Raw genomic sequence first — 144,179 nt, 5'->3', positions numbered from 1 at the left:
TGGGAACAATTTGTCACTTAACCTCAGGTTGGGTGATAACTTTTACATCAGTGAGGATTTGATTATTGGGACCCTGATTACCAGAAGGGGGCACTTTCATCTTGGTTAGAAAGGACTAGCTGTGCGCATGCTTGACCACCAATCAATTCATTCTCTACTTGTCTGCCGCAGACAGCCGGATAGAGTGCCAACCCCATAGACAATGAATGAATAACTGGTAACCAAACCCCTAAGGGTGCCAAATCATATTCAATAAATGCCAAACCCACTCCAAAACGTGTATACTCAGATCGGCCGAGCATGCATGCGTTCCGATTGGCAAGAGGTAATTAGTCCATGCCAGACACCTCAGACATCATATTACCTTAAATGAGTACAATCAGCCATTGAAACTCAGTGTGGCCCCATATACATAAGATAGTCTATAGGTTGGTGGATTATTCCGACTTTGCTTTTGTGTATGGGCACCTTTATGTTTAAGGGCTTAGCACCCTAGAGATACTGTTTGTCCATCGCTGTACCCGAATCTTGTTCTGTTTGTTACTTTACAGTATATTTTATCTGATTGTAAAAATGTTACACTTTAATATAATAATAATAGAGGGGACATAGTTGTGATACCAAAGGTAACCAATGAGTAATGTTGGCACTGCTTCTATTAGAAATGTACCATATATTTCTAATCTACAAACCCAATAATCAGTGAAGCCCATGCACGGGAACTCCCCATAGTCAGAAGTATGTGCAATACCTAATGCAGGAGATTCTCTATAGAGATTAAAAGGCTTCTCCTGGAAGGGAAGATATAGAGGTGGAATTGACTATAAAAAGAGACTGTATCCTATAAATATTTTACTATGCTTTAATATATGACCATAGAACGCACTGTTTGTCCTTCCAGCTTTACTGTCAGATGCTTCATAAATAAACACAAGCATAAAGTCTAAGTCTCCGGTTGTTCGGGGTAAAGCCGCTCATACATGCTGTACTTTAATGGCCAATTACCCAGCTTTAATTAGCTTCAAATTGCAAAGTCTATGTGTAGGAAATTACTGGGAACCCGATCAAAATGAGACTGCAGACAGTCTAGATTATATTAGAACGTGGAAAATGTGGTGCCAACATGCCGGCCGTTTTAGGTCATAACAGTCTCATACTGCTAGGTTAATTGGCCCTAAATTGGTCCTAGCGTGTGTGTATATGAGGTTGGATTGCCCATCAGGAATAAGGACTGTTGGGAGTGAGGACATCTTCTGTACGGTGATATAGATTATGTTGTCATCAAGGAGTGCAACCCATATGGTCAACATATGCTGCTGCCCTGGGGGCAACGTGATAGAAGGGGCTCTTGTATATTAACAAGTGGGCTTCTTAATATAGATAAGATTGTATATTAGGGACTAGGCACATGAACTTCATGTTCCACTATGAGTACCATCAAAGACACATGGAGGTGATCTACAATGAGTTATTGGAGAACAAGTGGCCCTTAAAGTGTTGTTGCACATAGTTTTGTGTGTTGACTACTGGTTTGGCAGAAGCTCTCCAGTCTGATAGGATTTTGTGACACCCAGGAGACTTACCCACTCATCCAGGAGCCCAGGAGGTCACCTCTTGTTTTCAAGAGCCTTGAGAACATTCCAGGAGAGTATGATGCATGGTCAGACTGGTATTATACATGTGACAACCAATTTGTGAAACCAAGGAACCTCCCTCTGGTGTCCCAAGAGAGAGAAGTACTAGGTCTATGGTGAAAATACCTCCATATATGAACTTACAGGCATAGGTATGTACAGTATGGTTCCATGGAGTGCAAGATGGATCAATAATAGAGCAGAGAGCGTGGGACCCAAGGATCAATGGACTCAATGAATGCACAAGATTGGAGTAAACGTAAACAAAGCCTTATGACTGTCTTAATGAAGTTATTCAGTGCTGTTTAGAGAAATAACTTTGACCTTCTACAGTACACATAGAACTAATCTTAATACTGAAGCTATGTCCTTTATTTACTATATTTATCTAGAAAAACCAAAGGTGCCATTAAAAAGTCACATATAGTGTAGATATGACTAGGAGGAAACTGGAGTTTATTGAATTGGTAGATGTTTCCACAAGTCTAGTCACTGTTTTCTGAATAAAGGTAATATGTAAAAATACTCGACGGCCAAGAGCTAGATTGCTGGGGCTCCTGTTTTCTTCTTTATCCTAGACTCCAAGCAATCACACTGAGATTTATGGGGGAGTGACACCACCAGCAGTTACTGTCCCCATCAAGATATATCTCCTACTTCCCAGACTGCAGCAGACACAAGAAGAAAGACAAAGGGATGAGGAGCAGATCTGATTGTGGATGTCAATACAGGAATGATGTTTACAATGGGAAAACCGTATGTGTAGTTCTTGTATACAATAAGGTCATCAGAAATACCCGCCATACTGAAGTTCTACATCTGCAGAAGAACAGAGGAAACGATGGGAAATTACCTCCAGATGATATGATGGGCAGATATGTGAGGTCTCCTCTGTCCTTACATAAGTTGGATAAAGGAGAAGAGATCTCAGGAAATTCAGAGTTAAATACGACAAGAACTTTGGACAAAACGTCTAGCGACACATGAAACTTGGCAGCTTTGCCTTGATTCCGAAAATGCATATTGCATCCCATAACCGTGGATGAGGTCATGGAAATTAATTGGGAATGTCATCTGAGATGTAATGATAAAGCAGAAAGAAGCTGAGTTATAGCTCCCCATTATGCTTCTTTGGAGCAGTTAATAATCACCGTGACTCCCACTACAACGTCAGGAACTTCCATAACTCAGCCATCCCTACCTTTTGATTCTACTGTGCTGGTGAATGATCTCTGCCTATAAGCCATTGAGCCTCCATTAGTCCATAGATATAATATATAGTTGGTAGCACTTTACACTGAACGTTACATGCACGCGGGCGCACTTCATTACTGCCCCCAAGAGCAAACACTTCCATGATAGTACATGGAAAGTAATGACAAATGACATTGTGTTGAGACTAGTGGTCGTGTGGATGAGTAGGGGGCAGAATGGACTTTCTGCTTTCCATGGATGTGTCGATTCATATTTTTATACAGAAATAGATAATGTCAAAAATGGAAAAAAAAATTGCCTTAGTGGTAGTATGATAATTTACTCTGTTCCTCTATTCTGATAAATTCCTTGATAAGAGAGCAGAAAGTATACTTAAAGGGGGTTTCCTAGACAAAACATTGTACATATTATTATGGTGGTGCCTGGTACTGCAGCTTATTCCCAATGGCTTACAGTACCCGTCACAGCCATAACCACTTGTACAGATCTGGGGAACTGAGGCGCTATGGTCCCTTCACTAATCTGATAGCCGAGGTGCTGGGAACCTTAACAATTACATAATGATAGTGAAACCTAAAGGTGCCCTCTCCACCCCCATTGTCCTCCAAATGTGTTTGAATACAGGGGCTCTATCTAATGAATGTATGAAACATTTTAATCTCAAGCATGAGTAACCTTCTGAAAGTTCTGCTTTCTCCGAGGTTTTGGATTCCAGGAGTTCTCTCCTTTTTCTTGGAGCATTCTGGACGTTCCAGAGGAATCGGCAAATGTGACATCTTTTAGGCTGTGTGCACACGTTGCTGATTTTTCGCGGTTTTTTAGTGTTTTTTCCCGATAAAAGCACTATAAAACTGCAAAAAACCAGCATACATTATGCATCCCATCATTTTTAATGAATTCCGCAATTTTTGTGCACATGATGCGTTTTTTTCCGCGAAAAAAACGCATTGTGGTAAAAAACGCAGCATGTTCATTAATTTTGCCGATTTTTCGCGGATTTCCCACTATATAATGCACTGGGAAATGTCCGGAAAAATCTGCCAAAAAAAAAAAACGCCCCAAAAACGCACAAAAAAAGCGCAAAAACGCATGCAGATTTCTTGCAGAAAACCTCAGGATTTTCGCAGGAAATTTCTGCAATAAATCCTGAACGTGTGCACATAGCCTTAAAGTGAACTGATTCATGCTGGCCTTATCTGATTGAAATAGCAACAGGCTCCATCATTACCCTAAAGTATGTTTTACTGCTCCATTTCAGAGAAACCTTAGGGCTCAGTCGATTACTGCATTCGAGCTAGTTTTTTGTAGAGTTTAGTCTTTTGGACCTTTTTTGTTTGTACCATATTCATCCTTCCGTTTGCGTCATTTTTAAAGCCTGTTTTATACGTGTTTGCCTTTATTTTATTTTTTAATTCATCACTGTGGGAGAAGTTTGGGGTTTCCAGATGTTTTCACCTGATTCATCATTTATGAAAAGTCACAATATTTGTTGCAAATGTTCTCTCTACCCCAGGGTGATTTTATGTACGCCAGATATTTTGTCTCAACCTTTGTGCCGTTTTCCAAAACAAGCAACTTTTTGCAGTTAAAACGTCACAGAAAAGAAAGGTTAAAGTCCAAAATAAAGAGCATTTTTGACTTTGTGTAAAGTTCATAATTTGTGTGTGCTGTATTGAAGAATTTGGTACAAAAATGGAAATGAATACCATGAGACGATGAAAGTGACTTACAAAGATCCCACAAATGATGAATTGGGGCCATAGTTTTATAAAGAAATGGTCCCAGAGAGATGAGTAGGCTGGGCACTCCCTTCTAATTTCTCCCAACTCAGCTTGATAGAGAGACTTATTCCCATGGACTTTAATATTGATCATAAAGGTCCAAACTCCTTGACCACCTTTATTAGCAAAATTAGGGGTTCACCCAGCTTTTTACATAGATGAAGCAGCTCGGAGCCTGAACGCTCAAACATTGATGGTCAGAACTAAGAATAGAATCAATGATGATTGGAGAAGTTAGGCAGTTATGATCTATAGATGTCGGTGCTTCCAGAAAGACACAGACCCCCTTTGCCTTCATCCCAATCACAAATTCATTACAGATTCTCATATCTAAAGTGCGAGTGGAGTAACATGGCAGTATAAATGCAGTAAAGTGCAGCCCTCCCTACAGCATACCGTTCCGTGGTCCTCTCCCGGTTAGTTTGGATTCATGGCTCAATTGTTTTCATACGAGTTCATAAAATGCTCAAACTTCAAATGTGAAGGATTTGGGAGATACCTTAATTTTTGCCCACTATATATAACTTTTGGCATTGTGTCAGGGTATGGAAACTGAAATTACTGTAACGCACCGGCCGATAGTGCCTTGCAGCCATTATCACGAGCAAGAATGTGAGTGTGAGCTAATTGAGGAGAATGTGGGAGGGGTGGGTCGGTAAAATGGACGCACTGTACATAGGATAAAAGGGTGATATTTGGTAATGTCTTAATGGAGTATGCGAAATATGCAAGGCTAATAAAATAACAGAAATGGCGGCGAGAGACGGCTGGTGACATCGGGGGGGCTGTGAAGACTGTGATGACACAGCGTCTAATAAAAATTCAAGAGACTGATGCCTCATGCTGTGTGCACCTGTCTGAGAGGGAGACAATGCCGCTGACTCCCCTCCCCCGCTCTGTGGTGCTATGAAGCTCGGAGCTCATTGCCCTCAGTTATACAGAAGGTTTCAGCAGTGTGAACCTAAAATACGTTTATTCCTTCTCAACTGACTGAATATACGCAGGTCTCCCTTTCGGTATCCTGAGTTCATTGTGCACTGAAATGAAACAGTAGGTTTTGTCCTATTTTGTATAAAAGCCTGCAACTTACAAAGCAGCTCCCATGACGCCCGGCACCCCACAATCAAACAGTATCTGAATCTAAATGTAGTGTTCTGTGAAGTTTGCTTTGCACCCACTTGTATGCTGGAGGCCTCTGCTGCATCCATGTCCTTTGGTCCAGGATCAGACGTACACATCATGGGGGTACCCAGTTTGTTATAACAAAATAACTTTACTGAACAGTTCAGTTTCAGGCACAGCACCCTCCAGTTCCAGTTTAATCATCACAGCCTCTGCTTTCATTCAGCTTGGATTATTCCTACTCTTGATCCTCATGTCAGCGCCAGGGATTTCCCATCCTGCCCTACAGCACTCCCGAGATACACTATATTTCCCTCACGTGGTTCCCCGTCTGGCTTCCTCTGTATGGAACGTATTAAGGCACACCCCTCAGTGCCTAGTTCAGGTTGTAGGCCCTGGATGTTACAGGAAGGTCCACAGGAAATTTTGGTACCCCCTACTGTTGTCAGAACAATATCTACTCCATGTGCATCCAGTTCAATGCAGCTTCAACCTAAACAGCACATGGACCTCTCACTCAGACTTTCTGTATCTCACTAAACCATGAAATGCTTCCCTTTTTTGCTTGACATAACCCCCTACACAGCAGCAACAGTACCTATAACACTCTATGCACTTTACATTTTACATTATACCATAAACGCAATAAAACCGCATGTAAATATTCACATTACACAATTGATTTGTTCAGGGAGAGGTACATGACAGTCTCTGTCACACCCTTACACGGGCCCCCATACACATTAGACTGTCGGAGAATCCCATTGATGTAGAGTGTGAGTCTTTCCTACTGTCTACATAAGAGAAAGCATTATTCATAACTGTGTAGAGATTTCAACACCAAAATAATTCTCAAACGCATAATTCCAGAAAAATAGAAAACAGTTTGGTTTATTTGTATGTCTCCATTATGGAGGTGTATCACTTGACAACATTTCAGAACTTGAACCTCAAAATAGCACATAAGCAGCCTCCTTCGCTGTGGTCTGTGGTACTCCTCCGCTTGTGCCACCTGTACTCTATTGCACAGTGTCACAGCCCTTTTTCCTGGTCTCAGTGAGGACCACATTAAGGCCGGCGTCACACTAGCGTATTACATCTGATGCGAGAGCATCGGATGCGATATGCTAATGACACTCGGCTCCTGCTCGCAGCAGAGCAGGAGCCGAGTATCATGCGTCTGTGCTCCGATTCTCTCGCACAGGGAGGATCGGAGCACAGCTGCGGAGAAATGAATTTCTCCATCTCCTCCATTGCTGGGGTCCACTTATAGCGCACATCACTCGGATGATATCCGAGTGGTATGCGCTGTCTCACTCGCACTCATAGGCTAATATGGGTGCGAGTGAGCCGCGAGTTTTCCTCGGTCCGAGACAATCGCAGCATGCTGCGATTGTCTCGGACCGAGAAAAACGGCCGACAAAAAGTCGGCTGCTGGGAGCGGCCCCATATGGTAATATTGGTCCGAGTGCAATGCGATTTTTTATCGCATTGCACTCGGCCGTTTTAAACGCCAGTGTGACGCCGGCCTTACACTCGTTACTTTCCGGTGGTCTCGCACACAACTCAGGCCTTCACATTCTATTGGACTTGTGTATCCTTCTATGAGCTTCTGTCGCCTCCCAGTCTTAGGTTCGGGTCACACCACCATATTTTCTCTCATCTAAAAGAATCAGGCTAATTAAGCAAATCACGTTCTGATCAGACTCTGAACAGAGTTTAATCATAGTGTGATCTCATTTTCTCCATCTTCTCCATTCTGTCTGTGAAAACCAGACTGATCTCAGATGACTGACATCTGAGTGTGGTGTGATTGTTTTTCCACAGACTCATTGTCTTGCATGGCCGAGTGCGGTACAAGGAAAATAAATCGGTCATGTGCATGGCCCCATATGCTAACATTGGTCCAAGTGCAATCCGATGATTTGTCGTACCGAAAATATGGTTGCCTGCACAAGCCCTTAAGCTGACTTTTTGTTAAAGGCCACCACTACTTTTCTTACATCTACAGCCAGAGGAGTCTGGCCGTGGCGTTCATAGAGAAACCAGGAGAGCTTGGTGGGGCTGAGCCTACGAGAGAGAAAGTGGTTGGCGGCACAATCATTCAGCAGACAGGCCGGCTTTAGGCTCTGTACAATGAAAGGTGGAAGTCAAGCAGAGTATTCTATGGCGTCTTCCTCCGATGTAGGCCGCTCTGACAGTAAACAGTAACATACGTTGGGCAATTAGTTTTGCAACAAGGGCACAAGGTACATATTATTAATGAGCTGAGCCTTACAGAATCTCCAAAAAATGTTCACCCTAAAACTATACAAGAAGTGAACATATAGTCATATATAATGTTACCATGAGCGCAGCATCCAGTAATTATCACCTTTTTCTGGAATGGCAGGAGGTTAATGTGTTTCATGAATCTGTCCAGTGCTGTGTACACAGAAATCCAATCCTTGGCAGCGCATGGAGATGACTGCACTTTCAGAGACTAGATGCCCACACATATTAAATAATTTATCTGCTCATGTCTGGCACTCACCAGTGTCTCACTTCTCCAGGAATTTGCAGCTCATATCTAAGGTGTCTTTTCGCAAATGTTCATTACATGCTTCAGACATCAAGAACATTCCTATTCTACCCTGAATCTTTCTTGCATGGCACATCTTCAGAATGCTGACCGCTGTTTTGACATTTTGTGATAGTTATGCAAATTTTTTTGCAAAGGATATTTATATTTTTGGCCTAAATTAGTCAAAGGTGGCAGCTTTTTTTGTTTCATAATGAAGGTTGGTTCTCCTTTTCCCTAATGCAGCGTTCCATCTCCACTAGGGGGAGCCAAGGAGCTTTCTATTAAGTGCAGAGATAGCTGTGTTAAAGGGGTTGTCTGGCACTTTAACATTGATGGCTTATCCTTAGGATAGGTCATCAATGTCTGATCGGTAGGGGTGTGACACCCGGCATCCTCGCTGATCAGCTGTTCCCAGTCTCAGTGGCCCCAAAACTGCTCAGATACAGAGCTGCACATCTTTGTTGATGGAATAGTGGCCACCACAGCTGGGTACTGCACAACTGCCCCATATTGATTTGAATAGGAGGTGCATGTGCGGTGCCCAACCGCGGCCACTATACAATTGACAGAGTTGTGTAACTATGTAACTGAGCAGTTCCGGTCGGCACCGCCTCTGGGATTAGCTCATCGTTGGGGGTGCCAGGTGTCGCATCCCACCAATCAGACATTGATAACCTATCCTAAGGATAACCCATCAATGTTAAAGTCCTGGACAACCCTCTTTTAATCTTTCTGTAGTGAGCTCCCCCTAGTGGTGACCGAAACAAGCCTGGATTTAATTATTTTACAGTTTAAAAATAAGCGGATAAATGTTAGCTCCCTCCCCTGATTCCCTATTATATTATTCAATTATTCAGCAAAAGCATGTTTATCCAGATTTTTCTTAGTAATATCTCCTTTTTCTCCACAGGACCTTTAAAGGCAGTCCCTTGCAGGAGTCTGGAAAAGCTGGGTAATTAAATAAAATAGGTTGCAATATGTTCTCACAGAGTTGTTTTTTTTAGGCTTTCAAAACCTAAACAGTTTTCAAGCAGAAACTATTTCAGAAAAAGTTTTTTTTTGTTTTTTTTTTTTTGTTTTTTTTTTTGGGGGGGGGGCATTTTTAGAGGATTTTTGTTTCCTGAATCGTCTTTGAAGATATTTTTGCAGATTTGTTTTCCTTGTAGCATTTCTTGCAGCCTTGTGTGAAATACGGAGCAGTTTCCGCTTCAAATAAGTAAAATGCAGTTTTTCTTTCCCACCAGATATTTTTCAAAACCTTTTCAGGAAAAAATAACTACTAAAAAATTACTCCATATAGTAGAAAAGAATGAGAAGAGTTTTCCATGTGTTTTTGAGGAAGATTTTGGAGTGGAAAATAACCTTCTCAAACCACTGGGTGGGCATAGTTGGACTTATGAGCGTACCCCGGGGATTTAAATTGCCTTTTTTCATTTTAGGGAGAATGTTCCGTGACACGTGATTGGAGGTGTGCCCGCCGGTGAGCCAAAACGGGACGCTTCACCTCCACTAGTAAGTATCTGGCGTACAACGAAAACTGAGCACTTGCATGCAAAGATTGCATGTGATACTTTGCTATTACATAAACCCTTCTCTGATGGTAAGGTAGCCAGAGTAATGTAATATTGCATAGACACAGCCATATTCTATTCTGAAATATTAATAGAGAACGTAAAAATGTCTGTAAAGACCAAGAACACCAGTGGCGAGTGTACAAAGTGCCCTGTGCTGCTGCCTTGCAGTGAAAGATCTTATACTCTGGTGGAGCGAGACCCCGAGCATCGCTGCTGACCCTGAAAGATGAGGGGCAGGGAAAATGAGCCAGATCAGTTTCATAGTCCTCTGAGAAAATCAGATCAGTGTCACCATCAAGTGAGAGATTCACAACCTGCTGATAGACTGAATGTGATCAGAGTCCTAGCCCTCTGCTGGCAGCAGCCGGTACAGCATGGCGGTGTAGCCAGTGTGTATCAGCAGCACTGGCATTATCATAGTCCCTGTTGCCAGCGCTCTGTCTGCCCCAGTTGAATTATGGGAAACACAGCATGGCCCCATAAAATGTTATGAAGACATCTGTAAAGGCAGAGGGATTTTATGAGCCATGATCTGCGGAGTGTGCTGTAAACCCAACCTTACATGCTTCAGAGACTACTAGCATCTGCTCCCATCCATTTCTTAAAGGAGACTAGAATCCACTTTCCAAGCAGAACTTTACTGCTCAAATGTCCTTTGTTATAGAGAAGCTACTCTTGACGTGGCCACGATGGACTTGTAGATGGACACACAGTATATAACTCCCTCCTCCGGTCATCTCCTACAAGACTGCTCCCCACATGGCCAGTCCGGCCGCTGGACCTGAGCCTCCATGTGGCAACACTGGATATTGTACAGCTCCTTCAAAAAAAATAAAAAATTGTATTTGTAAAAAAAAACAAAAAAACACTGAATACGTCTTGTTAGGGAATAACGGATTGAAGCCATTTCTTAGACATTCGTCTTTTCGACATTATTGGCAGCCAACCAATATGGATGCTATGACATCCTCCAAGACGTCTCCCAGCTAAGATATAGAGAAAAGGAACAAATCTGCATCGTGATGCAGAATACGGGATGACTATGCAGATCTGCCATTCAGGAGTCATAGAAAGCTGGGAGTCAGCTTCTAAAAGCGCTGTCACGGTGGCCATACCGGGTGACACAAAAAAATTGAAAAAATGGGAAAAAATGTCTTGACAGTAGAAAATAAGTGTATTAAACAGGTTGTGTACCTCAATTTTAAAAAAATATACTGTATGCTCGCCTAAAGGTTATCAATGATCCCACTTCTGGCATCAGTTACCAACGTATCACCGCTGCAAACAGTGATTGCCAGCAGTGGTAAGAACAGGATGTAAAGAGATTATCTAAACTTGTCAGATGATTTTTTTTTCCCCTCTCCCTGAAATCGACTTTCTAAAGTTGTTATTTAGTATATAAAAAAAAAAGCATTTTAATGCCTGTGGGAATCAAGGCAGGATCGGGGAGGAAAGTCAATGGTCACCATCATTACCTGCCCAATTTGGTGTGATTGATACCTGAGGACAGAGTACATCACTTAAAGCCCTTCTAAAATCCTGCAAATGTTCCACTGTGTGCCGTGACGCAGGGTGTACTTGCCTATAAAAAAGCGCCTATCATATCCAATTGTCTGCTCCAACGTTGCGCTACGCATCCTTTTCACATGAGTCGACCAGCTGGAATACTTTCTGGGTGCATTTCGGCCTATGAAACAGAAGTGGAAGTGTGAGTGGGAAAATATTTACCAGCTATACATTTTATGCTGGGAAAAATATAATCCCGTTCAGGTGGAAAAGAACCTCGCTCATATTAATAGTTGGTAAAAGATCACTTCTGATGTAAAATTTGCTCAGCTTTCTCCTTTTCTTCACCAACTCCTCCCTCCGGTGGGTATAGCAAGTGGGTAAGGATATTGGGGTAGGGCGAACTTGTCTGTATATGTGATTTGTTATATTAATACTGTAAAATTTGCATAGTAAATTACAAATAGAATAAATTCAATTGAGCAGACTTCAGATTTCATAAAGGCTTGGGGTGGTGTACCCAGTCCTTAGGGGAGTGAATCAAATCCAACTGGGCAGGATTAGAGTACAAATAGATTGTATTCCCTCCCCAGAAGAGTACTGGCATACTGCACATGTGGGCTTTACAGGGAATCTGTCAGCCCTCCCCTAAGCCGCCTATAAGGCCATGTAGGTCATAGGAAGCTGAATAAAATGATACCTTGATATTTACGATCTAATGTCTTATTCTAGAGAATAATGCTTACCTTGATATGTAAATAAGCTAGTAAGAGCTATGGGCCGGACATAGATCTCACCGGGAATCTGCCTCCCGAGCTTGTTTTAAATAAAAGGGATGTTACTAGCGTGAGATATGTGGATCAGGAGAGCAGACTGTCAGTCATTACATGTCTCATACTGGTATTCTGTCATTTATAATAATCTCTGAAGGCAGATACTATTGCAGATCATGTCATGAAAAGCTCATTTATATATAGGAAAACATGGATTTAAGACATCAATCGCAGATATCAAGGTATCATGTTATTCAGCTTCCTACGACCTACTTGCCCATATAGACGGCTTAGAAGGGTTAATCCACTGACAGATTCAGTAAAATGCCTCTCATTAAAAATAAAGATGGGTTGTGGGCATAAATGATCCAAAAGGCTTCTGTTAGGATCATACTAAAGATCTATATTATTAGTAAGGAGAACTAATGGTTCTACCTGTGGTAGAATCAGTTCCTGGCAGTACCAAGATCCCTGACATGCTCCTCAGGAGCTGCCATGAATCACGACTGTCAATGACAAGGTTTAGCGAGGGGGCTACAAATACTCTGCTGATTTCCCAGCTATTTTTTTCCTGAACTCTAAGTTTACGCACATGTAACAAAACTGGGATTGGGAGAAGTTCCTCACATATCACCGAGGTTGAAATGGTATAATATGCCCTAGATATTCCAGAATAACACACTCCATATAGGCCTGAAGTGAATTAATGGAGTTATTCTACACCTACAGATGATTACATTAGTAAAAATGAAAATATATTGTATTAAATGATTAATTCATAGGTGAAGGGATCAGAAGCTGTCAAACACTTATCAGAATAACACATCAGAATAATACACATCAGAATAACGAAGGATCAAACAAAACTGGATTCCAGTACACTGGATCCTTTTTGCCTTTCTAGCAGACATTAGGAGATCATTGGACAATTGGTCCCTTCAGACAGTCCGATCCTTTATACAGGGACGCCAAAACAGTGATGGGTACAGCGCAATCACTAATATGGTCGTGCTTCTCCCCATGCCGCATCATGTTATCGGCAGCATCACGTCGGCAGCGGCATCACGTCGTCCGCAGCATCAAGTCGTCTACCGCATCTTGTCGGCGGCAGCATCATGTCGTCGATCGCATCACGTTATCGGCAGCATCACGTTATCGGCAGCATCACGTCGGCAGCAGCATCACGTCGTCCGCAGCATCAAGTCGTCTACCGCATCTTGTTGGAGGCAGCATCATGTCGTCGATCGCATCACATTATCGGCAGCATCACGTTATCGGCAGCATCACGTCGTCCGCAGCATCAAGTCGTCTACCGCATCATGTCGTCGATCGCATCACGTTATCGGCAGCATCACGGCGGCGGTATCACATCATCGACCGCATCACGTTATCGGCAGCATCACGTTATCGGCAGCATCACGTTATCGGCAGCATCACGGCGGCGGTATCACATCATCGACCGCATCACGTTATCGGCAGCATCACGTTATCGGCAGCATCACGGCGGCGGTATCACGGCGGCATCACGTTATCGGCAGCACGTCTCTTGTTTAGACAGGTGACAACGAAGATTTTTAGGCATCCATAAAAATAATTGCATGCAACAAACAAGTGTTTGCAAGTCTGTAGGGTAAGTGCCAGGCTGCTTAGATGAGATCATAATCGGGAATGCATGTTCCTGTGAATGCTCATTGCCAATTATTGCCTCATCTATATGGGCCAGGACACTATCCACTTTCAATTAACTTTTGCCTTATGTTCAATCTAATATCTATGAACAACCTGATCTCCTAATAATTAAAAAAATGTCACTGCCACCTCAAATGGGTCACCCCATCTGGACATCCCTTTTTCTGAAAGATCTGGTGCTGACATGGACAGGTCTCTGGCAGGAAAATTGATGCTTAGTCCTCCAGAGTAGGAGTCATTCTTTACAGCAAGCAGGAAGGTCCCTCCATGACGTCAGTATGTACTAATGATACAACCGGGGTTCATGAAGACAACCATTGTCCATATGGCATGTAAACATCAGAGAGGGGCATACCCCAATCAGAACCCCCCTTATGAGCCAGAACAGAGAGATGTTCTGTCTACATGGCTTCCGTTATGGTGCACTCAAGCCGTCCTTGTATGACATTAGGTTACTTATCTGTATGGCCAACGCGTAATTCTACATTTCCCCTGCAGTACTCAATACAGTAGAAATGCCTGGTGGTCCGAGGCCACCATAGAGACTGTCAGCTGTGTGCCAGAGGTATTGGGACAGAAGATGGGGCAGTTGTCTGATCACTCCCGTTACTCCATATTGAGGGTGAAAGTGGGTGTAGTGGTATACTGGGACAGTACAGGATCAAAATGTCAAGGTCCAATTCCTGTGTTTTTTTAATAATTTCTCCATCTGTTAGCAATAAATAATGTATATACAGTGAACACATGAAAATACTTCCCAGTCGCCATGTTCTGCCGTTTTAAGCGCTACTGAAGTTTTCTGATGTGATCGCGGCTCTTCCTTCTCGGCTCACACTGCAGACCCTTAACACCTCTCTTAATGTAAATCTATGAGAGCCTTGTTCTGAGTCACATAAGTTTACATTGAGAAAGTGACATCCAGTCACAGAGAAGACGCTGTAGTGCGCCGGTCGCTCACATGATCCAGAAGAGGACCGGAGCCACGCTGGAAACGGCAGAAGAGAGTGACTGCTTGGTATTTAATCCATATACTGACTATACATTACCAATAGCTAACCAGTGGGGAAATTAAAGAAAAAAAACACAGCGGGGTGGTAATGTAATGTAACAATAAGGTAGATAATGTAAAAACTCCAGGAGCAGACACCGACAGAAGAAGTCCCCTGCGCAGCCCAACAGCTCGTCATAATGCACAAGACCACCTGTTTTGGAGGTGGCCCCCTGATCTCTTGGGGTCCTGTGCGACTTCATAGGTGATATGTCCACCCCAGGAAAGCGCCATCATACATCTCAGTCCTGCCTGCTCATGACATCTCTTATCTAATGTCCAAGACCCAGTTTTGGGGTACATTCCTGACTTGTGACAATGCAGAGGAGTTTCCCCTTCAAATTTTACAGTATGAGATTTTTAAAAATGTACGCACTGCAAAAGGTATCTACTACAAGCAATGGAAAGGGTGAAATGTGCCGATTCCTTCATCATTTTCGTAACAATATGTTTTGTTACGGGAGGTCTTCATCGGAAATGCAATATGAGAACATACCCCTATACTTCCTCCATTACACCCACCGCTCACACACAGGATTTCTTTTGCGCTATTAATAAAGGAGTATAATTGGGAGTGACTCAAGAAAATGTCCAAAAATAAAATATGACCCATTTAGCAAGAGGAGATTTCTATATTATTAGATCTGGGATTTCATTCTATTTACCCTCTTGGACCACAAGGCAATTCAGCCCTATGTAAATGTTATCGCAGTTATGTCAGAGACCGGTATATTACATGGGCATCTACTGGCAAACAGTCTTTCTACTATGGCTGCAAACATCATCTTCGCTATAAAACTGTGTATGTGGCTCCTGACCGTGGAAATAACAGAATTCTAAGGTTTTACTATCTGAATTCCTGAACCCTTTCAATAAAAGCGCCACCCTGTGGCTGATTTTTGTATTTTTTTTTTTTTTTCGTTTAAATAATTTTAAACAATTTTCAGCTTTTCTATAACAAATATAAAAATTATCCTTGTAAGTGGCATTAATTTTCTACAGAATATTATTTGCATCCTTTATTTTCCCCTTTAATATATTAACATTTTTATTGATACATTAAACTAAGTTAAAATATACGTATTAAAAATTTAATAGGACAAATAATCGTATAAATTGTAGAGTAATACCTAGTATATTAAAGAAAACACCAGTGGAATGTAGTAAATGTTCTGGGCTCTAATTCGCAGATCTGATGGCTTCAGTTATACCATAAGCTACGAAATAACTCTCCCACCTATATATACTATATATTTGCAACTGTTATATGAAATAAATTATTAGGGATAGTGAGATTATTATACTGTTGATTTTTTGTTTATTAACAATAATAATAATAATAATATTTCATATTGCATACAAGTCGCAGCAACAACCTGTAGTGCTTTACAATGTGAGGATGGCGGATTTGTAAAATAATTGCATATTATATGTATATATATATATATGTATATATATATATATATATATACATATATATATATATACATATATATATATATAATATGCAATTATTTTACAAATCCACCATTGTACATATGTATATACATCTATATATATATATATACATATATAGATATCCCTCTCCAAATATATAAATAGATATATATACATATATATATCTATCTATCTATCTATCTATATATATATATATATATATGTATATATATCTATTTATATATTTGGAGAGGGATATCTATATATGTATATATATATAGGTGTATATACATACGTACAATACATAAATATATATATATATAGTATATATAAAATATATAGAAATTAAATATTATATATATATATATATATATATATATATATAATGTATAATATATATTCTACACTTATTTCTATTCAAGTGCTGCTTCCATTCAGATCTCAATAAAATTAGGGTGGAAGTAGCATTTCAGTGGAGGTAAGTGGAGAGAGGTGGACTTTATTCTCCCAGATACATGTGGTTTTTCAGCTTCTTATTTGAAGCTTTTCTCAGCTGAAACATTACATGTATATTGGTGGATAAATTCCACCTTCTTCATTCCATTGGAGTGCTGCTTCCATTCTGTTTTTTCTATATTTGAAGGTTTTGAGTAGTTACCTATGGAAGTATTGCACCCACAACAATAGGACTGTTCTAATATTTGTATCTATCTATCTATCTATCCATCCATCCATCCATCCATCTATCTATCTATCTATCTATCTATCTATCTCTATCTATTATCTATATATCTCTATTATCTATCTATCTGTCTATTATCTATCTATCCACACACAAATACCCAAACATGTGCTACATATATAACTATATATATATGTATATATATATATATATATATATGTATATGTATATATATATATATATATATATATATATATATATATATACATATATTCTCTACATACCTATCTATTTTTTGTACACAGATACATATATACATTATAAATGGTATTGTTTATTCTGACATGTAATATGAACACCACAATAATATAATTACTCCGCACTGGAAATGACATGCTGGCTAAAACAATTTGCTGCAGTTTTAGGAAAATATTTCTTTTCTGCTTATTTTGAAATTTGGACAAAAAAATAAATCTCAAATCTGTTTTATACTGCAGCAGTAAATCAGTCCATGGGTGAGTATTGTAATGAAAATGACACATATGACCAATGTGCAATGATCACTTCCAGGTATAACATTTTACATGATTCCTGAGTAACTGAGCACAGAGATGATATTACTAAGGTTAGAAGAATTAGTGATATAATACATTACAGTTCAAATATATATTTTTTAAGAATATAAACTTGTATCAAAACATTATCCATTCCTTACATATGGAATAAGAAATATACAAAAACTATTTCTGTGTATAAATAAATAAATATTTGTGGCACATTGGAAAAGTAATTGCAGCATTAGGAGGTGTTAAATTGTGATGATTTTGTGTATTGTTATTTGCTTGTATCTTGATTGTTTTTTTGTTTTTCCCCTTCAATGTCCTTTATTTAGTTTTTGTTCTGTTCTATTTTATATTAATCTACAAATTATTTTTTAGGCGTTTAGAGAAACATAAAGGACTGAGCTTTTTTTTTTTTTTTTTTTTTAAAGTATTGAAAATGATTAGAAATTTGATCAAGTATTAATCTTGAAAGCTCAAGTTGTAAGGAATTCAAGAAATCCTAGAAGAAATCGCAAATTGATCATTTGTAGGAAACCATAATAATTTAATGTAAAGATAGAAATATTTTCTCCAAATTTGCAAAATGTCATTATATATTATTTGAAAACTATTAATATAATTTGGAAAAGGAAAAATTATTCTTTTTTTGTTGCAGCTGACTGATCAATTCAACTATATCTATTCAGTACTTGGTATTTAGATGTGATTAATGCAGCAAAGGTTAAAATAAGTATTTTTGACAATAAAAAAAGGCAACAAATATTATATTTATGTCTGATTATTTACATTATATAAGCATCCCTATATCCCTAGATCCGGCTCTGACCCTCTTGTCTGATCTACTGCTCGACAGAAACCCGCTGCAGACAATTCCATCACCACCTGTCAATCAGACGATATAATAGGCAGGTCCATAACCTGCGCCCTGGTATTTAGGATGGTGTCTTTCATTACAGCATCAGTAAAGACTTATGGAGCGAATATAACAAAAATCTTACAGATATTTGGATGCTTCAGCAATTATCATTTGCTCAGCATTTCTGGAATATTGGAAGGATAGATCTCTTTTAGAACACCGCCCCATGTTACGTTAATTTAGTTAAAAAACAGACAAAATAAAAAAAAAAATAAACAACCGCTTTTTTTTCCTGTTTAAATAATTTAAAAAATTCTGCCGGTAATTTTAAAATATTAATAAAACAAACTTGTGGAGGTAAAGGTTAATTTTTTTTCTTTTAGAAAACAAACAGCATTAGAAAGTACAGAACAAATCTTGCATACATCTCCACATGCCGACATGAGCTTTTTCACCACATGGTGGCGCAATTACACAAGTCAAGATTTCCCGTCAGGGTCTTGCAGTATAAAGTCTATGAAGACCTGTGTTTTATTCTCTTTAATCTGCAATTTCCACCCTCAGAGACATCGATCACATGATTAAATCTTTGGTCCAGGTAACATCTGCATATTTTTTTCTCAAAATATCTATCATCCAATATGCATTACTTTAATCACATCTATTAGTAAGAGCCTCCTCGTATCTTCAGAAGAAAATTTAGGAATTAAATATCCCATATTTGTAAGAGCCACTTCACTCTCTCACATCTGTATCAGCAACTTAAATGGTCAATATTCCATATTAGTTGGAGTTATAGTACTTTCAGATCTTTTTGGGAACACTAAAAACGTTTGTGTGATGCTCACAACGTCCCTCAAAGCTGTCCAGGAGAAAATACAGAATTGGATGCTGCATAAATCCCTTTGTTCTTGTAGTAGCACCTCCAACTTCCCACCGCTAGTCAGCGTGGACATGCAAGAGAAGGCGAGGCACCGCATATTTGACAAGATAAAAGGGTATTTGCAAAAAAAAAAAATAATACCCTATTCATAGAACGGTGGATAACGTGCTGATCGCTGGGGGTCCAACTGCTGAGACCCCAAGCAATCCTGAGATTGGCGGTCTGACTGCTGAGACCTCAAGCAATCCTGAGATTGAGGGTCTGACTGCTGAGACCTCAAGCAATCCTGAGATTGGGGATCCAACTGCTGAGATCTCATTCAACCCGGAGATTGAGGGTCCAACTGCTGAGACCTCAAGCAATCCTGAGATTGAGAGTCTGATTGATGAGACTCAAAGCAATCCTGAGATTGAGGGTCTGACTGCTGAAAACCCAATCAATCCTGAGATTGAGGGTCTGACTGCTGACAACCCAATCAGTCCTGAGATTGATGGGCTGACTGCTGAGACCCCAATCAATCCTGAGATTGGTGGGCTCACTGCTAAGACCCCAATCAATCCTGAGACTGGGTGTGCAACTGCTGAGACCCCAAGCAATCCTGAGATTGAGGGTCTGACTGCTGAAACCCCAAGCAATCCTGAGATTGGGGATCTGACTGCTGAGACCCCAATCAATCCGGAGACTGGTGGTCCAACGTCTAAGACCCCAAGCAATCCTGAGATTGGGGATCAAACTGCTGAGACCGCAAACAATCCTGAGATTGAGGGTCTGACTGCTGAGACCCCAAGCAATCCTGACATTGGGGATCTGACTACTGAGACCCCAAGCAATCCTAAGATTGGGGATCCAACTGCTGAGACCGCAAACAATCCTGAGATTGGGGATCTGACTGCTGGGACCCCAAGCAATCCTGAGATTGGGGGTCCAACTGCTGAGACCGCAAAGAATCCTGAGATTGGGGGACTGACTGCTGAGACCCCAAGCAATCCTGAGATTGGAGCTCTGCAGCCCCTTTTTGAATGCAGTGGAGGTGCGCATGCTTGACATTCGCTATATCCATGTCTGTAGGACTGCTGATTAACGCTGATCTCTGTACTAGGCTTTCTCCAGCAGTCCCATCCCCAATGAGTGCTGCGGAGGTAGAGCTTGCATATCTGAAATCCAGTCAGGATGGGCTACAGAGATCTGTTCTTGAGGTTGCAAAGACCCGATCACAGGATTATTTGGGGTCTCAAAGGATGGATTGTGGGTACATTGTTTTTTTCTTTTGTGGGGGAGAGGAGGTGATGAATAACCATTTAATTTATTATAAATGGAGGGTACTATCTAACCTATAAAGTTCACATTAAAAATCTTAAACTTTAATAAACTTTTCTCCTTTTAATGTTTAGCAAAAGTCAACATTACCTGTAATATATGAAAAAGGCTGCACGCTAGAAAAGGATGGGGACCTCTGGTCCAGAGACAGGAGGTACACCCATTTCTGAACACTAGGGGGCGATAAAGATTTGTATAGAAGTATATACTGTGTCTATGGCTTTCTTCTGTTTACTGTGATTGAAGTTGTGTACAGATCAGCATTAAAAAATTATAAATGATAATCCTGATTTTATTACAAAGCTTAGTGGTAAAAAAAATATAAAAATGTCTTATATGCTCTGTAGTGGCCCCGTTTATGGAAAACTGACCTTCCAACACTAGATGGTGCTGTAGGAGAGGTACATACTCCTTTATATTATATTAACTCCATCAGAAAGGACTCTAAAAAAAATCTATCATATCTATGAAAGCCCATGGACGGAAAGAGGGTCCTCAGACACCAAAATAAAGCTGAACAGCCTGGGAGAGGCTGACCCCAATCAGATTTAGGCCTCATTCATAGGTCCATGTTTAAACACATACGTGAAAAAAATATTCATCAGTGCTTTCCATCAGTGTGTCCATTTTTACCATCAGTGTGTCTGTTTTTAGGGGAACCCACACAGCAGCGTGTGCCAGCCTGGGGAACCCACACAGCAGCGTGTGCCAGCCTGGAGAACCCACACAGCAGTGTGTGCCAGCCTGGGGAACCCACACAGCAGCGTGTGCCAGCCTTGGGAACCCACACAGCAGCGTGTGCCAGCCTGGGGAACCCACAAAGCAGCGTGCGCTAGTCTTGGGAAACCATACAGCAGCGTGTGCCAGCTTGGGGAATCACAACCATCAACACAGCACAGTGTACTAGCCACAGCAGCATATGCCAGCCACGGGAATCCCCTTGGCGGCATGTGCCAGTCACAAGTACCTTCACAACACTATGTGCTATCACTTTTACACTTTGAGATTGGGACTATTGCTAGATGAAATAGTATTCTGAGTACAGGCATATGTTGGCAGATATAAAAGGATGAGCAAGAGAGGAACAACGCCGAATAGATGTGCGGTGCCCCAGGGTCCTGGTCGTCGCAGTGGTATTGCTTTCCTCTCGGGGAAAGTGATGCTACGTTTGGTGGCAAAGAAGGATAACTGCATCCAGGTATCACAAACATGCAACACATTTCACACTCCAGACCACCAGGGGGAGTTTTCTGCTCCTATTTATTAGGTCACTCCCCATATATACAGTTGTGGCCAAAAGTATTGACACCCCTGCAATTCTGTCAGATAATACTCAGTTTCTTCCTGAAAATGATTGCAAACACAAATTCTTTGTTATTATTATCTTCATTTAATTTGTCTTAAATGAAAAAAACACAAAAAGAATTGTCCTGAAGCCAAATTGGATATAATTCCACACCAAACAAAAAAAGGGGGTGGACAAAAGTATTGGCACTGTTCGAAAAATCATGTGATGCTTCCCTAATTTGTGTAATTAACAGCACCTGTAACTTACCTGTGGCACCTAACAGGTGTTGGCAATAGCTAAATCACACTTGCAGCCAGTTGACATGGATTAACGTTGACTCAACCTCTGTCCTGTGTCCTTGTGTGTACCACATTGAGCATGGAGAAAAAAAAGAAGACCAAAGAACTGTCTGAGGACTTGAGAAACCAAATTGTGAGGAAGCATGAGCAATCTCAAGGCTACAAGTCCATCTCCAAAGACCTGAATGTTCCTGTGCACAGTGTCATCAAGAAGTTCAAAGCCCATGGAACTGTGGCTAACCTCCCTAGATGTGGATGGAAAAGAAAAATTGACAAGAGATTTCAACGCAAGATTGTGCGGATGTTGGATAAAGAACCTCGACTAACATCCAAACAAGTTCAAGCTGCCCTGCAGTCCGAGGGTACAACAGTGTCAACCCGTACTATCCGTCGGCGTCTGAATGAAAAGGGACTGTGTGGTAGGAAACCCAGGAAGACCCAACTTCTTACCACGAGACATAAAAAAGCCAGGCTGGAGTTTGCCAAAACTTACCTGAAAAAGCCTAAAACATTTTGGAAGAATGGTCAGATGAGACAAAAGTAAAGCTTTTTGGGCAAAGGCATCAACATAGAGTTTACAGGAGAAAAAAAGAGGTATTCAAAGAAAAGAACACGGTCCCTACAGTCAAACATGGCGAAGGTTCCCTGATGTTTTAGGGTTGTGGAGCACCCCCTAGTAGGGCAGTGGGGTACTCGGAACTGGGCCCTTAGGTTCTCAAGGGGGATGTCACAGTGGCTAACCCGATCCGTGGCCCTAGGGGACGTCCGTTGTAAATGGGGAAAGGTCTTTAAAGGGATAATGTTCGTGATGCCACCTGTGGTATTCGGTCAGGGTGACCGACGCTGCTTAGGGGTTCGCTGGGGTGATGTTATGGCAGCTAGATGGTATACCTTCCCACAGGTGAAGTATTTCCCCAGGGCTTCCCGAAGTGTAGATGATGGATGGTGTGAGGCGCAGTGAAGAACGAGGACACAAGGGTGCAGTCTCTTTACCTTTTTACTCAAGGTTCAGCATCCACAGTCCAGAGCACCAGATCACAGGGCAGGCAGAGTCCGGCCGGTCTGAAGGCAAATCCAGAGTCCCCTTATCCAGGTGGATATCAGTAGCCTTCCTCTAGCACCTAGGTGTTGTACCTCCCTGCTGTGTGTCTCGGTAAGGTCCTCACAACTGTTGTAGATGTTCTAGATGTTATGTCTCTTTCTCTCTCTATCCCCCTGATGGATAGGATAGGACAAACCCGTATGACTGATGGCCTGAGGCTTTTTACAGGGACACTATCATGCCCCGGCCCCCACAGTTGCCACCATGCCTCCTGGGTATAAGGTTGGGCAACTAATATGGAACTAGCTGTCCTAGTGGTCTCTGGATCCAGGCTTGGAGACTATGACTCCCTTGGTGTTCCGGCTACCGGCTTCTGCGCCTCAGAAAGGAGGCAGCCTTTTACAGGGCAGAACACCTTCTGGTTTCCTCTCCTTTTGCTATGACTTCGTTTCTCACTCTCAGCAACGCAGTTCCTTTCAATGTCTCTTTCCTTGGATGCTGCCGCATTGGTAAGTAGGCGCAGCTCCGTATCCTTCTGTCTAGGCCTCTGACAGGATCCCACCCCTGTCAGGGACCCACTATCCGAGCGGAGCTCAGATAGCAGCTTGCTGAGTGTAGCCCAGCCAGCGTCCGCCAGACTGGTGCTGCCTGGGTGAAACCCAGCTCGCTTCTGCCTCACTTCCTGTCCAAACCACCAGTTTTACCTAATTGTGAGGAGTGCCCTAATAAATAGAAACATGGCTCCCCCTGGCGGCCTGGAGTGTGAAGTGTGTTGTGTGGTTTGTCATACCTGGTAAAGAGATCTCCTTTATTGCCTTCAGACGTAATATCACTCCCCCATGGTGGAAGAATGACATTAATGCAACGACCATGACCCTGGGGCGCTGCAGTTGCTTTGCTGCCTCTGGCACTGGACTGCTTGACCGTGTGCATGGCATTCTGAAGTCTGAAGACTACCAACAAATTTTGCTGCATAATGTAGGGCCCAGTGTGAGAAAGCTGGGTCTCCCTCAGAGGTCATGGGTCTTCCAGCAGGACAATGACCCAAAACACACTTCAAAAAGCACTAGAAAATGGTTTGAGAGAAAGCACTGGAGACTTCTAAGGTGGCCAGCAATGAGTCCAGACCTGGATCCCATAGAACACCTGTGGAGAGATCTAAAAATGGCAGTTTGGAGAAGGCACCCTTCAAATATCAGGGACCTGGAGCAGTTTGCCAAAGAAGCATGGTCTAAAATTCCAGCAGAGCATTGTAAGAAACTCATTGATGGCTACCGGAAGCGGTTGGTCGCAGTTATTTGGCTAAAGGTTGTGCAACCAAATATTAGGCTGAGGGTGCCAATACTTTTGTCTGGCCCATTTTTGGAGTTTTGTGTGAAATGATCAATGTTTTGCTTTTTGCTTCATTCTCTTTTGTGTTTTTTTTCATTTAAGACAAATTAAATGACGATAATAATACCAAAGAATTTGTGATTGCAATCATTTTCAGGAAGAAACTGAGTATTATCTGACAGAATTGCAGGGGTGTCAATACTTTTGGCCACAACTGTATATAACTGGCAGTCTGTAGGGAAAGTTAGAACGTTCCAGACTTGGGTCTGAGGTGGACAGAGGAGGAGCTGTGCATGCCCTCAGAGCTACAGCTCCCAGAAAGAGACATTCAGAAGGCAGAACTGTATTGCAGCGAGCGTGAAGGAGGTCAGAGCAAAGGAGAGGATACCAGAAGGGGACCAGCCCTACACAGGCTGCCTCCTTCTGAGGCGCAGAAGCCCGGTAGCCGGAACACCGACAAAGTTAGGACCTTTATGCTTTGCTCCAGAGACCGGCAGGACAGCTAATTGAAGGTTACCTGTCCGCATCTATACCCAAGAGGCACAGTGCCATCCCTTAGAGGCCGGGGTGTGCTACAGTCCCTATAAACAGCCTCAAGCCACCAGTCATATGGGTTTGTCCTATCCTATACGGGGAACAGAGAGAGACACCACATCTGTGAGACCCTTATGTGAAGCCATAGGCAGTAAGGGACTACACCACTAGAGCGCAAAGGAAGGCTATTGATTTTCACCTGGACAAGGGGACTCTGGACTTGCCTCCAAACCGGCCGGACTCTGCCTGCCCTGTGGATGTTGAAATCTTCAGTAAAGGTAAAGAGACTGCAACCTTGTGTCCTCGTTCTTCTCTGCGCCTCTCACCATCCACCATCTACACACCGGGAAGCCCTGGGGATATACTTCACCTGTGGGAAGGTATACCATCTAGCTGCCATAACTTCACCCCAGCGGACCCCTTAAAGCAGCGTCGGTCACCCTGGCCGAATACCACAGGTGGCGTCACGAACATTCATCTTAAAGACCTTTCCCTTTTACACGGACGTCCCAGGGCCACGGACCGGGTCAGCCACCGTGACATCCCCCTGTGAACTGCAGCCGAGTACCCCACGGCCCCATGGGGGCGATCCAGATTTTCCAAGAATGTACATAGACATAGCTTAAAAAGGTAAAAAAGTTTTTATTGGACAAACTAGGTAAGAAATGGCATTACATGCAAAAAGGGTGCTCATACTCATGTACAAAAATCAACAATTAATTAATATCGGATAACAGTACATCAGGGACCAGTAATACTATAGGTGCATTAATTTGTGACCTCAAATACTATATATAATTTAACCAGCAGTTAATGTACAATATTAAATAGGCAGCCTCCAATGTGATATATCATAAATCATAGCTGGTATCAACACATGTGGCAAGACATGTGATCTGATATGCATACAGGTGGATGAGCACATAGCATATATTGTATAATAAATGCCACCTGTGGTATATCAGATTACCCTGAAGTATATGCTATGATGTATCCCTAATTGAAAGGAGAGGAATTAAATAGCACGTATCGGTGGTGGCAAAAAACGTAGCCCGTCTAACGCGGTGTCCATCGCTGGCTAGATAGGCTATGTTTTTTGCCACCACCACTACGTGCTCCCTGGTGTATCCTCACAGGGATCCCCATACAGTTTCTACACCTCTGAGAACTGCTGCTCACTTAGGACAGTCCGTCCTGATGTATGGATACTCACCTAACATATGAGATACAGGAGAAATTCTCATTATTGGGACTTAATGACCCCATTCTGGGTATATGATCCTATACTATGAGGTTTTTAATCTTTATAAAGACAACAAACACTCCAGCAGTCGGTATACTGAAGAAAGTCAGTGATGACCGAAATGTTTATTAATATTGGACTGCAATAAAAAAAATTCTTCACCGTACCTACATAAGTTGAGTGCCAAATTTTATTTTTAATTATACTATTGGTCTGGGAACCTATTTGAGCACCAACACAGCTGTGCCACGATATACTTTCTGCTTGTGCACAACCAATACACCTACTCTTTTTATAGGGTCTTACCTTATCCTGGTGTTTAGGAAGTTCACCATATACATTTCCCTGTGTGACATGCTGGAACGCATGGTGCACTGTCGAAATTTACAGGTACCCCTCAAAACCAAAAATGCCTTCGACTCTGGAGCGCACGCATCATCAAGAGGCGCCGGAAATGCCTTGCACGCTGGAATGCACGCATCATCAAGAGGCGCCGGAAATGCCTTGCACGCTGGAACGCACGATGAGCGCTGCAGCGGAAGTGCAGCTAGAGGATGCAGAGTGGCACCAAGAGCCATTCCAGGTGGAAGCTGCAGTCATCAGGAGCCACTTCCCGCTCTACTGACCTGGCTGAGGGACTCCTACCCAGCGAGGGATCAGCCTACACCGTCTTCACAGCAGGGAAGTAGAGAGATATATACCCCTAATCTACCTGAGCACCCAGGTAAAACACTTTTAACCTCTCTCCTGTCGTGCTGTCATGATGGACGTCCTGGGAAAACAGCAATTCAGTTATTTTTTTTTAAAATATATATTTTTTGTACGGTTCACCGTGTGGTAAAAGTGATGACTGATTTCATAGAATCACAGAATGTTAGCGTTGGAAGGGACCTCCAGGGTAATCATGTCCCTCATGCAGGGAGTTGGACATTCTCTGGGTCAGTACGATTATAGCATTGCCAGATTATCCTTTTATTATACTTTGCCACTTTTACACACTAAAAACAATATTTAACAAAATATATATTTTTTTCTGCATTGCCATATTCTGAGAGCAGTAGCTTATTTTTTTGCTGTTAGTGCCATATTAGGGCCTATTTTTGCAGGACGATTTGGTGTTATTTACACCAGTTTCTTTTTATTTAACATTTTGATTGCTTTTTATTCAATTTTTTGATTTGTCAGTATGATGAAAAAGACATTTTTGCCAATCTTATTCTGCAGACGTTTAATCCCCCTCTTAACTATGTATAAATGCTGCGGTCACGATTGAGTGCGACATTTAGGGGGTTAATTCACCTGTTATATACAGCTATCACCAGTAGGATTTTTGCCTGCTGGGGGAGCTATACATTTATTTCTCAGCGCTGTGAAAAAGTGACGATGAGGAACAAGGCCCTTTAAGGCTATGTATACACGTATTCTTGTCCACTGCGGATTTTTCCGCAGCGGATTTGATAAATCTGCAGGGCAAAAACGCTGCGTTTCTGCTGCAGATTTATCGCGGATTTACAGCGGATTTCACTCCGGTTTTACAACTGCGGTTTTCTATAGGAGCAGCAGTAAAACCGCTGCCGAATCCGCAGAAAAAAGTGACATGCTGCGGAATGTAAACCGCTGCATTTCCGTGCGTTTTTTCCACAGCATGTGCACAGCGTTTTTTGTTTCCCATAGGTTTACATTGTAATGTAAATGGAGCGCCCCCAGACACAGGGCCACAAGTCACTCGGTACCGGTCCCTTCTCCTTCGGTTCTGCGGTTGTCACGGTGGCTGGACCCGGTCGTGACCCTGCTAAGGGGCGTCCAATGAAGGTAGTGGTACAGTCTGTCAGGGATTCGTGACGCCACCTGTGGTGTTCGGTCAGGGTGACCGACGCTGCTGTGGGGTCCGCTGGGGTGATGGAATGGCAGCTGGATGGTATACCTTCCCACAGGTGAAGTATATCCCCAGGGTTTCCCAGTAAGGTGGATGGTGATGGTGTGAGGTGCAGGCAATAATGAGGACACAAGATTGCAGTCTCTTTACCTTTTTACTGAAGGCTTCAATATACTCAGTCCAGAGCACGTTCAACCGGGCTATCAGAGACCGGCCGGTCCGATGGGCACATCCAGAGTTTCCCTCGCAGATGGAAATCGTTGCCTACCAATAGCGCCTGTGTGTTGTAGTCCTACCCTGCTGAGCATTCGGAATAGTCCACACAACTGCTGTTCTCCTTCGTTCGTTATCTACAGCTTTCTCTCTCTCTCTCTCGTTCTTTGGTTCCAGATGTTGCTAGTTTCTAACGTCCCCCAGGTATATTTTGGCTGGGACGCCACCCGTTTGACGGGAAGGCTTGGAGGTCTTCCGGGACCCTAGAGACACCCCTCTCCCAATGTTGCCCCCTATGTCTTCGTAGGTGTAGAAGGTAGACAGCCAACCTATAATCAACTGTCCAGCGGAATTTGAAGTCAGTTACTCCTACGGTGATCCGGCCACCGACTACGCGCCTCAGTAAGATGTTGCCTTTCTCTCTCGGCATGACTCTTACTGCCACGGGATGTTGCCTGGTTCCAACCCAGTCAGCTTCTGACTAACTTCCTCCCCAGCCCCTAGTTTTACCAGTGTGAGGAGTGGCCCAATAAATAAAGCCTTTTTCTCCCCCTAGTGGCCGGAGTGTGAAGTGTAATGTGTTCTGGTGATACCTGGTCAGGAGAACTCTTTAGTGCCATCAGACGTACCGCTGCTCCCCTTAGTGGCAGAGCGCTATACTGCAACGACCAGGTCTCTGGGGCGCTGCATAAACTCATGGGAAACTGCTGCGGACCCGCAGCTGCGGAAACGCTGCGGATCCGCAGCAAAATCCGCATCGTGTGCACATACCCTAACAGCTGTGGTGAAAAAGCAAGTTGGTGGTCGTTAATGGATTTAAAAAAAAAAAAGCTTTGTTGCTGTATGACAATATTTTAAAGGGCACTGTATGTATGAAAAATGGTTTACATTAAAAACAAACATTGGAAAATGACGAAGAGAGAGTGAGCTATTCGGGCAATAAGGGCTTAAAGGGGTTGTCAACTACTTGGACAACCCCTTCTTGATCTAAATGTTTGGCCCGATAAAATTAAAAAACCTACACTCACCTCATGTGCATATCCAAAAGAAAAGGGAATGTACAAGACCAAAAGTAAAACTAAGATATTTTATTCACAATAATTTAAAATTAAGGATCAACAACAGTATACATAAGGGAATCAAACAAGGCAGAGTGAACTCCAAGCAACCCTCACAAATTACAACCACATACAACATAAAAAACAATATACCTCAAATAGGTCACAGGTTGCACACAGGTGCAACAGCAGGCTCTGTATTATAAAAAAAAATGCCAATATGATGAAAGCAAAATCTGCCCGAAAAGTCCCAGGGATATTGTTGCCTTGTGTCACGATTGCATCACAGACACAAGCAAGGAAGGATGGAGCGCTCATCTGGAAGGAAGAGATTTCCAGGGAGTTTGGTCTCCAGACATCTGGTCCCGGTCTTCAAATTTTGGAGTTATGCCCTGTTTGAGAGACCCTGAAGCGGAATCAGTCCTGTTTAAGAGATCGACATATAAAATTATGTCTGACAACATTACAGCGGTGTCATTTCTCCATCACCCGGGGATCCAAAACACTGTCCCCTACAGGACTTATCCTCAAGAATATTTGCTTGGGCATAAGACAGGCTGGTCAATATCCGCAGTACATATAGAGGGATTCAAGAACATAGTTGCCACTGCCTGCGGGTGTCCGCTATATATGACAGCCGACACCCTGCAATATCAGCACCAGCTGGTTTTACGACCAATCGGGGCAGATTAACACCTTAAATACTGTCAAACGCAAGAGCTGTATTTAAGTTGTTACAGGGGTTCACAAGAACTCCTTAGTAACCATCGGACCCCCGCAATCAGAATCGTGGGTCCCGATGGTTACTATGGTACTCTGAGGTCATGCGATTACCTCAGGGTACGGTGGCCTGTGAAATCCAACTCTAAGCTGAGTTTCATAGGCACAGTGAGACAGCAGTTTATGAGACAAGTGATCAAAAAAACGGATTACTTACCGGTAATACTCGTTTACAGAGTCCACGACAGCACCCACTGAGAGAGGGGATTCGCCCCTAGGAACAGGAAACCTATAGAGAGATAAAAAGGGCAGCCCCCTCGCTCCCTCAGTTGAATTACAGAGAATGAGCAGAACTGCCACACAAGCATTAGCCAATTGCTCTGCAAGTCATTAAAAGTATGAATCTATTTACATCTCTAGATTAGGGTTGAGCGACCTTTACTTTTTTAGGGTCGAGTCAGGTTTCGCGAAACCCGACTATCTCTAAAGTCGAGTCGAGTGAAATTGGCCGATTATGGCGAAAAGTCGGGGATCGACCGAAACACGAAACCCAATGCAAAGTCAATGGGTATTTTTTTTTCTCTCTCTCTCTCTCTCTCTCCTCCGTCCCTGAACAGAAAAGCTGGTGTTACACATTTCAAATCGCTACAGCGCACAAGCGACAAGATGACGATAGGCGTCCACGCCCCTAAGACCTATGTCATCACCACGCCCACGCTCCTTCATTGGCTGAAAAAATGGCGCCAAGCGTGTCATACGAAACGCGACTTTGGCGCGAAAGTCGCGTACCGCATGGCCGACCCCACACAGGGATCGGGTCGGGTTTCATGAAACCCGACTTTGCCAAAAGTCGGCGACTTTTGAAAATGAACGATCCGTTTCGCTCAACCCTACTCTAGATATGTACAACTGTATCTCCTTTTCTATATACAACTAATCCGTCACCAATCGGAGAAAACCATGTGCTACTACAAACTAAGGGAGAGAAGTGAGTGCTGTCGTGGTCTGTATAAAAGAGTATTACCGGTAAGTAATCCGTTTTTTTCTCTTCGCCACGACAGCACCCACTGAGAGATTTTCATAGACAATCATCTGGGAGAGACCACCGTATCAAGAATTGATCTACCAAACGCTAAGTCTACAGAAGAAGACAAGTCAAGCCTATATTGACTGTAAAAATTAGAAGGTGAGGACCAGGTTGCAGCCTTACATATAAGGTCAATCGGGATATCCGCTCTACGGCTCATGCGGAATGTGCTTTCACGCCATGCAGCGGGTTCTCCCCTTTTACTGAGTATGCCAGAACAAACGCCTCTCTGATCCATCGAGAAAGCTTGCCTTTTGTGATTCCAGACCCCTTCCTGTGGCCCTGAAAGGACACAAAGAGAGCCCTGCTCTGCCTCCAGGGTCTAGTCCTATCTAAATAGGCTAAGACAGCTCTGTTCGTGTCTAACGTGAAATTTTTCCTCTGGTGTTGTCGGGTTATCATAAAAGGAAGGAAGATAAATCTCCAGGGACCTATGGAATTTAGTAGACACCTTAGGAAGGGTCTGTTTTTAATACTATCCTATCATGGAATATTGACAGAAACGGGGGATCTATGGACAGGGCCTGAATATCACTCACTCTTCTTGCTGATACTAAAGGTACCGTCACACTAGACGATATCGCTAGCGATCCGTGACGTTGCAGCGTCCTCGCTAGCGATATCGTCCAGTGTGACAGGCAGCAGCGATCAGGCCCCTGCTGTGCTGTCGCTGGTCGGGGAAGAAAGTCCAGAACTTTATTTGGTCGCTGGACTCCCCGCAGACATCGCTGAATCGGCGTGTGTGACACCGATTCAGCGATGTCTTCACTGGTAACCAGGGTAAACATCGGGTAACTAAGCGCAGGGCCGCGCTTAGTAACCCGATGTTTACCCTGGTTACCATCCTAAAAGTAAAAAAAACAAACACTACATACTTACCTACAGCCGTCTGTCCTCCAGCGCTGTGCTCTGCTCTCCTCCTGTACTGGCTGTGAGCGTCGGTCAGCCGGAAAGCAGAGCGGTGACGTCACCGCTCTGCTTTCCGGCCGCTGTGCTCACACAGACAGTACAGGAAGAGTGCAGAGCACAGCGCTGGAGGACAGACGGCTGTAGGTAAGTATGTACTGTTTGTTTTTTTTTACTTTTAGGATGGTAACCAGGGTAAACATCGGGTTACTAAGCGCGGCCCTGCGCTTAGTTACCCGATGTTTACCCTGGTTACTGGCATTGTTGGTCGCTGGAGAGCTGTGTGACAGCTCTCCAGCGACCAAACAGCGACGCTGCAGCGATCCGGATCGTTGTCGGTATCGCTGCAGCGTCGCTAAGTGTGACGGTACCTTAAGGCCACTAATAAGGCTATCTTTAGCTAAATGTATTTTAATGAGGCTGAGTGTAATGGCTCAAATGGACCCCCCTGTCAATGCATCTAGAACTAGGTTGAGATCCCACGGTGGTATATGAGAAATATGCACTGGATCCACTCGCTGAGATGCTGAAACAAACCTAGCTACCAATCTGTCTCCAGCCACATTGTAATAATATAAGGCTCCCAGAGTCGATATTTGGACCTTCAAGGTGTTTATGCAGCGCCCCAGAGATCTGGTCGTTGCAGTAACGTCGCTCAGCCACTAAGGGGAGTGATGGTACGTCTGATGGCACTAAAGGACTTCTTCTGACCAGGTATCACCAGCACACATTACACTTCACACTCCGGCCACTAGGGGGAGAAAAAGGCTTTATTTATTGGGCCACTCCTCACACTGGTAAAACTAGGGGTTGGATAGGAAGTTAGACAGAAGCTGACTGGGTTGGATTCAGGCAACATCCCGTGGCAGGGGGTGTTGCAGGGAGAAGATTCAGGGAGGTCCCTGCCAGGCGTGGGAACCTGGCAGGTACCTAGCGACAAGAACAGAACGTTACGGAACCGCGCCTGCACTACCCGCGGCGGTATCTTAAGAAAGAGACACGAAGCGAAGGATATTGTGGACAGTGAGAAACGAGATCAAGCACAAAGGAGAGCCAGTAGGAGTCGTGCCCGGAGAACAGCAACATCCTACTGAGGCGCGTAGCCGGTGGCCGGAACACCGAGGAAGTAACTGACTCTATGCCTTACTTCAAACTCCGCAGGACAGTTAATTATAGGTTGGCTGTCTACCTTACATCACCTAAGCAGACATAGGGGGCAACGTGTGGAGAGGGGCGTCTCTAGGGTCCCGGAAGAACTCCGAGCCTACCCATCAAACGTGTGCGTTCTAGCCATAACATACCTGGGGGACGGAGAACTAGAAAGAACTGGAACAAATTAGAACGAACGAGAATAGAAGTTGTGAGGACTATCCCGAATGCTCAGTATGGAAGCACTACAACACACAGGCGCTAGTGGTGGGCAATGACTTCCACCTGCAAAGGGAACTCTGGATGTGCCTTCGGACCGGCCGGTCTCAGACAGCCCTGTTAACTGTGCTCTGGATTGAGGATCTTGAAGTCTTCAGTAAAGAGGTAAAGAGACTGCAACCTTGTGTCCTCGCTATTGTCTGCACCCCACACCATCACCATCCATCATACTGGGAAGCCCTGGGGACATACTTCACCTGTGGGAAGGTATACCATCTAGCTGCCATCACATCACCCCAGTGGACCCCAAGCAGCGTCGGACACCCTGACCGAATAACACAGGTGGTGTCACTAAACCTTGACAGACTTGTATCACCTTTCATTGGACGCCCCTTAGCAGGGTCACGGACCGGGTCCAGCCACTGTGACTTCCCCAGAACTGAGCCAGCAGAGGACCGGTACCGAGTAACCCGCGGCCCTGCGTCTGGGGGCGCTCCATTTACTGATAGACCCAACTCACGCTAGTGATGAGCGAGCACTAAAATGCTCGGGTGCTCGTTGCTCGGGTCGGGCAGATTGGAATATTCGGGTACTGGACCCGAGCAACGAGCCCAATGTAAGACTGTGGGAGACCCAAGTATTTTTACCGCAATCCCCCCGGGGTCCTTTTAAGGTCTAAAAACGTCTGAAAATTATGGAAACACTGCTCAAATGACAAAGGAACATCATGGGGATCGCCCCTGGAAGCATTCCTGACTCCGAATTCACAGCTATACACATTTTTTTCCGAGATTCATGCCATTTTTCCCGGTGGAACAAAAAACACACTAGAACGAAACCAAAACGGATTTGGCTCGGAAATATGCTAAGGTACATTTTTTGCAGGCCAAATTATTAACCCGAGACCAAAATGTTTCTCCCCCACTTGGGCTTAGTTCAGATGCAGCGTTTTAAAGCGTTTTTCAACTTTAACATTGTTTTCAACCACTACAAATGCATTCACTGGGAAATGTCATTGTAACATTTAACACCCCTAGCTGGCCATGTGGTGTGTGACCCATAAGCAGACCCATCTTGTTTCATTTATGAAGGAGGGACTCAAAGAGCCTATTTTTACTGGTGCATCAGGCGGCATTAATCTTCCTAAAGGGCCATTATGAAACAGTGGGTCTCCTAGGCTGTTGTAGCCTATGCTGTGAGTGGATGGGCTGCCAAGAATTACGACGCACCACAATACCCCTTTTATAAGATGCCCAGGGGGGACTCCTGAAAAAGCGTTGCATTGAATTCAAGGCCTGCCCTGCTACCAATTCATTTGCACCCCAATAAGCCTTTGAACCCACATACTGGATGGGCCCAGGAAAATCAAGTTCACAATATGCATTTTGTACTCCATACTCCTTTGTTTTACACATTGGCAGCAAGGCCAGCCCTGCTGCATAGTCAATCATATGCACCCCATTACGCCTTGGAACCCACACACTGGATGGGCCCAGGAAAATCCACTTCACAATATGCATTTTGTACATCCATAAGTCTCCAATGATAGACATAAAAGGTCTAACTTAATCTACCCAAATGATTATTAATGGGGCTGCAGTGCAAGATTTCCAATATATAAAAGTAAATGGCATTCCCATGCCAAAAAAATTAATTACACCTCCATGCAAAGTGTGCGTTTACTCCACAGAAACACTTGAAGATCATATTTTTTTCGACTGTTATTGTATCAGATAAAGAAAATAATGTGGCTTCCCTGAAATCTTCTTCTGATGGAAAAGAAAATCATTCAGTGAACTGTTAAACTGTAGGCAAAGATCGTACATTACAAGATGGTGGACGTTAAACAAGGCATGGTTCCAATTTTTTATTTTTTTTTTCAAATGTCAGAAAAGTGCGTTCTTCCCCTACCAAATCCATTTCTCAATGTTCAAATAAAAAAATCATATATAAAATCACACAGAGTTAATGAGAACTGACTGCAAGGAAAAAAAAGGAAAGAATATGTATCTCTTCCACCAAAACTTGCTAATACTTCAGAGTTGTGGCTGATAAAAATATCAACAATCAGTCCAAAAGCGAGTGAATCAGATTACTTTAAATCCTTGCAAGGCTATAACGTTTACTAATGTGACACAAAATGATGTCTGTTTTCAGTTAAGCTTTTGAGAATACCCAACAATGCAGTCTAAATGATGTGATTGGAGACAGGAGACTGTTACTTTGAAAATAAAAAATAAAAAATTGTGTACCATGAAACCTCAAGCTGTCAAACCCTTTCTTGGTTTTCAAATGGTAATGGAATCCCGAAAATATGTTGAGAGCAGGATGCACTACATTGAAGGGTGATCAACTATTGTCTTATTAATGGTATGATGGCTCCCTCTTTGCAGAATGATTTACAGGAGAATTTTACAATTTTATTTGCCAATTTTTTTAACACTAAGTTTCAGATAAGGCTTTAAAGAAGGCTAATACTTGCAATTTTATTTCAAACTACAAAATTCAAGGAATAATATGATTGAATAGTATGAGTGCATACACTTTTGTATATGTTAACATACAAAGATTAAGTACATATTTGGATTAAATACATATAATGATTAAGTATATCTAAAGATTAACTACTTACAGTATACTTACATCATCACCAAGATGCTTTTAAACATCATCTGTCTGGAATATCAGAGAAGCAACACCAAGACAGAGAACCCCTGGGAGATTACCTACACTGCATGGGCGTCCCCAATTATGCAGCACACTGTACATGGACAGGTACCCCAGTTTTGGCATCTGTCTTAGTCATGTTTCTCTGGTCTTATATAGTGATTTACGCTATGTAGTAACTCTAGTTTCACCCATCCCTTCAAGTGGCCAGCTTTCAAGGTCGGATGAAACTGAGATATCATGGAGTCATCAGACGAGGGGCCATAAACCCTTAGAATATCAAAGCCACAAGGATTTAGATAAAACCACCACAGGCAGAGGTTCAATAAACCTTAATGTTTTACAATGCCAAACAACAGACACATAGAAGCTTAGAACTGTTTGTGAAGTGAAAACAAACATTTCTCAAGATTGTGTCACTATGATCATTGTCTGTCACATTTGCAGCTATGTAATTGTCTGAATGCATTCGGTATCTTTCAATCTGGATTCCAAATTGCCATTTGTACATTTGCACTACACTATTAACAGCAATCATATCTATAGTCAGCCTTTCTAGAAAAAGGTAAGTAATGTTAAAAATAGCTGCTACTATGTATTCCGGAAATAAAAGTGAGAACTGCAAGAATGTGAAGATGTTCTTAAAACTAACTGTGACAAAGCTCAATTTTCCATAACTGTTCTGTCTGGCTGTGTGGTAAATATTGAAGACTCAATAGATGATCTGACATCCTTTCAAATAATTACTTAACAGATAAAAAGAGCATTTATTATTATTCCTGTTTATTATCCTAGAAAGAAAGAAGGAACATGCAGTCTCCCTCATACAAGTTATCTCAGCCAAAATTGATTAAGTCCTCTGCATCTACAAGCATTCAGCCATCACTTTTATGCATTGAACTCTTACAATTTGATGCAGCCAAAGTTATGGCTCTCAAGGAGAGAAATTAATATAGTGGACAAAGAAATATTTGTAATGAACTACTGAGCCAAACTAACAGCCTTGCTTTATCAAATTTATATGAAGTGTATCATGTCCAATGTGAGCAACCAGGCAACACAAAAAGGAGCTTTTCAAGTGAGCTCTTTAAGGTACACAAATGTTATGAAATCTTTGCCAACAAGGATGTGGTTTCACCAATGGGGGGTACCTTTTTTAAAAATATACTATTGCCATCACAGCCCCCATTTTCCTAAAATTCACCGGCCTATAACAGTACAGAGCATGTTAACCCTGGTCATCTAGTGGCAGGTAAGGAAGAGACATTGCAGGAAACCGAGCTAAGAAGTAGGCCCAATGTAGGGGTGTGGGTCTCTGAGACTTGTAATGGAGTGCATGAGCTGACAAACAATTCCCCAATGGGGGGTACCTTTTTAAAAAATATATTATTGCCATCACAGCCCCTCTTGCCCAACATTCACCGGCCTATAACAGTACAGAACACCTTCATCCAGGTCATATAGTCGGAGATAAGGAAGAGATATTGCAGGAAACCGAGCTAAGAATTAGGCCCAATGTAGCGGTGTGGGTCTCTGAGACTTGTAATGGAGTGCATGATCTGACAAACATTTGCCCATGGGGGTTAAATTTGTTAAAAATATTTCATGGGCATCATAGACATCATTGCCCAAAAATTAACTGTCTGTAGCAGCACAGAAGACATTAAGCCTCGTAATCTACTGGTGGAGAATGAGGAGACATTGCTGAAGGCCTCATTGAAAAGTAGGCCCAATTTAAATGAGCTGGTCTCCTAGACTTGTAATGCCCATGCACTAAGTGTACGGGCTGACAAACATTTCCCCATGGGGGGGGGGGGTAAATTGTTTAAAAATATACTATGAGCATCATAGACACCCTTGCCCAAAAATTGACTGTCTGTAGCAGCACAGAAGATGTTCAGCCTGGTGATCTAGTGGTGGAGAATGAAAAAACATAAAGATAAATCATAATGAAATAAAACTAATGCATGAAAAATGTGAATCCACCGATTAAAGTAAATAATTAAAGGTAGGGGCGAACAGAGGTTCATAGATTTGAAGCCAGAATGTGTCCAAAGAGCTATGTTTGTCCCTAGCAACAGCTCAAAGACAGGGCTATAAATAAAAATATAATATAAAAGTATTTGAATTGTTTTCTATTGTAGAGGTATACACTACCTCATTAGAGGACTATCCAGAGATAGGGAAAATGGAAAATATAAGAATAAATGGAAATAATAGACGTACATCTCTTTTTTATGACATTTCCCCCTGTGGGAGTAACAATTGTTTTGGTTTTCCAGGCATCACGGAATCCGTTGACCCTGGTGCTCTACTTGTTGTGGAGGATGAGGATAAGGAGGAGGATAACAACAAACAGACCAAATCTGGAAGCGTGTACCCATGTGTGGTTGTGAAGAGGTGCATGAGAATACACCTCCCCGAAAAAGAGAATGTATTAGAGGTTATGTTTCGCAGTTTTCACTTGGTGGTGTACAGAAGTCTTTCTCAATCCAGCCCTTGTTCATTTTTATAAGACTCAGCCTGTGAGCATTTTCAGTTGACAGGCGGATGCGCGTATCTCTTATAATTCCATATATATCTATCTTATATAGTTCTCGGACAGAACGCTAGCAGCAGGGCAGGCCAGGACCGCCAAGGCGTAGAGAGCCAGTTCATGCCACGAGTCCAGCTTGGATACCCAATAATTCAAAGGCACAGAGGAATCACGGAGGACGTTTGTACGATCTGCAAGGTACTCCCTCACCATCTTCCCAAACATTGCACTTCTTGTGACAGCACCCTTTGCCTCTGTCCCAGTACGATGGGAGGGTCTGAGAAAACTGTCCCAGAACTTTGCCATTGTTCCCCTGCCTGAGCTGGATTGTACTTCGGTCTCTCTCGTTTGGCCTCCTTGGTTGTACAACAAACTGTGACGTCTGCTGCCAGCGTTTTCATATGGGAATTTTCTAAGTAATTCTGCTACAAGGCCCCTCTGGTACTGCAACATATTAGTACACCTCTCTGATTCTGGCAGAAGAGATTGAAAGTTCTACTTGTAGCGTGGGTCTAGAAGTGTCACCAACCAGTAATGAGTGTCACCCAAAATTTTTATAATGCCAGGGTAACATGAAATGCAGCTCAACATAAAGTCAGCCATGCATGCCAGACTGCTAACAGGCAAGACTTTTGTGTCCTCATCAACAGGATGATTGACTATGCTGTCCTCCTCATCATCCTCCTCCTTCCTGTCCTCAGGCCATCCCCGCTGAACAGACAGTATGACAGCTGTGCTTGTAGTACCGTCTATAGTGCATGAAAGTAGCTCCTGTTCTTCCTCCTCCTCATTGCCTACCAATCCACGTTGGGAAGACATGAGGCTGGGCTGAGTGTAATCCCCCTATATGGTTCCTTGATCCATATCCTCGTGCTCTGCCTGCAATGCATCCTCTTTAATTGTGAGCAGAGAGTTTTTCAGAATGCTGAGAAGTGGGATGGTGATGTTAATTATGGAGTAATTGCTGCTCCCCATGTTGGTGCAGTCCTCAAAGTTTTGTAGGATGGTACATATGTCTGACATCCATGTCCACTCATGAAGTCTTATGTGATGAGTCTGAACTGAATATCGATGGCCTTGTTGATGTTGGTAATCAACAACTGCCCGCTTCTGCTCACAAATCCTTTCCAACATATGCAGCGTAGAGTTCCAGTGCGTTGGGACATCACACACCAGTCGGTGAGCCGGAAGCTGCAAACGCTGCTGAAGCACGGCAAGGGCGGCTGAAGCTGTAGCTGACTTTCTAAAATGGGCAAACAGATGGCGTACTTTCACTAACAGATCCGGCAGCTCCGGGAAGCTTTTCAGAAAACATTGAACCACGAGGTTAAGCACATGGGCCAAGCAAGGTGCATGTGAGAGCTCACCTTGCCTTGGAGCCGCCACCAGGTTCCGGCCATTGTCACACATGACCATGCCTGGCTGTTGGTTCAGCTGTTTCATCCAAATATCTTACTGCTCTTTCAGTGCTGTCCACAACAGCATTGTGCAGTTTGTCACCTATGCAGATCAGCTTCAGCACAGCCTGTTGCCGCTTGGCTGAGGCAGTGCTGCAGTGCTTCAAGCTTCTGACTTATGTGTTCATCAGTTTTGTGGGATCAGTTTTCTCAGGGCACTTGGCATGGTGGGAGGAAGGAGGATCAGAGTGAGGAATATCCGTGCCACACTCACGGCTACTCAGACTTGACTATGTGGAAGACATGGTGGTGGTGGCTAAGTGAATGGGAGCATTATCCGCTATCCAACCAACAACCGTGTTTCACGCTGCTCTGGCTTCAATAGTGGTGTGCTGCGGTCCCCTAGAAACTGAGACAGGAAGGTCGAGCGAGAAGATGTGGGTCTTTGTTGTGGCCCACTTTCATCTTGGCCACAGCCTCATCCTCTGCATGCACCATCAGCATCACGTCCACTTCTCCATCCCTTGCCTTGCCCATTTTAAATGGAATACTGCACTATTTCAAAAGCTCAACACAAATGTATTTATTTGGAGCTAAATTATATCAGATCAGTATGCCTGCAAAGCTACGATTTTTCAAACACAAACACCAGGCCTCAGCCTGACATAAAAGACTGTATTAACTTTTTTTTATGGTTTTGTAGAATTTTTAAAATAAAAAAAAGAACAAGGCTAGCAGACAGACCTCTGAAACTTATGCCTGTCAAGCTACAATTTTTCCACCACAGATACAACAGGCCTCAGCCTGACATAACAGACTGTATACATTTTTTTTTAGGGTTTTGTAGAATTTTTAAAACAAAAAAAAAAGTGTACAGGTAGTGATGAGCGAATATACTCGTTACTCGAGATTTCTCGAGCATGCTCTAGCAACCAGGCAACCCCCACATGTACTTATGCTGGTTAACAGATGTAAATCATTCAGCTGCGGCAAGAAAAACTAAATCCCCCAGCACTAAAAAATACTCGGAGGACCCCCGAGCATGCTCAAGAAATCTCGAGTAACAAGTATATTCGCTCATCACTGGTAACAAGGCTAGCAGACAGAACTATGCTACGTATGCCTGCGGAAATACAATTTTTCAAAAACAGAAACACCAGGCCTCAGTCTGACATAACAGACTGTGTCACTTTTTTGGGCGGGGGGTTGGGTGAATCTTTGAAAAAAAAACAAAAAAAACTGCAGCTAGATATATATTAAATCAGCAGCAGCAGCAGCAGACAGTTATGGAGCTTTGGGAGAGATACAGTGGGAGCTATGTACGCACATACAGTGCCTGCAGGCCTTGCACTGATGTGGATATGCTGTGCCCTGCCTACCTAGCATTGCAATCTCGGGACCCACGAATTAGCCCTAAAAAGGACTGTTGGTTTCTCAGGAGTTGCGGACTGAACAGTTGCAGACCTACACTAACTGTTAAAAGCACGATTCTGACCCTATTTCGGCAGCAGCTCTCCCTACACTAGCTAACTCCGGAGCTGAATGCGGCGAGTAGGGCAGCGCCAGGTCTCTTATACTCGTGCTGTGCGGCCAAGCCAATCTCTGCACGACCATAACAAAGATGGCTGCGGCGTTTCATGGCCTGGCAGACAACCCCTGCAGCTTGATTGGGTCTCTAAAGTCTGCCAAAAATGCTGGGTGGAGACCTCACTTCCCGCCGGGTAATTCTGGAAATGCTCGCCGAGTACATCGAGCATAGTGATACTCGGGCGAGTAACGAGTAGTGGCGAGCACGTTCGCTCATCAATACTCATGACCTCTCTGCAGGAATTCTAATATAGCAGGGATTTGAACCTCTTTAGAAAGGGCCGCCGAATGGAAACTGAGAAATTTTTTCCCAAATTTTAGCGTAAATTTTGGTTGTGGCCTCCTTTTTACTATGCAGAAGGGTATTTATTAAATTTTCTGAGAATCTCCTTAGTCTCAGTAACTGCCTCTCAAGTTCCATGCTGTCAGGCGTAGGCCCTTCACCTGAGGGTGATAGAAGGGCCCTTGAGAAAGCAGGTCCCAATCCCAAGGGAGGATCCAAGGGTCGGAGACAGACATGGCTCTGAGCCATGAAAACCATGGCCCCTTGGGCCAAAATGGGGCTATCAAGATCACTCTCGCTCCTTCCTCCCTTATTTTTCTGATAACTAACGGTACAATTATCGAGGGAAAGGCATAAGCCTGATGAAAGGTCCATGGGAATTGAAGGGAGTTGAGTATATCCCGATGGTCATCTTTGTATAGTGAAGTGAACCTTTCGACCTGCCGGTTGTTTCGTGTAGCAAAGAGGTCTTTCTCTGGCATGCCCCACATGTCCGTTATCGTCTGGAAAACGCCACGGCTGAGCACCCATTCCCCTTGATGCAGGGTATGACGACTTAGGAAGTCTGCTACGGAATTGTCTACACCTCTGACGTGCAGGGCTAACATGGACAAGCGATGTTCTTCGGCCAGAATTAGGATTCTGTCCACGGTAGACATCAGAGTTCCTGATCGTGTTCCTTCTTGAGGATTTAAATATGCTACTGCAGTGGTGTTGTCTGTATGAGTTCCCTGCAGATGTGGAAGAAAATTTCGTATGGCATGATAAATTGCTTTTAACTCCCTTAAATTTGAGTCGTTTTTTTCAGTTAGAAACCACTGTCCCTGAACTATTTTTTCCCCTAAATGCGCACCCCACCCAAAGGGACTAGCATCCGTGGAAATTATTTTTGAGGGTCTTATTACCCACAGAACTCCCCTTGAGAGGTGTCTTGGATCTAGCCACCATTCTCGGGATCTAACTACCTTAGTTGAAAGTGATATTACTCCCTCCAACTGTCCCTGCAGCCTTTCCTCTTCCTGTAGGATGGCCTGCTGTAGCTGTCCAGTATGGAACTGGGCCCACTGTACTGCAGGTATACATGATGTAAGAGAGCCAAGCAGAGACATACCCTCCCTCAGGGACATTCTAGGGTTTTCAATTGCTGAACGTACTTTATTAACTATTAATAATGTCTTCGCTTTCGGAAGGAGGCATTTCTGACTTACAGAGTCTAGATGAGTCCCAGGACTTTTTAAGGATTGTATACGCTTTACGATCCAGGGGATCAGAAAGCATTCCCGAGTCTTCTACTGGTAAGGAAGAACGATGGGAGGTAGAGGCTATGGCCGCATCCACTTTGGAAGCTGTTACCCAAGAGGCTAAAACTTTATCATCGAAAAGATATTGTCGCTTAGATGTTGAGGGAAGGAAACTTCTCTGTCCCTGTCTCCCCAACTTTTTACACTAGTTCTATAACCGCTGGCATTATCAGAAATGCTCTCTCTTGGCCTGAGAGAGACTTGCAAACATAATTTCTTGAGGTGTTTTGGGGTTTTTGGTATCCGTCAACCCTAGTCTTCCGAACTGATCTGACTAGGTTATTAATGCTATCCGTCGGAAAGCAATTGTGCTCCTCCTCTTCTGAAGATATCTCCCGGGAGGAATCTGAGCCGAGCTCGCCACTGTCCGAAGATGACGTAGGGGAGGTATATTCCCTGCTGGGCCTCTGCACTTTGATCCAACCAGGGCCTGTAGCTCTTCCCTGATCATAAGTCTTATGTCCTCCTTTCTTACTGAAGACTCTATCTGCAGAGTATGCCCAATGCAGATCTGACACAGCCTTTTGGGATAACTATCCAGAAGGCACTGTGAACACTGGGCACATTCCTTATGCTTAGACTTTCCAGTATTTTTAGCCTGAAGGGGTATATAGAAAGAAGGGGCTGTCAGCTTAATAGGTGTAATTAGTAACTCTTACCCAGTTAAGCTTGTTAACATGGTACCGGTTGTGGAGGTGAAGGCACAGGCTGAGATGTGGCATGACTCAATTTAGACTTTCCAGTATTTTTAGCCTGAAGGGGTATATAGAAAGAAGGGGCTGTCAGCTTAATAGGTGTAATTAGTAACTCTTACCCAGGTAAGCTTGTTAACATGGTACCGGTTGTGGAGGTGAAGGCACAGGCTGAGATGTGGCATGACTCAATTTTTTGCCTTTACAACTTTTGTCTGTGGAACCGCTCTGTCTGGAGTGTCCACTGCCGCTTTTCCTGCTGCATAGGCACCACAACTTCCTCCAGTGGGTGCATGGCGGGGTCATTTGGGGACAACTTCGATGCACACCGGTAAGACTGTTGCAGGTGCTTTTATGCAGCGTGCTCAGTTTAAAAAAACAAAAAATTTTTTCCCCTAAAACTTCACCCGGAAGTGTTACCATCACTTCTGGGTCGAGCGCCCCACTCTGTGCAACTGCACGGCTTCGCTGCTCTGTACAGGCGCCCAGACTCTTCTACTTCCCTGGTACCCACAGAAACTAAGCCAGTACTTCCGGGGGAGAGTGCTCTCTTGAGCAACTGCGCATGCACCTGCCGGACGCATGAAGTCTTCGGAAGAAACAGTGCAGCTGATACTCACCACTGGCTCCCTCGCAGTCCCGGACAAGTATCGGCCCATCCTGCCGTACCGCACTCTCCACGTGAGCCAGGGTGGCCCTTTCCGGACCCTGGCCTCACAGTGTCCATCAGCTGAGGGGGAGCTGAACACAGGAGTCCCCCGATGCTGCATCCGGTGCTGGAGCCCCTGCCGTTCCCACAGACACTGCACAGGTGGCATCACAGCCCAAGTATCCTCTTGCGACCTTCTCTCCACAGATTCCCTAGCAACAGGAAACCAACTGAGGGATCGAGGGGGGCCGCCCCTTTTATCTCTCTGTAGGTTTCCTATTCCTAGGGGCGGATCCCCTCTCTAAGTGGGTGCTGTCGTGTTGAAGAGAAAATAAAAATTATACATGTCCCACAGTGAGAAAGTAAAAAAGTGAAAAAAGGTTAAATAAAATATGTAGAAAGATTAAAAAAAAAATAAAACAGTGCACACAAACCACTAAAATCCGTTTCGACACTCAAAATGCAGTTTCTGATAAAACAAAAATAAACAAAAAAAGTACACATAATTGGTATTGTATCCAGAACAACCTGCTCTATAAAAACATCATATTATTTATTCTGCTACATAATATAAAATGGTACAAATGAAAACACCAAACTGTCCAGCAAAAAAACAAGCTCTAATATGGCAAAAAAATAAAAAAGTTACTGCTCTTGGAACATGATGAACAAACAAATTAATTTTGCTAAAATATTGTTTTTAGGGCGTAAAAATAGCAAATCTGGTATCGCTGTAACCGTACCGAACCGACAAACCTGTCTTCTCAATTTTACCGCACGGTGAATGGCACCAAAAAATAAAATAAAAACAATAACTGAATTGCCTTATTTTGTTCATTCCATGTCTGAAAAATCTGAATAAAAAGCGATAAAAAAATACTATGTACCCCAAAATGGTACCAAAAAAATGTGCAACTCATCCCGCAAAAAATAATAAAATAATCCCTCATACAGCTCTGTGCACAAAAAAAGTTGCAAGCTTCATAATATAACAAACCCCCCCACACATATTTTTTATAAAAAAGCATTTTTACAATGTGATAGCAGCAAACCCTATAAAAAAAAACCCCAACAATTCTAAATGTATTATCGCTGTAATCGCATCAACCTGAAGAATAAATTTGCCTTATCACTTACACCCCACGGTTAATTGTGCAAAAATAAGAACTACTTTTGTACTGCTATAATTAGTTCATTCTACCTCCAAAAAATCATTGGAATACGGCTCGGCTCACATTTATTCTCTGCTGAGCGTCTGGGTTTCCGTGTAAATTCCCCAAAAGGGCGATTCAGACAAAACCCCAGACAGAACCTCTCATTTATGAGGCAGATGGAGTCACTTTGGACTGGTCTCTGTTCCGGCAGTGTCCCATAATTTTAGGCGTCATTTTAGGGCACAAGTGTGGGCGATCACAAATCTGTGCACCCCTAAAAAGATAGATACCACCGGAGCAGACACCAATCGGAGCACAAAGGGTCTTCATTTGCCTCATTATGGTGTGTGGTTTCGTCTGAATTTTTTGTGGGATTTACATGGAAAACCCGATGTAAGTACTCAGCATAGAACACAAGAATGTCATCCAACCTTATTATGGAAGCGATCGAAAAATATTATGTACCCCAAAATGTTACCAATAATCATTAAGGTTAAAATTGAATTGGTCACTAAGAGGTTAATCTTGTCTGCATACTTTTATTATTGTTTTAGAGTAAACAACATCAATGTTGGGAAAAAAGGGTATTCAGTCTTCACTCCTTTCTACATTGGGAGAACAGGCATGGCGATCGCAAGTCTGATGATACCTGTAGGGATGCGGGCATTAAAGGTATACACTGTAGGTTTTTCTCTCACCCATGACACCACAGAGATGGGATCCACCCTTCAAGGACTGGAAACCTTCAAGATAAAAATGGCGGCGTGTCTCTATACATTGACGGGGAGCCTTCTTGGATGGCGGCAGAAAGATAAAGACAGATTCCCAGACCTGGAGTGGTCAATTTCCAGCAGCGCACCGTCTCTGCTATGGAGGCGCCAGGGACCTGGAAGTGCCACAGAGGGCCCAATTCGTCAGACATTACATGGGTCTGTGGCGCCATCACCGTATGATGGCCGTAAGCCAAGCGTCCCAGATGCAGAGTCACAGGGCGCAAACCGGAAGTCACACCCTGATGACTGAATCTGGTGTAGGAGCACTGACAAATTGTCACTCATTTCTTGGTACTACTTGCCACTGCAAGAGCCCAATTTGTATACCCGTATACTAAATTCACCCCAGAATGGAGGGGGAAACGCATTGGGAGGCTATACTTGGGGGGCGGGAGTATTGCAGGGGCATGACATGAAGTCTTAGGGAAAAAAAAGCATAATTTAATTTCCCCCGTTATCATTGTTTCCCTCCTGCTCTTGTCTTGTGCATCCAGCACAGAAAACTACAGTACAGACCAAAAGTTTGGACACACCTTCCCATTTAAAGATTTTTCTGTATTTTCATGACTGAAATTTGTACATTCACACTGAAGGCATCAAAACTATGAATTAACACATGTGGAATTATATACTTAAGAAAAAAGTGTGAAACAACTGAAAATATGTCTTATATTCTAGGTTCTTCAAAGTAGCCACCTTTTGCTTTGATGACTGCTTTGCACACTCTTGGCATTCTCTTGATGAGCTTCAAGAGGTAGTCACCAGAAATGGTTTTCCAACAATCTTGAAGGAGTTCCCAGAGATGCTTAGAACTTGTTGGCCCTTTTGCCTTCACTCTGCGGTCCAGCTCACCCAAACCATCTCGATTGGGTTCAGGTCTGGTGACTGTGGAGGTCAGGTCATCTGGCGTAGCACCCACTCTCCTTCTTGGTTAAATAGCTCTTACACAGCCTGGAGGTGTGTTTGGGTTCATTGTCCTGTTGAAAAATAAATGATGGTCCAACTAAACGCAAACTGGATGGAATAGCATGCCGCTGCAAGATGCTGTGGTAGCCATGCTGGTTCAGTATGCCTTTAATTTTGAATAAATCCCCAACAGTGTCACCAGCAAAGCACCCTCACACCATCACACCTCCTCCTCCATGCTTCACGGTGGGAACCAGGCATGTAGAGTCCATCCGTTCACCTTTTCTGCGTCGCACAAAAACACGGTGGTTGGAACCAAAGATCTCAAATTTGGACTCATCAGACCAAAGCACAGATTTCCACTGGTCTAATGTCCATTCCTGGTTTCTTTGCAGCTATTTTACCATGAAGGCCTGCTGCACAAAATTTCCTCTTAACATTGTAGAGATGTATCTACTGCTAGAACTCTGTGTGGCAATGACCTGGTCTCTAATCTGAGCTGCTGTTAATTTGCGATTTCTGAGGCTGGTGACTCGGATAAACTTATCCTCAGAAGCAGAGGTGACTCTTGATCTTCCTTTCCTAGGGCGGTCCTCATGTGAGAGTTTCTTTGTAGCGCTGGATGGTTTTTACCTCTGCACTTGGGAAAACTTTGAAAGTGTCCCCAATTTTTCGGACTGACTGACCTTCATTTCTTAAAGGGAACCTGTCACCCCTAAAATCGAAGATGAGCTAAGCCCACCGGCATCAGGGGCATATCTACAGCATTCTGTAATGCTGTAGATAAGCCTCCGATGTATCCTGAAAGATGAGAAAATGAGGTTAGATTATACTCACCCAGGGGCGGTCCGGTCCGATGGGCGTCGCAGTCCGGGGCCTCCCATCTTCTTACGATGATGTCCTCTTCTTGTCTTCATGCTGCAGCTCCAGCGTACTTTGTCTGCCCTGTTGAGGGCAGTGCAAAGTACTCCAGTGCACAGGCACCGGGAAAGGTTAGAGAGGCCCGGCACCTGTGCACTGCAGTACTTTGCTCTGCCCTCAACAGGGCAGACAAAGTACACCTGCGCCAGAGGATGAAAACAAGAAGAGGACGTCATCATAAGATGGGAGGCCCTGGACCGGACGGTGACGCCCACCGCAGCGGGACCGCCCCTGAGTGAGTATAATCTCACCTCTTCTCATCTTTCAGGATACATCAGGGGCTTAGCTACAGCATTACAGAATGCTGTAGATAAGCCCCTGATGCCGATGGGCTTAGCTCATCTTCGATTTTGGGGGTGACAGCTTCCCTTTAAAGTAATGATGGCCACTCGTTTTTGATTACTTAGCTGCTTTTTTCTTGCCATAATACAAATTCTAACAGTCTATTCAGTAGGACTATCAGCTGTGTATCCACCAGACTTCTGCACAACACAACTGATGGTCCCAACCCCATTTATAAGGCAAGAAATCCCACTTATTAAACCTGACAGGGCACACCTGTGAAGTGAAAACCATTCCCGGTGACTACCTCTTGAAGCTCATCAAGAGAATGCCTAGAGTGTGCAATGCAGTCATCAAAGCAAAAGGTGGCTACTTTGAAGAACCGAGAATATAAGACATAATTTCAGTTGTTTCACACTTTTTTTGTTAAGTATATAATTCCACATGTGTTAATTCATAGTTTTGATGCCTTCAGTGTGAATGTACAAATTTCAGTCATGAAAATACAGAAAAATCTTTAAATGTGAAGGTGTCCAAACTTTTGGTCTGTACTGTACATTGGTTAGATCAAACCAAATTTCTATACAAGCACTGGTTACCTTGAGCACTAGCACTTTGTCTTGTCTGGATTGTTATATGTTGGCCTTATTTTTATGGTACTAATTAAAAGTTACATTTTATTTAAATCCTTACCTTGCTAAAATCTATTGTAATTATTGGAAGGAACAGAGGCCAGTTATACCCACTGTACTCTTGCTGGGTTCATCAATACAAAAAACCGGTAATGACCCTCAGAGCAATGTCCCTACTAGGCTCTCTCACCTCCTGTATCCAGGCGGTGACTTGGGCCCAGACCCACACAAGAGTTACAGTGGAACATTCTAGGAAACGAGATAGCCTTACAAGATCTGGAAGGCAACCTAACACTTCCTCAAGATGTAATACACTCTCTTCGTTGATGTTGGACTCAGTCCTGGAGGGAGGCTCTTGGGTATCCAACATTGGGATAGTCACCACAGATGCTTGTCCCAAGGGGTGGGGGGACTCCTCAAGGTAACCATTTAATCCAAGAAATATGGTCAGTGGAAGAAAGGAAGAGTTCCTCGAATGTGGGAGCTTCTTGCAGTAGAAAATGTGCGGAATGGATTATTGCAATTGCGGCAGGGCCACCATGTTAGAATACTCTCAGAAAACCAGGTCACAGTCGTGTACATAAACCATCAAGGAGGCACTCGTTCCAGAGTCCGGATACAAATTTCGAAATGGATATTTATGCTGGCAGAATTGAACATCCGGTCATTGTCCGCCCTACATATCAAAGGAAAAACCAACATCAAAGCAGACAAACCTACCCACACACTAACACTACAACCAAAGGCAGGTCTGATGACAACAGTGGCTGATGCATAGGGCTGTCCTTGACGTCTCCAACCTATCAATTCTGCTGAGTGAATCGACTTTCACCAGTGAACAGCACTGAGGCCCACTGGTCCCTCATCCAGAGTAGATGTTCCGTGGCCCAAGCAAGACGATTTTGGTGTGGTCAGGTACCCTTGCAGGTCGTCTAGCACGCAGACCACACTGATGTGAAGCGGTTTTGAATCATCTGACGTGATATTTGGGTGCCTTTCACCTCTCAAATGTGCCTGAATTTAGCATTCATCATCTGGTTGTGAAGGGCATTATTCACAATGAAGGGGTTTCAGTGTGGGATGTGGCCAAAGGACGTCCACTTTTCTGCCTTTCTGCGTCTCTTCCAGTCTCAATCTCTGTGGCAACCTGGACACTCTAAGCCCAGTGGCCACTTCCATTTCAACTTCCTGCTTCTTGCAATGGCGAGGTACTGCTGATCAATTGTTAGGTATCATCTTGGCCTCTTGATGAGAACTGTTTAAATTCCAATTCTAATTGAACCAGGAAATTTATTGGGCAATTCATGGATCAAGCACCTGTTCTGAATTTTGCCATTAAGCTACTTTGTTAATAGAACAGCAAGTTGTGCAAAAAGTACTGAAACATTGACCAGTTGGACACGTGGATTAGAAAGTTTACAGATGTCACAATGAGTGCACCAGAAAATGCTAGAGTGCTTTTTAGGATCATCTTGAAATTTCACCTGAAAGTCAAATATCCCTTTTTGTAAGCAGTGTATATAAGAACAAAGCCCTTATAAATATACAACCAAAAAAAAAACTAAAACTCTATCTTTATTAAATTAAAATCCGGTACACTACACATAGATGCAAGAATAGAAATAAAACTACATCACTTGTACTGAGGGGGAGTGGGTTATGGGGCCGAATTCACCTTGCAGTTTACCTTACTAACTGCGTACGTTGGCACCCTAATAAGGCGATGTGGCGCACCCGCTCAATGATGAGTGTCCTTATTTGTCCCTTCCCAAGACCAAAAAACTGGTTTACTGGCTAGTAGGAATGCCCCATGTGGCTGGAGCATTCACCTAGAGCAGTGGTCCCCAACAGGTCATGTTTTCAGGATTTCCTTAGTATTGCACAGGTGATGGAATTATTGCCCATGTAGGTGATGCAATTATCTCCTGTGCAATATTAAGGAAATCCTGAAAACATGACCTGTTAGTGGCTCTTGAGGACCGGAGTTGAGGAACACTGCTCTAGAGAGTGAGTAGAATCCTTATGGAGAGGATATATGACCAGGATATATGAGGTATTTCACGTGCATTTTATTGATCTCCAGCATCTAGGACATATGCATTTATTTCATTTAGGTTCCAGAGTCTTATTGTATTTATTGAGCTATATTATTATCACCCTATGGATATTTAGTGCTTAGTAGGGTTGAGCAAATTTATTCGGGTCCCCACTTATTCAGCAAGCTATAGCGCTTACCGATTAAGCTGCAGAGGGAACCCGGACCGCTCCTGATCGGCGCCAAAGCTGCAGGTGTTGCGGCTGTGTCACAGTACATGCATGGAGAGCCCAACAAATAGGCTGTCCATGCTTGTGCTGTGACACAGCCGTGACACATGCAGCTGTGGCGCCAATCAGGTGATCAGTCGGCGCGCTCCATGTATCCGGTTCCCTCTGCAGCTTATTCGGTAAGCGCTATAGCTTGCCGAATAAGCAGGGACCCAAACAAATTCACTCAACTCTATTGCTTAGGATATGCCTCTACATTGACAGACCAAGCTCACTTTAGTACCCACCTAATGATTAGTTATTGGTCTACACATCTTCGTGTCAATAAGGATTCACTCTCTGGGTGAATTCTCCAGACATGTGGGACATTCTGGCGGGCCAATAAGCCTAGTCTTTGGTAGGGGCAAATAGCCACACTTTTCATTGAGTGGGGGCGCCACATCAAATGATTAGTGTAAGGAACAGTGTACGGCGAATTCAGCCTCCTAACCCTCTCGCCTCTTCTTTTCTTTACCAGAGTGATGTGTTATGTGTAACCGATTTTAATTTAATAAAGAGATGGCTTTTAGGAGTTTGTCTTTTTGGTTGTATATGTGGTGTTTAGGACCACATGCAAGCGTCCCCAAAATTATAATGGGAAGACCATGAGAGTTCTGGAGGCAGATTCTGGACCACATTGGAAATATATACGAAGAAAGGAAGACACCATATCGTCTAGACATATGTTGGTGGCATATTCCATGAATCTATTCAATAGACAATATCAGGTGATAGAGGTAATGAGTCCACCACCCAGATGCAGCAACTGGGACCAGTCGCTTTTAAAAAAGAAATGCAGATGGATTCACCGCTTGCCATCCTTTGGATGCTAATGAATCCCTCTTTTGCTTTATTCAGTAGGTAGCAACTTTGCCTGTGATTTATGGCCTCTAAAAATATTTCATGTTCCTTATTTCTCCCTACCCCCGAAAAGCCCTTTTTGTTTTTAAATTAATGAGTCCCATATTTAGAATTTTGTCATGTCTAATCCATCAGCTTTTTGTCATCAGCTGTACTAGTGAGCATGTTATCTACTTGCCTATCCATTAATTGTTAGTCACAGCCATTGTGCTAACCTAGTACTAATATATTACTATTTGATGGTATTGCATCTTTACTTCTCTCAAATATTCCACCAGATCTTTTCAGGGGGAGGCAGCATCAGTAATGTAATCGCAATCCAACTGGTGTTGCCTGAATGACGAATTGATCCATTGCACCGATTGGATTAGCCAGCATCTCCATAACAGGATGACATTGTCCAATTGTGGGGAGCTAAGATGTGGGCATACCTGCCATGTTTATTGGCCAGATCTCTATGCCTTGCAGTTTTTTATTTCTTAATGCGGGCTAGCCTTAGCTTTTTAATGGGCTAGAGGGTTCTTCCAGAGGAAGTTATGGCAGGACCCACCTGCTTTTCTACTGTCAATAGTTTTGCTGTCTAATGTGGTCGGCGATGTTGCAGATATGTGAACATATCCAGCACACAAATTAATATACACTGCTGCCCTGCCCCCCCAACACGATTCAAAACAGCAATATTGAAGAAATGCCTAGGGACCTCTCTTTAGGGCACATGGTTATCAGTTATGTTACTCGCACTTGTCTGTCTATACAATGGGCTTTCTAGCAGCAACACTGTTTAAGCGGTGCTAGGTGGACTGGAATTAACAGAATATTAAGTACATAGGTTTTAATTATTGGCTATCCACATGGGCCCTGGGGAGCTTTTTTTATTATCTTGTAAATAGTTTCTTGCTCATTTTCATTATAGATATTTAATGGGAATATTAAAAGTTATGTTATTGCTCAATTGGATTAGACTGTGAATTATTAAAGTAGGTGTTTCCTTCTCACTACAGTGTACTTTGTTAGTCATTCACAACACTATTGCAGGAACCAGCAGGCACCCATAAGTAAAGGCGGAGGCAGCACGAGTGCAAAGCACTGATGGACAACCACCGCACACCTACCACCCATAGTTTGGAGGAGGGGGTCTAGTATTAGCGATGCATAATAAGGCATGTATAAGGTTCCGGTCACACAGAGACATGGGCTGTATTATGTCAGCTTAAAACCTATACGTGACATTTATACTATTAGATCAGGCGGCGTGGACTGCCCTGCAATTTGTAAGTGCACCCGACAGGGACAGAAATGCCAATCGTCGTCAGATACTAAAGAGCCGGATTTCTTCCCGCAAAGATAAAAAAATTCAAGCGGTAAGAGTAGCCAATGTTTTGGCCAAAATGCACAGGTTTGCAACCTGAGTCAAGTATCTTCAATGTTTTTCCAAGTTTCTACGCTAAAATGAAAAGCAATTCCCTGAAAAGAACATAATATCCAAAAACCTCACAGAAGAAACAAAAGCATCCATAATTACAGATACCAGGCCACACTAAAGCTGCAGCAACCCCCGTAATAGATGGCAGAGGTAGCAGACACAAAATACTGATGAACAACAGCTCACAGACCCAACAATCATTGGATGGGGGATGGTGGAGTATTAGAAGATGCTGATTAATGAGGCTTAAAAGGTGGCAGTCACAGATACATGTAGTGCACCATGCCTTACTATTACCTCAGGGAGGGGGTGTTCGTCAGTCTAAGTACTATTATATTGATTCGGGTCATACGGTTTGGATCCTTACCATTCACCAGAGCAGAGGATCTGCACCCCAATTTGGACCTGGATTCAAAATGAAAAGCTGAATGGTGCAGTCTGGTGCTCCATTCTATTTTGACCGTGTAAAACCCAAAAGGTAGCACAGCCCTACCCAAGTTATGCTTGTGTTTCAGAGACTGAATGCAGAGGCAGGGCACATGTACAACCTGCTGTGTGATTCACATGCTCATGGGTGCTATCTTGCACTACAGGCTTAAGTGTCCGTACAGATGACGTATACATGGCTGGGACTCTAGCGTTATCGCCCATTGGATTGGACTGTTTAGGCCAGGGGTGTCAAACTGCATTCCTCGTGGGCTGCAAACAGGTCATGTTTTCAGGATTTCCTTGTACTGCCCAGGTGATAATTTAATCACCTACACAAATAATGAGTTGGTGATTAAATTATCACCTGTGCAGTACAAGCAAATCCTGAAAACATGACCTGTTTGCAGCCCTCAAGGAATGCAGTTTGACACACCTGGTTTAGGCTGCAATAACCCCTTTTACTGCAGTTTATCCCATGATCAAATATGTATGTATTTTTAATAGCAAATATTATAGCCTAATGTTTGTGCCTGCAGTCACCCAACATATATGTAGATAAAAAAAAAAAAACATACTATAGAAAATGATCTTTCTTTAAAAGAAACTTAAATTTTGCATTACAACCAGAAACACAACCACTTACATTTCCAAGATCTCTTCTGCATAAAAAAGCCATCAAGCAGATAATAAAAGAAAACGTTTCTTTTACTGTACTATACACAAGTTCATTTTGTCACTGACATAACTTGAAATGTGTCATTTGTATTTTCCCCCTTTAAGAAAATTTGTATCAAAACCCACAATGTGGTTTCAATGTAATACAGATGGAAAGAGTATATATATATATAGATATATAAAACGCTACCAAGCTTCACTTCAGCATTGTACTTGGGACCAATACTGTATGGCATGATTTCTGTCTCACACGTGACGTTCTATTACTAGTTATGGCACATGGAATAAAACAACATATACAAAAGCCACACAGTCATAACACCCCCATACAAATGACTGATGGGGTCTTCTATAAAGTGCAGGTGGTGGGACCCACACACACAGTGTCTCTTACAAAGTGCTTGTTTGCTCATTGACACTTTGGATGTGAACATATAAATACTCCCGAGCTGATGCACTTGTCACTTGAGAAGTTCCTTGTTGTTTTTAGCAAATATCTTCAGATACAAAAACAAGTAATACGCAGAGAGACCCCAATCAAGGTAGATACAGATAAAATGTAAAAATAAAAAAAAAAATATTAAAACCATTACAACAGTCTGCTCCCTCAAAACACAAGTGTCCAAGAACGGGAGAAAGCAGCAACATTCTTGGTCACTGTTAGTATAGGGAGGTCCCTTCACTATTTGTCCTGGACAGTACTTAGGAGACACTAGCCAATTACTGACATAACCCCTTCCCCACCATGGTGGATCTTCCTCACAATAACTAACGGCGAAGAAAGTTTAGCAGCACTCGGCAAGTAATGTCTACAGTGCTCTCCTCAATCAGTGGTAAATATGCCATGGCTGCCTCGTCTTGTAAAGTATGGCAGTCAGATTTTGTGCAAATGCCACTTGGAGTGTTTCAGAGTAAAGGGGTTAAGTGTACATCAAAAAATAATCTATGAAAGGCAAGATTCCCTCTTGATAACACTTGGACCAGGGTGGATGAGAAGTGTGGGGAGAATGTGTGTATGCATTTATATGAGGGGAGGTATATTACACACACAGACGCATTAATGGGCATTTTAGCTTTTCACAGCTTCTTTTTCTTTGCTTTCCATGTCTTCCGGGTAAGCGTGCCAAGTCAATCTCTCCTCGTAAAATGCAATAACTATTTGTGGACACTTCACATTGGCTTCTTTTGCTAGTACGAGATCGGCTTCATCAGAATCTTTCCTGCAACACAAAACACGTAGAAGATTTGTAGTAAAAGGCAATCACTACTATGTGCTACTTATCAACCACAAGATGCACAAAACAAAATGAAATCAGTTTATCAGCCATCATTTGCCACCTGTGATACAGTCGTGAAGGACATTTCAATAAAGCCTCATGTAATTGTTAGCAGCATGTGCCCTACAGCCCGGTGCTCCGCCTCAGAAACACAGTATGACCGTACACAATCCTCCTAATGGGTTGTGTACTTGGTGCAGCGGGCACTTTTCATTATGGATGAAATCATAGAGGGAGTATTGCTTGGCTGGATGTGTCAGCCTACACTGATACTCACCATTTCATTAGGAACATGAGCTCACCACAGGAATCCGTCGCCCCGATTATCTTTTCGGGCTCCAGGCCCCTTTCAAATCCTCTTGCGATGTCGGTACTCTGGAGAAGATTATAGAGCAGAACAAGATGGAAGACAAGTGCACACAAGCATAGCGGTACACAGACGGTATGAATACACTGCACCTCCAGTATAACCACACAACTATACGGTCTTCACTTCAATGTTAGTCTAACGTTTCCTACATTGTCCAGGCTTGGGATAAAAAGTCTGCCATCACTATACGACTATAGAGTGCTGAAGGGTGACCTGTATTGCTGGTACGAGCAGTCACATGACCACGTGTGACATTTGTATATTTGTAGTCAGGTGCTGACTAAATGCGTTCGGCTTCTCCCTCATAGAACTGAACTGAGAGAAGCCGAATGAGTCTGGCACGCACGTGACTACAAGTACACAAATCACACTGCCACAATTTGTAGTCACATAAAGGGATTGGTCAGCCTTGGGACAAAAGTCTGCAGTCACGTTAATGGTCAGAGTACAGACATCAGTGGACAGACTGACAATAGGTCTCATCATCCAACCTCAAATCGGTCTATGATGCTGTAGAGTTCAGGTCAGAACATCTGCAACCACTCCATTCAAGGTGGTGCATACTCAAATAGTGAATATTGGAAGTGTGAAAACGGACTGACCCAGTGCAATAAATAGATTAAAGAAGCACTCGCAGTATTTTTTTTATCCATAAACCATTCTACATTGATGTCAGTGTGTTCAGGCAACACCCCCAGAAGAAGGCACTACGCCGAAACGCGCATTGGGGTGGGTGGCTCCACAGTGTTACAGGTAATCCCTCAGGTCTTTATGCACTTTATGCTAAAGCGGCCTAGCGGGATGGATTATTTTTGGTATTTTACAGAAACACACATACTCTTTAAGGATGAAACAAGCTGGACCCACAGTGATCAGTCACAAGGAAGTTGCAACGAAAAAAGTAACTGGGTACTACAATATCTTACAGGGCACCTGTCACTAAGAGAATAGCTAAATAAGACTGCAATTATGCAATTGCGATGCAGCAGACTGCATTGGCATGAAGCTGCTGCAGTTTTTAAACTCGTTGGCAATTATTTTTCCAGCATACAATCATATCTGTTTTTTGACAAATTCACATGTTTACTTACTAATCAATTTAAAAACAGCAGCAACTGTATGCCATCAAAGTTTTCATCCACATTATTGCCGCCCGGTCTGGCTTTACTTAATTCAGAGTCTTAATACTTTCCATAAATTCCCTGTTGATCAGATCTACTCTAGCACTGGAGCTCGTGTTCATGGTCTGCGGCTCCCTCCTGCCACTGATTGACAACTTTCTCCCTACATTGTTCATAGGGAAAACACGGAGAACCAGTGGGGGGAAGGGGTTTATTGGGAAGAGACCACAGCTCCTCATATAAGGACACTTCTGGGCACACCGTGTAGAGGACTCCCCGGATCAGCTGGTATTGGCGCAAATAACCAAAGGCCAGGAAGTAAAGGTACCTTCACACTAAACGATATCGCTAGCGATCCGTGACGTTGCAGCGTCCTGGCTAGCGATATCGTTCAGTTTGACACGCAGCAGCGATCAGAATCCTGCTGTGATGTCGTTGGTCGGGGCTAGAGGGCCAGCACTTTCTTTGGTCGCTGGCTCTCCCGCTGACATCGCTGAATCGGCGTGTGTGACGTCACCGCTCTGCTTTCCGGCCGCTGTGCTCACAGCCAGTACAGAGAAGCACAGCGCCGGGGACAGACAGCCGAAGGTAAGTATGAAGCGTTTGTTTTTTTTACTTTTAGGATGGTATCCAGGGTAAACATCGGGTTACTAAGCGCGGCCCTGCGCTTAGTAACCCGATGTTTACCCTGGTTACCGGCATCGTTGGTCGCTGGAGAGCTGTCTGTGTGACCGCTCTCCAGCGACCAAACAGCGACGCTGCAGCGATCCGGATCGTTGTCTGGATCGCTGCAGCGTCGTTTAGTGTGAAGGTACCTTAATCTGGTGCTGGAATCAGGTCTCTACAATATGCCAGAGAGCTTTAAGACATTGTCCAATAAGGGCAAATATCTTCGCATGTACAGGGTTATTGTTAACATTTGGACTTTACCTCTCTCCTCCTTTTTGCTCGAATCTCATCGCTTCCTGCTTTTCTTTTTGTGGTTTCTGTCTTCGATTTGGGTTCAGCCTCTTTACCCTTCTTGTACTTTTTCATGAATTCAGAGATCAGCTCTGGGCAGTCTAGGTTTCTATCGGGCTCCCATGTGTTATGTTCTCTGGAGTTGGATAGAAGTGAATAACTTATCTTGTATGAAATTTGCAGTAAAGACTTTTCTTGACATCTACTTTTTCCCCACTCAATCTTTATTTTTATATAGCGCTAACATATTCCGCAGCGCTTTACAGGTTGCACACATTATCATCACTGTCGCCGCTGGGGCTCACAATCTAAATTCCCTATCAGTATGTCTTTGGAATGTGGGAGGAAACCGGAGAACCCGGAGGAAACCCACGCAAACATGGGGAGAACATACAAACTCCTTGCAGATGTTGTCCTTGGTGGGGTTTGAACCCAGGACTCTAGCGCTGCAAGGCTGCTGTGCTATCCACTGAGCCACTGTGCTCAATCCCGCTATTCGATCAGAACAAAGGGGTTTTCTGGCTTTCAGTATCACCAAGATATATTTTATTACTTATTTTATGTAACTTACTTACTAAAATGTGCACGTTATGCATTTACAAGGCTACGTGCACAAGTTGCCGAAAGTCTTGCGGATTTTTCAGGACAGATTTTGGGAAATCTACACTGCGGAATTACTGCGGTTTTTGTGCGGAATCCACCTTCGGTTTTACACCTGCAGATTCCGCTCCTGCGGAATCCGCACCAAGAATTTACATGCTGCGGAATAAACATCGCAGCGTTTTCGCGTGTTTTTTTCTGCAGCAGGTGCACTGCAGATTTTGTTTTCCATAGGTTTACATGGTACTGTAAACGCATGGAAAACTGCTGCGAATCTTCAGCGGCCAATCCGCTGCGGATCCGCAGCAAAATCTGCAGCGTGTGCACATAGCCCAACTTTGCTTCCCATATAACCCAAGTTATTGCTCACTCGTAGCCAAGGATTATGTCCATACCGCCTCAGATGCCAAGCTGCAACAGATCGCCTCCTAGTTATAGATTCACTGCGGTTATTATATATGGGAACAGTTGAAGCTGTATGAGATTAGTTTAAGGAAAATACAAGAACCCTTTCTATAGTAAATGCACTTCTCTTAGCCATGTACTTTGCTCAGTGTTGCAGCTCATCTCCATGTAAATGAATAGGGTTGAGCTTCAATGCTAGACGGGACCTATGGGCAAGAGTGGAACGGCTTTCGGAAAACAACTACATCCTTTTCTTCTACTTTGTAGCTTTATCATAAATGCACTTGACCCAAAATGGAAATTAGCAAAAATGAGAAGCAGAGATTTCACAGCCATAAAGAGAAAAGATATGTCAATATCTCACTGATGGCCAAGTCAGAAAAATACATTGAGTGCAATAGGCCTCCTTGCACCTAATGGTTGCCAGGAGTGTCCTTTTGGTGGGCCGTGATGCATGGGGACTAATAAATCACTATACACAACATATGGTTTTCTGAGAGTCAATAACCAAACTAGAAAATACACCAATGTAGCAGAAAAAATGGAAACAAAGCCTACATAAACAGCCACATTAATACTGTTCTATCAGTACAGTAAATCAGGCCAAAGATGGCTTTCTACCCACAGTGTGATAAAATGCAGCCGATCATCTGCAGACAGTCTCAGTGGCACCAGTGCAAGCACACACACACACACACACACACACACACACACACACACACACACACTTAGAGGGAAGTGATTCAGACATTTCAACAAACGACACTTCTGATATTACTGGGTGATGATCAACACAATAATTATTAATACTCAGTCCTCCAGAAAAATGCATTGTTATCCTGGCTTGCTAGAGCAATATTTGCCTTCTAATAAACTACCATGGATAAAAGGCTCCGCACAAATCAATGGTGTCTGACAGACCTATATAATTGTAGTCGGGTTTTCAGACCCCAACTTAGGGTACCGTCACACTATACGATTTACCTACGATCACGACCAGCGATACGACCTGGCCGTGATCGTAGGTAAATCGTAGTGTGGTCGCTGGGGAGCTGTCACACAGACAGCTCTCCAGCGACCAACGATGCCGAGGTCCCCGGGTAACCAGGGTAAACATCGGGTTACTAAGCGCAGGACCGCGCTTAGTAACCCGATGTTTACCCTGGTTACAAGCGCAAAACTAAAAAAAAAAACAAACAGCACATACTTACATTCTGGTCTCCGTCAGGTCCCTTGCCGTCTGCTTCCCGCACTCACTGACTGCCGGCCGTAAAGTGAAAGCACAGCCGCTGTGCTCTGCTTTCACTTTACGGACGGCAGTCACAGTGCGGGAAGCAGACGGCAAGGGACCTGACGGACACCAGAATGTAAGTATGTGCTGTTTGTTTTTTTTTTAAGTTTTACGCTTGTAACCAGGGTAAACATCGGGTTACTAAGCGCGGCCCTGCGCTTAGTAACCCGATGTTTACCCTGGTTACAAGCGAACGCATCGCTGGATCGCATCGCTAGATCGGTGTCACACACACCGATCTAGCGATGACAGCGGGAGATCCAGCGATGAAACAAAGTTCCAAACGATCTGCTACGACGTACGATTCTCAGCTGGATCCCTGATCGCTGCTGCGTGTCAGACACAGCGATATCGTAACGATATCGCTGGAACGTCACGAATCGTACCGTCGTAGCGATCGAAATGGCAGTGTGTGACGGTACCCTTAGAGCAGAAACCTAAAAATGCACTTCAGCAGTATCTGGATAATAATACATTATTTTATCATTCTGCCTTTTATTTTCAGGAGATCCGCAGAATCCATCTGATTTATACTTCCTACCAGCAGAAATGTGTCTCTGGATATACATAGAAGTAGCTGAAAGTGTGCCGTGTCACACCGAAAAGACCCACACTACAGGTGTGTACAGGGCTTAATTTGGTTGTGATCGCTGCCCCAGTATGTAGTCTAAGAAGTTATATTTTCTGCTTAGATTCATCCAGCTACTACAAGCTGATAGGACCGAGCTTGTACAGACCGGTTATGGTGTAAAACCACAAAGGCAACCCAAGAGCCCCAACGCAGAGAAATGGAAGATTCTTCAATGAACGAATCAGTGACAGACAAAACTCACAACAAGCAGCAACTGGAGACAGCAGCATTAGAGGCTCGAACAAGCACCTCGGGGAAGAAAACTGCACTGAGCGAATGTAGACGTCACCCGAATACTAAGGATTTCCTTCCAAGTATTCAAAATCCTTCCTTTTATTAACTATGCTAATTTGACTTATTACTTAGTGAGCCTCTAAAACTGGAATAACGACTTTGAATTGGTAAATTCAGTATTTTTGATAGACCCCCTTGAGCTAAAAGCATGAAGTCTTACATATTCTCCCGTCCATTGCAGAAGTGCAGAGGAGAAATAATGCAGTCATTACCCAAAAGTCTCTGGACCCAAGTGGCAAAATATTCTGTATAAATGCAACTTTGAAAATGGTTGTCTCTTTGAAACATCTGACTATTGTATGCTTGGTAGGAACTTGTCAGATTCACACTGTCCAAACCACAGGAATAATGAATATGTACAGGCTCCACTAAAGCAAATATGTGCATTTCTCTCCGATATTCTGCAGTGTTCAGGAGAAAAATACTTTAAAGCAGTCGGGTAGACTGACAAGTCACTTCTATAGGCCTGTGTGTGGAGAAGCCGGTGAGGACAGACCTCCAAGCGTTTCAAGGGGTTGCCCGGGATTTCAGTCACTGATGCCCTATCCATACATAGGTCATCAATGTCTGATTGGCGGGGGTGCGCACCCTGCTGATCAGCTGTTCCCAGTATCAGCTGGAACTGCTCCGCTGACTGTCTAGTGGCCGCAGCCAGGCACTGTACACCCACCGTCTGTTCATATCAATAGGGGGTGGATGTGCCGCTGCTGACCGCGACCACTACTCCATCAACGGAGCTGTGCTGCTTCGTAACTAAGCAGTTCCGGACCGGGTCACCACAGCTAGGAAACGTACTGATCATGCGCAGTGCATGATCAGCAAGTCGGTCAGTGCAGAGCTGACAGTTTCTGCGGCATGGAGTTGCTGGTTCATCTCCATTCGGCAGAAGCGATCAGCCTGGAAAAAATGATTGTCCCATAGTGGGACAAAAGTAAAAACAAAACAAAAAAACAAACAATTAAATTGTAAAAATATTAAAAAAAAAAAAAAAAAAAAAAAAAAAAATCTAAAATAATAATGAAAACATCAAAAGATATTGTATCTCAAAATAAATATTTGAATGAAAAAAAAAAAAAAAAAAAAAAATAGGTATTAAGCTTACCGTTAATTATGTTTCCAGGAGTCCATACTGACAGCACCCTGGAGGACGTCCTCCTCCCCCTTTGCTGGGACAGGAAATACACGAGAGTTCAAAAGGGCATGTCCCACCTCCAATCCTCAGTGTTGTAACAAGAACCACCTCAAGGACATGCAAAAAAAGACTTAATAGAAACAATATATACATTAACTTGTCAGAAACATATTTACTCATATGTCAAATATAATATGCAATACATTTTATACCAGAACATAATACATCTTATGTCAGGCGTCTACATAGAGGATATCAGTACTACAGGGAGGGAACTACCAGTGCTGTCAGTATGGACTCCTGGAAACAGAATTAACGGTAAGCTTAATACCTATTTTCCAGGACGTCCCTCCTGACAGCACCCTGGAGAGTACCAAAGCACCTCCTTAGGGTGGGATTACCGCCTAGAGAACCTTTCTCCCAAATGCCGTATGTTGACCAGACAAAACATCAAGTTTATAGTGTCTACAAAATGTATTAGCACTAGCCCAAGTGGCTGCTTTACAGATCTGCTCAAGAGATGCACCTGCTCTCAGCCCAAGAAGTAGCTATCCCTCGAGTAGAATGTGCGTGAAGACCCCTTGGAGAAGAAGCCCTTCAGACTTATAAGCCTCAGAGATCACCAAAGTGATCCAACGAGCAATAGAGGCTTTAGAAGCCTTCTTCCCCTTATTCTTCCCTCCAAACAAAATAAACAAATTCGGGTCGATACGCCACGAGTTGGTGGCTGCTAGGTAGTCTAGAACCGTCTGCCTGACATCGAGGGAGTGAAGGACTCTTTCTTTCTCATTAGCCGGATTATTACAGAAGGATGGTAACACGATCTCCTGATTTCTGTTTTTTACTGATCCCACTTTTGGAATAAAGGAGGGATCCAATCTAAGAATTAGACTATCTTCTCTAATCTGAAGGTAAGGGTCCCTAGTACATAGGGCCTGGATTTCCCCCACTCTCTTAGCCGTAGTAATTGCCACTAAGAATGCTGTTTTACGAGTGAGTACCGAAATGGGCATATTATCGGCCGAGGTGTAAACGTCTTTACAGAGGAATCTGAGGACCAGATTCAGGTCCCAGGATGGCGAAATCTGTCTAATGGTAGGGCGCAGCCTCTGGGTGGCCCTGATGAACCGAACTATCCACGGGTGAGATGCTAGGGGGTAGTCAAGAAAAGAGCTAAGTGCAGAGATCTGCACTTTCAGAGAGCTTGGTTTGAGACCTTTGCAGGAAATCTAAAATTCTGTCGGGAGCGCCTGCCGAAACCTCAGACCTGCCACTCTCCAGACAGAAACGTTTCCAGATCTTCAAATAAATTGCCGATGTGACTGGCTTTCTGCTGGATTTTATAGTAGAGATCACTTGATCTGATAGCCCTCTTGCCTTCAGGATGTTCCTTTCAGGATCCATGCAGAGAGATGGAGATTCTCTGGACTTGGGTGGTACACCGGACCCTGATGGATTACATCTGCTCTGAGAGGAAGCTCTACTGGGTTCTCTATTGCCAGATCCAGCAAGAGAGAGAACCAGCTCCTTCTCGGCCAAAATGGTACAATTAATATGACTCGAGCCTGATCCTCTGATTTTCCTGAGAACAGCTGGAATCAGTGCTAGAGGCGGGAATGCATAAGAGAGAGGTTCTGTCCACTCCTGGCTCAGAGCATCTATCCCTTCTGGGAGATCTTGAGGGTTCAGCGAGAAGAATTTTGAGACCTTTGAGTTTCTCCTGTTTGCAAATAGGTCTATACTGGGAGTTCCCCAGTGAAGACAAAGATCCTGGAAGACCTCCTGATTGAGTTCCCACTCCGTTGCAAACACCCGTCTCCTGCTCAGATAATCTGCTATGGTGTTCTGCGAGCCTTCTAAGTGGACTGCAGAGATGGATAGGACCGAATCTTCTGCCCAGCGGAATATTCTTCCTGCCAGCTCCTGAAGCGGATAGTGTCTTGAGCCGCCCTGATGCTTCAGGAAAGACACCGTTGTAACGTTGTCGGATAATATCCTGACATGACAATTTCTGAGGGTGTGTTGGTTCCGTCTTAACGCCTCCCAGACAGCATACAATTCTTTGAAGTTGGAGGAGCTGTGAACGACGTCTGCTGGCCACCTCCCTTGTAGGATCCTGCCCTTCAGGTGGGCTCCCCAGCCCCAGGCACTGGCGTCTGTAGTTACCACTACGTAGGGATTGGTAGACCATAACACCCCGACTCTTAGCTTCTCTGGTTGATTCCACCAGAGTAGAGATCTTCGTACTGGATACGTCAGCCTTAAAGAACTGTCCAGAGAAGACTGACGACGGTCCCAGAGGTCTTGAATGGAACTGAGCCCATCTTACACACGGTATGCAGGCCGTCATCAGACCTAGTACCTTCATGGCCGTTCTTATTGATGCTCTGCGTTCTAATAGACGCCTGATCTGTATCTGGATCGCCTCCAACTTGTTCTCGGGTAGCCGGGATATCCTGTTTCTCGAATCCAGACATACACCCAGGAAGATCTTTTTGCACTCCGGATACAGGTCGGATTTCTGCCAGTTTATGATCCATCCTAATTGCTCCATCAGTGACACCGTTCGGGTCCTGTGATCTGACAGAATCTCTGGTGTACTTGCGATCAGGAGAAAATCGTCTAGATATGGAACTATCTTGATCCCCTGGCTTCTCAGGAAAGCGACAATTTCTGACACCAGCTTTGTAAACACCCGAGGTGCCGAGGCAAGTCCAAACGGAAGACATTGGAACTGGTAGTGACAGGTCCCGGACGGCAGCACCACCGCAAACCTCAGAAGTTTCTGAGATGATGGGTGAACAGGGACCTGATAATAGGCACTCTTGAGGTCGAGAGTGCACATCACAGCGTCCTGATCTATTAAGAGGATTGCAGAGCGAATGGACTCCATGCGAAACCTCTTGTACTTGACCCAGGCATTTAGAGGTTTCAAGTTTATTATTGTGCGCGAGTCGCCGGAGGGCTTCCTTATAGAGAATAGGGAAGAGTAGTGACCCCGACCTACATCTAGAGATGGTACTGGAATTATGACCCCTGAGGAAAGCATGTCCTCTAGGTCTATCATCATGGGAGAGTTTTCCAAGACCATCGTAGGTACGATGTATCTGTCCGGAGGAGGGGAGGAAAGCTCGATGCTGTAACCTTCTGACACGGTCCGAAGAACCCATTGATTCTGGGTGACTCGGGCCCAATTCTCCGCAAAGTGGCGGAGCCTTCCGCCTATAAGGGTGGCGTCATTGTGTCTTAGGTTTTGAAGATGGGCTAAAAAAGAAACTCCTGCTTCTATTGCCCTGGTTACGGGAACCTCTACTGAATCCTCTGTTGGATCTACCTCCTCTGTAATCGGACTGTCTCCTGAAGGGAAAACCTCTCCGAAAGGACTGGCCCTTTTTTGGTTTGTCCTCTGGAAAACCTTTCTTCTTGTCGGAGGCTGACTCTAGGATGGTATCTAGAGAAGGCCCGAAAACTCTCGCCCCTGAGAAAGGAATAGAACATAATTTGGTTTTTGAGGCGTTATCCCCCGACCAGGATCTTAGCCATACTGCCCTCCTAGCCGCATTAGGGAACCATTCCTAGCTGAAAACCTGACAGATTCAGCAGTCATGTCAGATAGGAAGGCCGTAGCAGATTTCATGATAGGAAGGGAGCTTAATATATCAGCCCTGGGGGTCTTATTGGATAGGTGTTCCTCCAATTGACCCATCCAAAGGTACATAGACCGGGCTACCGAGGTAGCTGCTATGTTGGTCTTAATTAGGGCTGCAGAAGATTCCCAAGCCCTTTTAAGCAGTATGTCGGCCTTCCGATCCATAGGATCGCGCAGATTTGAAGAGTCCTCAAATGGAATGGCTGTCTTTTTAGCAACCTTTGCCACAGGAACATCCACCTTGGGGATCTCTTCCCAAAGTTTGACTTCTTCTGGCTCGAAAGGTAAGCGAGCTTTGAAGTCCTTAGTTAAAACCAGCCGGCGTTCTGCCGCCTTCCACTCCTCCAGTACCATAGCCTTGATATGCTCGCTTACTGGGAAGACCGTTTGTTTACGTGACATAAGTCCACCAAACATCAGATCCTGCCTGGATTGAGGCTTGGATGTCTCCTCAATCTGCATCGTGGTCCGCACCGCCTGCACAAGTTCATTTGTATCCTCAGCCTGGAAGAGGTATTTTCTCTGGTGGTCCTGACTCCCTGAAGGAAGTTCCCCTTCCTCTTCTGAGGAGAAGTTATCGGAGGCAGACATGTCCTCCGAGCTATACTCTGGCTCCTTTATGTCTCGTTCCCGTCTGGCTCTCTTACGGCTGGGAACTGGGCTGGACCTCTCCGCAATACTGGACAAAGAAGCCTGAACTTCTTCACGTATTAGGGACCTCATTTCTGATAGCAGTGTCGGCTGTTCGTCCCTCATAACCTTGGAAGTGCAATCTGCACACAAGGTCTTTGCATGAGTGTCCGGGAGCTTTACGTTGCATATAGGACATCTATATGTCTTCCCAGATGATTTGCCGGACTTCTTAACTTGAGGAGGGGGGGGCAGCGGGGGTTCCCTTATCCTTAAAAGACATAAGATAGGGAGAAGTAATGGGGTGCCTGAATATATGTGCGTGGATAGGGGGGACAGCGCACTGCGCACTCACCCCTTCTTCCGCTGGTGTACTTTCCATGACGATTCTCAGCAGGTCCCCGCAGCGTCCACGCTGGATTAGGAGCGATTCGGCTGCTTGTGCATCCCACGCTGGAGCGCACACACTCTCCCCGCACTTCTACCTTGTCACCGGAAGTGACGGTAGCAGATGCCGCGAAACCGGAAGTGACGTGGTTCCCCGGGATTTCCATCAGAAGACGCTCTGCCCGCCGCCGCACCGCTCTAGATGCTGCGCCGCATGGAACCGTGTCTCGGCCGAGAGCCTCCCTCCGGGAGGAGCGGCCGCAACAGGAACTCGACCTTCCTGTTCTTTGGAGCAGAGGGACCCCCCGCTGGAGGGTTTCTGCCCTGAGCCTCTTGACAGGGGGAAGGATATTGGACGAGCCGCACGATCCCCCTGAGCTCCGGTAAGCCAGCACAGCTTCTCTCGTGCGTCCCTTGCAGGGACAGGAAAAACACTGAGGATTGGGGGTGGGACATGCCATTTTGAACTCTCGTGTATTTCCTGTCCCAGCAAAGGGGGAGGAGGGCGTCCTCCAGGGTGCTGTCAGGAGGGACGTCCTGGAAAAAATAAATATAAGTACACATATTTGGTACCACACAGTCTGCAATGACCTGACCTGAGTTATCGCTCTCAGAATAAAGTGATGAAAAAAAAATTATTTTTTTCTATAGTTTTTATTGCATAAAAGAGCCAAAACATCGTCATCGTACTGACCCGAAGAATAAAACTGCTTCATCAATCTTACTACATGCGGAACGGTATAAACACTGCACCCATTCCATTATAGAAATCCGCAGGGGTAAAAACGCAAGAAATCCGCACCTGCATTTTCTGCCAAGAGATGCAGAATCCGCACAAAAAATTCCAGAGACCAATCCGCAACGTGTGCACATAGCCTTACACCGGGGTATCCGTGTAAATCTCTGATTCAGACGGAACCTCTGGCGGAAGACTCCATATAATAAGGCAGGTGGAGGCACTGTGGACGCCGTGTGGCCTGTGATCCGGAGGTTTCTGTCTTTTTAGGATTACATAAAAGTGCTGTTGGCCACAGTTTTGTGCACTTCTGAAAAGCAGGACACCGCTGAACAGAGGCCAGACAGAGTCCAGAGTAACTCTGCTGCCTCATCATAGTGTATGGATCCCTGGGGGGTTTCACCTGAATCACGTCACTCGGGGGATTTAGATACACACCCTAAAGTAAGTGGTCAGCGTAGCGTGCAGACTAAATGTGATCCCAAACGTTATGTAAAATGTTCCCAATAAAAAAGCTCCAACTCAATCCACAAAAAAGCAAGTCCCCACTCAGGTCTGTCAGAAATATAGGGGTCTTCCACGTTACTGGTAGCACACAGGCTCAGGAAAAGCAAAATGGCTCCTCACCCGCCAAAAGAAATTCAGCAAATTACCCGCTCCCAAATCCAAATGCCCCCATCCCTTCTGAGCCCCACACTGTACCTAAACCACATAATGCGCCCACGATTGGCATTTCTGTAGCAATGAGAGCCCGCCTAACTTACGGGTGCATGTCTCCAGAAGCATGGGCTCTGCAAAACATACTGGTGAACGCAACGTACTGGTCACTACAACAGCAGTTTGCAATTTTCACTCGGCAACATTCATTGCTGCTTGTTTCTGGAAAATACCCATGGAGTCAAAATCGTCACTACAACTGTAGATAAATTCCCCAAGGGGTATTCGTTTCCCAAATGGGGTCACTTGAGGGGGGATTCTGCTCTTCTAGCTATTAGCGGCTCTCTACATGGATTATGCAAACTGTTCTAGGAAAATGTGTGCTCTAGGAGGCAAATAGCGCTCCGCTCCTCCCGAGTCTCTCCGTATGGCTAAGCAGTACTGTACAGCCACATATGGGGTATTGCCACATTCAGTAGAAATTGTGGGACAAATTTTAGTGTCATTTTAACCCACTTCTTGTGTGAAAACGTAAAATCTGGGGCTAAAACTAAGTTTTGGTGGTAAAAATGTAGTTTTTCTTTCCTTCACTGCCCAATGGTATAAAATTCTGTGACACACCCATGGTGTCAATATGATCACTGCACCCCTAGATGAATTCATTGAGAGGTGCAGTTTCTAAAATGCTCTGCTCTTTTGGCACCACAGGGACTCTCCCAGTGGGTCATGGCACCTGTAAACCATAACCATAAAATCTGGCGCTCGTTTCCTTCTGAGCTTTGCACTGTGCCTGAAAAATATTTCCCAATTACATGTAGGGTATTGGCGCGCTCCGGTAAAAATGGGGCTCAGTTTGTTGTAAAAAAAAAAAAAAAAACTATTAGCCCTTAGAAAAATTAAAAACTTGGGGCTAAAACATTTTAGTGGTAAAACGTAGTTTATAAAATTCTGTGAGGCACATGTGGTGTCAATATGATCACTGCACCCCTAGATGAATTAATTGGGGAGTGTAGTTTGTAAAACGAGCTCACATTCAGGGGGTTTCTGTTCTGGCACCTCAGGGGCTCTGCAAATTTGACATGGCCCCCTCAAACCATTCCAGCGAAATCTGAACTGCAATATGGCACCTCTTCCCTTCTGAGCTTTGCATTGTGCCTCAAAAGCAGTATTCCCCCACATATGGGGTATCGGCGTACTCAGGAGAAATTGCACAACAAATTGTATGGTGCAATTTCTCCTGTTACCCTTATGAAAATGCAATATTTTGTGCTAAAAACATATCTGTGGGGAAATTTTTTTTTTTTGTATTTTTACAGCTCAACCTTATAAACTTCTGTGAAACACCTGAGGGTTCAATGTGCTCACCACACATCTAGAACAGTTCCCTGAGGGGTCTAGTTTCCAAAATGGAGTCTCTTGTGGGGGATTTTCACTGTTTAGGCACATTAAAGGGTCTCCAAACGCGACATGACGTCCGCCAATTGTTCCAGCAAATTTTGCATTCAAAAAGTCAAATGGCGCTCCTTCCCTTCCGAGCGCCCATACAGTGGTTTTCTCCCTCATATGGGGTATCGGCATGCTCAGGAGAAATTACACAACAAATTTTGGGGTCCATTTTTTCCGGATACCCTTCCAAAAATAAAAAAATTGGATCTCAATTTTTTTTTTGTGTGTGTGAAAAAAGTTAAATGTTAATTTTTTTTCAAAAAATTCCTGTGAAGCACTTGAAGGGTTAATAAACTTCTTGAATGTGGTTTTGAGCACTTTAAGGGGTGCAGTTTTTAGAATGGTGTCACTTTTGGGCATTTTCTATCATATAGACCCCTCAAAGTGACTTCAAACGTGATGAGGTCACTAAAAAAAATGGTTTTGTAAATTTTGTTGGAAAAATGAAAAGTCGTTGGTCAACTTTTAACCCTTATAACTTGTGCTGATGTAAAGTAAACATGTGGGAAAAGTTATTTATTATTTATTTTCTGTGACATATCTCGGTGATTTAAGGGAATGAAAAGTAAAATTTTGAAAATTGCAAAATTTTCCACATTTTCGACAAATTTCCATTTTTTCCACAAATAAACGCAAGTCATACCAAAGACATTTTACCACTTCCATGAAGTACAATATGTCACGAGAAAACAATGTAAGAATCACCAGGAACCGTTGAAGCGTTCCAGAGTTATAACCTCATAAATTGACAGTGGTCAGAATTGTAAAAATTGGCCCGGTCATTAGCATGCAAACCACCCTCGGGGGTAAAGGGGTTAAGAATGGAACATTCATATTTGCCATAACGGAGCCTGCCTGATTCATGTGACCCGGAGGGCTGGATAGAGTGAGTACTGATGTGTATGGGAGAATTGGCCAACACAGCTGCCGGCAGAACGATCGCAAACTATTGTTTGCCTACAGTGATCTTCGGTGTGTGGGGAGCTCAAATGTGGATTTGCTAATGCAATCACTTACTCTGAGAATCCTTTCCATTTGAGGAGAAATTCTACTTGTCCTTTAACTACTCTTCGATCAAGAACTTTCTCCACCACATATTCTTCTTCTTCAGAGGAAGAGGAGGCATCCGATGCCGTTTTATTATTCTTCCCCATGTTGTTACTGCTATTCACTTTCTCCTCTAAACAATTGAAACAAAAAGAGAATACAGATTATTTTAACCATACAATTACAATAGTAAAAAGCTAAGGTAAGGGACAGAAAAACATTAGAAGCCAATTCTTACAGTTACTGATGACAGAACTCCAAAGTATGGGATGTATTTTGGATTTAAAGTATAGGATGTGTTTTCCTCCCGTATGAATGCAGTATATTGTGCAGGTATGAAACCCTTGCTTCCTGTGCACTGCTCCAGGAGTACCATGGCCTCTTTATTCCTGCAATCTGATCCCTGCCATGATCCGGGATCTGTGACCTGGTGTGGACTTTAATGGATGGGATACAGATCTATCATTCAGCATGATACAATCAACTACAAAACCAGACAAGGACTAAAATAATCAACCTCTGGTCAGATATCCATCATAAGCTGGCATCTGACATGCTTTTTCATGATTATCGGCAGAAAATGGTCATCCAAAGTCACTAGTGTGTGGTAAGCCCAAGAAAGAAGCTTTTTGTCCAATAATTGGCTCATGTTGCAGAGTGCAAACTAGCACACACCTGTAGTATGTGGTAAGATAGTAGGACTGGGTCCATAATGGGATTAGATCCTCCTGCTTTGTCTTAATTGTATGCATTATATATAAATACTGACACTACATGGAGGATAATAATAACAATAATTTTATTTATATAGCGCCAACATATTCCATAGGATAATAATCATCGACTGAAGCTTGTTAGACACATCGTAGCCTTGATGTAAAATACTGATGTTAGAATTTCTCCAAGTTCCATACACAATATATCCATTCTGCACTAAGCCATTAATGTGTGTTCCTTACTCCTCATCTGTCCAGCTAGGACTTAAAAGGGTTAAGCCGGATGTTTCCCCTCCCCCACCATCTGGCTGAGCAGCAGCACAGAAGAGCTGCAGAAGAGACTGAGCCTCCCTTCCCCCACAGGCGGATGGTGGTGGAGGAGGGAGCGGGAGAGATGGCAGATACAGTCTATGAGGAGAGAGCCGCAGTGTGGTTACTAATTCATACAGGGTTATTGCCCTCCAGGTTATAGAATATCTGCATCCACCCGGACTCAGGGATCCTCTAACACTTAGTACACAGCGTGTCTACCAGGTCAGCCGCTGACGGGCAGATACCCAATAATGGGCAACACAGAGCCATCTCCATAAGGCTGGACACAGAGGGAATACTGGGAGATGCTGCACATTGTTAGCACAGGGCTCATTCACATGGATCGGACATTGCCTGTCTTACTGCAGCCATGTAGGTTTTATTTTGAAATGCTGCAGTGTTTGAGACAAAACTTACTTTGGAAAGCCAGCCGGAGACCGTGCTTCTTGTCAGAGGCAGATCCCCAGCGGCTTCCCCCGCTCCTCATGACTGACAGGTCTGTCCTTAAGTAAGTATAGTGTGGTTCAGACAGCATGAATCTCCACAGACTACATTTAAAAGGGACTGTCTACACAGAATGACTGTTGAAACCAAGCACAGAGGCTAGGTGCACCCTTGGCGTGGCCAAACCTTTAGTTGCACATTCCCACCTGCTTATTTTCCATCCATCTCTGCCTTTTTCTAGCTCTATGAAGCCAGAGCTGTCAAAGGAAGACGAGAAGATTCATTTAAATGTTTGGCCACGCCATGATGCACCGGGCGCCAGTACATGGTTTCTACAGCCATTCTGTGCTGAAAAACACTACCAAAGAATGCATGTCCTGCTGCTCCATGGTGGAGCCAATCTTTACATACACCTTCCCACCTGCTTGTTTTCCTTCTATCTCCAGCCCCCTTCTTAGATTGTCAGCTCAGGCTTCCTAGAGCCAGAGAAGGGAGGAGATAGGCCTGATAGACATTCAGTCATCGCATTGCTTAAAAAAACAACAAAAAAACAACTATTAAGCAGCTTTGATGTCCACTCCATTAGATTGTAATGGGATTACTCCAGCAGGTTGTTGTACCCATGTTAACGCCATTAGGAAAAAGTCGTAGCGTGAAAATGATCTAGACATCCATTATCACAACTAGCTCCTTGATTGCTTTTGCAGCCACTAGTCATTATTGTGATAAAGGATGTTAGACTTAAGTGTAAATGTAGCCGTTTATCCCCAACATTAAGTGACTGTCCAACTGGACACTTGGGGCCCCGAGTTAAGCTTTTACACCAAAATTCTAGTGTAGAAAGAGGCAAAAATTTAGCGCAACGTGAGGCTGCGTTAAAATTTAGCAACTTTTGGTGCTCTCACCCATTTTATAAACGCTCAGGTGGGACTGGGGCATAGCAACCTCCACCTGTCAAATTCATGATACGTGGCAACATTTCTTACGCCACAAATCTTAATCCAGTTCTCGAGCAGCATTGAGAAGTGAAAACCACTTGTCCGACGCTCCCGATTCATTAGAGGTGTGCACCACTACATTTCTATAAATCCCTTTGCTTTAGTAACTACACCTCAACGGACTACACCTCAACAAACCTGGGAAACACACATTCGCCAGAAGACTCGCTACACTCATCAGGAGGGCGTTAAACTAGAAGAAGAGGGGAAGGGAAGAAAAACATTAGACTTGAACAAAGAAGATCCAGGAAAACATACTCAGAAGGGAGGTAAGAACATTTCTAAAACAATCCACAGCGAGGAGATTGGAACAAAACAAAATCCTCTAAACTGCATGCTCGCAAACGCCAGAAGCCTGACAAACAAGATGGAAGAACTAGAAGCAGAAATATCTACAGGTAACTTTGACATAGTGTGAATAACCGAGACATGGTTAGATGAAAGCTATGACTGGGCAGTTAACTTACAGGGTTACAGTCTGTTTAGAAAGGATCGTAAAAATCGGAGAGGAGGAGGGGTTTGTCTCTATGTAAAGTCTTGTCTAAAGTCCACTTTAAGGGAGGATATTAGCGAAGGAAATGAGGATGTCGAGTCCATATGGGTCGAAATTCATGGAGGGAAAAATGGTAACAAAATTCTCATTGGGGTCTGTTACAAACCCCCAAATATAACAGAAACCATGGAAAGTCTACTTCTAAAGCAGATAGATGAAGCTGCAACCCATAATGAGGTCCTGGTTATGGGGGACTTTAACTACCCGGATATTAACTGGGAAACAGAAACCTGTGAAACCCATAAAGGCAACAGGTTTCTGCTAATAACCAAGAAAAATTATCTTTCACAATTGGTGCAGAATCCAACCAGAGGAGCAGCACTTTTAGACCTAATACTATCTAATAGACCTGACAGAATAACAAATCTGCAGGTGGTCGGGCATCTAGGAAATAGCGACTACAATACTGTACAGTTTCACCTGTCTTTCACTAGGGGGACTTGTCAGGGAGTCACAAAAACACTGAACTTTAGGAAGGCAAAGTTTGACCAGCTTAGAGATGCCCTTAATCTGGTAGACTGGGACAATATCCTCAGAAATAAGAATACAGATAATAATTGGGAAATGTTTAAGAACATCCTAAATAGGCAGTGTAAGCGGTTTATACCTTGTGGGAATAAAAGGACTAGAAATAGGAAAAACCCAATGTGGCTAAACAAAGAAGTAAGACAGGCAATTAACAGTAAAAAGAAAGCATTTGCACTACTAAAGCAGGATGGCACCATTGAAGCTCTAAAAAACTATAGGGAGAAAAATGCTTTATCTAAAAAACTAATTAAAGCTGCCAAAAAGGAAACAGAGAAGCACATTGCTAAGGAGAGTAAAACTAATCCCAAACTGTTCTTCAACTATATCAATAGTAAAAGAATAAAAACTGAAAATGTAGGCCCCTTAAAAAATAGTGAGGAAAGAATGGTTGTAGATGACGAGGAAAAAGCTAACATATTAAACACCTTCTTCTCCACGGTATTCACGGTGGAAAATGAAATGCTAGGTGAAATCCCAAGAAACAATGAAAACCCTATATTAAGGGTCACCAATCTAACCCAAGAAGAGGTGCGAAACCGGCTAAATAAGATTAAAATAGATAAATCTCCGGGTCCGGATGGCATACACCCACGAGTACTAAGAGAACTAAGTAATGTAATAGATAAACCATTATTTCTTATTTTTAGGGACTCTATAGCGACAGGGTCTGTTCCGCAGGATTGGTGCATAGCAAATGTGGTGCCAATATTCAAAAAGGGCTCTAAAAGTGAACCTGGAAATTATAGGCCAGTAAGTCTAACCTCTATTGTTGGTAAAATATTTGAAGGGTTTCTGAGGGATGTTATTCTGGATTACCTCAATGAGAATAACTGTTTAACTCCATATCAGCATGGGTTTATGAGAAATCGCTCCTGTCAAACCAATCTAATCAGTTTTTATGAAGAGGTAAGCTATAGGCTGGACCACGGTGAGTCATTGGACGTGGTATATCTCGATTTTTCCAAAGCGTTTGATACCGTGCCGCACAAGAGGTTGGTACACAAAATGAGAATGCTTGGTCTGGGGGAAAATTTGTGTAAATGGGTTAGTAACTGGCTTAGTGATAGAAAGCAGAGGGTGGTTATAAATGGTATAGTCTCTAACTGGGTCGCTGTGACCAGTGGGGTACCGCAGGGGTCAGTATTGGGACCTGTTCTCTTCAACATATTCATTAATGATCTGGTAGAAGGTTTACACAGTAAAATATCGATATTTGCAGATGATACAAAACTATGTAAAGCAGTTAATACAAGAGAAGATAGTATTCTGCTACAGATGGATCTGGATAAGTTGGAAACTTGGGCTGAAATGTGGCAGATGAGGTTTAACAATGATAAATGTAAGGTTATACACATGGGAAGAAGGAATCAATATCACCATTACACACTGAATGGGAAACCACTGGGTAAATCTGACAGGGAGAAGGACTTGGGGATCCTAGTTAATGATAAACTTACCTGGAGCAGCCAGTGCCAGGCAGCAGCTGCCAAGGCAAACAGGATTATGGGGTGCATTAAAAGAGGTCTGGATACACATGATGAGAGCATTATACTGCCTCTGTACAAATCCCTAGTTAGACCGCACATGGAGTACTGTGTCCAGTTTTGGGCATGGATATAATGGAACTAGAGAGAGTACAAAGGAGGGCAACAAAATTAATAAAGGGGATGGGAGAACTACAATACCCAGATAGATTAGTGAAATTAGGATTATTTAGTCTAGAAAAAAGACGACTGAGGGGCGATCTAATAACCATGTATAAGTATATAAGGGGACAATACAAATATCTCGCTGAGGATCTGTTTATACCAAGGAAGGTGACGGGCACAAGGGGGCATTCTTTGCGTCTGGAGGAGAGAAGGTTTTTCCACCAACATAGAAGAGGATTCTTTACTGTTAGGGCAGTGAGAATCTGGAATTGCTTGCCTGAGGAGGTGGTGATGGCGAACTCAGTCGAGGGGTTCAAGAGAGGCCTGGATGTCTTCCTGGAGCAGAACAATATTGTATCATACAATTAGGTTCTGTAGAAGGACGTAGATCTGGGGATTTATTGTGATGGAATATAGGCTGAACTGGATGGACAAATGTCTTTTTTCGGCCTTACTAACTATGTTACTATGTTAATAGTATGCAGCAAAAATACGCAGCATCCAAAACGCATTGTGGGCACACAGCTTTAATGAATCAGAAGCTCTAACTCCAGCATGCCTCCACATCAAGACCAGAGTGAAAAATGTTGGTTTTGATTAACCCCTTAACGACCAGAGGTATTTTTGGCTTTGCCTTTTCATTTTTTGCTCCCCTTCTCAGAGCCGTAACTTTTTTATTTTTCCGTCAATATGGCCATGTGAAGGCTTGTTTTTTTCGGGACGAGTTGGGCTTTTGAACGACACAATTGGTTTTACCATGTTGTGTACTCGAAAAGTGGGAAAAAAATTTCAAGTGCGTTGAAATTGCAAAAAAAGTGCAGTCCCACAGTTGTTTAGTTATTTTTTATTTTCACCAAGTTCACTCACTGTTTTTCTCACGGTGCTAGCGGGGATGCCACTCAAGTCACGGCAGTTCAGCCCGGCTGGGAACGGAGCCTCAGTGACCGGAGGTAACCTCGATGACATCACTGCCAGTCGCTGAGGCTGCGCTCGCAGCAATTCAGTCACCAGTGGTTCTCAGCCTGGACGGTCACATTTTGGCACCGTCCAGGTTGAAAACTGTTTTTCCCCCAGACATGGATTACGGAGTGGGATAGAACGACTGACAGGTGAGGGATATTGTTGTTTTTTTATCTTCTTTATTACTCATTTACAGCGCAGGGGCGGCTGATGAATACTCCCATCCGCCACTCCTGCTCTCGCTGTTACTTGAGGCAGCAGGTTTCGGATGATGGCAGCAGTTGTTCCATCAGCGGACACCAGTGACCGGAGGTAAACTTTATACCTCTGATCACAGCTGAGCACTCACGCTGTCTTTTGACAGCATGGGAACCGCAGCTCTCTGACAGGTGGGGATGGTTTAACCACCTATCAGAAGCGGTGTTTGCAGCTCTGTCATGCACAAACACTGGATGTTCGGGGCCCCCCATTCAAGTGAATGGGGTCCGGGTACTGTCCGTGTACTCGAACGCAAACTTTTTGTAACTGTTCGGCCGAAGTCGCCAGACTCGAACATCCAGGTGTCCACCCAGCTCGACTTAAGATGGTAGTGTTTATACAATCCCTGGCAAAAATTATGGAATCGCCGGCCTTGGAAGATGTTCATTCTGTTTAAATTTGTAGAAAAAAAGCAGATCACAGACATGGCACAAAACTAAAGTCATTTCAAATGGAAACTTTCTGGCTTTAAGAAACACAAAGAAATCAAGAACAAAAAATGTGGTGGTCAGTAATTGTTAAATTTTTATTAACCAAGCATAGGGAAAAATTATGGAATCACCTTGTAAATTTTCATACCCAAAAATAACACCTGTGTCAAATTAGATCTGCTCGTTAGTCTGCATCTAAAAAGGAGTGATCACACCTTGGAGAGCTGTTGCACCAAGTGGACTGACATGAATCATGGCTCCAACACGAGAGATGTCAATTGAAACAAAGGAGAGGATTATCAAACTCTTAGGGTACCGTCACACAGTGGCATTTTGATCGCTACGACGGTACGATTCGTGACGTTCCAGCGATATAGTTACGATCTCGCAGTGTCTGACACGCTCCTGCGATCAGGGACCCCGCTGAGAATCGTACGTCGTAGAAGATCGTTTGAAACTTTCGTCGTCTAGTGTCCCGCTGTGGCGGCATGATCGCATGGTGTAACAAAGGTGTGCACGATATTGTATACAATGTGCGTATAGTAACCAACGGCTTCTACATCGCACATACGTCATGAAATTATCGCTCCAGCGTCGTACATTGCAAAGTGTGACAGCAGTCTACGACGCTGGAGCGATATTGTTACGATGCTGGAGCGTCACGGATCGTGCCGTCGTAGCGATCAAAATGCCACTGTGTGACAGTACCCTTAAAGAGGGTAAATCATCACGCAACGTTGCAAAAGATGTTGGTTGTTCACAGTCAGCTGTGTCTAAAATCTGTACCAAATACAAACAACATGGGAAGGTTGTTAAAGGCAAACATACTGGTAGACCAAGGAAGACATCAAAGCATCAAGACCGGAAACTTAAAGCAATGTCTCCAAAACAGAAAATGCACAACAAAACAAAAGAGGAACGAATGGGTGGAAACTGGAGTCAACGTCTGTGACCGAAATGTAAGAAACCACCTAAAGGAAATAGGATTTACATACAGAAAAGCTAAACGAAAGACATCATTAACACCTAAACAGAAAAAAACATGGTTACGATGGGCTAAGTAAAAGCCGTCGTGGACTGTGGATGAGTGGATGAAAGTCATATTCAATGATGAATCACGAATCTGCATTGGGCAAGGTGATGATGCTGGAACTTTTGTTTGGTGCCGTTCTAATGAGATTTATAAAGATGACTGCCTGAAGAGAACATGCAAATTTCGACAGTCGTTGATGATATGGGGCTGCATGTCAGGTAAAGGCACTGGGGAGATGGCTGTCATTACATCTTCAATAAATGCACAAGTTTATGTTGATATTTTTGACACTTTTCTTATCCCATCAATTGAAAGGATGTTTAGGGATGATTAAATCAATTTTCAAGATGATAATGCATCCTGCCATAGAGCAAAAACTGTGAAAACATTCCTTGAAAATATACACATAAGGTCAATGTCATGGCCTGTAAATAGTCCGGATCTCAATCCAATTGAAAATCTTTGGTGGAAGTCGAAGAAAATGGTCCATGACAAGGCTCCAACCTGCAAAGCTGATCTGGCAACAGCAATCAGAGAAAGTTGAAACCAGATTAATGAAGAGTACAGTTTGACACTCATTAAGTCCATGCCTCACTGTTATAAAAGCCAGAAGTGGTGCAACAAAATACTAGTGATGTTTTGGAATGTTTTGTTTGTTTGTTTTTCATGATTCCATAGTTTTTTCCTCAGAATTAAGTGATTCCATCATTTTTTTCCCTATGCTTGGTCAAAAATATAACCATTGCTGACTACCACATTTTTGTTCTTGATTTCTTTTAGGGTATGTGCATACGTTCAGGATTTCTTGCAAAAATTTCCTGACAAAAACCGGACATTTCTGCCAGAAATCCTCATGCTTTTTTTTCTCCTTTTTTCCCAAAGCATTAAATAGCAGGAAAAACGCGAAAAATCTGCAAAATTAATGAACATGCTGCTTTTTTTTTTTTTTTTACAGTGATGAAGTTTTTTTCGCTGAAAAAAACACATCATCTGCACAAAAATTGCAGAATGCATTCTAAATGATAGAATGCATATGTATGCGTTTTTTATGCATTTTTATCGCAAAAAATCCTGAACGTGTGCACATACCCTTAGTGTTTCTTAAAGCCAGAAAGTTGCAATTTGAAACGACTTTAGTTTTGTGCCATGTCTGATCTGCTTTTTTTCTACAAAATGAAACAACTGAATGAACATCCTCCAAGGCCAGTGATTCCATAATTTTTGCCAGGGGTTGTAGAAGGTTGAAGGGGAAGACCATGTTGCCGCCTTACATATTCTTTCGATCGACACCGCCGCCTTCTCAGCCCAGGAGGTCGCCATGGCTCTGGTGGCATGGGCCTTCAGGTTCTCAGGAACCAGTACATTACTAGAGGTGTATGCTAGGCTAATGGCATCCCTAATCCATCTAACTATAGTACCCCTCGTAACCTTAAGACCTTTCCTGATTCTCTGAAATTACATGAATAAGGACTCACTCTTCCTCCACTGTCTTGACATATCTAAGTATCGTACAAGGCTCTCCTAACATCTAATGTGTGAAGTCTGCCTTCCTCCGCATTTTCCCTAAAAAAAAGTAGGGGAGAACTATCTCCTGGCTTCTATGAAACTTCAAGGCTACTTTGGATCTGGCCTCAGAATAACACTATCATCCAATACCTGTATGAACGGGTGATTAATAGACAGAGCCTGTAAATCACTGACCCTGTGGGCTGATGTTAGGGCCACTAATATCAGTCTTTAGCGTTCGTATTTTAGCCAGTAACTCATTCAAGGGCTCAAAGGGAGATCTTGTCAATGCCTCAAGAACTAGATTTAAGTCCAAAGGAGGCATCTTTGGGGCTGGGATTGGTCTCAACGTATAGCATGCTTTACTAAATCTAACTATCCATTTATCCGCTGCCAGGTTATAATTATATAGGGCTGCCAAGGCAGACACCTGCACCTTAAGGGTGCTAGTGGCTAGGCCCATCTCCATACCCTTTTGTAGAAAATCTAATACAACTTTAATTGGGACCTTGCCCCCACGGACAGACCTGAACAAGCAAAGAATTTAGCCCATATCCTGCCATATATTCTAGTCGTTACCGGCTTCCTACTCTGCAGCAGGATAGCACTTAAGGCCTCTTTCACACTTCCGTCGTTTGCAATCCGCCGTTTAGGGCGAAAAATGGATCCTGCAAATGTGCTCGCAGGACGCGTTTTTTGCCCATAAACTTGTATTAGCGACGGATTGCCACACGTCGCGTCTGTCGTGCGACGGATCCGTCGTGTTTTGGCGGACCAGCGGCACAAAAAAACTTTCAGTGTAAAGTTTTTTGTGTGCGTCGTGTCCGCCATTTTCGACCGTGCATGCGCGGCCGAAACGCCGCCCCCTCCTCCCCGGAGTGCAGAATGGGCAGCGGATGCGTCGAAAAACTGCATCCGCTGCCCATGTTGTGCAGATATTTCACAACGTCCGTCGGTACGTCGGCCCAACGCATTGCGACTGGCCTGTACTGACCGAAATGTGAAAGCCTTAGGCAGGGGAGAAGCCTTTTTGTATTAGTGCCCCCTCAAAATCCAGGCCGTTAAATGCAGACCTGACCTCTGAGGATGAGATACTGGGCCCTGCCTGAGGAGTCCCGAAGTATCCGGGAGAATCCAGGGATTTGATAAGGACATTCTCCTCATCCAAGAGAACCACGGCCTCTTGGGCCAAGAAGGAGCAATGAGGACGACCCGTGCCCCCTCCTCCCGAATCTTCCTCAGGACTGTCAGAATCAACAACAGGGGAAATGCGCAAGCCAGACTGAAATCCCAAGGAATCTGTCCCCATCGATCCACAATCTGCTGAAAAACTAGAAGATCCAGTTTCCATTTCCCCTGCTTCAGGGTATTCCGGCTGAGAAAATCTGATTCTTCGTTCTCTTGCACATTCCCACAAGGACAGGAAACCAAAAACTGAAGCGGAGAAGAGGTAACGCTCTTTTATTCAGTAGGTTTCCTGTCCTCGATGGGCGGATACCCTTCTCCCATGACAGCACCACCTGAGAGAGGGTAAAGCCTAACTTATATGGGTTTCCAGGACTAACTTACTGAAAATGTCCGTAGAATAGGTCATCAACATGAGATTGCTAGGAGCGCGACACCTGGCACTCCTACTGATCTGATATCTGCTATAGTGGAAGCCGTACGCAGCACAACACTGCAGCCCCGTACGTTGTTTTGTGATCACTACCAGGTACTGTGTCTCATCTCCTAATTACTTGGAGAGCATATATCAGCTGATCTGTGGAGGAGGCGCCGGTCGTCAGATTCAAAAAATATCCTATGGATAGGCCACAAATAGGTTTGTCCCAAACAACATCTGACTCATTTTCTAAAACAGTAGGCAATGAAAATTATTATATTCAAAGTAGATGCCAATGTAGATAGTCTACATTTATTGCCGACTGGCTCTGGAAGAAAAACATCACTATTTTTTATAAAGCATTGCATAAAATCTGCAGCCAGTGTGTTGTACCTGTAGAAGTCTCAGTGGCGTCCATTATGTACGTCTGATATCAGTTGAGCCGGAAAACTTAAGTAGTAAAAGAAAGAAAAACATTTGACATATATACACGTGATTGGTATAAGGTTATCATATTTAAGGTGACACTCCGTACTGGAGCCGTTTTAACTATTAAATGTGGGAACTGCATTGCATTAGGGAAGGATAATAATGGGGATCTTAAAGTGCTTCTAGTGCTGTTTTATGGATCCATGTTGTAAGGATGGCAGAGTGTCTTCAGATCCACCAAGTGGAGACACCATATAGGCTCCTGTCTTGGTTGCATACATGAGGGGATTGCTCACATTGTAATTCCCAAATAAACTAGTTAAAGCGGACTCAAGACAGAGCTCCAGTTTATAGACATACATTAAAATACATATTGAGTAAGGCCACCCCAGATATCACACGCAAACAGCAACACCATCATCAGTACAAACTGCAGTTCTATGAGCAAAAACCAGACTGTGGAATACTGGTAGTGAAGTTGTGACAAATAAAGAGTTAATTATATGCCGGCAAGTCTTCAGTCCTGATAATGTAGATTACTGACACGAAGAAATAAATTATGTTATTGCTCAATTTGATCAATGGTCTTGTAGTTTTCTCTGAATCAAAAATAAAGACAAATCCAATTCAAGGAACGTTTACCATAAGAATACGTTTCTGGGTGGGAAGTAGAACAGAACAAACGAAAAGGAGACTAGTCCAGAACACAGGAGCAGGACATGGGCTTTCTCACTTCAAAAAGAAAGAATTATTTTTAATTATTTTTGGTACATAACGAGACATACTTTGTCTTTCTATGGCTGACATCAATGGCGTTTTTCGGGCCTTGCATAATCTCAAACCTGCTTCCAAACCAGGGCTGTGGAATCTGTAAGCCAATTTCCCCGACTCCACAGCCCTGCCTCATTACTGAGCATGTACATAAAGTGCAGCACAGATTCATCTCAACTATGACTCCACAGCCCTGCCTCATTACTGAGCATGTACATAAAGTGCAGCACAGATTCATCTCAACTATGACTCCACAGCCCTGCCTCATTACTGAACATGTACATAAAGTGCAGCACAGATGCATCTCAACTATGACTCCACAGCCCTGCCTCATTACTGAGCATGTACATAAAGTGCAGCACAGATTCATCTCAACTATGACTCCACAGCCCTGCCTCATTACTGAGCATGTACATAAAGTGCAGCACAGATTCATCTCAACTATGACTCCACAGCCCTGCCTCATTACTGAACATGTACATAAAGTGCAGCACAGATTCATCTCAACTAAAAGCCCAGATCCTTATATCAGAAACAGAACAGACATTTACAGGACATTTCATAACTTGCAACTTGCATTGCACTACTGTACCCAATTTACGGTACTATACATTTTAGGAGATGGTCCATTTTATACCGACTCCACAGCCCTGTTCCAAACATATCTTCCTAATAGTTGATGTTGCTACCACAACATTACATTTTTCTTGCAATTATTGCAGAAGCTGAGATGACAAGCTTTCGATTGGCAAGGGATCTTATTCATGCTCCATCCTCCCTTTTCGTTGACTTTCTGGCAGGGCTGCGGAGTCGGAGCCCATTTTGGTGGAGTCGGAGTCGTGGAAATTGAGGAGTCAGAGGTTTGGCTTACCAACTCCACAGCCCTGCTCAGATCTGGGCCTATCCCGAGTTGTTCCAAGCTACTTAGTTTTTTGCAAAATTCTTACAACTGTACTCTGATTACAGCCGACCTTCCTTGCAATGTGTGGGCCAGAATAACCCTCTTCATGCAGTGCCACAACTTGCACATGATCCTTTGCAGACAAAAGTCTGAAGGCTCCCATCATAATAATCTCTAGCTTGACCAACAAATAAAATAAAGATTAACGCAACAGATGTGACGCAATGTGATTGGCTACCACATCCAGCTTGTGGTTGGTCACACAATCATCATATGTGATTGGCTAATTTTGGATATCAATTTGTACAATATTTAGTTGTGTTTTTAAACCCCATACTGTTGCAGAAACTGCGGGCAAAAATGCTTCAAAGGGTAAAAATATTACAAGGTCAGAACGCAAAATTGAATTCTGAAAAAAAAGTGTTAGAAAGCTTCCTAATTAGCTTCTGAATACCCTTATTGCTGCATGTTTAAACCTCTGGAAGAAAGGTGTCCAGAGTCGTATGGTTTTCTTAACAACCGGCTGTCCTGCTCGCCCTCTTGAGTATGTTTGACTTTCACATCTAAATTTCTGCATAATGAATATCCCCAAATATCCCAGCACCTTTCAAAGGCCCTGTCTATATGGTAATAACAGATATGGTCACTCAGCTCTGTATATCTTCAATTGGTCCAGTTTCTGAGGTCCCCAACAATTAGCTCATCATTAAGCAGAATTTGGACAGAATAAGCCAATGGCCGACAACCGTTTTAAAAATAAATTATTTTCACTTTTAATGCCACACTGGCGGCACATGATCACCATTGTGCTATTAGTTGTCTAGGGGAAAGCTTGGGATCCGTAGCAATACGCAAGCCATCACAGATAGTGAGGATAGGTGATAACTAGTGATAAGCACACGTGCTCGTTATTCGAGTTTGCCTAAGATGCCCAAATATGCACCGAGGATCACGGGTGTTCGAGTGAAATGTTTGCATCCCCGCAGCCTAGCGACACAGCAGATCCGCAGTGCAACATTGCAAATACATCCGCCCAAGATCAAAATTAAGTTAGTACGTTCTTTAGTTTCTTCCTACACCTCAAGAACAGTGTGACAGGATAACTGGCTTTTTATTAAATTGGTTTTGGTGTGTCGGAATTAAGCAAATTAGATTTGAAGTGAATGAGGCCTATCTCTGAACACCCCATCCTAAATTTACAGCATAAAATATAGGGCAGGTATCACTTTGTACTTGGTGTAACTCACATCCAACAAGCGCTTCATGCGAATTAGGCCAAATTCACACATCTGTATGTTTTGGTCCGAGCACAGACTGACCGTGGATCGCCTGACCCAAATGCAAGTCTCATACATGTATACAAGCTGTTGAGTTTGAGCAAGGAGATACGCAGCCAGACAACGCTTCATGGACTGCGACACATGGATCCATGAATGTAGAAAAATACACAAGCATCAAGAAGTGTTAAGGGACAGAATGGGGTTGTCCAGGACTCACTTAGGATAGGTCAACATGACATAACTGGGGGTCCAATACCAAGAACCTCCACTGATCACTTGATAACTTCTCCAGCAGCAGCCGGATGTAAGCGACGCACAGAATGGAAAAGTTAATGTCCCATTCACTTGAATGGAAGATAAACCATAGTATTTGGCAACAGCCACTAAAAAGTGTACATATTGATGCTGTTCCTCTGTACACGCACGTAGGGTGCTAGACACATATGGCTGTCTTTCCATTCATTATCCACTTTATTAAGACGGTGGCAGCGGCGTCCTACAAGCAGAAAGAAGGGCAGGGGTCCACTGGTTCTGAAAACGGGTGAAGGTCTCACAAAAAGGACATGCATCTATTATAAGCATATATCGCATTCTGTGGCTATGCTAGAAGTGTCTAAAGTGAAAATACCCCATTTAATTGGAGAGAACTATCATGCTGTACTACGGTACTTTTAGGTAGAACAAAGTAGAATTTGATCTTAAAGGACAGCAGAGAGGCATTTCCCAGAGGAATCACTACTGCAGCGCTGGTTCCCAGATCTTCCAAAAACCGCACTGTCTAAATGTTATGTCACGTTCTCTACACAGGGATCCAGAACACACATTGGAAGGCTATTTTAGCACTGAACTCTGTGGACAACAGGACCATTCGTTAGCCATCCAATTTTCTTTCATTTGAGTAGGATCTGTTTTTCGCTTACAGGATCAGTTTCCAATGGAACATAATTAGCCATCCGTTAACGGATCCATTATCCATAGACTTCAATGTTAAAAAACGGATCCAGCTGAAGTCAGTTTTTCAAGAACGATCAAAAATGTGTCTGAACAACTTATTTGCTAAAAGACTCGTGGCGAATCCGTTCCAACGGATGACTACTGGACATGTGAACATAGCCTAATCCAGTACAGGATTACAATGTTCTTACTGAGTTCTGCCTTTAGATCAATGGTTGGGCCAGGACTTGCATTTGTGAGACATTAAAATGGCTGATCCTTTTGTTCTCCCTGGAGATCAACCACTGTCTGCCCACAGCTTACTCTCCTCTTCCCCTTGAAGGCCGAGGAGCATCAGGCATGTGTATATGGGAGTCGCTCCTTCAGCTAACATCTAGGAATTGGCATCTTAAAGGGATCATCCAGCCACCAGATAGTGATTACCTATACTGAAGATAGGTCATCGATATCAGATCGCTGGGGGCCTCAAATTTCACAATTCAAGCGGCATACCCTAATGATAGAAGTCAGAACTGATGAGGCTGGTATACTTACTCAATATTTTTCAAACGAAATCGAGCATTTAATAAGTCCAGCAGGAGCTAAACTGAAAATGCTCCTTTTAATATTACACAGGTAAACTTTCACTAAGGCTGCGTTCTCATTCTCCATCAGGAATCATCCTAGACGCATCAGGTTTTTTTCTCTCACTGAAGAGATGTTTGTTCCTGAGCCGATACAAACCTGGAAGAGGTTTAATTTTCATTCAAACTATCTTCAAATTGATCACTAGGAAACAAATTTGTGAGACACAGAAGCAAATCGGAAGCCTTCCCATTATCCTCCATGTTTCATGGATCGCTATGGAATTGTACGGCAGAGATGGATCCGCAAACACAGACGAGGAGCTGCCCTGAGCCTCGGCCCTCACTGTGATCAGTCATCCTCAGGGATGTGTAGGGAACCTTGAAGCTATGGCTACAGAGGACAGAAATGTCAGCATATAGCTGTGTGAACGGAGCCCGAGAATAATACGGCCATTACAGTAAGTGCGCCCTAATGAGGGGACTGTGAGAGCACGTCATCAGAGAAACAACCAACGCACATTCTCTTCTGGTCATCAGACCGCTGCAGACAGTTACAGACTGCAGCGGTGCTGCTGAGGGGGGGGGGGAAGCACTGCCTCCGGAGCGGGATAGTGAGTACACTGAATACTCCTTGTAAGGCTAGGTTCACATTGCGTTAGTGCAGTCCGTTTAGCGCATGCGCTAACGGACTGCGTTAACGCAATGTCCAAAATGGGATCGCGTTTAGCGAGAACAGACCCAAAACCCTGCAGACAGCATACGAGGTCCGTCACAAAATAGCGGAGCATCGCTAAGGCTACGTTCACACTAGCGTTATGCTAGTTTGCGTCGGGTTAGCGTCGGGCGACGCAGCGGCGACGCACGTGTCATGCGCCCCTATATTTAACATGGGGGACGCATGCGTTTTTGTTTGTTGCGTTGTGCGACGCATGCGTCTTTTTTGCCGCAAGCGTCGGACCAAGAAAACGCAACAAGTTGCATTTTTCTTGCGTCCGATTTTCGGCAAAAAAACGACGCATGCGTCGCAAAACACAGCGTTTTTGCGTGCGTTGTGTCGCCGACGCAGCGGCGCACACCGCTAGTGTGAACGTAGCCTAACGCATGCGTTACATACATTGCGGTCAATGGGTGCGCTAACGGATCCGTTACATTGCGTTAGTGGCGCTATGTAACGGATTCCGTTAGCGGACACCCACTAACGCAATGTGACCCTAGCCTAAGGTCTCGTCCAGACTATAGCATGGCGGCCGCTCCAGTTTCCTTTCCTCCCGGAGATGCCATAAAGCGAACACTACACCGGACAGCGACCGGTGGGTGACAGGACCGGAGCCGGGACACTGCAGGGGCCACACACGGGTGAAGTGCAGCCCACCAGCCCTGGACAATGCCCACCGCTGAGCTTCATGCTGGGAGTAGTAGTCCCCGGGCCTCGGTACCTGCTCCCCGGCACCGGCCGTGCCCCGCCCCCACTGCCGCCCTGTGATTGGTCCCCTCCGCACTGTACCCGGCACTGTCCGCTATGGCGAGGCCGTGTATTACAGGCGTCCCCTCATGTCTGGGGCAGCGAGTGCGCGCCGCTGACTCACCTTTCCAAAAGACAACAGTAAGATTCGGCCGCACCGGAAAACCAGTACCGAAGAGGGCTCTGCGCAGCGACCAAACCCCGCCAAAAAACAACCTGAGGAGCGCATGCGCAGGACCTCCCCCAGCAAGCTCCTCCGGTACGGTTCCCTTACGATAAACGGAGGAGAGCGGTGCTACTGACAAGCGCTAGTGACAGGGCGCGCGATCCGCTCATAGACAGACAAGGCCTCGGCGCCAGACACACCATACAAAAGCCGGGCGGTTACAAGATTGATTGACACGGCAATGGACCAATAAAATTACGGATCGTTAATGGGCGTCACCAACGCGCTGCCCTCAGGGAAGGGGCGGGTCATCACTGGTCCTCCAATCTGAGCTAAGGATCGCGTTATGCTTTAGCCAATCACAAGCGGCGGAAATCGATAATGTCCAATAGGAAGAATTCTGGGCGTGTCCGGACGGAGTGAGAGGTTTTGTAGGATATTAGATTCGCTTTTTTTCCCTCGGTCGGCCCTGCAGGGGAGAAGCACCGGCACCATGCACGAGTCTAAGGTGAGGTTCCCGGGAGCGGCGGGTGTTCTGGGGCTGACAGGCGGCTTTATCTCCCTCACTATCTGCTGCTGCTGGGAGACGCCAGTGCGGACGCTGCGTGTCAGCTCCAGTGTATTATTAATAGCTGCGTCTACTGCAGTCTCTATGCTCCGCGGAGTGAGGGGTCGGTGCCGGCGTTGTCCGCCGCCATCTTGTGCGGCCTAGTCGGGATTTGCTTACAACCGTCTTCTCTATATTTCAGTCTCCTAAGGAGCCCCAGCAGCTCCGCAAGCTCTTCATCGGAGGCCTGAGCTTCGAGACCACGACCGAAAGTCTCCGCAGTCACTTCGAGCAATGGGGATCCCTAACGGACTGTGTGGTGAGTGAGGACCCTCATAATGGCTGGGGTTCTAGGGGTTGTGCACTGCGCTCCTCAGACAGCCGCTTCTGAGTCCGGCTTCCTGCAGTCACAGTGTGTGCGCAGGCGGTCAGTGTGTGTGCGCAGGCGGTCAGTGTGTGTGCGCAGGCGGTCAGTGTGTGTGCGCAGGCGGTCAGTGTGTGTGCGCAGGCGGTCAGTGTGTGTGCGCAGGCGGTCAGTGTGTGTGCGCACCAGGAGGGGAACAATCAGGAAAGTAAGGCTACGTTCAGACTAGCGTTGCGCGCCGCAGCGTCGGCGACGCAACGCACGGCGCACACAATAACGCGGCAAAACGCACGCAAAAACGCTGCGTTTTGCGACGCGTGCGTCGTTTTTTGCCGAAAATCGGACGCAAGAAAAATGCAACTTGTTGCGTTTTCTTGGTCCGACGCTAGCGGCAAAAAAGACGCAAGTGTTGCAAAACGCAACACACTAAAACGCATGCGTCCCCCATGTTAAACATAGGGGCGCATGACGCGTGCGTCGCCGCTGCGTTGCCCGACGCTAAGGCGACGCACACTAGCAGAACGCTAGTGTGAACGTAGCCTAATAGACACCCGTCACCACTTCTGTATTCCTCACCCACTCCTGGTTGTTGTATACAATAAACTTGGCACATCGCGATCCGGTGCCACGCATATCTGAGCTCCTCACCCTGATTATGGGCCACAGACTCCATTAGCGACTTAGTTCGCCTAGAGCCCTTTCGTTTTCTCATTTATTGCATTACTCCACAGTTTCGCGTAAGAAGGTGATTTTTCCTTCCACATTTTGTAACCAGCTTAACCAGATAAATTGGAAATTGTTCTGAAGAAGGTCCGGTGGGACCGAAAACGTTTAACTGTCGAAACTGTATCTGGGACTTGCAATAAAGCTGATTAACTTCACCTTACTACCGTTTTGAGTGCCAAGTTTATTGTATACATTGACTGACGGGTTGGAGACCCTACTTGAGCACCATCTCTCACCAACTAGCAGAGTGCCGTGTTTTGTTTATTATTTGACCACTCCTGGTTGTGCCATATAAATAGGAATAGTGTGACCGTCCCCATAGTGTCAGCACTGGCTCTCCCGGATCTTGCATGACATCACATTGGCTCTTAAGGTCCAGTACATATAATAGGTGACCTTAGTACAGGCCCCAACATCCGATCATGAGCACCTTCTAATTATCTGAAGGGGTTGCCGGGCTCAGTGAGCGCTCCGCTTTGTTCCTATATATTCTGTCTCCATACTGCCTGTGCTGTAATCTGCAGCTTGTCTTTCTCTTCAGTGACACATTGCTGCGATGCACAGCTACTACTGTTTAGATCAGGGCACAGTAACCTTCAGTGCAGCAGCTGTTGTCAAACTACAACTCCCAACATGCCCAACCAGCGGAATCACCGCCTGTTGGTGTCAGGGAATGCTGCTGGGGGTGGAATAACATCTGGAGTGCTGAAGGTCACGGATTCCTGGTACTGAAGGTGTTGAGGTAAAGCAGAGGAGGCTGCAGCCCGTGTGATTGGTAGGCGGCAGTGCCCATCTGATGTTGAATGCCTATGTTAACGCTAGATATATATATCTTGGTACCGTATTAGCCAGTAGATATGTTAACGCTAGGCCATCCATCTCTGACCCCAATAAGCCCTGTTTTGGCATGTATTAGGTTCAGAAATATTTGAAAGATTACAAGAACTACTGATGTTGACACTGTCCATGCGACATTTGAAATCAACCTAATTAAATATTTATTTTAGGTTATGAGGGAACCAATCACAAACCGTGCTCATGGCTTTGGCTTTGTCACATACATGTCATCAGAAGAGGTTGATGCAGCTATGGATGCCAGGCCTCACTGGGTGGATGGTCGCGTAGTGGACACTAAACGTGCCGTTTCCAGAAAGGTAATTGTGCCATCTTGTATTTGAGGTGTGGGTTGTGGTTTCTGCTGCTTGATCTAATAAGATCATGTTCTCTAGGATTCTCAGCGGCCTGGAGCACTTCTTACTGTAAAGAAGATCTTTGTTGGAGGTATAAAGGAGGACACAGAGGAACATCATTTAAGAGACTACTTTGAGACATATGGAAAGATCGCAGTGGTAGATATAATCACGGACCAGGCCAATGGCAAGAAAAGGGGATTTGCATTTATCACATTTGAGGACCATGATTCAGTTGACAAGATTGTTAGTAAGTGCAGCCATTCCCAATAACTTCACATACTCTATACTGGTTTTTCTTCCTGTTCCATACTTACCTGGTATTTTACATCTTGTAGTTCAGAAATTTCACACAATCAATGATCACAACTGTGAAGTAAGTAAGGCACTGTCCAAGGAAGAAAAGGCATCAGCCTCTTCCAGCCAGAGAGGTGAGTTTTCTGCTGGGTTCGGTTACTTTGCTGTACTAGCAGTGAGTGCTGGAATACTGTCCCCTCTGCTGTAGCTGTCTCCATACCCTGCATTATCTAATATGGTGCCTTTACTAGAACTGTTGGCTTTTGTAGTAACAGCTGACGTTTGGGACGGTGGCTCCATACAGTTAGGAGTTTTAGAACAAGTGTAAGAATTTTGGGGGGGTTAAAAGGTGGTGACTTCTGTCAGGAATGCCAATGAGGTGAGGTCTGACCCCATACCCACTTATTGAATTATTTTTCCATGCTGATCTATCACTTGTTACCTATGTTTCTGGCCAAAATGCCACTTGAAGGGCTTATCTCTTGCAGCATTTTGGTGTGGCAAATTATTTTTGCCAACACTAGCCATAGAAAGCGCAGTCCATGCTGCTATAGATACTATGCAATGGGTCATCTGATTAAATCCTTAGAAATCAGTTGCTTGTAAAACAAAATATTCACTATATTTAGCTATACCTGTATTTAGAGTAAATGATTTGTGTAGAGCAAATTTTAGACACTTTTATTTTCTTTTTTTCTTTTTGTTCATTTTGGACCAGCAATAGTCTGTTTTTGTTTCAATGTTTTAATTAGGGCGGGGACGTGGTGGAAACTTTGTTGGACGTGGTGGCAATGCTAACTATGGAGGACACAGAGGAAACTTTGGTGGCAGGGGTGGTAAGTATCCTGAGTGTGTTGCTGGTTAATTTGTAGAAATTGTATTGTTCCAACACACCCCAACCCTAGAGCAAAGAAATGCAGCAGATTTTACTTAACCTTCACATGCTGCATAGAGAACTCCTGGGACCTTCCCAGTTCCATAGATTGCAAAAGTGAAGCAGATTCACTACTTTCTGCTCTGAAATCTGCCAGGGGGGGATCCTTTGGGAATGTACGTAATTTTGTTTAGAGATTTAAAAAGTACATTTGTCTGTAGGCGCTTTTAGTGGACGTGCTGGATATGGAGACTATGGCTACAATAATGGGTTTAGTAATGACGGTGGTTATGGCAACAGCCCACCTTATGGAGGTGGATATGGTGGAAGCCAAAGCTATGGAGTTGGTCAAGGTGGTGGATATGGAGGAAATGGCGGTGGCTACAATAATGGTGATGGTGGATTTGGTGGAAGCAATGGTAAGTAGTGGGGTACTGAAATTTGGGTAGATCTTTATTACTTTCTGCAACTCTAGTGCTTATTCTCTTGTATTATATTTTAGGTAACTTTGGTGGCAGTGGTGGTTACAATGACTTTGGCAGCTACAATAACCAGTCATCTTCCAATTTTGGACCCATGAAAGGAGGAGGAGGCGGCAACTTCAGTGGAAGGAATTCTGGACCTTATGGTGACGGCAGTGGTGAGTAATGGATATTTATATAGGAGTGTTTTTGTTCTCATATCTTTGATGTCGAGGAGGTATAATTCCTGTGACAACTTCTGCATTTCCCTTTCATTCTATTAACCTTTGTCAGGCTGCATAATTTTACCACGTTAACAGGCTGCAGAGGTACAATTGTACCTTCATATATACCTCCACTGTGATATTTGGCCAATATATTCTGGACCAAAACTGCAGAGATGTCACGAAATTTCAGCCCTCTACGACTTTTCGAAAAAAAGTTATTGCAATTTTAAAACAGAATAGTTACAATTGTACCTAGTTAGCTGGACGTAGGTTAATGGCAGTGATATTTTGGATATTCTCACTTTTTATAATTTTTTTTTCCCCCCATCTTTTCTCAGGTGGCTATGGAGGCGGCAGTGGTGGAAGTGGCAACTACGGTGGTGGCGGCCGACGATTCTAATGGAGGTATGTTCAGCAGTCAATTTGTCAACTTGTTCTTACTACACACAGAATAGAAAACTGCCGTTACATTTCAGTTGTCAAAGTATGTGCAGATTAACATATTTGTCCCATATTGTTCAACAGGAAACAATGCTTAGCAAGAGAGGAGAGCCAGGCAAGCGACAGGTTACTACACAAGTTGAAATCAGCACAGTTGTGGCAGGGCATAGCTGCTACATGAAGAAATGTTAGCAAATCAGAATTACGTGTGAGGAAAACACAGGACTGGTTCATGATTTAATTATGAAGACTTTGTGTTTAAGCATTCCTAGGAGTGGGTTTTATTGTATAGGATTTACAGTATATATACTTTTTTTTTTTTCCCCTGTTCACAAACTGTATGCGGCGTCATGACTTTGTGGCAGTGTTCATACTGGTGGCTCAGATTGGCCACCATAATGGCTGTAGTGTGGTTGTCCCCCCATCCAGTGTCAGTCAGTGGGAGCACTTCAATTAACAATTTTAGGTTTCAACAGCTGCCTCACTTCGGGCAGCGTTATCGTTTGGTATCACATCTGCAAGTCTTGATGCTAAAGGATGCGCAGACCAGTATGTCATAGAAGAATATCTGAAATGTACATTAGTCTGAGATTTTAATTGTATGAACTCTCACAGGTGATGATTCAACACCTGAACGTGGCACGTGCACCTGATCTGACTGCTGAGCCAGAGTTTTCATGGACTACAGAACATATGGTGAGATGGTAGTTCTTGAAATGTGTTCTCCAGCCCCTGCTTTAGGTACAGCAGGGCGTTGTGGAAAGTGAAGCTATCTATACTCTCCTTCCGCAGTTACTATTCCTGGTGCGACACATTACTGCAGCCATCAATGTTCCATCAGAGCCAATGTTCACTCTGATAATAAAGGTGAAAGCCACCCAACGACTGCAGTCCTCACGTAACACAACAATGTTTCATGACCTGCCAGCAATAGTATTGCTGACCTCACTGAAGGTGCCACTGTGGGAGGAGAGTATGAATTGTTTTTGTAACTTGTACAATGCCAGATAAGCATTGCACCCACTTCACCCCTGACAGGTCATCTTTAGGCAGTGGTTGTACAGTAGTGAGCAACTTATATTGATAACATTAAATGCGTAAGTCCATTTTCACGCGCATGTGCAATGCACTGCTCGCATGGGTATACCTCAGCTAATTGCCTGATATAGGATTGAGGTGGTTAGGTCTGGAGTTCTGGCTGTCATGCTCAACTATTTCATGGACCTAAACATACATTTACCCCAAAATAACAGCTGATACTCCTAGTGCTTGCATCAGACTGGTGTGTGCAGTACTAGGACTCCTGCCAGTTGTCGGATTGGGGCACCACTTTGCTATATTTGTATTGTGGCTACTGTCAACTCTGCTGCTCTATTAAACATCTCGTTGTTGGGATGATCCTTCAATTGCCTATAGACATGTAGGAACACGTGGCAGTTAACGCCTGTAAAATAAAGGGGATAATGTGGAAAGTCACCTATATTCGGAGGTCAGATTCCTACTTGTTTATTGCTGGTCCTACAGATGTTAATGTTACAGCATCATTGTCACTAGCAATTCAGGATTGGTTTGGAATGGCATCACCTTACCTTGTCTAAGTGACCCTGACATAGACTTATATCTTTCTCCTGTGTAGTCGGCACTAGTTTAGCTCCCTTCTTACAGGGAACTTCTGGAATATTCACTTGGTTTCATGAAATTGTAAGCCCTGTTCTGTAGCTATAGCTCAAGACCTATCTTTGAAGACTGAATGTCTTACAACTTTCTCTGCAGGTGATGTGAATTCCCAGGAATACATGTTGTATATTTTGTACAATTTTCATACTGGTTTTATATATATCTTAAGTTTTCTGTTTTTTTTTAAATAAAACTTTGTATATAATACATTTGTCATGGTCACATTCTGTAATTAACAGGTAGTAATGTTCTGCATACAAGTGATTTGCTTCTGAAAAGCGTGTAAAGATTTCTGGCGAGAAGAAATATGGAGTAATGTGACCCCCGATTCATTAAGCCCTTAGTGAGAGCCAATTTCGTACTTAATGACTAAGTCAATTTTTGCAATAACCACTTTAGCCCAACCCTAATCCTAATGAAAATAAAGACGCCAGGGGAGAGAGAAATTAAATGGGGTATCTGACTTTTTTTTTTTTAATGTTTTGGCGGTCGCCATTCTGTTAATAATGGCAATCGCAACATTGGGTAGCCGAGACCCCAGAGAAATTCCGACGCTGGGGGGGCGCTATACTAATATATAAATACTAGATGGTGGTCCGATTCTAACGCATCGGGTATTCTAGAATATGCATGCCCACGTGGTATATTGCCCAGCGGACGTGGTATGTTGCCCAGCCAGGCCTGTCACAGTTTAAAAAATAAACATATACTCACCTTTCCGAGGGCCCCTTGTAGTCCACGGCAGCTTCTGGTCCCAGGGTTGGTATGAGCGCAGGACCTGTGATGATGCCACGGTCACATGATCATGACGTCATGGCAGGTCCTTCTCGCGCAGGGCCTGTGATGACGTCGCGGTCACATGATCGTGATGTCATGGTAGGTCCTTCTCCCATACCATCTTTGCCACCGGAACCTGCAATAGAAGATGGCGGCCGGCGCGAGCGACTACGGAGGGTGAGTATAGCAGGTTTTTTTTTTTTTGTATTCTTATTTTTAACATTACATTTTTTACTATTGATGCCGCATAGGCGGCGTCAATAGTAAAAAGTTGGGGGCACACAGGGTTAATAGCAGCGGTAACGGAGTGCGTTACCCGCGGCATAACGCGGACCGTTACCGCCGGCGTTAACCCTGTGTTAGCGGTGACCGGAGGGGAGTATGCGGGCGACAGGCACTGACTGCGGGGAGTAAGGAGCTGCCATTTTCTTCTGGACTGTGCCCGAGGCTGATTGGTCTCGCCAGCTTCCTTTCATGGCTGCCGCGACCAATCAGCGAATGAATAACCGGGACAGACGGAAGTGACCCTTAGACAATTATATAGTAGATAAATTACTTGGGTTCACTCTGTAACACCCTGTCATACCCCGCCCCTGACTGTTTACAAAAAGTTGTTAGAGCTGCTTTGGAAAGGCATAAAATGGATGGACTCCTAATATACATACTACATTGAACTACTGTACCCAATTTGTGCTGTTATTTTTATTTTATTTTTTTGTATAAGAATTTTGGAATGTTTTGACCTTTTCTATTCCTGATCTACGGTAATCTGTGCTGCCCTTTTATGTACATGCTCAGTGAGGCAGTGCTGTGGAATAGTCAGGGAAATGGATTCTGAGTCAGATGTTTGGCTCACCTACTCCAGTGTGCTTGTATCCACAAGTGGAACCTCTGCACCAGTGCCTTGGCTGACCTCCCTTACATCAGGGCTCAGGTGACTGGCTCTCTGCATCAGATTTCAACAGTTCTGTAATCATTTGCTGCCTGGTTTTGCCAGTAGAGTATCTGTTTTGTGGCATAGATGGCAGCAAGAACCTCCTTGGTCTGCTGTTTGTGCCAGGCCTCCCCAACTGCAGCCATAATTGCCCCCCCAAAAAGAGACAAATAGCCTGGGTGGGTAAGATGTGTGTGTGTGTGTCAGTCATGCAGATCCACCTGCTTTACCTTTTCATCATGGGAATGCAACTCTGCTGTCTCCAATCCTCAGGACAACTACGCAATGGTCTGACGAGTGATGACTGAGACCACAGTTGCTTTCACAATTAGGCCAGTTATTGGAGAACTCCGTGAGCAGTATGGTGACTGTCAACTCCACAATAATCCAAGAAACATTATTAGCTGCCACCACCAATTTGTTTTTCTGGCTCATTGGACATCTATTACAGATAGTGTTTTGGCATTGGGATGTGATTTACAGATCAAAACAAAGAGCTATTAAATTTTATATTTAATACAGAAAGGTAGGCAGTGTTAATAAAAAACTAAATATTTTACATTATTGCAAGAAAGCTTGGCTGAGTAGATTACACAAGAAGGAAAACACACAGCAAGTCAGCAGGATCTAGAGGCAACATGGCAGATGTGACAACCTACATGGTGAGCTGCAGCATGTGCTACATGTTCACAGATCGACCAGAAGAAGAATCCAATTTCACCTGTCAGAAGTGTAGACTAGTGGCCCTTTTAGAAGAAAAGGTGCGGGGTCTGGAAGAAAGAAAAGCAACTTTGAAACTCATCAAAGAGAATGAAGACTTCCTAGACAGAACAGAAGCATCTCTACTGGTCACAGAAGGTGAAAAAAGTGTCAGAGAACCTCCAAATGCAGATGAGTGGAAGCATGTGACCAAAAGAAGCAAGAAGACCATGGAGAAATCATCAACCACACAACTGAAGAACCGATATCAAATCTTTGTAGAGGATGAAGATGGCACACCTAAGGATGAAGCAATACCAGCAAGCAAAAAAGTAAAGGGCACACAGCAACAAGTGACAGCAAAAAGTACAGCCAAGAAGCAACGAAGAGTGGTGGTGGTGGGAGACTCACTACTGAGAGGCACAGAAGCAGCCATCTGCAGACCGGACATAACCGCAAGAGAAGTATGCTGCCTTCCAGGTGCGATGATCAAGGATGTGACCGATAGGATACCAAAGCTCTTCAGCTCCAAGGACGTCCACCCGTTTCTTCTCATACATGTTGGCACCAATGACATGGCAAGGCAGGACCTACCGACAATCTGCAAGGGCTTTGAAGAGTTGGGGAAGAAAGTAAAGGAACTGGATTGCACAGGTAGTTTTTTCTTCTATCCTTCCAGTAGACAGGCATGGCAGCAGGAGATGGAACAGGATCCTTGATGCGAACAACTGGCTAAGACGATGGTGCAGACAACAAGGATTCGGATTCCTGGACCACGGTGTGAATTGCTTGTACGATGGTCTCCTCGCCAGAGACGGACTACACCTCAACAAACCTGGGAAACACACATTCGCCAGAAGACTCGCTACACTCATCAGGAGGGCGTTAAACTAGAAGAAGAGGGGACGGGAAGAAAAACATTAGACTTGAACAAAGAAGACCCAGGAAAACATACTCAGAAGGGAGGTAAGAACATTTCTAAAACAATCCACAGCGAGGAGATTGGAACAAAACAAAATCCTCTAAACTGCATGCTCGCAAACGCCAGAAGCCTGACAAACAAGATGGAAGAACTAGAAGCAGAAATATCTACAGGTAACTTTGACATAGTGGATATAACCGAGACATGGTTAGATGAAAGCTATGACTGTGCAGTTAACTTACAGGGTTACAGTCTGTTTAGAAAGGATTGTAACAATCGGAGAGGAGGAGGGGTTTGTCTCTATGTAAAGTCTTGTCTATAGTCCACTTTAAGGGAGGATATTAGCGAAGGGAATGAGGATGTCGAGTCCATATGGGTCGAAATTCATGGAGGGAAAAATGGTAACAAAATTCTTATTGGGGTCTGTTACAAACCCCTAAATATAACAGAAACCATGGAAAGTCTACTTCTAAAGCAGATAGATGAAGCTGCAACCCATAATGAGGTCCTGGTTATGGGGGACTTTAACTACCCGGATATTAACTGGCAAACAGAAACCTGTGAAACCCATAAAGGCAACAGGTTTCTGCTAATAACCAAGAAAATTTATCTTTCACAATTGGTGCAGAATCCAACCAGAGGAGCAGCACTTTTAGACCTAATACTATCTAATAGACCTGACATAATAACAAATCTGCAGGTGGTCGGGCATCTAGGAAATGGCGACCACAATATTGTTCAGTTTCACCTGTCTTTCACTAGGGGGACTTGTCAGGGAGTCACAAAAACACTGAACTTTAGGAAGGCAAAGTTTGACCAGCTTAGAGATGCCCTTAATCTGGTAGACTGGGACAATATCCTCAGAAATAAGAATACAGATATTAAATGGAAAATGTTTAAGAACATCCTAAATAGGCACTGTAAGCGGTTTATACCTTGTGGGAATAAAAGGACTAGAAATAGGAAAAACCCAATGTGGCTAAACAAAGAAGTAAGACAGGCAATTAACAGTAAAAAGAAAGCATTTGCACTACTAAAGCAGGATGGCACCATTGAAGCTCTAAAAAACTATATGGAGAAAAATACTTTATCTAAAAAAACTAATTAAAGCTGCCAAAAAGGAAACAGAGAAGCACGTTGCTGATGAGAGTAAAAATAATCCCAAACTGTTCTTCAACTAGATCAATAGTAAAAGAATAAAAACTGAAAATGTAGGCCCCTTAAAAAATACTGAGGAAAGAATGGTTGTAGATGGCGAGGAAAAAGCTAACATATTAAACACCTTCTTCTCCACGGTATTCACGGTGGAAAATGAAATGCTAGGTGAAATCCCAAGAAACAATGAAAACCCTATATTAAGGGTCACCAATCTAACCCAAGAAGAGGTGCGAAACCGGCTAAATAAGATCAAAATAGATAAATCTCCGGGTCCGGATGGCATACACCCATGAGTACTAAGAGAACTAAGTAATGTAATAGATAAACCATTATTTCTTATTTTTAGGGACTCTATAGCGACGGGGTCTGTTCCGCAGGACTGGCGCATAGCAAATGTGGTGCCAGTGTTCAAAAAGGGCTCTAAAAGTGAACCTGGAAATTATAGGCCACTAAGTCTAACCTCTATTGTTGGTAAAATATTTGAAGGGTTTCTGAGGGATGTTATTCTGGATTATCTCAATGAGAATAACTGTTTAACTCCATATCAGCATGGGTTTATGAGAAATCGCTCCTGTCAAACCAATCTAATCAGTTTTTATGAAGAGGTAAGCTATAGGCTGGACAACGGTGAGTCATTGGACGTGGTATATCTCGATTTTTCCAAAGCGTTTGATACCGTGCTGCACAAGAGTTTGGTACACAAAATGAGAATGCTTGGTCTGGGGGAAATTGTGTGTAAATGGGTTAGTAACTGGCTTAGTGATAGAAAGCAGAGGGTGGTTATAAATGGTATAGTCTCTAACTGGGTCGCTGTTACCAGTGGGGTACCGCAGGGGTCAGTATTGGGACCTGTTCTCTTCAACATATTCATTAATGATCTGGTAGAAGGTTTACACAGTAAAATATCGATATTTGCAGATGATACAAAACTATGTAAAGCAGTTAATACAAGAGAAGATAGTATTCTGCTACAGATGGATCTGGATAGGTTGGAAACTTGGGCTGAAAGGTGGCAGATGAGGTTTAACTATGATAAATGTAAGGTTATACACATGGGAAGAAGGAATCAATATCACCATTGCACACTGAACGGGAAACCACTGTGTAAATCTGACAGGGAGAAGGACTTGGGGATCCTAGTTAATGATAAACTTACCTGGAGCAGCCAGTGCCAGGCAGCAGCTGCCAAGGCAAACAGGATCATGGGGGGCATTAAGAGGTCTGGATACACATGATGAGAGCATTATACTGCCTCTGTACAAATCCCTAGTTAGACCGCACATGGAGTACTGTGTCCAGTTTTGGGCACCGGTGCTCAGGAAGGATATAATGGAACTAGAGAGAGTACAAAGGAGGGCAACAAAATTAATAAAGGGGATGGGAGAACTACAATACCTAGAGAGATTAGCGAAATTAGGATTATTTAGTCTAGAAAAAAGACGACTGAGGGCCGATCTAATAACCATGTATAAGTATATAAGGGGACAATACAAATATCTCGCCGAGGATTTGTTTATACCAAGGAAGGTGACGGGCACAAGGGGGCATTCTTTGCATCTGGAGGAGAGAAGGTTTTTCCACCAACATAGAAGAGGATTCTTTACTGTTAGGGCAGTGAGAATCTGGAATTGCTTGCCTGAGGAGGTGGTGATGGCGAACTCAGTCGAGGTTCAAGAGAGGCCTGGATGTCTTCCTGGAGCAGAACAATATTGTATCATACAATTATTAGGTTCTGTAAAAGGACGTAAATCTGGGGATATATTATGATGGAATATAGGCTGAACTGGATGGACAAATGTCTTTTTTCGGCCTTACGAACTATGTTACTATGTTACAAAGCGCACAAAACAATACAGCATATTTAATTATATAAAGTATAAGGATAAACAATAGAAAATTACTAAAACACTGTCACTGCAATTGCTTCAGCTTTTTGGAGGGAGGTCTTCCTGAAAGAAAATAGACAATATCCACTGTTAGCTGTTCCTTCAAGAACAGACAAGGACGAATAGTTGGCATTTGCCTTTCATTAACATAAGTTACCTCCTTTCTGGTGACTGATAACAGGGCGAGTCATGGGATGTGGCTTCAGTTTCAGAAAATTAAATTACCAGCTTCAAGTACATCTCTACCCCAGGAGGGTCACAGGTGGCAAATATCATCTTTCCCTATCACGATTTTACAATTCCACAGAGAGCAAACATGACCTGGTTCACACAATCTGAGCATTATTCGATTGGAGGGATTCTAGTGGACCCATGGTGATGTGAGTGGATTTGTCCCATCATGACACCGTATATCTATATCCGATAAATATCGGATCGCTACAACCACCAATTTCCAGGATGTCCCTCCTGACAGCACTGTGGAGGATGTCATTATAGGGACAGGAAACAAGAGGTTAAAAGGCCCCCCCCCACCTCTTAAGGTACCGTTACACTTAACGATTTACCAACGAACACGACCAGCGATACGACCTGGCCGTGATCGTTGGTAAGTCGTTGTGTGGTTGCTGGAGAGCTGTCACACAGACAGCTCTCCAGCGACCAACGATGCCGAAGTCCCCGGGTAACCAGGGTAAACATCGGGTTACTAAGCGCAGGGCCGCGCTTAGTAACCCGATGTTTACCCTGGTTACCATTATAAAAGTAAAAAAAAAACACTACATACTTACATTCCTGTCGCATTCCCCAGCGTCAGCTTCCCTGCACTGTGTAAGCGCTGGCCGGAAAGCAGAGCGGTGACGTCACCGCTGTGCTCTGCTTTACGGCCGGCCGGCGCTGAAACTGGGGGATGCAGGGAAGCTGACGCTGAGGGACATCACAGGAATGTAAGTATGTAGTGTTTTTACTTTTACAACGGTAACCAGGGTAAACATCGGGTTACTAAGCCGAATCGGCGTCACACACACAGATTCAGCGGGTGATCCAGCGACGAAATAAAGTCCTGATTATTCCCCAGCGACCAACGATCTCCCAGCAGGGGCCTGATCGTTGGTCGCTGTCACGCATAACGATTTAGTTAACGATATCGTTGCTACGTCACAAAAAGCAACGATATCGTTATGTGTGACGGTACCTTTAGTGTTTTTCCTGACCCTATGAGGACAGGCAAGAGTGGAGGCAGTCCAGACGTGAAGTTACCTTTTGGAGTCAGGATCAGGGGATCCAAGTTGTAATATGAATTAGGGGAGATGGTTTCATTCAGATTCCCCACCCCTCCAAAGGAAAAAAAAAAAAAGAGGGGAAGAAATAATACTTCTCGTCTGGCAATACAGACGAGCTCCTACGGGCGGCCAGGAACATCATGCAGGTGGACAAATTCTCAGGACTCCTTCTATTCCGGATGAAATGTTTGGGGACCTAAAATCCCAGAGAAAATCTAAGTTACTTACCGGTAACAGGATTTTATAGAGCCCATGACATCACCACCTGGGAGAGAGTATCCATCCATCAAGGACAAGAAACCTGAATAAAAGGGAGGTACCTCTACTCAGCATCAGCTGTGTTTCAGAGCATGAGAGGACCTCCAGACAGTTAATACAATCATCACCAATTAAACATAACGTAGTGCACATCAACCAGTGATAAAAAAAGGAGAGAATATAAGGGTGCTGTCATTTGGTCTGTAAAATCCTGTTAAGTAACTAAGATTTTTCCCCTTCTCCCATGACAGCACCACCTGAGAGATTTATATAGAACAAACACTTTATGGAGGGATCACCACTTGTAACAGCTTTCTCCAAAAGGACAGATCAGCAGAGTTGGTAATGCTTAAAGAAGGTGGAAGGAGAAGACCATGTTGCTTCCTTACATATCCTGTCAATAGAGACTTCCGGCTTCTCAACTCAGGATGTTGCCACAGTCCTGGTATAATGAGTCTTCAAGTTCTGTTGAACTGACATATGACTAGAAAAGTAGGCTAACCTAATGGCCTCCCTAAAATACCTAGCTGAGGGTACCCCTTGTCATCTTGAGACCTTCTCTAACCCCCTTGAAGGAAACGAACAAGGCCTCGCTCTTCCCACAATGTTTTGTGGAACAACTCATCTTAACATGTAGGGTGTGATGTCTCTGCTCCTCATTTTTAGGATTATTAAGAAAGCAGGGGAGGGCAATCTCCAAATTCCTTAGAAGCCAGGAGGCCACTTTCAGGAGATAGCCTAACATCAGACTCAGCCTATGTGCACACGTTGTGGATTTTGTTGTGGATCTGCAGCGTTTTTTCTGCACAGATTTGCACCAAATCCGAAAAGAATGCTCAGGCAATGTTAATCAATGGGAAACCAGAATTGTGCACATGCTGCGGAAAATTTAGCACTGATCCTCAGCGTTTTATTTTCCGCAGCATGTCCATTCTTTTTGTAGATCTGCAGCATTTCTGCACCCATTGACTTCCATTGAGTCAGTCAAATCCACAGCAAAACGCAGGTGTAAAAAGGTCTGCGGATTAGTTGTGGATTTGTGTGCAAGAAAGGAAGAGTGTATTGACAGAGACACTGTGTGGGTGTAGAATATGTGCGGGTCTGCCTGTGTGTGTGTGTAGCCAGGCATCATCTGATGGGACTGCTGCTTCCATCCGGCTATGTCAGCTGTCACATATAATAGTGACGGCATGAGCCGATGATGGAAGAGTAGTCACATCATACGGTGCCTGTGTTCAATTGTAAAAAAAAAAAAAAACATTTACATATTCACATACATATTCATACTTGCCAAACGGCTGATCCCCGAAGCCCTCGTTCTCCTTCAACAAAAATAAAATAAACCAGCATATATTTACCTTTCCACCGTATTCCATTTAATAACGAGTGTCCCATGGCGATCTCGTGTAGAACAGTCACATCGGAAGATGTGACCGCTCTACGCGGCTCCAGTGATACACTGACAGGAGGTGATCTGCAGTTTTATCACTCTGCCGCCGTGAGAGTTCACCGGCGTTCGTGCTGTCACTTGTGGCACCGCTGTGTGAGAAAATTCCCACGCAGTGTTGCCGTAAAGTGAGAGCATGAACTCCGGTGAACTCTGTGATGCACTGCAGGAGGATTATCTCCTGTCAATGTATCACCGGATGCCCTGTAGAACGGTCACATCTTCCGATGTGACTGTTCTACACTGGAGATCATCGTGGGACACTCGTTATTAAATGGATTACATCGAACAGGAAGTATTTATGTTGGTTTATTTTATTTTTTTGCAGGAGATCGAGGGAGTCGGGGATTAGGTGATGCAGTAAGTATGGTTAATTAAGATTATTAAAGAATTTTATTCTGGCTGTGTCTTTATTGACCATATATCTATAGGATTAGTAATGGTGTCTTATAGACGCCGCTCCATTACTAAGCCCTGGACTTGATGTCACCTGTCAATACAAAGGTGACATCAACCCCACAAATATGAACCCCACTTGCCACCGCCACAGGGCAAGTGGGAAGAGCAAGGCTAAATACCAGAATTGGCGCATCTATAAGATATGCCATTTCTGAGGCGGCTGAGAGCTGATGGTTTTAGCCTGGGAGGGCTAATATCCATGGCCTCTTCCCAAGCTATTATTTTCAGCCCGCAGCTGTCTGCTTAGCCTTTGCTGTTTCGATTTTATAGGGGGACCCCATGTCAATTTTTTTCTGGGGTTCCCCTGTAAACTAGCCAGTAAAGGCTAGACAGACAGCTGTGTTCTGATACTAGTAACCTGGAAAACTATGGCTATTGGCTCCTTCCCAGAATATTAACATCAGCCATCGGCTTTCCTTCTGCTGGTTAAGAAAATTGCGCAGGAGGCCATACAATTTTGTTTAATTTTTTTTTTTTTTTAAATAACCAGGTATTGTGTTTTACGCAGATATGTGCGTGCGTCTTTATTTAACGATTTATGTACCATTTTATTAATGAGGGTATCTGGCTGACACCTGTTCATTACTAAACTTTGGGCTTGGTAAGATAGATAGTTATAACTATACTAGATGGTGGCCCCATTCTAACGCATCGGGTATTCTATAATATGCATGTCCACGTAGTATATTGCCCAGCCCACGTAGTATATTGCCCAGCCACGTAGTAAATTGCCTAGTGACGTAGTATATTGCGCAGCCACGTAGAATATTGCGCAGCCACGTAGAATATTGCCGAGCCACATAGTATATTGCCCAGTTACGTAGTATATTGCCGAGCTACGTAGTATATTGCACAGCCCACGTAGTATATTGCCCAGTGACGTAATATACTGGCCAGCCACTTAGTATATTGCCCAGTGACGTAGTATATTGCCCAGCCACGTAGTATATTGCACAGCGAAGTAGTATACAGCACAGAGCCACGTAGTATATTGTATTGGCCAGTCACGTAGTATATTGCCCAGCTACATAGTATATTGCCCAGCCAGGTTTGTCACAGGTGAAAAAATAAACATATACTCACCTTTCCGAGGGAGCCCTTGTAGTCCACGGCAGGTTCCGGTCCCAGGGTTGGTATTAGCGCAGGACCTGGGATGATGTCGTGGTCACATAACCGTGACGTCATGGCAGGTCTTTGTAGCGCAGGCGGGCAGGGCCTGTGATGACGTCGCGGTCACATGACCGTGACGTCATGGCAGGTCCTTGGCGCGCAGGGCCTGTGATCACGTCGCGGTCACATGACCGTGACGTCATGGCAGGTCCTTCTACCACCGGAACCTGCAACGGAAGATGGCGGCCGGCGCGAGCTGCAACGGAGGGTGAGTATAGAAGGTTTTTTTTTTGTATTATTATTTTTAACATCGCATTTTTTACTATTGATGCCGCATAGGCAGCGTCAATAGTAAACAGTTGGGGACACACAGGGTTAATAGCGGCGGTAACGGAGTGCGTTACCCGCGGCATAACGCGGCCCGTTACCGCCGGCATTAACCCTGTGTTAGCAGTGACGGAAGGAGAGTATGCGGGCGACAGACACTGACTGCGGGGAGTAAGGAGCGGCCATTTTCTTCCGGACTGTGCCCGTTGCTGATTGGTCGCGGCAGCCATGACAGGCAACTGGCGAGACCAATCAGCGAATGAATAACCGTGACAGAAGAACAGACAGACAGACGGAAGTGACCCTTAGACAATTATATAGTAGATATGTATATAATATTCACTTATATTTGTTTTGTGTGTAAACATTATATTTGAACATGTTTTGTAATGATATGGTCTTTAATGGAGAATGTAAAAGAAGTGGTTGGACAAGGAAATTACATATCAATTCTTTTTTTTTTTTTGTTAAATAATATATCTTTATTTAGCTTACAAAGACACATACAAATCCACATGAAAAAAACTCAAATCCGCATCACACACATCAAATCCGCGCGGATTTTCAACTGCGTTTTTTGCCAAGAGAGGAAGAATCTGCGCAGATTTTTACAACAGCAAATCTGCAATGTGTGCACATACCCTTAATATAACTTCAGTGACCTGCATAAACATGATTAACTGATAATGCTTGTATGTTGCTGATTCTACGAGCCAACGTCAACGCCACAAATATCACCGTTTTTAATGTGACTGTCTTAACTGGTAGGGTTTAAAGGGGCTTTAGTTAATGCCTCCCGGACTAGGTTTAAATCCCAGAGAGGTATTCTTGGGGTAGGTATTGGTCTGGACTAGTCACATGCTTTGATGAAACTGACAATCCACCTATCAGGCGCCAGATTATAGTTATATAAGGCTTCTAGGGTCAACACCTGTACTCCTAAGAGTGCTCGTAGACAAGCCCATTTCCATACCTTTCTGGAGGAATTCTAAGATGGCCTTTATTGGTATTTTACCTCCCAAGTACTGTCCTGAAGTAACCAAGAACTTTACCCAGGTTTTACTATATATTCTATGTGAATACTTTTCTGCCCAATGATGACAGAAGTATTCTGGGAGTGATACCTTTATTGGCTAACCAGAAAATAATGTTTGCAAGCTTTCAGAGCACAGAGGCTCCTTCTTCAGGCAAATACAATTTGTTATTGTACATCACTATATATTCTAGTTATCCGTTTTCTGCTTTTAAGCAGAGTAGATCCTAAATTTTGGCTGAACCCTTCTCAAATCAATGCCCTTTCAAATTCCAGGCCATCACATGAAGGCCCGACATCTGCGGATGGCAGACTGGACCCTGACTGAGGAGATCTGGAACATCTGGGAGGAGCCACAGATCCGACACAGACATCCTCCTAATCCATGAGAACCAAGGTCTTTTGGTCCAGAAAGGAGCAATCAGAATAATTCCTGCTTGCTCCTCCCTGACTTTCCTCAATACTACAAGAATCTCCATCAATGGTGGGAAGGAGTAGACCAGATTGAAGTCCCAAGGAATCGGCAGAGCATCCACTGCATAGGGTTCCTCTCTTGGATTCAGAGAAATGAACTTTTCTGTTTCCCTGTTTTGCATGTTTGCAAACAGGTCTATATATCTGGCTCGCCCTGATGATCCATGATCTGATGATCTGTTGGAATATTGCGGGGTTTAGTTCCCATTCCCCTTGTTTAAAGTGTTTCAACTCAGGAAGTCTGCTTTTTCGTTTTCCTTCCCCTTCATGTGAAGTGCTGTTAGTGTAAATCGATGTTCTTCCGCGATCTGATGGATCTCCTACGCACATTAGAGAGTGGGATCTCGTGCCCCCTTGATGGTTGTTGTAGGCGACTGTTGTCTGGGTGTCTGACATGATGTGAGCATGATGTCCTTGCAGAATTGAAAGGAATTGTATTACTGCATTTTTTACTACCAACAACTCCTTCATATTTGACGAATAACACTTCTCTGTCTCTTACCAGACTCCTTGAACTACGCAATCTCTCAGATGTGCTCCCCATCCATCTGAGCTTGCGTCTTTCGTTATGAAATAGCCTTGTTAGATAAAGCATGGTCATACAGCAATAATAACTACAATAAATACAGGTCATGACATTTTTACCTGGATCCTGACAGCGTAACAATAAAGGTAAGAGAGTCCTGTCCCTCAGCCCCTTTGTTAGATAAAGCACGGTCATACAGCAATAACAACAACAAATACAGGTTATTACATTTTTACCTGGATCCTCACAGCGTAACAATAAAGGTAAGAGAGTCCCGTCCTTCCGCTTTTTTGTCCAGATGATCCCTAAGAGTGCCCAGATCTTCAAAGGGCAAGGTAGAACTCTTGGAAGACTTGGCCACCGCCATATCAATCTTAGGGGATTTGTCCCACATGGCCGCCTCTTCCTCCTCAAATGGATACCTCCTTTTGATGAGGGCAGTGGCCCCTTTTCTCAGACTTCTTCCATTCCATATTAATGAACATTTTAATTCTCTCAACAGGAAATGTGCACCTTTTCTTTTGTTCCAAACCCACAAAAATAATAATTTTTTTTGTACACAAGAAAGTGATACTGCGCTTAGGGATTAAATGCTAGGTGGTGCTAGGCTGCATGTAACCAGTGATTGAGCACCGCAGGGATAGAAGCAGTCACAGAAATAGATAATGGTAAATTCCCATTACTTTAGTAACTATAATGCACGTATAATCACCCAGGTGGTGCTTACCCTGCTATTAGTGCACGTGCATATATAGTATCAGGGTGCCTGTAGAAGGTATGTCCCGTCGGCGTTGAATATGCAGAAGGAGGGGAAGATCTGGAATCCGCTGCTTGCTGCTGGAGAGTGTCACGGAGCGGGGAGGCGTATGACAGCTAGAGCTGCACAAAGGGAGCCCCGGCCGAAGGCATCCCTGGTTACAGCTGGAGGAAGATGGCTGCCAGGCACCTGCTCGCGCGTGCCTGATTGTGACATCACAAAGCTACGGAGTTGATGTCACCCTGATGAAGAAGGCCGTCTGCCTTCGAAACGCGTTGGTTAGGTCACTCCCTCCTTTTGGCTCCAACGCCGCTCCGTAGCTTTGTCACTGTTTACATGCAGCCCAGCACCACCTAGCATTTAACCCCTAAGCGCGGTATCTGTTATGATCCGGTGACCTTGGAGCTGGAACTTTCACTGGAGAAAGTGGCCACTATACTGACCGCAAACCTGAACTTAACACTGCAACTAGAAGTAGCCGTGGAGTGTACCTAACACACCTAGACACCTCGTCACAGCCGGAGGACTAAGTACCCCTAAAGATGGAAATCGGAATACTATCTTGCCTCAGAGAAAATCCCCAAAGGATAGACAGCCCCCCACAAATATTGGCGGTGAGACGGAGAGGAAAAAACATACACAGGCAGAAAAAACAGGATTTAGCACAGGAGGCCCCTCTAGCTAGATAGGACAGAGTTCTGTGCGGTCAGTATTAAAACCCTTCAAAAAATCCACAGCAGAATATACAAAAAACTTCCTACATCTAACTAAAGATGTAGGAGCGTATATCTGCAACTCCAGTGAATCCTACAAACTGAGCAGGAATAAACTGAAACAAGCACACATCAGTGTGCCACAGATACAAAAACAAAACACTTATCTTTGCTGAATTTGGCAGCAAGCAGGAGAAGCCAGAAAGAGATCCAACACTTCACAAGGAACATTGGCAACTGGCAAGGGCTAAAGGATCCTGCACTCCTAAATATCCCAGTCATAATTGTAATTATCCGATACACCTGGCCAGGACTGCGAGTCAGAGACAACTGCATTCCCACCAACAACCACTGGAGGGAACCCAAGAGCAGAAGTCACAACAGGTATCACTTTCTTGTGTACAGCATTACCCTTATCTACATACAGGATAAGCACAGATCCTGTTTCAGACACCCCCAGCAGCTAGGGGTTATTTATATCCTCTACCTCCCCCTGAGTCAGGCACTTATCCACATTGAGGCGAGCGCCAGTGTGTTTTTTATCTTTTTAATAATTTTTTTTTATATAGCACCATTAATTCCATGGTGCTGTGCATGAGAAAGGGTTATGCAGCGCCCCAGAGACCTGGTCGTTGCAGTATGACACTCTGCCACTAAGTGGAGTGATGGTACGTCTGATGGCACTGAAGGAATTCTCCTGACCAGGTATCACCAGCACACATTACACTTCACACTCCGGCCACTAGGGGGAGCAAAAGGCTTTATTTATTTGTAGTGAATCCTACAAACAGAGCAGGAATAAACTGAAACAAGCACACAGCAGTGTGCCACAGATACAAAAACAAAACACTTATCTTTGCTGAATTTGGCAGCAAGCAGGAGAAGCCAGAAAGAGATCCAACACTTCACAAGGAACATTGGCAACTGGAAAGGGCTAAAGGATCCTGCACACCTAAATATCCCAGTCAGAATTGTAATTATCCGACACCTGGCCAGGACTGCGAGTCAGAGACAACTGCATTCCCACCAACAACCACTGGAGGGAACTCAAGAGCAGAATTCACAACAGTAACCCCCCCCCCCCTTGAGGAGGGGTCACCGAACCCTCACCAGGGCCCCCAGGACGATCAGGACGAGCCAGATGAAAGGCACGGACCAAATCAGCAGCATGGACATCAGAGGCAAAAACCCAAGAATTATCCTCCTGGCCATAACCCTTCCATTTGACCAGGTACTGAAGCTTCCGCCTCGAAAAACAGGAATCCAAAATCTTCTCAACAACATATTCCAACTCCCCATCAACCAACACAGGGGCCGGAGGATCAGCAGAGGGAACAACGGGCTCCACATATTTCCGCAACAAAGATCTATGAAAGACATGGATAGCAAAAGAGGCCGGAAGCGCCAGTGGAAAAGACACCATATTAATAATCTCAGAAATCCTATAAGGACCAATAAACCGAGGTTTAAACTTAGGAGAAGAAACCTTCATAGGAACATGACGGGAAGACAACCAGACCAGATCCCCAACCCGAAGCCGGGAACCAACATACTGACGACGATTAGCAAAACGTTGAGCCTCCTCTTGAGACAACCCCAACTTGTCCACCATATGAGCCCAAATCTGCTGCAACCTGTCCACCACAGAATACACACCAGGACAGTCAGAAGGCTCAACCTGCCCAGAAGAGAAACGAGGGTGAAAACCAAAATTACAAAAGAAAGGTGAAACCAAGGTAGCAGAACTAGTCCGATTATTAAGGGCAAACTTGTCTGAGGATGAAATGCAGAAGAAAAAGACAAATCAATGCCCAGCCTAGCACAAAAGGGGCCCCAAAACCTAGAAACAAACTGGGAACCTCTGTCGGAAACAATATTCTCTGGAATACCATGCAAACGAACCACATGCTGAAAGAACAATGGAACCAAATCAGAAGAGGAAGGCAATTTAGGTAAGGGCACCAAATGAACCATCTTAGAGAACCGGTCACAAACAACCCAGATAACAGACATCTTCTGGGAGATCGGAAGATCAGAAATAAAATCCATCGAAATATGCGTCCAGGGCCTCTCAGGGACTGGCAATGGCAAAAGCAACCCACTAGCACGGGAACAACAAGGCTTGGCCCGTGCACAAGTCCCACAGGACTGCACAAAAGAACGCACATCACGTGACAATGAAGGCCACCAAAAGGACCTACCAACCAAATCTCTGGTACCAAAAATGCCAGGATGACCGGCCAATACGGAACAGTGAACCTCAGAAATCACTCTGAGATCTGGGTATTTATTATGATGGAATATAGGCTGAACTGGATGGACAAATGTCTTTTTTCGGCCTTACTAACTATGTTACTATGTTACTCTACTAGTCCATCTGTCAGGAACAAACAATTTCCCCACAGGACAGCGGTCAGGTTTGTCAACCTGAAATTCCTGAAGAACCCGTCGTAAATCAGGGGAAATGGCAGAAAGGACAACCCCCTCTTTCAGAATACCGACCGGCTCTAAGACCTCAGGAAAATCAGGCAAAAAACTCCTAGAGAGGGCATCAGCCTTAATATTCTTAGAACCCGGAAGGTACGAGACCACGAAATCAAAACGGGAAAAAAACAAGGACCATCGAGCCTGTCTAGGATTCAGCCGTTTAGCAGACTCAAAGTAAATCAAATTCTTATGATCGGTCAAGACCACAATACGGTGCTTAGCTCCCTCAAGCCAATGTCGCCACTCCTCAAACGCCCACTTCATAGCCAACAACTCCCGATTGCCGACATCATAATTGCGTTCAGCAGGCGAAAACTTACGGGAAAAGAAGGCACACGGTTTCATTAAAGGGAACCTGTCACCCCGTTTTTTGAGATTGAGATATAAATACTGTTAAATAGGGCCTGTGCTGTGCGTTACTATGGTGTATGTAGTGTACCCTGATTCCCCATGTATGCCGAGAAATACATTACCAAAGTCGGCGTTTTCGCCTGTCAATCAGGCTGGTCTGGTCAGGTGGGCGTGTTCACAGCGTTCTTTTCTTCCCCAGGTTTCCGTTGGTGGCGTAGTGGTGTGCGCATGTCCAAGGTCCGGATTCCCTGTGCCCACGTGAAGACACAGCGCGCGATCTGCGCTGTCATTCCTTTCATCGGTGCGGGCGGCCATCTTCCTGGGGCCGCGCGTGCGCAGATGTAGTGCTCTGCTGCACGGGGCTTCAGGAAAATGGCCGCGGGATGCCGCGCGTGCGCAGAAGAGATCGCGGCGGCCATTTTCCCAAAGCCGAGTTTGCATCTCGGCTTTGGGAAAATGGCCGCCGCGATCTCTTCTGCGCACGCGCGGCATCCCGCGGCCATTTTCCTGAAGCCCCGTGCAGCAGAGCACTACATCTGCGCACGCGCGGCCCCAGGAAGATGGCCGCCCGCACCGATGAAAGGAATGACAGCGCAGATCGCGCGCTGTGTCTTCACGTGGGCACAGGGAATCCGGACCTTGGACATGCGCACACCACTACGCCACCAACGGAAACCTGGGGAAGAAAAGAACGCTGTGAACACGCCCACCTGACCAGACCAGCCTGATTGACAGGCGAAAACGCCGACTTTGGTAATGTATTTCTCGGCATACATGGGGAATCGGGGTACACTACATACACCATAGTAACGCACAGCACAGGCCCTATTTAACAGTATTTATATCTCAATCTCAAAAAACGGGGTGACAGGTTCCCTTTAAGGAACCAACAGGATCCCTCTGAGACAAAACGGCCCCTGCCCCAATCTCAGAAGCATCAACCTGAAACGGAAGAGAAACATCCGGTTGGTGCAACACTGTAGCAGAAGTAAATCGACGTTTAAGCTCCCGAAAGGCAGACAGCCGCAGAGGACCAATTCGCCACATCAGCGCCCTTCGTCAAATTGGTCAAGGGTTTAACCACGCTGGAAAAATTAGCAATGAAACGGCGATAAAAATTTGCAAAACCCAAAAATTTCTGAAGGCTCTTCACGGATGTGGGCTGAATCCAATCATGAATGGCCTGAACCTTAACCGGATCCATCTCTATAGACGAAGGAGAAAAAAATGAAGCCCAAAAAAGAGACTTTCTGCACCCCAAAGAGACACTTAGACCCTTTCACAAACAGGGCATTGTCACAAAGGATCTGAAATACCATCCTGACCTGTTGCACATGAGACTCCCAATCATCGGAAAAAATCAAAATATCGTCCAAATATGCAATCAAGAATTTATCAAGATAAGTCCGTAAGATATCATGCATGAAGGACTGAAAAACAGATGGAGCATTAGAGAGTCAGAATGGCATCACAAGGTATTCAAAATGGCCTTCGTTTTCCATTCATCACCCTGCTTAATACGAACAAGATTATATGCCCCTCGAAGGTCAATCTTGGTAAACCAACTAGCTCCCTTAATCCTAGCAAACAAATCGGAAAGCAAAGGTAGAGGGTATTGAAACTTGACCGTGATTTTATTCAAGAGGCGATAATCTATACAGGGTCTCAAGGAACCATCTTTTTTAGCAACAAAAAAGAACCCCGCTCCCAACGGTGAAGATGGCTGAATATGCCCTTTCTCCAAAGACTCCTTAATATAGCTCCGCATGGCGGTATGTTCAGGCACAGAGAGATTAAAAAGTCGACCCTTAGGAAACTTACAGCCTGGAATCAAGTCAATAGCATAATCACAGTCCCTGTGCGGTGGAAGAAAACTGGACTTGGGCTCATCGAATACATCCTGAAAATCAGACAAAAACTCTGGAATCTCAGAAGGTGAAGAAGAGGAGATTGACATCAAAGGAACATCATTATGAACCCCCTGACAACCCCAACTAGTCACAGACATGGACTTCCAGTCCAACACAGGATTATGTACCTGCAACCATGGAAAACCCAGCACGATAACATCATGCAAGTTATGCAACACCAGAAATCGACAATCTTCCTGATGGGCTGGCGCCATGCGCATGGTTACCTGTGTCCAAAACTGGGGCTTATTTCTATCCAAGGGTGTAGCATCAATGCCCCTCAAAGGAATAGGGTTCTGCAAAGGCTGCAAGTGAAAACCACAACGCTTGGCAAACTCAAAGTCCATTAAATTCAACGCGGCGCCTGAATCCACAAACGCCATGACAGAAAATGATGATAATGAGCAGATTAAGGACACAGATAACAGAAATTTAGGTTGTACAGTACTGATGGTAATTGAACTGGCGATCCTCTTTGTCCGCTTAGGGCAGACAGAAATGACATGAGAAGCGTCGCCACAATAATAACACAACCTATTTTGACGTCTAAAACCTTGTGGTTCCGTTCTAGACAGAATTCTATCACATTGCATAGGCTCAGAAATTTGCTCTGAGGATAACGCCACAGCGCGCACAGTTCTGTGCTCCCGCAGGCGTCGGTCAATCTGAATGGCCAGAGACCTAGAATCACTCAGACCGGAAGGCGTGGGAAACCCCACCATAACATCTTTAACGGATTCAGAAAGCCCCCTTCTGAAAATTGCCGCCAAAGCATCATTATTCCATTTAGTCAACACAGACCATTTTCTGAATTTCTGACAATACAATTTTGCCGCCTCTTGACCCTGAGACAGGGCCAACAAGGTCTTCTCAGCTTGATCCACAGAATTAGGTTCATCATATAATAGTCCTAAAGCCTGAAAAAAAGGAATCAATATTAAGCAAAGCCGGATTCCCAGATTCCAGGGAAAACGCCCAATCCTGCGGGTCGCTACGCAGCAGGGAGATTACGATTTTTACCTGCTGAATGGAATCACCAGAGGATCGAGGTCAAAAAACAGTTTACAGTTGTTTTTAAAACTCAAAAATTTAGACCTGTCACCAGAAAACAAATCAGGAGTAGGAATCTTCGGTTCTAAAGCAGGAGTCTGAACAATATAATCAGAAATACCTTGCACCCTAGCAGCAAGCTGGTCTACACGAGAAGCTAATTCCTGAACATTCATGCTTGCACCAGGCTCCTCAGCCACCCAGATATTAAGAGGGAAGAGAACACAAAACAGACTGGAGAAAAAAAAATGGCTCAAGAGCTTCCTTCCCTTCTTCTGAGATGCATTTAACTCATTGTGGGCCAGTTGTACTGTTATGATCCAGTAACCTTGGAGCTGCATGAGAACTTTCACTGGAGAAAGTGGCCACTATACTGATCACAAACCTGAACTTAACACCGCAACTAGAAGTAGCCGTGGAGTGTACCTAACACACCTAGACACCTCGTCACAGCCGGAGGACTAAATACCCCTAAAGATGGAAATCGGAATACTATCTTGCCTCAGAGAAAATCCCCAAAGGATAGACAGCCCCCCACAAATATTGGCGGTGAGTCGGAGAGGAAAAAAATATACACAGGCAGAAAAAACAGAATTTAGCACAGGAGGCCCCTCTAGCTAGATAGGACAGGATAGGACAGAGTTCTGTGTGGTCAGTATTAAAACCCTTCAAAAAATCCACAGCAGAATATACAAAAAACTTCCTACATCTAACTAAAGATGTAGGAGCGTATATCTGCAACTCCAGTGAATCCTACAAACTGAGCAGGAATAAACTGAAACAAGCACACATCAGTGTGCCACAGATACAAAAACAAAACACTTATCTTTGCTGAATTTGGCAGCAAGCAGGAGAAGCCAGAAAGAGATCCAACACTTCACAAGGAACATTGGCAACTGGCAAGGGCTAAAGGATCCTGCACTCCTAAATATCCCAGTCATAATTGTAATTATCCGATACACCTGGCCAGGACTGCGAGTCAGAGACAACTGCATTCCCACCAACAACCACTGGAGGGAACCCAAGAGCAGAAGTCACAACAGGTATCACTTTCTTGTGTACAGCATTACCCTTATCTACATACAGGATAAGCACAGATCCTGTTTCAGACACCCCCAGCAGCTAGGGGTTATTTATATCCTCTACCTCCCCCTGAGTCAGGCACTTATCCACATTGAGGCGAGCGCCAGTGTGTTTTTTATCTTTTTAATAATTTTTTTTTATATAGCACCATTAATTCCATGGTGCTGTGCATGAGAAAGGGTTATGCAGCGCCCCAGAGACCTGGTCGTTGCAGTATGACACTCTGCCACTAAGTGGAGTGATGGTACGTCTGATGGCACTGAAGGAATTCTCCTGACCAGGTATCACCAGCACACATTACACTTCACACTCCGGCCACTAGGGGGAGCAAAAGGCTTTATTTATTGGGCCCCTCCTCACACTTGTAAAACTAGGGGTTGGATAGAAAGTTAGTCAGAAGCTGACTGGGTTGGATTCAGGCAACATCCCGTGGCAGGGGGTGTTGCAGGGAGAAGACACAGGGGGGCCCCTGACAGGCGTGGGAACCTGGCAGGTGCCTAGCAAACAATGTTACGGAACCGCGCCTGCACCTCCTTGCGGCGGTATCCTAAGAAAGAGACAATAAAGGAAGGATATTGTGGAACAGTGTAAACGAGATCAAGCAAAAAGGAGTACCAGTAGGAGTCGTGCCGTGGGACCGAGGCAACATCCTACTGAGGCGTGTGGCCAGTGGCTGGAACACCGCGGGAGTAACTGACTTTAGGCCTTACTTCAAACTCCGCAGGACAGTTAATTATAGGTTGGCTGTCTACCTTAAATTTCCTAAGAAGACAGGGGGCAACAGTGGGAGAGGGGCATCTCTAGGGTCCCGGAAGACCTCCAGTCCTTCCCGTCATACGGGTGCGTCCTAGCCAAAACATACTGGGGGACAAGAAACTAGCAACATCTGGAATTAAGAGAGAGAGAGCTGTAGAGAACGAACGAGAACAGCAGTTGTGAGGACTATTCCGAATGCTCAGCAGGGTAGGACTACAACACACAGGCGCTAGTGGTGGGTAACGATTTCCATCTGCGAGGGAAACTCTGGAAGTGCCCATCAGGCTGGACTGTCTCTGATAGCCCTGTTAAACGTGCTCTGGCTTGAGGATCCGGAAGTCTTCAGTAAAGAGGTAAAGAGACTGCAACCTTGTGTCCTCGTTATTGACTGCACCTCACACTATCACCATCCACCTTACTGGGAAGCCCTGGGGACATACTTCACCTGTGGGAAGGTATACCATCCAGTTGCCATTCCATCACCCCAGCGGACCCCACAGCAGCATAGGTCACCCTGACCGAACACCACAGGTGGCATCACGAATCCGTGACAGACTGTACCACCTTTATAGGACGCCCCTTAGCAGGGTCGCGGACCGGGTCTAGCCACTGTGACAGCCTCAGAACCGAACCAGAGAGGCCCGGTACTGAAACGCGTGACCCTGTGTCTGGGGGCGCTCCAACTTGGCGTCACAAACAGGATCGTACTTAAGCCTGAGAAGCAGGTCATGTGTGCCTTGGAACTGTGATTGAAACGTGTTGGACTGTGATTTATTGCAAAGACTGCGTATTGCTATCTGCCGCAAGATTCCTGCCAAAACTGCCGCCATTATAGAGCCACGAGGAGCGCAAGAGAAGAAGGGCGTGGAAGTGGGCGTGAGCGAGCTGAAGAGCGCGAAAGATAATGGCCACCCAGTCTAAGTATTACTGTATCCTGAGGGCGGGTCCGTCAGCGGCTGAGGTCCGCCTTATTTTCTATGGCGGGCGGAGACCAAAGAAACGAAACTATGACTCAGATGGAGTGGAGCTGGAAAGCCGGGGAGGCTTGAAGAGAAAGATGGCCCAGTCTAGGTCCCCATCACCGGAGGATTATACCGACATGCCGCCGCTGGAGAAGATTGAGTCCTGGGAGCTGTCCGCGGAGCCCACGCTACCTGCACCAGACCAAGTGGCCACCCCTGAGGAACGGCGTGGAGCTGCCAGAGCCCCCACCTACGAGCGAGCTCGGTACCCTGGCCGATCGGGGATCGGTGTTCCGCCGATGCATGACCCGACTACTGGCGCGGTTGGTGGAGTTTCGGAGTCCGCATCATTCGACCCAGAAACGCGTGAGTGGGACATGGGCTCCTTCCCCTGGGGGGATTATCGGAAGCACCTCATATCTGAGCATGCCAGGGACGTGGAACGGGAGGCCCGCGGTGAGCTGCTGGATGGGTCATTGCCGAAATGGGGAGTGGTGATTGTTTACCAGCCCCAGAGAGGAAGAGGCTTTGTCCAGGAAATCGGATCGACAATAAGGGTCCATATCACCTGGGAGGTGGTAGAGGCTGGCCTGCGGGGTGACAGTAAGGGTCCTGTCCTTTTGCCGGGGGATGCGGTAAGCTACTGCAGATACCAAAAGGGCCACGGCTGGTGGGCTCGGGATATCCAGCGCTGTACCTCCGTCCTGGTTGCTGCCAAGTCCTTGGAGGAAGAACGGGCTGAAGCAGCGGCAGCCGCTGCTGCTGTTCCTCGGATCGCTCACTGGACACCCGCACTGCCAGAAATAGGCTGGGATTTGAGGCTTCCCAGACCCTCGAGGTCTGCCTGCCCGGTTAGGCCCTGGCAGAGGCCACCAGAGCAGAAGTAAATCTCGGAGATCCGAATATGTACATAGTTAACTCTTTATCTTCAAACTGCTACCTTAAACCCGTCCAGGGTTCACTCCTAGGGATCCCTCTTCTTTTTGTTTATTCATCATGGTTTCCAAAGACTGCCAGATCATGAACAGTGAATGAATCCAAAACTGCTTTGTATATAGTTTGCACCTTCTTAAAGGTGCTCCCTACTGGTTTTACAAGCGAAAGAAGACTTTGCGAAGATAATGCTTCTGGACATGACGCAGAAGGTCTTGCTTTCAGTGGACTTGCAGACAGAGAGAGAATCTGCACTACCTCCTAGAGACTTGGGTCCCTCTTTAAGGGAATGTTTACATGACTGCTTTAGTAAAAGTTGAAACGTTAATAATGTTGAAATTTAGAAAGTTTGATAATGTTGATAGAGACTGAGGACAGGAAAGCTTGAAAATGAACCCGTAGGGGTTAAAGAGAGAGTCCTCCTGAGAACTGTAGAAAGATGGTCGGCACAATGACAGTAGACCCAGCCAAGGAGCTATTGGTCCTGCATTGGGGAAGTTAGAACGGAAAGAAAAGTTGTTATTTATATAGTATTTTATAGTAGGCCTTTAGTGGGTTCAGCTTATACGCCCTTAAAGGAATAGTTAACTTATTGTTCAGAGTTTGCACTTGGTAGAATACCCGGCTGGGTACTAAGAGTTATTTATAGTCAACATGTTATTTAAAAATATTTAATTTTGTTTGTAACGTTCAAGTGTTCTCACCTCCCATAAAGGGAAGCATTGTTCTATTTACTTGTTTTAGCATTTCAAAAATTTTGTATGTCTTTTGCTGCTATGTATTGTTGTTCTTCTTCCCAGTCCAGGAGTACTGGATTTAACCGGGGGGGGAGTGCAGCGCCCCAGAGACCTGGTCGTTGCAGTATGACACTCTGCCACTAAGGGGAGTAATGGTACGTCTGATGGCACTGAAGGAATTCTCCTGACCAGGTATCACCAGCACACATTACACTTCACACTCCGGCCACTAGGGGGAGCAAAAGGCTTTATTTATTGGGCCCCTCCTCACACTGGTAAAACTAGGGGTTGGATAGAAAGTTAGTCAGAAGCTGACTGGGTTGGATTCAGGTAACATCCCGTGGCAGGGGGTGTTGCAGGGAGAAGCAACAGGGGGGCCCCTGTCAGGCGTGGGAACCTGGCAGGTGCCTAGCGAACAAAACGTTACGGAACCGCGCCTGCACCTCCTTGCGGCGGTATCTGTTGTGAATTCTGCTCTTGGGTTCCCTCCAGTGGTTGTAGGTGGGAATGCAGTTGTCTCTGAGTCACAGTCTTGGCCAGGTGTATCTGATGATTGCAGTTCTGACTGGGATATTTAGGTGTGCAGGATTCATTAGTCCTTGCCCGTTGTCAATGTTTCTTCTGAAGTGTTGGATCACTTTCTGGCTTCTCCTGCTCAGCTGTCAATTCAGCAAATATAAGTGTCTGGTTTTTGTTTCTGTGGCACACATGCAGTGTGCTTATATTCTATGCTATTCATTTGTTTTTCTCTTGTCCAGCTTAGACTGTGTCAGTGTTTTCTCGGTCTTGTTGGATTCTCTGGAGATGCAGATATACGCTCCACATCTTTAGTTAGATGGTGGAGTTTTTGTATTTTCTGCTGTGGATAGTTTTGGAAGGATTTTTAATACTGACCGCCTAGTATCCTGTCCTATCCTTTCCTATTTAGCTAGTGAGTGCCTCATTTGCTAAATCCTGTTTCCTGCCTACGTGTCTTTTCCTCTACTACTCACAGTCAATATTTGTGGTGGGCTGCCTATCCTTTGGGATTCTGCTCTGAGGCAAGGTAGAAATTCCTATTTCCATCTATAGGGGTATTTAGTCCTCCGGCTGTGTCGAGGTGTCTAGGTTTTGTTAGGCACACCTTATGGCTACTTCTAGTTGCGGTGATAAGATCTGGGTTGCGGTCAGTATAGTTACCACCTACTCCTGTGAAAGTTTTCATGCTGCTCCAAGGTCACCTGATCATAACAGGTATCCTAAGAAAGAGACAAGAAAGGAAGGATATTGTGGAACAGTGTAAACGAGATCAAGCAAAAAGGAGTACCAGTAGGAGTCGTGCCGTGGGACCGAGACAACATCCTACTGAGGCGCGTAGCCGGTGGCCGGAACACCGCGGGAGTAACTGACTTTAGGCCTTACTTCAAACTCCGCAGGACAGTTAATTATAGGTTGGCTGTCTACCTTAAATTTCCTAAGAAGACATAGGGGGCAACAGTGGGAGAGGGGCATCTCTAGGGTCCCGTAAGACCTCCAGGCCTTCCCATCATACGGGTGCGTCCTAGCCAAAACATACTGGGGGACGAGAAACTAGCAACATCTGGAACTAAAGAGAGAGAGAGAGAGCTGTAGAGAACGAACGAGAACAGCAGTTGTGAGGACTATTCCGAATGCTCAGCAGGGTAGGACTACAACACACAGGTGCTAGTGGTGGGTAACGATTTCCATCTGCGAGGGAAACTCTGGAAGTGCCCATCAGGCCGGCCTGTCTCTGATAGCCCTGTTAAACGTGCTCTGGCTTGAGGATCCTGAAGTCTTCAGTAAAGAGGTAAAGAGACTGCAACCTTGTGTCCTCGTTATTGACTGCACCTCACACTATCACCATCCACCTTACTGGGAAGCCCTGGGGACATACTTCACCTGTGGGAAGGTATACCATCCAGCTGCCATTCCATCACCCCAGCGGACCCCACAGCAGCGTCAGTCACCCTGACCGAACACCACAGGTGGCGTCACAAATCCCTGACAGACTGTACCACCTTTATTGGACGCCCCTTAGCAGGGTCGCGGACCGGGTTTAGCCACCGTGACAGCCTCAGAACCGAACCAGAGAGGCCCGGTTCCGAAACGCGTGGCCCTGTGTCTGGGGGCACTCCAACTACATCAAAATACAAATATCACTTACAGTAAACAAACTAACAATGACAGACTGGTACAGAGGGAAGAGAACCCTGACCTTGCGGGCTTACATTCTACAGGATTATGGGGAAGGAGACAGTAGGTCGGGGGTTGCAGTAGCTCTGATGGTGTTGAGGTGGCCGTGTGATCATTACAGGCTGTAAGCTTCCTTGAAGAGGTGCGTTTTCAGGTTTCTTTTGAAGGATCCAAATGTGGTGGATAACCGGACGTGTTGGGGCACAGAATTCCAGAGGATGGGGGATATTCAGGAGAAGTCGTGGAGGCGATTGGGTGAGGAGCGAATAAGCGTGGAGAGAAGGAGGACCGGAGATTACGTGAGGGAAGATATTGAGAGATTAGTTTGGAAATATACGGAGGAGAAAGGCTATGGATGGCTTTGTAGGTCAGTGTTAGTAGTTGAAACTGGATACGCTGGGAAATTGGAGCCAGTGAAGGGATTTGCAAAGAGGTGAAGCAGGAGTGTAGCAAGGAGAGAGTTTTATTAGTCGGGCAGCAGAGTTAAGGATGGACTGGAGGGGTGCGAGAGTGTTAGAAGGAAGGTGACAGAGGAGCATGTTGCCGTAGTCGAGGCGGGAGATGATTAGGGCATGCACAAGCATTTTGGTAGTGAGTGTTGAGGAAAGGATGGATTCTGGAAATATTTTTAAGCTGGAGGCGACAGGAGGTGGTGAGAGCTTGGATGTGCGGTTTGAAGGACAGGGCAGAGTCAAGGGTTACTCCGAGGCAGCGGATTTTGGGGGCAGGGGAAAGTATGATTTCATTTATTTTGATAGATCAGGTAGGAAAGATATGCGAGATGGAGGAAAGATAACACTGGTCTACAAAAAAAAAATTTTTTCTGGCATGGACTTTAAGAACAGTTTTAGACTAATTTGAGGGTGCTGAATTTAAATCTGATCTTATAATTTCTCTATCACATCACGTTTTTGCGCTATAGGTATATAGCCCATTTTCATGAATTCCATGATAAATATAAGTAGTGTATGAAAAGTGCCGGTTTATGCGGTTCACTAAAGGTACCGTGACACTAAGCGACGCTGCAGCGATACCGACAACGATGTCGATCGCTGCAGCGTCGCTGTTTGGTCACTGGAGAGCTGTCACACAGACAGCTCTCCAGCGACCAACGATGCCGAGGTCCCCGGTAACCAGGGTAAACATCTGGTTACTAAGCGCAGGGCCGCGCTTAGTAACCCGATGTTTACCCTGGTTACCAGCGTAAACGTTAAAAAAACAAACACTACATACTTACCTTCAGCTGTCTGTCCTCCGGCGCTCTGCTTTCCTCTGCACTGTCACCGCTCTGCTTTCCGGCTGACTGGCGCTGACACAGGATGCAGGAGGAGTGCAGAGAAGCACAGCGCCGGGGACAGACAGCTGAAGGTAAGTATGTAGTGTTTGTTTTTTTTAACGTTTACGCTGGTAACCAGGGTAAACATCAGGTTACTAAGCGCGGCCCTGCGCTTAGTAACCCGATGTTTACCCTGGTTACCAGTGAAGACATCGCTGGATCGGCGTCACACCGATCCAGCGATGTCAGCGGGAAGTCCAGCGACGAAATAAAGTTCTGGACTTTCCTCAGCGACCAACGATCTCCCAGCAGGGGCCTGATCGTTGGTCGCTGTCACACATAACGATTTCCTTAACGATATCGTTGCTACGTCACAAAAAGCAACGATATCGTTAACGATATCGTTCAGTGTGACGGTACCTTAAGGTAAATTTAGTTTTCATTGAGTCTCCCAATAAATGTGAGAATATCTTTGTTTTCTTTGAACATGCATAATTCCCATTTGTTAGGATAACACCCTTGTTTTCTGTGCTACTGGGACAGTAGAGCTACAGCAGAGCATTGGGTGAAAACTGAATGGCCTCAGCGACAGAGTTTGGCATCTGGCGATAAGAATGTCATCCATGATCCTCTAGTGGATAGGAAGGACATGGTCTTTCCTCCCCTACACATAAAACTTGGATTGATGAAGCAGTTTGTCAAAGCTCTCAATCACAGTGAAGAATGCTTTAACTATATATGTTCAACTTTTCCTGGTCTTAGTGAAGAGAAGAAAAAGGCTGGAATATTTGATGGACCTCAAAAAAGAACACTTATGAGAGACCCAAATTTTATCACATCAATGAATGAGACAGAAGAAAGAGCTTGGAATACATTTTGTAATGTGGTGCAGAATTTTCTAGGGAATAAGAAAGCAGACAACTATGAAGAGATTGTGGAAGAGCTACTAATGAGTCTGCGAAATCTTGGATGTAGAATGAGTATCAAGATTCACCATTTACACAGCCATTTGGACTTTTTTCCAGAGAACCTTGGGGATGTGAGCGAGAGGAACAAGGGGAGCGCTTTCATCAGGGCATTAAAACAATGGAAGAATGGTATCAAGGCCGGTGGGACTCACAAATGATGGCTGACTATTGCTGGAGCTTGATGAGAGACAACCCAGAAGCTGTACATCACAGATCAGCCAAGAAAAGAAAGTTCAAATAACTGCCATTAGTAATTCATCTGTGTTCCATATATATGTGTTTTTATATTTTGTAGTTTAATTCTGTAAGTATATTTGATTTGCTGTACATAGACTTTGTAATCTTTGTTATTCCTTGATTAAAAATATAAAAAATGTAGTACCGAAAATCATATGTTTTTATCATAAAACATTAGGAGTAATTTTCATCAAAAATTGAAAATATCTCGAAATCCTGATGTGATAACCAAAAACGGAGTTCATATTCATAATCAGCAGCCAAAATTGACTTAAAATATGTTTTAAAACCTTTTGCCAGAAAAATTGTGCTGACCATTGTAATTAAAATAATGTCCTGGAATGTTGATTTCGTGTCTGATATGCCCATAGTGGTTCTGGCAGCTTTTCCTAACTTATCCTTGCACCAGTAAACACGGCCTACCCCCTTTATCACTATCAGAAGATGAGGCAGAGGAATAAGAAAAGTCTAGGTCGCCCCTCCTCATCCAACACCACCGACTCATCTGAATCAACCGCCTGCCGTTTGGGTCTTTTTTCCTTTTTACTTCCTTCTTGCTGAATTAGTGACTTAATGGAGTCTTTACCCTTTTGCCCTAATTACAGATTTTAAATCCATGGCAAAGTTGGGTGTTTCTTCAGCAATAATCCTCTGAATACAGTCGAGTTTCTTCATGTAGGGTAGGTTATCCCCGCACAGTGCACATTCTTTATTTTACTCTTTGCCACGACAGCACCCACTTTTCCCATAGGAACAGGAAACCTACAGAGATAAAAAGGGGCGGTCCCCCTCTCCTCAGTTGGTCTCCTGTTCCTATAGGAATCCCCAGAATACCTACATGGTGAAGATCCTGAGCTGTGCACCCACTGCATGCAGCCTCCCCCCTTGACTGAGGATTTTCCTGCAGGTTCCAGGCAGCAGGCCCAGCCTAAGGAGGGGAGCACGCTGGTGATGCGGATCGGCTGGCTTCACGCTGCTAGGGAGTGTCGGCGGCAGCGTGTCATCGGTAAGTACACTCTGCCACGCTGAACCCGGAAGTAGTTGGAGGCGCGCCGCATATACAGAAAGGAGCCGAGACATGGAGCAGATGTGCTCATAATGTTGTTTCCAGCGCATGAGGGGCACCCACCAGCAGTGGAGTAAGATAGCGCTAGCAAAGATAGCAGCACAAAAAGCACTAAATCTGGCAAAAAGAGTGGACGCTCCAATGAGGGGACTGCCACACACACAAGGCTACGGAGTAGAGAGACAGATCTACCCAGATTCCGGAGTGTCTCCATCTCCTAAACCGGTACCGTTATAGCTTCACTGGGTGAGTGTTATATAATCCTCTACCTATTAAGCTGACCCCTTCCTTCTCTGTACCACTCCCTCATAGGCTAAGAAATCCAGTAAATCGAAACATATGGAATGTGCCCTGTGTATGCAACCCCTTCCCGATTCATATCCCAAGAGGTTGTGTTCAAGTTGTATTAATCAGACCTTACAGGAGGAGGCTGCAGTAACAACTACTAATATCAGAGCCATAATTAGACAAGAGATCCAATTTCTGGGGTCCAGAAGCTCAAAGAAACAGGAAAGCAGAAGCCTTTCCCCGTCTCCAGTTCAGAATCTGAAGGGGCTTAATCCGATCATCTAATCCCTCAGCTTCATCTAGTTCTGATGAGGAGGGCCGAGCATGCTTTCCGGTCGATAGTGTAGATAATCTCGTAAAATCCGTTAGGAATACTATGGGTTGCCCAGACACGAAGGAGACCAGGTTGGCTAAAGATATAATGTTTTGCAGGCCTAGGCCAGAAAAAACAGCGAGCTTTCCCAGTCATTTCCGCTATTAAAGACCTTGTCAAAAAAGAGTGGGACAAACAGGGTAAAGGATTTCTCCCATCCTCTTCCAAAAGACGTTACCCTTTTAGTGATGAGGAGTTGGCAGTATGGTCTAAGGTCCCAAAAGTGGATGCGGCGGTGGAATCCACCTCAAAGCAATCGTCTCTCTCTGTAGAGGATGCAGGGGTTTTGTTAGACCCACTAGACCGTAAGACTGAAGCTCTACTTAAGACGCCTTGGGAGACTAATGCAGAGCCTTCAAACCTGCCATATCAGGTACATGCACAGCATGATCTCTTTTAGTATGGATAGATCAGCTGGAGCAGCAGGTCAAGGGCAAGGTGACGAAAGAAAAGATCCTACAGTCAGTTCCGTTAATCAGAAGTGCTGTAGCATTCTTGGCTGACGCATCTGCAGATTCTCTGCGTCTGGCGGCTATATCTGCTGACCTCGTAAATGCAGCTCGTCGAGCCCTCTGGCTGAAGGGATGGAAGGGGCATGCACAGTCCAAATCTAGACTATGTACAATCCCGTGCCAGGGTGAGTTCCTATTTGGAAAAGTTCTTGATGACCTTCTTGATGACCTACTCACCAAAGCAGGAGAGAGAAGGAAGGGTTTTCCTAAACAATTTCTTCCTTCCTATAGGAGAGCATTTAGAAGACGGCCATTTAACATAAGGAGGCCGTATGAACCACAAAGAGATCACTGGGATTAGAAGGAAACGAGGCAGAAAGGTGCCTTATTTAGTGGCACCGAAACAATTAAATGTAGTAAATATCATCAGTAAGGAAGTCCCAGTAGGTGGAAGGCTAAAATTTTTCCACCAAAAATGGGAACATATCACTTCAAGTCAGTGGATCCTCCACCTCATAAAATCAGGGTTAAAATTAGAATTTTTTCAACTTCCACAAGATACTTTCATTGTAACATCTTTGAGAGCATCGGAACAGCAAGAGGTGCTCCAGTTAGAAATTTTCAGTCTTTTGGCTAAAAATGTTCTTATAGAAGTACCAAGGAATCAGGAAGGCAGGGGATTTTATTCCCCTTTGTTTTTGATTCCCAAACCTGATGGTTCATTCCGTACTATAATAAACCTTAAAAAGTTGAATTCTTTTTTGTATGAACGCACCTTTAAGATGGAATCAATCAGGTCTACTATCAAACTTTTATTTCCTAGATGTTTTATGATGGGATTAGACTTGAAGGATGCGTACTACCATCTTCCTATTCATGCAGAACACCAACAGGACCTCAGAGTGGCAGTCAACCTAGGAGGCCGGATTCGTCACTTCCAATTTACAGCAATGCCATTCGGCCTTTCAATGGCTCCTCGAGTTTTCACAAAGGTTATGCTCGAGGTGATGGCTTCTCTACGACCACAGGATACACTAATTGTACCATGCTTGGATGATTTTTTAATAATTGGAAAATCTGCCTCACAGTGTAAAGAGCATTTGGCTAATACCATTTCATCTTTACAGGCTTTAGGATGAATTGTGAACTTCGAGAAATCCAGACTTCATCCAGAAACCCTCCAGTCCTTCCTGGGGTTACACTTGGACTCTGTAAGTCAGAGATGTCTCTTACCAGAATCCAAGAAGTTGACCATAATCTCGAAAGTTAGTATAGCGAGATCTAATCCTCAAATGTCACTAAGAGATGCCATGTCTTAGGGTACCGTCACACAGTGCCATTTTGATCGCTACGACGGCACGATTCGTGACGTTCCAGCGATATCCATACGATATCGCTGTGTCTGACACGCAGCAGCGATCAGGAACCCTGCTGAGAATCATACGTCGTAGCAGATCGTTTGGAACTTTCTTTCGTCGCTGGATCTCCCGCTGTCATCGCTGGATCGGTGTGTGTGACACCGATCCAGCGATGCGTTCGCTTGTAACCAGGGTAAACATCGGGTTACTAAGCGCAGGGCCGCGCTTAGTAACCCGATGTTTATCCTGGTTACCATCGTAAATGTAAAAAAACCAAAACAGTACATACTTACATTCCGGTGTCCGTCAGGTCCCTTGCCGTCTGCTTCCCGCACTGACTGACTGCCGGCCGTAAAGTGAAAGCAGAGCACAGCGCGCTGTGCTGTGCTTTCACTTTACGGCCGGCAGTCAGTCAGTGCGGGAAGCAGACGGCAAGGGACAAACACCGGAATGTAAGTATGTAATGTTTTTTTTTTTTACGCTGGTAACCAGGGTAAACATCGGGTTACTAAGCGCGGCCCTGCGCTTAGTAACCCGATGTTTACCCTGGTTACCCGGGGACCTCGGCATCGTCTTACCAACGATCACGGCCAGGTCGTATCGCTGGTCGTGATCATTGGTAAATCGTATAGTGTAACGGTACCCTTAGGCTCACTCACCTCCTGCATCCCTACAGTTCAATGGGCTCAATATCACACTAGGATCTTACAGCATGAGATCCTATCTGTGCAATTCCATTGTCAGGGACGTTTGAATACTAAAATTACCCTCTCTAAAGAAGTGCTCATTTCTCTGTCTTGGTGGTTAGATAAAAAACATTTGTCCAGGGGAGTCCCATGGACGATAAAGCCCTCTAAAATAATTACCACTGACGCAAGCCCAGAAGGGTGGGGGCCCCATTTACGTCAAAATGTAGCTCAAGGCCGCTGAAACACTGTTGAAATACAACAGTCCTCCAATTGGAAGCAACTGAAAGAATTGAATTGAATTGTTTTCTTCCCCAGCTCCGAGGATCTCGCGTAAGAATCCTATCAGACAATATAACAGTCGTCGCGTATTTAAATCATCAAGGCAGAACACGATCGGAAAGTCCAATGTCTTCAACGGCAAATATCTTCAAGTTAGCAGAAGTAAACCTCTTATCCCTCACAGCTCTTCATATCAGAGGAGTAGAAAACTCAAAAGCCGACTTCCTCAGTCGCCACACGCTACGCCAAGGAGAATGGACTCTCAATACTCAGATATTCAGGAAGATAGTCGAGATATGGGGACTTCCACAAATAGATTTATTTGCGACCAGAAAAAACAGACAGGTGCAAATATTCGCATCCCTAAACACAGCGGATCATCCAGACATAGTAGACTCGTTCCAATTCCCCTGGAAATTCGACCTAGCTTATGCCTTTCCACCAATGATGTTAATTCCATTGGTGATCAAAAAGATAAGAGAAGAAGGAGCAAGGGTGATTCTAATAGCGCCCTTCTGGCCAAAAGGACCTTGGTTCTCATGTCTTCGAGCAATGTCCGTTTGCGATCCCTGGATACTGCCACCGATCCCAGACTTACTATCTCAAGTTCCATTCCATCACCCACAAGTGAAGGGACTTCACTTGACGAAGTGGAACTTGAAAGGCAAATATCATCAAGAGGCTTTTCCCAAGATCTGATTAATACACTACTGCTAAGTAGGAAAACGTCAACAACCATAATATATAGCAGAGTATGGAGGAAGTTTTTGGACTATTATGCAAAATCCCTCTCTAACACAATTCCTATTAAGTCCATCCTAGAGTTCTTACAAAAGGGTCCATATATGCTAGCCACCCTAGGGAGAGACCCAAGTTGGGCTAAATGTAGCGGGATGAAAGAGACTGAAAAGCCCTCTACTTAAAGGAAATACATAGTGGATGCTTTCCTGAAACAGAAAGTACTTGCAAGCAGCATAATACAAAGAATAGCAGGTTTACCCAGAATCCTTTGCAGTAGGCGGAGCTATGCAAATCATCTCTTTCCACCCCAGTCTAATCCACAGCGCTTGGAACCGCCAAGCGTGCAATGCTGCGGATTAGTTTCTAAATGTACACAGCCAACCAATTCCTACCTGTGGACACGTGTTTCGGGCTTTAGGCCCTCATCAGCACAGGGCTGGAATTGGTTGGCTGTATGGAGTGGGGCTCGGTGAGCAAGCGATACATATATGCTAGCCACCTTAGGGAGAGACCCAAGTTGGGCTAAATGTAGCGGGATGAAAGAGACCGAAAAGCCCTCTACTTAAAGGAAATACATAGTGGATGCTTTCCTGAAACGGAAAGTACTTGCAAGCAGCAAGGTAGGAATTGGTTGGCTGTGTAAATTTAGAAACTAATCCGCAGCATTGCACGCTTGGCGGTTCCAAGCGCTGTGGATTAGACTGGGGTGGAAAGAGATGATTTGCATAGCTCCGCCTACTGCAAAGGATTCTGGGTAAACCTGCTATTCTTTGTATTATGCTGCTTGCAAGTACTTTCCGTTTCAGGAAAGCATTCACTATACAAAAGGGTCATGATTTAGGACTCTCAGTTAATACATTAAGAGTTCAGGTGTCTGCTTTAGGAGCCCCTTATGGTGCTAATATAGCGGAGGACAGATGACAGCAAGATTCATTAAAGCTTGCGAATGGAGTATCCCAGTGCATATCCCGTGTTTACCACCTTGGGACTTGAATCTAGTCCTTGATGCTTTAACTGAACCCCTTTTGAGCCATTACAGTCTATTCCTCTAAAGTATGTCTCATATAAGGTAGCCTTATTGATGGCCTTAACATTTGCTAGAAGAGTTGGAGACATCCAGGCACTCTCTGTAGACCCTCCTTTCCTATTGACATACCAGATAGGGTAATTCTCAAACCAGATCCATCATATCTCCCTTAGGTAGCAACAAATTATCATAGATCTCAAGAAATTTTACTTCCTTCCTTTTATGATAGTCCAAGTCCAGAGGAAGAGAAGCTACATATGTTGGATGTAAGAAGAGCAGTCTTGAGTTACAGAGAGAGAACCCAGTCCTGGAGACAGAGTAGGGCTCTGTTTATATATTTTCAGGGCTGCAGGAAAGGTCACGGCGTCACAAAGGCTACCTTGACCCGATGGATTAGAGATGCCATCTGTCTGGCCTACTCGGCAAAAGGCAAGACTCCTCCAGAAGGAGTGAAGGTACATTCAGCTTGGGCTGTATCATCCTCTTGGGCGGAGAAAGCAGACCTCCATTGACCTCATATGTAAGGCCGCAACTTGGTCGACACCCTCCACTTTTTATAAACATTATAAGCTTGACCTATCTTCCTCATCTGACTTGGCTTTTGGGAGAGCTGTTCTCAGCACGGTGATCCCACCCAGGTGAAGGTTCTCTGTAAGTCTCTCAAAGTGGATGCTGTCGTGGCGAAGGGTAAAAAGCAAGATTACTTACCGGTAATGCTCTTTTAATGAGTCCACCACAGCACCCTCTCACTTCCCACCCTAGTTAGCTATATATATAGTTATTTATGTGTACAATTATATTTTCTCATGGGTGAATATAATTAAGACAGAACGTGTAACGAATTATGGACATATATTAATTTAACGTGAATCAAAAAACGTGGGCACAGCTACTAAGGTGCACGGGTAGGTTCCCAAGCCGTATACATATAGATAAACAGAACCCGGCACTCAACTTGAGTCAAACTTGTGGTTTTTATTTCGTAGTACGAAAAACGTTTTGGCCTGGTCTGTCCTTCGTCAGTTACTACAATATTATAAAGAAAATAAATGATACATACATCCGTGACTACATCTGTAAATACATCAGTAAGTACATACGGTGTGGAATAAATCAATAAGCAAAAAGAAAAAACATAATAAATAGAAAAAACAAAAGTATATACAGAGTGTCAATTGGTCATGATATGGCGATGTGAAAATCAGACATTAGGAGGAGCCATCTAGTATATCCCAGCCCTCCCTGATAGTGAATAGAATGTGAAGAACAAGATACCGCTAATCGTACCGTACTCAGAAGTGTCTGGGAGAGCGCTGAGGAAGTGCTCTGTAAGCGTAGTAAATCACAGGGTAATCCCTAAAGGTAAAAGAAAAGGGCCCATAATATGAGCTACCAGCATATATCTGCTGTAGTAAGATGGTGCCAGTAGTGTAAGAGTCCCAATGGGTGTTAGTACCTTAGGAGAAGTCAGTCTCCGGTCAATGCCGCGGCTGCGGGCTGTGGAGGAAGAGGGGGTGATGTCAGAGTACATGCGGAATGGCGTACTGGCCAGGCAGTGTAACATGCTATGTGGCGACATCGCCCCTGTAAGCGGGGGCTTAGAGGAGGGTAAGGAGGTTACCTGTGGTAGAGGCGGGACAGGACGCGGTGTCCACCGCTGTCAAGGAAGATGCCCGAGTGGGGGGACGCCAGTACGGCGTTCCTTATGTGCGCGCCCGCCAGACCGGATGTGACGTACCGGAAGTGACCGCTTGTTGTGGCCTGCCATAGACAGGAGAGAGCCGGCCAATCGTATAACTCCCCCGTAGGGAGGCGGGACATAACAAGGTGTGCACTGTGTTAATTGATCTGATGAGCAGCCTCAGCTAGTACGAATACAGTGATGGCACTATCGGTCGTCCAGGGGGATGTTCAAGGTTTTTATGGATTTTAGGAAGTGTGTAAAACACCGGGGTAACCGGATGTTCATTGGTGAGATAGTTGCAAGTTTTGAGGTCTAGAACCCCTAATGCCGTGTATTCCTGTAGTATGCCCGAGATTCTATTTCTAATGGTTTGGGTGGGGTTGGAGTCCAATTTTTGGTATATGGTGGTATTATCCAGCTGTCTCCTGATTTCTTTTAAGTAGTCGCTCTTATCCATGATCACAATGGCGCCCCCCTTGTCTGCTGGTTTAATTATTATGCTGGAGCCAGACTGAAGTGATTGTAACGACTGACGTTCACTTGCCGTTAAATTAGGGGCAATTCCTAGAGCAGCCTATATTGAACCACCAGGACTCTCCTGCCAATCCACGGGGTCACAGCTTTTAGGATATGAACAACCACCACCTCCACCTTTTCAGCACCGCCATCACTGTATTCGTACTAGCTGAGGTTGCTCATCAGATCAATTAACACAGTGCACACCTTGTTATGTCCCGCCTCCCTACGGGGGAGTTATACGATTGGCCGGCTCTCTCCTGTCTATCGCAGGCCACAAGAAGCGGTCACTTCCGGTACGTTACATCCGGTCTGGTGGGCGCGCACATAAGGAACGCCGTACTGGCGTCCCCTCACTCGGGCATCTTCCTTGACAGCGGTGGACACCGCGTCCTGTCCCGCCTCTACCACAGGTAAGCTCCTTACCCTCCTCTAAGCCCCCGCTTACAGGGGCGATGTCGCCACATAGCATGTTACACTGCCTGGCCAGTACGCCATTCCGCATGTACTCTGACATCACCCCCTCTTCCTCCACAGCCCGCAGCCGCGGCATTGACCGGAGACTGACTTCTCCTAAGGTACTAACACCCATTGGGACTCCTTACACTACTGGCACCGTCTTACTACAGCAGATATATGCTGGTAGCTCATATTATGGGCCCTTTTCTTTTACCTTTAGGGATTACCCTGTGATTTACTACGCTTACAGAGCACTTCCTCAGCGCTCTCCCAGACACTTCTGAGTACGGTACGATTAGCGGTATCTTGTTCTTCACATTCTATTCACTATCAGGGAGGACTGGGATATACTAGATGGCTCCTCCTAATGTCTAATTTTCACATCGCCATATCATGACCAATTGACACTCTGTATATACTTTTGTTTTTTCTATGTATTATGTCTTTTCTTTTTTTCTTTTTGTTTATTGATTTATTCCACACCGTATGTACTTACTGATGTATTTACAGATGTAGTCACGGATGTATGTATCATTTATTTTCTTTATAATATTGTAGTAACTGACGAAGGCCAGACCAGGCCGAAACGTTTTTCGTACTACGAAATAAAAACCACAAGTTTGACTCAAGTTGAGTGCCGGGTTCTGTTTATCTATATATTAATTTAACAACGGCTGTTCCTCTCGTACTCTGAAAAAACAACTGAGGAGGAGAGGGGGACCACCCCTTTTTATCTCTGTAGGTTTCCTGTTTTTATGGGCGGGTCCCTCTCTCAAAGTGGGTGCTGTCGTGGACTCATTAAAAGAACATTACCGGTAAGTAATCTGGCTTTTTTTTAGCTATTCGCTACACTTCTTAGGCCTTTCCTGGTAAAGAATATAGAGAGAAAAGGACCTATTTAACATGGTGAACAACTTTAATGAAGATCAGTCACCACTCTGCCGTTCAGATGGAGACTGGATCAGTTCACAGGATCGTTCTTTCTTGGAGATGGTGGACTCACGACCTGCCCTGTTATTCTGGCTGGTCTTGCTACCACTGGTATAGCTGCCGATGCTGTGCCCATGATGATGATGCTGCTGCTGCCGTGGTGACTATGGCTGTTGTGGCTCCTACTGCTGCATCTGTTCCTCAAGCACTTCCATATTATCGGGATGAAAGCTGGAGGCTTCCGAGATCTTATGGCTTTCCCTCCAGTAGTTAATGGAGGGACGCTGCAGCCACACTTCCCGCACTTATTTTGGAGCCATCCTCGGCATCACTGGGTCAGACTCTTCTTCCCGGCACACTGTGGGCAGAGAGCCATCAGGGCACGCCGGATCCTTCATACAATATCAGGGCACTCCGGATTCCTCACTAGCGCCATTGCTTTCCGGCGTGCTTCATAACGAGGGTGCGCTTGACACCTCATCAGTGTACCCCACACGTGCACAGACCCAGCAGCATTTCTCCGGTGCATTCAACATGGGGCACATTAACCAGTGGCAGACCCCAGCATGCTCAGACTCAGGACAGTGTGTTGGCCAGAGACTTTTTGTTAAAGAGGTCTCTGCACGTGACTGGAAACCCGACCTTCTGGCCAAGGTGGCATCTCCAAACTTGTTGGTATTCCGAATCCCACAGACACCATCCAGACCTGGATAGGTTTTGTGCCATCCTTCATTTCTAGGTTCCCTCAAGGACAGGAAACCAAACTGATGCAGAGAAGAGGTACCACTCTTTTATACGGTAGGTTTCCTGTCCTTGATGGGCGGATACCGTCTCTCAGGTGGTGCTGTCATGGGAGCAGGGGAAAATAGAGTTTTCACTTTCATGCCATGATTATGAAGGAATGGGAGGAGGCCGAAAAAAGACAAGTTATACCCCGAGACTTCAGGATCCATCTACCCTTTGAACTAGAGGAAGTAAAAGCCTGGGAAGAGATCGCCAAAGATCAGTGTCCTGGTTGCCATTGTTGTCAAAAACACTTTGATCCCATTTGAGGAATCTTCAAGTCTCAGGGACCCTATGGACAGAATGGCCGACGGCCTGCTGAAAAGAGCTTGGGAGGCATAGACGGCTATAATGAGAGCAAATGTACACTGGTCAAAAAAATAAAGGGAACACTAAAATCCCACATCCTACATATCACTGAATGAAATAATCCAGTTGTTAATCCTTATTCACTACATAATGGAATGTGTTGAGAACAGTAAAACCTAAAAATGATAAACGTGAATCACAACTAATATCCCACGGAGGTCTGGAGTTGGAATGATGCTCAAAATCAAAGTGGAAAATGAAGTCACATTCTGATCCAACTTCAGTCTAAATGCTTCAACACAAGGAAATGATGCTCAGTAGTGTGTGTGACCTCCACGTGCCTGTATGATCTCCCTACAATGCCTGGGCATGCTCCTAATGAGGCGGCGGATGGTCTCCTAAGGGATCTCCCAGACCTAGACTAAAGCATGCGCCAACTCCTGGACAGTCTGCGGTGCAACGTGACGTTAGTGGATGGTGTGAGACATGATGTCTCAGATGTGTTCAATCGGATTCAGGTCTGGAGAACGGGCGGGCCAGTCCATAGCTTCAATGCCTTCATCTTGCAGGAACTGCTGACACACTCCAGCCACATGAGGTCTGGCATTGTCCTGCATTAGGAGAAACCCAGGGCCAACCGCACCAGCATATGGTCTCACAAGGGGTCTGAGGATCTCATCTCGGTACCCAATGTCAGTCAGGCTACCTTTGGCGAGCACATGGAGGGCTGTGCGGCCCTCCACAGAAATGCCACCCCACACCATTACTCCCCACTGCCAAACCGGTCATGCTGAAGGATGTTGCAGGCAGCAGATCGCTCTCCATGGTGTCTCTAGACTCTGTCACGTCTGTCACATGTGCTCAGTGTGAACCTGCTTTCATCTGTGAAGAGCATAGGGCGCCAGTGGTGAATTTGCCAATCCTGGTGTTCTGTGGCAAATGCCAAGCGTCCTGCACTGTGCTGGGCTGTGAGCACAACCCCCATCTGTGGACGTCGGGCATTCAGACCATTCTCATGGAGTCAGTTTCTAACTGTGCAGACACATGCACATTTGTGGCTTGCTGGCGGTAAGTGCTGGCACTGCTCCTCGCACAAAGGCTGAGGTAGTGGTCCTGCTGCTGGGTTGTTGCCCTCCTATGGCCCCCTTCACATCTTCTGGTGTACTGGCCTATCTCCTGGCAGCGCCTCCAGTCTCTGGACACTACGCTGACAGACACAGCAAACCTTGCCACAGCTCGCATTGATGTGCCATCCTGGATGAGCTGCACTACCTGTGCCACTTGTGTGTGTGAAAGCACAACCAATATTCAAAAGTGACCAAAACAGCCAGAAAGCATTGGTACTGAGATGTGGTCTTTGGTCCCCACCTACAGAACCTCTCCTTTATTGAGTGTGTCTTGATAATTGCCTCTAATTTCCATCTGTTGTCTATTCCATTTGCACAACAGCATGTGAAATCGATTGTCGTACAGTGTTGCTTCCTAAATGGACAGTTTGATTTCACAGAAATTTGATTTACTTGGAGTTATATTCTGTTGTTTAAGTGTTCCCTTTATTTTTTTGAGTAGTGTAGTTACTAGTACTTCAGTCACCAGGTCAATGCATCTGTGGATCGATGACCTAGAGGAACCTTTGAGAAATAAGACTCCTAGAGAGGTCCCTTCCGTGTAATCGGTTAGATTTGCAAATAGGAATAATGCTTTTTCAAATGCAGCCCGTTGCGCTGTTTGGCTAGAAACATGATCTGAGCATAACTCATCTAAGAACAAGCTCTGTTCCATCTTTCTCAGGATTACGTGTATTTGCGCCCGTGCTGGATGAGAAGTCATCAGACAGCAATAAAGGGTTCCCAGAAGGTAGAGCCAGGCGATTTCAGCCCTTTTGTTTTGTCCTTTCCCTCACAAGCAGGATTATAGAGAAAAAGAAAAGTCGGGCAGATGGAGGTACCCCAAAAAAGGTAGGGGCAGAGGTTCCTTTTTCACCCTGGTCCAGAAATAAAGAAACAATGACACCATGCACGTACAGTTGTGGCCAAAAGTATTGACACCCCTGCAATTCTGTCAAATAATACTCAGTTTCTTCCTGAAAATGATTGCAAACACAAATTCTTTGTTATTATTATCTTCATTTAATTTGTCTTAAATGAAAAAACACAAAAAGAATTGTCCTAAAGCCACATTGGATATAATTCCACACCAAACATTGAGCATGGAGAAAAGAAAGAAGACCAAAGAACTGTCGGAGGACTTGAAAAAACAAATTGTGAGGAAGCATGAGCAATCTCAAGGTTACAAGTCTATCTCCAAAGACCTGAATGTTCCTGTGTCTACCGTGCGCAGTGTCATCAAGAAGTTTAAAGCCCATGGCACTGTGGCTAACCTCCCTAGATGTGGACGGAAAAGAAAAATTTGACAAGACAAGAGATTTCAACGCAAGATTGTGCGGATGTTGGATAGAGAACCTCGACTAACATCCAAACAAGTTCAAGCTGCCCTGCAGTCCGAGGGTACAACAGTGTCAACCCGTACTATCCGTCGGCGTCTGAATGAAAAGGAACTGTATGGTAGGAGACCCCACTTCTTACCCCGAGACATAAAAAAGCTGTCACGCCGCCTCCGCTGCCGCCTGGTGCACCCTGCTATACTCACGTGTCCTCGGCATTTCGGTGCGGCTCTGCTGCTGCCGCGTCCTCCCTCCAGCGCTCGCTCCCGGCTTCTGCTGATCGTCGGGTGCACGTGCACGCCGGGTTCCATTCTTCGTGTGCGCACCTCTAGGTCCTACTAGCGCTTCCTGTCCTCTCTATTGTCTTGGAGGACCCTCTCCACCCGGAAGAAAGTCATAGCGCTACTATATCTTCCTGTCTGCTCCTTACCCCTGTGCCTGATGATCACTTGTGTTTCTCAAGTGCTCCTGGTCGCACGTATACTTAGTGCATCTTCTTGTTCCGTGATTCTGTTCTTTGTTGTTTTCTCCGCAGTACCTTCGTCGGTCCCTGCAGTTCCAGTCTCCTTGCAGTCCCTGTGTACCTACAGTTCCTGTATCCTTACAGTCCCTGTGTTCCAGCTGTCCTTGTGTTTCTACAGGTTCCATGTCCCTGCAGTCCCATTCTCCCTGCAGTCCTTGTGTTCCTGCTTTCCCTGTGTCTCCGTAGTGCTCTTCTGTCCTGAATCCCTGCGGCATTCCGTCTGTCCTGTGTCCTTGCCATTCCCACCAGCTTCACTCTCTCTTCCACTTCTCCGGTCCTTCGTCTCCATTTTCCTCTTCCCTCTACCTCCTTGGTCCTCCAGCTTCTGTGGCGATAGTCCCTCACTCTCCTGCTCCTAACGCTCCCTGTATAGGGGGCGGTCCATCTGGTCAGCTCGTCCGTGAGGGGATTGTCGTCACGGTCCAGAGGGTCCACCTATTTTCCAGAGAATCCTCACAAAAGCCAGGTTGGAGTTTGCCAAAATTTACCTGAAAAAGCCTAATACGTTTTGGAAGAATGTTCTCTGGTCAGATGAGACAAAAGTAGAGCTTTTTGGGCAAAGGCATCAACATAGAGTTTACAGGAGAAAAAAAGAGGCATTCAAAGAAAGGAACACGGTCCCTACAGTCAAACATGGAGGAGGTTCCCTGATGTTTTGGGGTTGCTCTGCTGCCTCTGGCACTGGACTGCTTGACCGTGTGCATGGCATTATGAAGTCTGAAGACTACCAACAAATTCTGCAGCATAATGTAGGACCCAGTGTGAGAAAGCTGGGTCTCCCTCAGAGGTCATGGGTCTTTCAGCAGGACAATGTCCCCAAACATACTTCAAAAAGCACTACAAAATGGTTTGAAAGCACTGGAGACTTCTAAGGTGGCCAGCAATGAGTCCAGAGCTGAATCCCATAGAACACCTGTGGAGAGATCTAAAAATGGCAGTTTGGAGAAGGCACCCTTCAAATATCAGGGACCTGGAGCAGTTTGCCAAAGAAGAATGGTCTAAAATTCCAGCAGAGCATTGTAAGAAACTCATTGATGGTTACCGGAAGCGGTTGGTCGCAGATATTTTGGCTAAAGGTTAAGCAACCAAGTATTAGGCTGAGGGTGCCAATACTTTTGCCTGGCTCATGTTTGGAGTTTTGTGTGAAATGACCAATGTTTTGCTTCATTCTCTTTTGTGTTTTTTCATTTAAGACAAATTAAATGAAGATAATAATACCAAAGAATTTGTGAAAGCAATCATTTTCAGGAAGAAACTGAGTATTATCTGACAGAATTGCAGGGGTGTCAATACTTTTGGCCACAACTGTAGGTGGGCAGCTCCGTTTTTTTCACAAGGGACTGGCAGGAAATATCTTAGGATCAGTGGGCTCTAAAAGTTATTTAAATTTAAACCAGTTAAATGATATAGGTTATCCAGTTTCCACCCGAAAGATTTGTTCTAACGGATTGTCTGTCCTCAGCAGTTCTTTCTACGATGTGATCAGACATAGAGGAACTATTAAAATCAGGAGTAATAATTTCAGTTCCTTGGGTAGAGAGATTTCGTGGTCACTACTCGAGCCTCTTCTGCATCAAAAAGCCCTCAAGAGAGTCCTGTTCGATAATAAATTTAAGAGCTTTAAATCGATGAGTAAAATAGAGGCGGTTCCAGATGGAGTCGATAAAGTCAACTATTCCCTTGGTAGACAAAAACGTGGTGATGTGAACTTTACATCTAAAAAACACGTGCTACCGTGTTCCTATTCATCCTTACAGTCAAAAGTTCCTAAGATTTGCCATAAGGTCCCAGGGACGGATTTACCATTTTCAATTTCAGCGACTTCCCTTCGGCCTAGCCTCAGACCCTTGAATATTCACAAAGTTGATTGTAGAGATTGTAGCTTTCTTAAGGAAAAGGGGTATCATTATAGTCCCTTACTTAGACAATTTCATAATAGTAGCCAGCTAAAGAAGGGAGCTACTAAACCATCTGGAAGTATCGATCTCAACGCTAAAGAAGCTAGGCCTAATTATAAATTGGAAGAAGTCAGACCTGGTGCCAGGGAATAGGAAGATATACCTGGGAGTCCTCCTGGACTCCTGTCTAAGGGTTTCATTCTTACCAGTAGAAAAGCAGAAGTCAGTAAGGGACAAGGTTCGTTTATTTTAAAAAAATCATTGTTCAATCAGGATGGCCATGAAAATTCTGGGCGTAATGACATCCTGGATTCCCTGTGTTCAATAAAGTCATTTCCACTTGAGGAAACTTCAAGAGGCCATTATATCCACATGGGACAGATGGCAGGTAACCCTAGACAAACAATTTGTACTGTATCTATCTCTAGCGGTAAAGAGTTCTTTGGTCTGGTGGACCATTCCCAAAAACTTTCAAGTGGGTATCCCATGGGTTTCCTCTGCTTGCATGACAATTACCACCGACACAAGCCATTTAGGATGGGTTGCCCACCTGGGAGGAAAGTTTCTACAGGGAGTCAGGGAAACACAGTGTCTGCAAATTGAGATTCTGGTTTGGCTGTTATCCTAAGTCATGTGACAAGGCTCATTAAAGGGTCGACATTGACTGTTAGGATTGCTACTTCCAATAAATGGCACTAGAGTTCTAGTCCTCTTCCTCTCTGAAGAGACAATTTGCATATTTCCCAGAGAAGCATTGCGGCTTTAAGTCTCCTCATCTCGACATGCTTAACATGTCACTCGCCGCAAGGAGAAACGATACTTCTTGGATCCCGGTCAGACGCCTCTCAATCAGCCAAGCCAGATCTCCACTTTGCACTAACGAGGGGCAGTACTCCGAAACACAGTGTCTGCAAATTGAGATTCTGGTTTGGCTATAATCCTAAGTCATGTGACAAGGCTCGTTAAAGGGTCAACATTGACTGTTAGGATTGCTACTTCCAATAGGTGGCACTAGAGTTCTAGTCCTCTTTCTCTCTGAAGAGACAATTTGCATATTCCAGAACTTTGAAATACATGGATCTTTGCACTGTATGGGAAGTTCTGCAACAGAGAAAGTGTCAACTTCCAGAGTGGATCCTGAAAGGCAAATCTTAAGATCCCGGGGTCTTTCTGACCAGGTGACATGTACTGTACAGGCAAGCATGAAGACAGTCACCTCAGCTATATACAATAAAATCTGGAAAAAAATTTGTTCAGAATGTGATGGTTCTTCCATGGATATTTCTCGCCTAGATATCCCTAGAATTTTAGACTTTCTACAGGCAGGGTTTAATAAGGGCCTAAGGCCTGTAGACCAAGTATGCTCAAAGGTCAGGTATCGGCCTTCTTTAACTTTCCCTTAGCTTCTTACCCTTGGGTGGCCAGATTCTCCAGAGCAGTGCAGAGACTGAGACCTTTGGTGCGAAAATTAGTGCCCCCATGGGATTTAAATTTAGTGCTTAATGCCCTATGCAAACATCACTACCAACCTACAGGTGACATAAGCATTAGCACATTTTCTTATAAGATGGCGTTCTTGGTGGCCATCACCTCTGCTAAGAGAATTGGGGAGATACAAGTCTGGTCTATCACAGGGCCATAACTTCAGGTCTTAGAAGACCAAATAGTCTTCAGGTTTGATCCGGCATTTCTTCCTAAAGTTGTATCTACTCCAAGCATGAACCAGGAGGTTATCCTGCCCTCATTTTGACAACATCCCAGAAATCAGAAGGAGCAGTATTTCCATTCTTTAGATGTCAGGCAGGCAGTCATGCTCTACCTAGAGGCTATCCGGGATTGGCGACAGGAAGCCAATCTTTATTAAGTACGGAGGTAGAAATAGGGGGAGAAAAGTGTCTAAGCCTACCATAGCAAGATGGATCAGATTCGCAATATGCCTAGCTTATTCATCAGAAGGGAAACCTCCTCCTGAGGTCTTAAAAGCTCATTCAACTAGAGCAGTCTACACTTCCTAGGCAGACAGAGCAGGGGCTTCAGTCGATCAGATTTACAGAGCCCCAGCTTGGTCCAGCCTGAACATTTTTTCGTAGACACTACAAATTGGACATGTTGTCAGGGCAGCAGACTGCTTTCGGTAGGATGGTTCTCCAGGATGTGGTCTCGCCCTAATACCATACTTTACTTCAGTATTCTCCATGGTGCTGTCAAGAGGGACATCATGCATATTGGGGATTTGTGCTACCTGTAATTATGTTTCCAGGAGTCCATCCTGACAGCACAGTTAGTTTCCCTCCCTTAAAGGGAACCTGTCACACCCGTTTTTTCAGTACGAGAAAAAAATACTGTTAAATAGGGCCTGAGCTGTGCGTTACTATAGTGTATTTTGTGTACCCTGATTCCCCACCTATGCTGCCGAAATACCTTACCAAAGTCGGCGTTTTCGGCTGTCAATCAGGCTGGTCAGGTCATATGGGCGTGGCGACATCGCTGCTTTTTCCCCCAGATCTTGCATATATTTCCGTTGGTGGCATAGTGGTTTGCGCATGCCCATCTTCTGAATCCACTGGGCAGGAGAAGAAAAAACGCGCGATCGGCGCTATTTCCCTGGTGATCTGTGGGG

At 44.5% G+C, this 144,179-nt stretch overlaps 2 protein-coding genes across 7 annotated transcripts; one reads left to right on the top strand and one right to left on the bottom strand.

Moving 5' to 3' along the window:
- Positions 1 to 55,093: 55,093 nt before the first annotated feature.
- On the bottom strand, positions 55,094 to 89,346 carry CBX5 (chromobox 5). Of its 3 annotated transcripts, XM_069758725.1 has the most exons (7): positions 89,193 to 89,346; positions 87,575 to 87,763; positions 83,099 to 83,155; positions 71,685 to 71,847; positions 58,780 to 58,945; positions 56,636 to 56,733; positions 55,094 to 56,301 (listed from the first exon to the last, which is right to left on the bottom strand). In XM_069758725.1, exons 3-7 carry the CDS (start codon positions 83,121 to 83,123, stop codon positions 56,151 to 56,153), a joined length of 603 nt encoding a protein of 200 aa, XP_069614826.1. In that variant the 5' UTR covers positions 83,124 to 83,155; positions 87,575 to 87,763; positions 89,193 to 89,346; the 3' UTR covers positions 55,094 to 56,150. The 3 variants fall into 3 exon arrangements, with proteins under 3 accessions (XP_069614826.1, XP_069614825.1, XP_069614827.1); XM_069758724.1 differs by lacking the exon at positions 87,575 to 87,763; XM_069758726.1 differs by lacking the exons at positions 83,099 to 83,155; positions 87,575 to 87,763.
- A 98-nt stretch (positions 89,347 to 89,444) lies between these two features.
- On the top strand, positions 89,445 to 109,037 carry HNRNPA1 (heterogeneous nuclear ribonucleoprotein A1). 4 transcript variants are annotated; one of them, XR_011319389.1, is made up of 11 exons: positions 89,445 to 89,742; positions 89,984 to 90,100; positions 91,879 to 92,025; positions 92,101 to 92,311; positions 92,400 to 92,492; positions 93,111 to 93,194; positions 93,454 to 93,651; positions 93,735 to 93,872; positions 94,259 to 94,325; positions 94,977 to 95,057; positions 108,605 to 109,037. XR_011319389.1 is itself a non-coding variant. In XM_069758723.1 (10 exons), the coding sequence occupies exons 1-9, from the start codon at positions 89,728 to 89,730 to the stop codon at positions 94,318 to 94,320; spliced, it is 1,065 nt and encodes a 354-aa protein (XP_069614824.1). In that variant the 5' UTR covers positions 89,445 to 89,727; the 3' UTR covers positions 94,321 to 94,325; positions 94,977 to 96,245. The 4 variants fall into 4 exon arrangements, 2 of the variants coding, with proteins under 2 accessions (XP_069614824.1, XP_069614823.1); XR_011319390.1 differs by lacking the exon at positions 108,605 to 109,037 and adding an exon at positions 96,135 to 96,245; XM_069758723.1 differs by lacking the exon at positions 108,605 to 109,037 and having other exon boundaries at positions 94,977 to 96,245.
- Positions 109,038 to 144,179: the final 35,142 nt, after the last annotated feature.

The sequence above is a fragment of the Ranitomeya imitator genome, chromosome 3 (assembly GCF_032444005.1).
Source record: "Ranitomeya imitator isolate aRanImi1 chromosome 3, aRanImi1.pri, whole genome shotgun sequence".
Lineage (NCBI taxonomy): Eukaryota > Metazoa > Chordata > Amphibia > Anura > Dendrobatidae > Ranitomeya > Ranitomeya imitator.
Note: the sequence above shows the minus strand (reverse complement) of the source record. Positions and strands in the feature narration are given on the sequence as shown.

Bases quoted from the DNA above. Each gene is read 5' to 3' on its own strand.
- CBX5 (XM_069758725.1), bottom strand. From the start codon at position 83,123: ATGGACGCCACTGAGACTTCTACAG. The intron at 58,946-71,684 runs GTAAGTGATTGC...ATCCAACTCCAG, and splicing joins AAATGGAAAGGATTCTCAGA to AGAACATAACACATGGGAGC. The intron at 56,302-56,635 runs GTGAGTATCAGT...TTTGTGTTGCAG, and splicing joins CTCATGTTCCTAATGAAATG to GAAAGATTCTGATGAAGCCG.
- HNRNPA1 (XM_069758723.1), top strand. The intron at 93,195-93,453 runs GTAAGTATCCTG...ATTTGTCTGTAG, and splicing joins AAACTTTGGTGGCAGGGGTG to GCGCTTTTAGTGGACGTGCT. The intron at 93,873-94,258 runs GTGAGTAATGGA...ATCTTTTCTCAG, and splicing joins ACCTTATGGTGACGGCAGTG to GTGGCTATGGAGGCGGCAGT.